Here is a 133,812-nt window from a genome sequence, read left to right on the forward strand (position 1 = left end):
ATCCTATTAGTCTGTACATGATGTTATAATACATATGTTGAAACTACTTCAGACAGATTCTGTTTTAGATGGTTGTCATTAAAAAAAATCATTTATGGTTATAATACATTTGGTGTTACTTATTTAGAAACATTTTACATGGTTATCATTCAAGAAATCTTCTACCCTACAGTAACATTTACTTTTCATGTATTTTTCAGGTCTCCTTCAATATTTTTTAGATTTGAGTTACATCCCCTTCCATATTTTATTTATAAATTTCATGTACATATAGTGTCGAGTTTCTCATATAGTTTTAGTCTGTGCTAGGTAACATGTAACTTGCTCTATGCCTCATCTCAAACTGATGAAAGGAGATGTTAAGCTGTTGCCCTCAAAAAGTTGTGGGTTTTTCTCTGTGAAATTGAGTCTCCCAATTTTTCTTTTGTATGTACTGAATCGCAGTGAAAGATTACATTGTATTATATTGTTTTTTGTTTATATAACATCTCAGATCCAGCAATATATATTTCTCTCTATGCCAGTCATTCTATTTTATTGATTGCAGTGTGAAACTTTTTGTTCAATAAACAACATTTATTATCTGTCACTGTGCTAATGTAAATTTACGAACCTGTAAGTACAGGTAAGTTTTATTATATTTTAGTACACATACTACTGAAACTGAAATAATGAGATGCACAAATTACACAAGAGGAGCAAACAACATGTTCTATTGGTATCATATCACGAAATAATTCATGACGCAGCTTAATAAAACAAACAAGGCCCAAGTTGCCACTTGGGGCACCAAGCTGAGAGGGAATTAGTAGTGGACACTTGAAACACCAAGCTAGGAGAGGCATTTAAGTGCAAGACTTGTATACAATGGCGCATCAAAATTAGTAGGGAATACCAACACAAGTGGAAGTGTTTAAGGGGATGGATGGAGGAGGAGGGAAATAAGAGATTACGTGGGAAAATGTTCTCGAACCATCCCTGGAAACAGAAACAATGTCATTGGTAGGAAATTTTTATATTATGTACGCAACCACCATGCATTTTTTCATCACATTTATTGTATTGTATTCACTTGAGCCAAACTTTAAAATTAAAAGAACAGAATGGTTAGTCATTACTTATCTTCAACAGGCAAAATTTGAGTATTGCCAATACAAGAGTACAAAAAGAAACTATAACTCAACTTTGGGAAAATTTACTTTTTCTGCAAAATGAAAAGAGAGCTAGATTTGCTACGGTTGGACAGGATCCGTTATGATGATAGGAAGGAGGCCACTCTCCAATGAAGAGTGAACCTGGCTTCTTTCTCTGTTCGATCTTATACACACACGAAACAGAGAAGCAAGCAATTACGCACACTATTTATCAACTGTGTAGTAATGGATTTTTATGGCTTTGCTGCTAGTAGATGGCATGAAGGGACTCAAAACCTCTGGAAATGTATGGTTATTTACTTTGGTTTACGTTTCTTATTTTATTAATCCTGTTGTATTTATGCTGAGTTTTAAGAGAAACATTCTCCTCAGTTTCTTTAAATGTTGACCTCGATTCAACTTTACAGAAATATTGTTAATGACTTTCTTATAATGAAGCCTGGTCTATTTTTTGTCTTTATAGCACTTTATATTAATTAAATTACATTAATGTTAAAGTAGTTACTGCATTTCTCCAGGCTGAACAGGCAGATGATGATAGCTAGCCTTCTGAAATTAGCTGTTAAGTATTCAAACTTCACTGATAGAGATTGATTATTTTTTTATTTTATTTAAAATATTAAACATTACAATACATATTGACAACTACACAAGTTATCCAAAAAGCACGATTTACGCACACAAGCTGCAACAGAAATTGAGAAAAGGGTGCTCAGCTATATTTGGTTATTTGTTAATTGATCAGAGATTTTGTTCATAATAGCTGAAATAAGTTTCCCTTGCTTGCCAATAGTCTCAACATTATCAATATAAAGGATTGAAACTGGTAAATAAAGATGTAAATATCTAACGGATGGTAGCCATGACTGAAAATATCGGGTGTCTCAAGGAAAGTTTATATTTTAAGAGCTCTCTGTGCATGCGCACCAAATCTGTGGAGAGTGGCGGGTACATTCATTGCTTGCTTGGCCTTTAGGAATCCAATCCTTATGGAGTGCTTCTCAGGAGCGGACCACCCGGGCGACCAAGGTCGTTATTAAGAACACGCGAATCTGTGGGGAGTGTAAATTAGTCTGTTCGTGATGATCCTAACCTCTTCATCCGTTAAGTGTCCAAGTTCTTTAAAAGTGTAGAGAACATTACTGCCCCAAATTCTGCAAAAATACCTTAAACTGCATCCTTACAATATCCAACTGAGCAAGAATTAAAGCCCCAGGATGCCAGACATAGGCTGCAGTTCGTTATGTGACCGAGTGCCCTTCATTTAACGCTAATGGAGTGCAATGAATCCTACTCATAAGCAAGAGAAACCCCTGCATTCGCCAAAACACCGACTCCTAGACCAAAAGGCATAAACTGGGTGTGCCAATCACCTTGCCATATTCTTATCAATTCCACAGAACAGGATAGTTCTGTGTTATACATTTTGTTAACAGCATATTACATACTTTTTCACTGATATGGAGGTCTTTTCACAGAAACAAAGATAATTGGGATAATAACCAAATAAAAGCATAATTGCATTATTACTCTGTAATGAGTCACCAAAGCCCACAAGTCATATCCCTGAATAATCTCCAAAATTTTGTTCTCCTTAGAGTTACGTGCTAAGTCCACAAAAATAATCCGTGTATGGATTGGACATTCTACAAAAAAACACACAGATGCAGCTTTGCTGTATAACTGGAAGGCATGACATTAGACTGATGGCAAATGATGATGAAACGTGAAAATATTAAGTGTTACAGGTTGCATTTACTTCAACAAGTATTTATTTCAGCCATTGCATTGCTGTAGACAAAATCTCATTATATATACACATATATACATATTGTCAGCTCTTCTATTTCCTTGAAAATCCAAATGATACGATTTCATATCACAACATGTACACATATAGTAATGTTTATACAGCTGTGAGAATGCAAACATGAAATGACAGAACATTCAACTTAAACAAAAGCTGATTTCTTCTTATATGGAGAGTCTGCAGGCGAGTAAAAGGCAATCATTCAAAAGTCTGAAAACCTGAAATCTAGTTCCAAGCTTTCATAATCAAAGATGTGATGAACTCTTTGGTAACCACTAACTATTGTTAGTGAAATGAATCTGTCTGTCTGTCTTCTATTTTTATAATAAGTATTGATCTAGTGCACAGATCACCTTCAGAATCTGTGTAACAGATCAAATCCTTTATGTGTATCTATAGGTCTATGCATTACCACTCAACATAATCTAACAAAACTAAAATTATTTTTATAAATACATAAAATTGATCACATTTTACTTAGTCAAACTGGCAGGAGATATTCCTTTAGTCAACTTACATGTACATATAAATTACTTCCATTCTCTCTTGCATTAAATTCAGTTCATCCTCATCCTTGACACACACACACAGACTTTACTTTTCATACTCATCTGAGTGCACAGAGATATTAGAGAAAATTGACTGTTCACTATTTGCTTTTCCTGATACACGGAAAAATTTGAGTATGCTGCCATCAGCCCCTGACCCAGACCGTTTACGTCTCTTGGGTGTATAATGTGATGACACAACAGCTGCCTTTAGAACACACGGTTTTTCTTTCTGCAATTTAGTTAACCAGTCAATATTTTCCTTTTGTAGTGGACTCCGGTTGCAAAAGTGGTGTGGAGATGTCCCATCCACAACATAATTGGGGAGTTTGTCTGTTGGAGAGGAGAACAAAGATCGTGAATTACAAAAGCCGGGGTTGTTGTCTTCTTTCATATCAATACTTTTCTCTCCAGGACTGAAAAGTCTCCTTGCACCTCTGGAATCACTAGGTGTTCTCTCCAACATTTCCCCATTGTTTTCTTTAATTGGAGATAAAACTGATCGCTTCTTATTTGTAGAGCCCTGTGAGTCATCATCTTCCATCATATCTTCCAAGCGCCTTTTCAATGAATGTCTCTCTCTAACGGATGTAGTTCTATCCTTTGCAGATAAGCATTTTGAACAGGGTGTTACCAGTTTGCCACTGTTACAACTCTGGCATTCCTCCAACTCTGGTGTTTGCATATCTGATACAACTGGTGTTCTCTGATGATTGAAGATGTATTTTTTGTGGGATCTGGGTGTTGTTTCCAAAGTGGCCACAATGTTTTGTGCCTGGTGAAATGTGGGCCCCACAATTTTTTCTGCAACACCTCTAAGCTTTTGCCTTGGAACCAGGCCTGGAGAAACAATGTCTTCTGCCCACCCTCGAATCTCCACTTCATTGTACTCTTCGTATTCATTACCAACTTCCCAATAACGGACATGCGCGTCATCTGAGCACGTTACAATCTGAAAATAACAACAATTTGTGATATGCAATTTCAAATGGCAGCTGCTTTATTATAAAAAGAACACTAATTTCAAGAAACTATATGGTTATTAGACTGCCATTTTCCCCCTTGCATACTTAATGCATCAGCAATGACAAATCAAGTGAAGGTACAAAATTAAGGCAAACTTTTAAAATCAAAACTGGCAGGAGGAAAAAAAAAATGATAAAATAACATTTTGAAGCTAGACAATATTTATGGTGTAATATGAAAAAAATTAAGTCAGAAGATCATTAAAATATGGAAAAGCAGGCCAATGCATACTTTGAGCAAGCACAACTCCAAGTACTGTCAAATATATGCAAATATAAGACAAAACTGCTTCAGGAAGAAAAAGGAATTGGTTGCGGGAGTTGAAAGGTGGCGGCGGGCAAGGAGGTTATACAGAGTCACTCACCCTTCGACAATCTGCAGTGCACTTTACATCACAAGACAGCCCAGTTTCAAACTATTATTCTCCATCTCTACTAACTCTCAGCAGCCAATGAGATTTATTATGTAAATTGGAATAGGAAGGAGAGGGGGTGGGGGAAGGGAAGGAACTATTGACATCAGCTGCATTGGGACAACAGGCGGAATCAGCAGCGATAAGTGAAAATGTGTGCCAGACCAGGATCCAAACTCAGGGTATCCTGACACCATGCATTCATACAATGAGATTTAGTCTTCCTCCAGACACCTTGCCATGAATAGCACTGGATGGTGATAAATGGTCTCCCCCAAACTGTGAAGTGGCCATACTTCAGAAACCATTCAGTTTTATGCACTATTGTCCACAGCAACGCTTTATAATGCTTGGCAAAAGAGAAGGCATTTGCTCTCTCTATCTGCCATCACATCCTTCTGACGTGTCTGGCAGTATAATTTAATTGATAAGCATTTCTGCCACTTTGAGAGATTTTAACAGGAAGATTACTCCATTACTTTGCAAATGGTGTTTAAGTGGTATTTTGTATTTTATTACTGAAAACAAACGGTGAATTTTCTACAGTATAATATAGAAAATTTCGAAGTAATTCTATTTCAAATTGTTATACCAAGCAGCAACGAATGAACCACCTTACAAAATACTTAATTAAGGGTTTAAAACCAACTACCTACAGAGAAAATATCCATGTAATCACAGGAAAATGCAACCTGATAAACAAGCAGGGAATAAGGCATGAAATAAGAGAAGTGAGAGAAACACGTACATAAGGAACTGTATTGTTGGATTAAATCTGGTCCTGATAGAAGAAACCGAATGAGTGAAGAGTAATACGAGGTGCATTCAAGTTCTAAGGCCTCCGATTTTTTTTCTTATTAACTACTCACCCGAAATCGATGAAACTGGCGTTACTTCTCGACGTAATCGCCCTGCAGACGTACACATTTTTCACAACGCTGGCGCCATGATTCCATGGCAGCGGCGAAGGCTTCTTTAGGAGTCTGTTTTGACCACTGGAAAATCGCTGAGGCAATAGCAGCACGGCTGGTGAATGTGCGGCCACGGAGAGTGTCTTTCATTGTTGGAAAAAGCCAAAAGTCACTAGGAGCCAGGTCAGGTGAGTAGGGAGCATGAGGAATCACTTCATCAAAGTTGTTATCACGAAGAAACTGTTGCGTAACGTTAGCTCGATGTGCGGGTGCATTGTCTTGGTGAAACAGAACACGCGCAGCCCTTCCTGGACGTTTTTGTTGCAGCGCAGGAAGGAATTTGTTCTTCAAAACATTTTCGTAGGATGCATCTGTTACCGTAGTGCCCTTTGGAACGCAATGGGTAAGGATTACACCCTCGCTGTCCCAGAACATGGACACCATCATTTTTTCAGCACTGGCGGTTACCCGAAATTTTTTTGGTGGTGGTGAATCTGTGTGCTTCCACTGAGCTGACTGGCGCTTCGTTTCTGGATTGAAAAATGGCATCCACGTCTCATCCATTGTCACAACCGACGAAAAGAAAGTCCCATTCATGCTGTAGTTGCGCGTCAACATTGCTTGGCAACATGCCACACGGGCAGCCATGTGGTTGTCCGTCAGCATTCGTGGCACCCACCTGGATGACACTTTTCGCATTTTCAGGTCGTCATGCAGGATTGTATGCACAGAACTCACAGAAATGCCAACTCTGGAGGCGATCTGTTCAACAGTCATTCGACAATCCCCCAAAACAATTCTCTCCACTTTCTCGATCATGTCGTCAGACCGGCTTGTGCGAGCCCGAGGTTGTTTCAGTTTGTTGTCACACGATGTTCTGCCTTCATTAAACTGTCGCACCCACGAACACACTTTCGACACATTCATAACTCCATCACCACATGTCTCCTTCAACTGTCGATGAATTTCAATTGGTTTCACACCACACAAATTCAGAAAACGAATGATTGCACGCTGTTCAAGTAAAGAAAAGTCGCCATTTTAAGTATTTAAAACAGTTCTCATTCTCGCCGCTGGCGGTAAAATTCCATCTGCCGTACGGTGCTGCCATTTCTGGGACGTATTGACAATGAACGCGGCCTCATTTTAAAACAATGCGCATGTTTCTATCTCTTTCCAGTCCGGACAAAAAAAATCGGAGGCCTTAGAACTTGAATGCACCTCGTATTTTTCCTCTGTTCCCATACAACGGCAGTGTGCAAATGTCTCCTCTGAAGTACAATCTTCCACACTCCCACAGAGGTTTTACAAAGTGAACTGCATTGTATGTCCTTAACAATGGTGCTTCCTAATCAACACTTGGTATAAATTCATTCCTAGTGTCTTTAAAATTTGAACTACTTGTGATTACAATAATCACTCTCAGATGCAACGTAACACAATAATACCACCACTGCTGAGACAATGCAGGGATTTGTACAGTTAGATCCAAGGTAGAAGGTTGTCCAAAACCTGAGCCACTATTTCCTTCTTGTTTGGGTGCCTATTCACCACTCAGTGCCTCAACTACTTAGTAAATGTTAATCCTTATCCATTCCACTGCTTATTCCACCAGGGTGTTAGAGTTCCCAATATCAGATTAATATGATCAATGATAACACACAATTTAGCAATTCATACTAACCTGTATATCACCAACAGGACACCATGCAACACATGTAACTTCTAAGTAGTGTCCAGCCAGTGTTGTCACTGGTCTACCTGGCTGGCTGGTATTCCAAATATAAGCCTTTTCATCACTAGAGCCACTTACAAGATATTGGCCATCTGGACTTAAGCAAGTTCTAACATAAAATGAACATGTTTCATGCCCAGAGTATGTTGAAACTGTAAATCAAAAAAGTCTATTTAGGTTACAAAAAACAAAATCATTCTGTTAATGATAAACCACACAAGTGGTAAATGGTAAATTACACAAGGATATGCATTTCAAACAATAATTTAGATTACATGAAATTTGTGCAGCCTTAAAATGAAGCTTTTTGTTAATAAATAACATATAGATGGTGAACCTGCACAAATTATTTAAAAAACTGCATATGTGCTAGTAGCCAAAAAACATTTATTATTCAAATTTTATACTGTCACCATAACCAGTTTCCACCCATGACAGTTCAACAAGGTTTTGCTGCAATGCTTTTAGGAAACTCAGTTAGAAACACAGTTTGCACTAAGTTTTGTAGAGGTGTGGTGCCATTGAAAAACAGTTATTTTTACAGAAAAAGATCGCAACACCAAGAAATTATTAATGTAGAGTAATGAAATTTTGGGAATACATTTGTCTAGGTAACATGTGGAAGTGATTAACATTGCAAGTAAGTGCAAGTTAAGCCATTGAAAATGTGAAATGCTGGTACATTAATAACTGGTGTAGTCACCAGAATCTCCTCAGGGACTTACTAGGTGTAAGTACATGGCTGGCGACCACAGGGCCCCGAGCTGAGACCTGGCATTGCTTCCACTTACTTGAGCCAGGCTCCTTACTTTTACCTTTCCTATCTGGCCACCCTCGGCCAGCTCTTTTTCTTTTCCGACCCTGACGCTAATAGGTTTCGAGGGCTAGGGGCCTTTCATTTACCAACCTATACTTCTCATGCAGTCTCTGACCCGGAGCGGGCGACTGCAAAAGGTGTCTGTATCCCATGTTAGGGGCAGCCTCCAGAACTGCGAAAGGCAACGGGATACCACCATAGATTATCTTCCCTGCATAATTCAGTCTCCATTTTATGCACAAAAATGGCTTCCTCTCACATTAAATCAGTATCCGGAGGTAAAATAGTCCTCCAATCAATCAGATCCGGGGGGGGGGGGGCGGGGGGGGGGGCAGCTTGGAAGGATGCAAAAAATTAAAAGGAGGATTGGTACCTGGAATGTTAGAACTCTGCTACAAGCAGGGAAACTAGAAAACCTTAAAAGAGAGATGGAAAAGAATCTCATGGACCTCGTAGGAGTTGCTGAGGTAAGATGGAATGGATGTGGAGAGTTATAGTCAGATGAATATTTATTGTACTACACAGGAGGAGAAGTAAAAGGAATGAATGGAGTAAGAATGATTATAACAAAGGAATTTGCTAAATGCGTGGAATATATGGACTATGCAAATGACCGGGTTATTGGTGTAAAGCTGAAAGGAGCACAAAAAGATTTACTGATTCTCCAGGTGTATATGCCAACTTCAGAACATGATGACCAAGTTGTAGAGGAACGTACAATGTAATAGAGAGAATAATGGACGAAAATAAAAAAATGCTGCAAAATAGTAATGGGAGACTGGAACGCCATTGTGGGAAAAGGGAAAGAGGGAAACATAGTAGGCAGTCATGGTCTTAGAAAGAGAAATGATAGAGGTGAATGGCTAATTGACTTCTGCAGAGAAAGGCAGCTGATAGTGGCAAACACACGGTTCAAGAACCACATGAGGAGGCTCTACACTTGGAAATCACCAGGGGATAAATACAGAAACCAAATCGATTTTATACTGGTAGAAGAAAAGATACAGAAATGGAATCAAGAAGGTGCACACATTATCAGGTGCAGATATTAATAGCGACCACAACTTATTTATGGCAGAAATAGAAATAAGAATGAAAAAACTGAAGGAGGTGACCATGGTGAAGAAGTGGGATCTAGAGAAGATAATATCCAACAAAGAAAAAATTACAAAAATGCTGTCTTGGGAGTTTCTCAACACATTACGAGACAAAGAGCCACCTGATAATGCCAATGACTACTGGAATATGCTGAAAGAAGGAATCATTAAAACAGGACAGCAAAATGAAGGAAATTTAAAAGGGAAAAGGGCAAAAAAACCATGGGTCACACAAGAAATGATATCAAAGATGGAGGAGAGAAGAAAATTTAAAAACAAGACCACTGATAATGCCAATGACTACTGGAATATGCTGAAAGAAGGAATCATTAAAACAGGACAGCAAAATGAAGGATATTTAAAAGGGAAAAGGGCAAAAAAACCATGGGTCACACAAGAAATGATATCAAAGATGGAGGAGAGAAGAAATTTAAAAACAAGACCACTGAAGTTGCAAGAAAGATGTACCAAAGGTTAAATAATGAACTGCGAAGAGAAAGAGAGCAGGCTAGGAAAAAATGACTAAAAGAGGAATGTGATGCAATTGAAGAACTGGACAAGAAAGGAAGATACAACTTACTATACAGCAGAGTAAAGACTATGACATGGGATCAAAACAGAGCAGGAAGTGCTACGATGGAAATTTTGAGTAAAGACAAAGATGTAGTGTACAAAGATCGCAACGATGTCCTCCAGAGATGGGAAGATTATTTAAAAGAGCTATATGACACAGATCACAAACCAGAAACTCTGGAACTTGAATCACTCAGCAGTGTAAGTGATGACAAGAAAGGACCAACCATCATAATGAAAGAAGTAAAGTCTTCCATAGCTGCAATGAAAAATGGCAAAGCGGTAGGTACAGATATGACACCAGGAGAAATATTAAAATGCTTGAACCAAGATGGAATAAGAGAAATATTGAGGTTATGTAATAAAATATATGACAGTGGTGAAGGGCCTGAGGACTTTCTGACAACAGTAATGACTCCATTACCGAAAAAACAAGGAACCAAGAAATGCAGTGAACACAGGACAGTCAGTCTCATTTCACATGCAGCCAAAGTGATGTTAAGAATAATTAATAGGAGACTTGAAAAAGTAATGGAGGAGAATCTTGGCGAGTAGTAGTTTGGCTTCAGATGGAATACAGGCACCAGATATGCAATAGGGCTCCTACAAATCTAGCGAGAAAGGTTTATTGAAAAAGGAAGAGACCTATTTATGTGCTTCAAATCAGTCTAGAAAAGGCATTTGACAATGTGGTTTGGGACAAGCTGGCGACTATAATGAGGAAAAAGAGAGTGGACTGGTAAAGCAGAAGACTTGTAAACTCATTATATCTTAAACAAAAAGCCTCAGTTAAAGTGAGAGCAGAAAGTACAAACTGGATTGGACTAGGAAAAGGAGTAAGACAAGGATGCTGTCCATCACCTACCCTTTTCAACCTCTACTTAGAAAATATGATTGACCAATGCTCATTAGATGACAAAGGAGTAGAAATTGGAGGAAGAAGAGTAGGGTGTTTGAGGTTTGCTGATGACATGGTCCTTCTAGCCACAGGGGAAAAAGAATTGCAGGATTTGGTGGACACCACTGAAGCTAACGGAAAAAATTATGGAATGAAAATTAACACAAAGAAAACAAAAGTATTTGCACTAGGAGGAAATAAGGAAATAAAAATTATACTGAATGGAGAAATATTAGAACAGGTTCAAAATTTTAAGTATCTTGGAAGCAGGATAGGCACTGACTGGAAGTGCACCACAGAAATTAAAACAAGGATAGCAATGGCAAAAAAGGTATTTTATAAGAAAAGGAGAATTTTCTGCAGCAGTCTGGACAGAGAACTCAGGAAGAGATTCATAAAATGTCTTTATGGAGTGTTCTTCTGTAAGGCGCTGAAACATGGACTTTGAGGAAGAAAGTCAGAAAAAGGCTGGAGGCTTTTGAGATGTGGACACGGCGGAGGATGGAAAGAATAAGTTGGATGGACAGAGTAAAAAATGAAGAGGTACTGAGAAGAGTGGGAGAGAAAAGACAGTTACTAGATGTAATAAAAAGAAGAGAAAGAAATTGGATTGGGCATATTTTAAGAAAGAATGATGCACTGGTAAAAACAGCTTTAGAAGGTTATGTAGAAGGGAAAAGGAAGCGAGGAAGGAAGAGATTTCAGATACTGGATGACGTGATGGACGGTGCAACATAAAGCAGCCTTCAGAAGGAAGCAATGGATCGCAGAAAATGGAGAATAAAAGGACCTGATAATATAGCAGAAAACTGATGATGATGAGTCACCAGAATGCTGAATACAAGCATGCAAACAAGCACTATGCCATTTTATGGGATGGAACTCCATGCCTGTTGCACTTGGTTAGTAAAGACAGGGAGAAGTAATGCTGTTTGTGGATGACACTGGAGTTATCATCTGATGATATCCCAACTGGAGACATATCTGGTGATTGAGTAGGCCAAGGAAACATGTCAACACTCTGAAGAGCATGTTGTGTTACAACAGTGGTATGTGGGCAAGCGGTACCCTGTTGGAAAACAGGAATTCTGTTTGGCAGCACAACAAGTTGAATCACCAGACTGATGCACAAGTTTGCAGTCAGGGGGCATGGGATAACTATGAGAGTGCTCCTGCTGTCATACAAAGATACACACCAAATCACAACCCCAGGTGTATGCCCAGATGTCTACGACACAGACAGGTTGTTTGCAGGTCCCCCACCTGGCTTCCTTCTGACCAACACACAGCCATAACTGGCAGCAAGGCAGAACCTGCTTGCATCCAAAAACACAACAGACCTCCAACCTTCCCTCCAATGAGGTCTCATTCTACACCTCTGAAGTCACAAATGGCGGTGGTTTGGGATCAGTGGAATGCATGCTACAGAGCGTATGGCTCTGAGCTGTCACTGAAGTAACCTATTCGTAAGAGTTTGTTGTGTCACTGTGGTACCTACTGCCGCTCAAATTGCTGCTAAAGATGCAGTAGAATGCGCCAGAGCCATACACTGAATATGATGGTCTTCCTTCTTGGTAGTGTTACGTAGCTGTCCAGAGCCTGATCTTTCTGCAACTACATTCTCATGGCCCCCAATACCAACAATAATGTATAGTGGGTACATTTCTGCCAGTCTTTCTGCAGTATCATAGAAGGAACATCCAGCTTCTCTAGCCCTATTACATGATCTTGTTCAAACTCAATGAGGTGTTGATAATACCGTCTTTGTTGCCTTAAAGGCATTCTTGACAGACATCAACTCACATGTCCAGCCTCAAAGGTAATTATAGCTCGCATTATGTCGAAAGGCAGCCCTATTTTCAGCCATTCTGCACATCCCCCACCAGTCACTGCTAACAGCCAGTAAGACTCATTCTCTTTCCAAGCAGCTAGTGCAAGTTACAAACTGGACTGCGGGAAACTCTCTCCCACATGCTGTGCAGTTGCTGTATTTTGCGCCAATGCAGTTTCATTCACACAGCAACCGAATTATTCACTTAGATATCGATGTTAGTTTCTTGTAGCAATATAGTTGTGAATGTGTATCTGCTAACATTTTAGTGTGATTTCCAAATGAAAATGTCATATGATTGCAATAAACGTGAAGTTCCTCTAAAGCAACTGTAATTAAATTGCGTGCCTATGGAGTGTCGCCTTGATTGTGCAACTGGTATCGTGATTTCCTGTAAGAAGGATTACTGTATATAATAATCAACGGAAAATCGATGAGTAAAACAAAAGTGATAGAAGTGTTATCTGGCGCTTGCAAGGAAGTGTTATAGGTGTTCTTCTGTTCCTCATCTAATAAACGGTTTAGGAGACTATCTGAGGAGCCCTCTTAGACAGTTTGCAGATGATGCTGTGAGTTATAGTGTTATAAAGTCATCACAGATTAAAACTAATTAGAAAATGACTTACACAAGACATCTTGTATGGTGAGGAAAGTGACAATTGGCTCTAAATAATGAAAATCTGAAGTCATCCACATGAGTACTGAAAGGAATCAGCTAATTTGGTTTACTGGGTAAAACACTTGAGTTTAAAGGCTGTAAATTCAACTAAATACTTAAGGATTACAATTATGAATAATTTAAAATGAAACTATCACATGAATAACGTTGTGTGGAAAGCAAGACAAAGATTGTGATTTATTGGTAGAACACTTAGAGAGACTACTTACACTATGCTTTTCAACCCTCTTCGGGAGTATTGCTGTCGGGTGTGGGTTCCACAGCGGATAGAATTGGTCAAAAAAGTTCAAAGAAGGGCAGCTTGTTTTGTATTTGCGCGAAATAGGGGAGAGACTGTCATGGATATGATACGCGAATTGAGTTGGCTATCGTCTAAACAAAGTCGTTTTTCGTTGTGGTATTTTTTCCTCGTGAAATTTCAGTCGCCAACTTTCTCCTCTGAGTGTGAAAATACTTTGTTGGCACCCACCTAAACAGGGAGAATGGTTCATCTTATTGTATTAAGAGAAAGTAGAGCTCGCATGGGAAGATTAAAGCTTTTGTGCTTCCTGCGCACTGTTTGAGAGGAGAACGGTAGAGAAATAGTTTGGAGGTGGTTCTATCAACGTTCTGCCAGGAACTTTATTGTGAATTGCAGAGTAATCATATAGATGTAGATGCTTCACAAGCAGTGCAGGAGGTTTATATCCCGCATTTATAACTTCCTCAAATGTGAATATGAAAGCGGTACTTCTATTTTTGACATTCTGAAGAATCAAGAATGAACTGCAGAAGCATGTGTCGACATGAGAACTGTACAGAGGATAGTAAACAAAAGTGTCAGAGCTGTAGAAACCTCGGGAAAATCCGCAAGAAACCTGTAACACAAATAGATGGTTTTCACAACAACATTTTAAAGTGCTCCGTGCTTGAAATGTATATAAAAAGGGAATATCCAACTGTTTCAATTATGCCTGAGCAAATTAGCTTCAAAGGTAAGTGCTTTGTCAATGTAAAGAATTTTAAAACACATTGGTTTTAAACATCTTAAGACGAGAGTTAATTGAAAGAAGTGACATAGAAGCAGCTCGAAGCACATCTGTTGTAAAGATGCACGATACAAGAGGAGGTGGTTGTTCTACAGTGTATTACCTTGATGAAACATGGGTGATCAGAATCATTCCACGAACATCTGCTGGAAAACGAATGATGGTACTGACGGTTTTAAAGTTCCCTTAGGAAAAGGTTCTCAGATACTTATTCTACTTGCTGACTCTTCTTCTGATTTGGTTCTTGAGAGTAAACTTATAATTAGGTGTCAGAAAAACAGCAGTGACTACCATTCGGAAATGAATGCTGTCACTTTCAAGAAGTAATTCACTGAACAATTCTTACTATACCTAGCTTCAAAGTCTGTCATTGTAATTACAGTGCCAGTTATCATTCAGCTGTTACAGAGAAATGACCACGTACAAGCACCAGGAAAGGGAATATTGTGCTCTGACTGAAAAATAAAAATATTCCGGACAATATAAGCCAGACTCATGCTGAACTCCTACAGCTCGTTAATTTATACAAGGTATGCAGCAGAACGTACAAATTTGACTTCCTTGCATGTGAATGTGGTCGCACAGTTTTGCATTTACCCACATACTGTCAGTATCATCCAACAGAATTAATTTAAGCACAGGATACAAGCTATGTGGGAAAAAAAAAAAAAACATTCAAGATAACAGACACTGAAACACTTGTACATGAAGCAATAGACATGGTCCACTTCAGCGTGGGCATACTGTGTGTGTCATGCTGAAAAGTTTCAAAAGTAAGACTTTCACAAGGAGGTGAAGATGGATAAAAGCCTTGAACATATCATCCTAAATTTCCAATCAGAGGGTTCAGACATGGACTCAGATAGCATATGGTATTACGATGTAGACTTTGAAACAAGGTAAAGTAATGATCTGTCTTGGTTTTAAATACTCATGGTTTAAAAATATTTTTGTCAACATATCGATTGCATAAACTGTACATGAGAACTTCCTAGCTTTTATTGATTAGAAATATGTAGCCTGTGAAGTATTCAGACTATAATGTTCAACACATTGCCCAAGGCGAAGTTAGCTTTTCCCAACATATTGTATTACTCGTTAGAATGCGGCTACATAAATTTGTCAAAAACTCCCATATTTCGACACATAAAGCCCTGTCATTTTCATGGCACAAATTGGAAAACACCTTAAAATGAAAGGGAGGGTTACCTGTCGAGATAGTGGTGGTTTTCGACATTATCAGTCAGCATTCCTTTGAGTTATTCACAGGAAGTGGTTCATTGTTAACTTGTTCAATGAACCATAAATAGGTTCTCCCACTGTAACGTCGAACGAGTTATTTTCAACTCATAATACCTTGTTGACTACAAAAAATGTGATAACATATTGACATTTTTTACTATATAAAAAATTATATCAGTAGAAGCAGTGCCAACAAATATAATGATTGTGGTTTGAGTTCGAAGTTTATTTTGTTATGTATTACATTTTTTCTTATAATACAGTGCAAATCGCAATAAATGGCAAATACTGCAACTATTTTCGATGATCTTGTCATTAGACAATTGTCGTTTTGAGAAAAATTGTTCTTGACTCTTTACAAAGCCGTATCAGCTGTTCTCACCCTCCGACATCATACAGACAACCGCTGTGGAGCAATGGACACAACCTCAAGACCTAGAAGTAATATTTGTCTCAGGTAGACAAATGATCGAAACCGCTTTTAAAAGGTATTATTCCCTCATGGATTTGAACATATCATACGACGTATTGAAGGCAAATTAACTTGATTTGTCGTCCACAGCAACACAGTTCTGCAACACGGACTTTGTTTGCTTGCTCTCTGCCGCCATGCATGCGCAAATCTCATTCACTCCACGCCTCCCTATCAATCCGCCTCTATGCACGGAAGCAGGCTAACATTCACGAGCATTACAGCATGTACTTAAAGGAGACCTGATTTGCATCCTCTTAGTGGCACTACGCCACTCTTACGCAATTAGCATGAAATTTGAATAGACATCAGCTTTCGGATGTTGAAACACACCTACCACCTTTAGTTGGTTGGTTGGTTTAAAAGAGGGGGGGAAGGGACCAAACTACGAGGATATCGGTCCCTTGTTCCTAATACAACAATGCCACAAATGTGAGAATAAAACAGACAAGACATATAACACAAAACGGAAAGAAAGGAAAAACCACAAGAACATAGGAAAGGCTACAAACACTAAAAGGAACAAATGAGGACAGGAAAACCACAGAGAGATTCTAGAAACAGAAGACAATAAAAGAAGAAAGCAGATTACAGTGGCTGACCAACCAAGAGAAAAAAAAAAAAGGAAAAGCCAGTCACTCTGCAGCACATTAAAACCTCCGCCCTAAAAACACAAGGGTGGAGGACACAGAGGGACAAAGGAAATGTGCTAAAACTTAGATCAAATGATGAAACCCACCCTCACGAATAAAACGTAAAACTAAATCACCAATGAGGCACTATCAGATAAATGAGCGGCAACTAATCCAGTAATCCAAGATTTCGTCGCCGGGCAGTCAAAGTGGGACAGTGCACCAGAATATGGGCCACTGTCAACCGGGTGCCGCACCGACACTCAGGTGTGCCGATAGCTATCCACATTGCACCAGATCCAGTTGAAGATGACGAGGAGATGTCGCTTGTAGTCAGATGAGAGATGTTTAATCATCTGGCTGTGGATCCGATCAGGCCCAGGAGCTGTGTCGGGACAATGTGCAAGTGCACTGAAGAGTTCCCACTCTGTAAATGGGGCGTTATAGGATTCACTGTGGCGTGTAGTGAATGAGAGGATGTTCCCTTCCAGCCACTGTTTGAGTGTGCAAAAGGCTGGGGGTAACTCTCCAACGCAGAGGCTCGAGCAAAGTGCTCAGCAAACTGCTCGGCAATCACATTTGTGTCAGTACGTAACTCGCCATTTATAGTAACACCGGGGACAGCTGTTGGGCCTGGTACCTAAAAAGACGTTTGCTCTTTGCCAGACTTGGGACGGTGACATGTGGCACCCAATGGTGGAGATATATCTCTCCCAACACTCCTCCTTCCGTTGTTTGATAAAGTAGCGAACACAGGCACGGAGCTGTTTAAAGGCTATGAGGCGCTCCTGGGAAGGGTGCCGCTTTAAAGATCACCGACGATCCTTAATTGCTTCAGCGACTTCTGGCGACAACCAAGGGACTGCCTTTCACTGGGGGCACCCTAAAGAACAAGGGATTGCGTTTTCTGCTGCAGAAACAATTGTTGTAGTCACCTGCTCAACCATCACATCGATGTTACCATGTGGGGGAGATTCAACAGCGACAGCAGAGGTGGAAGTTTCCCAGTCGCCTTGTTTAAAGCCCATCTGGGCAGGCGTCTGTGGGCCTGATGCCGGGGCAGTGACAGGAAGATGGGGAAGTGGTCACTATCACACAGGTCGTCATGTGCTCTCCAGTGGATAGATGGGAGAAGTCCCAGGCTGCAATTTAATAAATCAATGGCCAAACAACTACCATGAGCCACACTGAAATGTGTGGCGGCCCCAGTATTTAAGAGGCAGAGGTCAAACTGAGACAGTAAAGTTTCGACATCTCTGCCTCTGCCAGTAAGTATGTTCCACCTCACAAGGGGTTGTGTGCACTAAAATCTCCCAAAAGTAGGAAAGGTTTAGGGAGTTGATCAGTCAGTGCAGCTAATACAATCAGGGGTACTGTACCATCTGGAGGAAGATACACATTGGAGACAGTTATTCCTGCATCGTCCTTATTCTGATAGCCACAGTTTAAGAGAGGTTTTAAGGGACACAGTGTCACTAGAGGCTGAGTTTCGGACATTAACACAAACTCCACCTGACACTCGATTATAGTCGCTATAGTTCCTGTAATATCCGTAATAGCCATGAAGGGCAGGGGTCTGCATTGCTGGGAACCAGGTTTCCTGGAAGGCAATGCAGATAGCAGGTGTAAAGGTTAACAGCTGCTGTAGCTCAGCCAGGCGGTGGGGGAAAAAAAAAACCACCGCCGCAATTCCACTGGAGGATTGACGTCATCGTGAGACTGGGAAGGCATGGAACATTCAATTTGGCAGTTTCGCCTTAGGGTCACCTGCTGCCATTTATTGCCTGAGCAGTCTATATCCATTGTGTCTGAGGGTCTGGCAAGATCTAGGTCCTCAGCGGACACCAGAATCTCTACCACGTCCTCAAACACAGAGCTTGTAGGTAGCGGTGGTGGGGCGTGCCACCTCAAATTCCCTGGTCTTAGGGGTCTTCTTTTTGGGTTTCTCTCACTGCTCCTTGGGTTTCCCTGGCTGGGAGGACTTCACTGCCTCAGTCTCCGGCACTGAGGATGAGCGTGAAGCCCTACGACCAGCTGCTTTTGAGCTCTTCGGCCACTGGCGGGTGTCTTCTTTCCCACTAGCAGAAACTGGGAAGGGAGTGACCCAAGGGACCCCTTCCTAACAAGAGAAGCTGATGAAGACTTATGCTTCTCCAGCTTAGAAGTGGGGACAGCTGTCCCAGCCCCCCACCATCAAGGGGGCAGGTGTAGTCTTCTAGCTCTGAGAGGTTACTGGGGTTGGTGGAGCTGATGGGGCCAGAACTTTTGTAGCGGCGGCATAAGACAATGTCATATATACAGGATGCAGGCGTTCAAATTTTCTCTTAGCCTCAGTGTAGGTCAGTCAGTCCAGGGTCTTGTACGTCATGATTTTCCTTTCTGCAGTCTGGCGAGCAAGGTGAATGGTGCTCTCCACAGTTGACACAGATGGGAGATAGGGCACATGGAGTATTGGGATGTGATGGGCGTCCGCAATCTCGACATGTGACACTAGAAGTGCAAAGGGAAGACATAAGGCCGAACTTCCAGCACTTAAAGCACTGCATCGGGGGAGGGATATAGGGCTTTACATCACAGCGGCAGACCATCACCTTGATTTTTTCGGGCAATGTATCACCCTCGAAGGCCAAGATGAAGGCACTGGTGACAACCTGATTATCCTTTGGACCCCGGTGGACACACCGGATGAAATGTACATCTCGCCGCTCTAAATTAGCGTGCATCTCGTCGTCAGAGTGCAAAAGAAGGTCACTGTGAAATATCATACCCTGGACCATAGCTCTTATGGGGTGTGATGGTTACAGAAACATCCTCCAGCTTGTCACAAGCAAGTAATGTCTGTGACTGTGCAGAGGATGTTGTTTTGATCAAGACTGATCCAGATCTCATTTTGGACAATCCCTCCACCTCCCAAAACTTGTCCTCTAAATGTTCAACAAAAAACTCAGGCTTCATCATCATGAAAGAATCCCCATCAGCTCTCGAACATACAAGGTACCGGTGCGAGTAAGAACCTTTGCCATCCTTAACCTGACGTTCCTCCCATGGGGTGGCCAGGGAGGTGAACGATTTGTGGTCATACTTCTGTGCGTTGAATTGAGCTCATGATCGCTTAGAGACTGCTGGTGTTTCACCACCAGCACGAGATGATTGACCTATGCTTCATCGCATGTCATCCGCCCTGATGCCACCCACCCCGACCAGGTGCCCTCCCCATGGGCGCCACCCAGCCGCAGCAAAGGCCACCTGGCAGGATGGCCACTGCTGGTAGTCCCAACGCCCCAGGGGGATGGGCATCTACACCTTGGCATACATGCGGAGTTAACGGCACAGGCATCAGCAGAGCAGTCCCTGTGTGGTCAGGAGGCTACAATCAACAGGGTACATGGTGGCCTCACCACAACGGACTGGCTTCCGTGCTGGGTATCAGGTGCAAAGAAGTCCATGGTCATCATCGACGCAGGAAGCGACACTGCATAGTGCAGGAGCCAGGAAGGTGCCCTCGCCCAAGAGATGGAGAATGAATGGGACTGAAATGCGACAACAAGAATGGGCTAAAGATCTCAATGCACAATGGACACAAGGCACCATGTAAGGCGCCCTTCCCCAATTGGCTCACTCTTCGGGATAATTTTGAAGAATGGGGGTCATGCCCTACAGGGGACCATCACAAAGGCCGAAATATGAGACTCCTTTTAGTCGCCTCTTACAACAGACAGGAATATCTGAGGTGTATTCTAGACCCCAGACCCAACCCACAGGGGAACCACCTTTAGATTATGTCACACAACTCCTTGCTGTTGCGCTATTTGTTTTTTTCTTTTCTTTTTTTTCTTTTTGGTCAGGGTATTCAGAAACTCAAATGTGTTTTGTGAGAGCTGAATTATTTTTCAGCAGCATAATCAAATTAATGTTTCAGATTAAATATCAAAAGGTGTAATAGAACTGGCACGTTTCTCAGAGCCTTTTACTGCAACTGTTCCACTTCTAAATCTGCCAGTAACAAGCAATCCACGGTACTATGGTGCCTTGTATTTGGTGGCAGAAAGTGTAATTTTCACATAGTTAATCTCATTTGTTGTTGATTGTGCCACTGCCACTGTACTGAAAGCTGTGTTAAATGTTCATCACATCTCCGACTCGATCATGCTATTCATTCTTACCTGAATACATTAATGTCATTCTTATCTGAATACATTAATGTCATGTGATGTTGTTACCACTGTAAAAATTTTTCCACTGTGAACATTGTCCATGACCGAAACCAGTTATGGATACATAATTTAAAAGATAGCACGTATCACGATGCATTTTTCTAGGTACATTAATGCTATTAACAGACGCCTGAAAAAAATGTTAGTAAATTTTGTTTTTGAATACCATAAGATTCAATGTTTTTTCCTTCTCGAGTGAACATTTAAAAAGCATATAATGTGACTGGAGAGAAATATAAAAAAAAAAAAAAAAAAGCAGAGAATTAATTCATTCAAATTAAGCTGTCAAACAGATGGAAGTATGACTTTCTTTCAACAGTATCAGCCAAAAAGAAATAAGGATCATATATATATCTCTGGGATACTGATCAAAACATATTTAGTTTACAAGAGCCACTCTCATGATGGATACTTTGAACTGGCTTCTTGGAGCTCTTAATTTACAAATTCTGACGATTCACCTTTTCATTTAACACATTTGAGACTGGCTTCAGTCACTCTGGATGGGGTAGCTGGACTGCTGTTTTTAGTACATTGTTCAAGAACTAGCTTTGTAGGTGTGAATGCTATAAATGTGTGTGTAGTTTCATTTTAAATAATAAAACTTGGTTTATCTATTCTTTAAAAAAGTAGATATGCTAAATATCAGGAAAAGAAAGATTGCTACCTACTATAAATATGACACGATTAGTTGCAGACAGGCACAATCTGTTGGCAGCATAGGCCCTGCATGCTGCAGCCAGATGGCACACTTCCCCTCCCCCCCTCCCCCTGCCCATACACTGCTATCCCTCCCCCTCCAGACTACTGCTTTCGTTCTATTGACAGTTTCATGCTGGTCCGAACAGCCGGAAATGGCAGTTTTTGTGTGTGTGTGTGTGTGTGTGTGTGTGTGTGTGTGTGTGTGTGTGTGTGTGTGTTTGTTTTCTTTACTTACAAAGGCTGTGGCCGAAAGTTAAGGTGAAAAAGTCTTTCAGGTGTGCCTGTTCATCTTTATGGTAAGTAGCAATCTACCTTTTCCTTGTATTGTTATCATCTCAACCTGGAGTTTCCATTGTTAGATATACAATATGTTTTACTGAATTGGGGGGGGAGGGGGGGGGCACAAAAACCTTGCGCACATCATTCTTACACTTTAATTCACGCGAGTGTGGTACTTTTTGAAACACTGAATCGTATGAAGAGGTACATTACAATTTCAACACCACCAGGATGTTTCTCTTCAGCACAATTTCCCCTTCTGGCGCTTACTGACTTAGGAACACACTTTTAAGGCAAGTGTTGGTCACAATTTATTTCTCAGTTGGTGATAACTTTTCAGCAAAATGGTCGGTCCTAGAACTAGTGACGAATTGATCTCTTGACATACTTTGCCCTGTGTTCAAAGGAATTCTGTAACTGTACAAGATACAGAAACGGGGTGTATTTTTTTTTCTTTTATACATAATCTGTGTCTCCTCATATAGCACAAATGCATGCGTGATGCCCATCACAAACAAATGAAAGAAAAATTATTTCCAGCAATTGAACTGCTTTCTCTTGAAAAAAATCATTTGGTCTGACGTATCCATTCCTACTTTGTGAATATTATAATCCAGAGCTAAGTCTGGTTTTGCTTTAGTCACTGACACTCCTCATGGCCACAGTTATCTCTGCTGCTTGTAAGGTTCCATGAAATAGGCCAAACTGGTAATGGTAACAGACAAATATTGTATTTATTTGATACTATTTGACACAATTTCAGTTCAGTATTCTGTGATATGTTTTCACTGATGATTTACTTGACACACATGGATCACTGCTGTCACAACACTACCTCTATTAAAGAGCAAACTTTTCTCAACATTGTGATTTTTTCAACATATTTAAACTTTAATTATGAAATATTAAGTCCTTCACCCTATTCATTCTGTTTCTGAATAAATAAACAATAACAGGAATAAATATATTCTAACTGTGTTAATTTTTATTTTATACTTTCTAAGAAATACAGACTGAAAAATTCAAAACCATACGAAATGAACAAAATCTTATTTGAAAGATAAAACATGATAATCTATTGTGCACTGCCTCATAATCTTTAGATGGTGAGAATTAAATGGGAAACTTGAAAATAAGAATATAAAGAAAGCTTGAATACCTAGCTGCTTCCATTTTAAATGAAAATTTAATTTGAAAAACTAAACTGCATATTTGCTACATTTAAATTTCCATCACAACAAAAATAAAACTATACATCCAAACAACACTCCAATTATACATCAGTTCTGCATAATTTTTAATATGCACAAGCTGTAGTCAGTTATTGGCTGAGTTACTTGCAGTTTTTCTTTAGATTTTGAATGAGTAATATGATGGTTTATTGTTGCAAATACACTTTTATCTTGCTGAGTTCTTTAGTTACAAGTTGTTAAGATGAGGAACAAAAATTTATTCCTGTGCTGTATAATGAAAAATACAATTTTGTTAACTACTTTTACAAGATATAATTTGGGGTACAAATGGAATATTATGCAAAAACAGCACATAATTTCACATAAACCAATGTGAGAGTCCTTAAACCAAAATTAAAATGACTGAGCCTACAGAAGAACTTTGAATCAGCATTACTGTGGAAAAGTACCAAAACTTTGCGACACTGTATCAACTCTCTTTTCCCAGTTTGTTTATTCTTGTGCTAAAATAGCTGTAAATTGTGCTACCAACACAACCAACTTAAATAAATCTATGATATTTGGAAAGTTGACATTCTTATTGATCTACTGAGGCAGGTGTTCATATCTTGCACACAAACCAGAAGAATATAGAGTAGTTGTATCTTGTAGCACTGCAGCAAGTTGAAAGCCTCAAAACATATCTTGTGTCCCTCCATTTTAGACAGAGCAGATATTCCCTTCTTCCAAAATCATGTCCTTTTTTGATACTTGGCTTTACAACCATACACTGAGAGAGTTGTTTTCTGTTAAGCGCCCAAGTGCCTACTGTCTTTGTCTTGTGTGCCCATAAATAGTCCAAGTAGTTTTTTATTAGTTTATTCGAAAGTGTCACAACACCCAGCTCCTGTACCACTTTCCCAGCATGAACCTCCATCCTTAACACATATCCAGTCAAAGCATTACAAACAGTTTATGCCAGTTATTTGGTCTGCTTTACACGTAAACACAAAAATATACTCATCCTCAAAAGTCACACATTCCTTATCGACAAGTCATGGCAGAGATTATCTCGTATCACTACTTGTACTTTCCTCTTCCAGTTGCAAGTAAAGTGAAGAAAAAATAACTGTCTATATGCCTACATATGAGACCTATCCCTTACCTTCATGGTTCTGGATATCCTTCATTAACTGTCAAATATCCACAATGAATAAACAAAGAAGAAACGTTATTAAAATAGTCAAAAATTGGGTGAGTTTTGAACAATGGGTCCAGATTAGGCTGCTTACAAGGAACATATTTTTCCATTGTTGATGAGGTCCAAGTTCAAACTGCTTGGAACCTATCACAGTTTAACTGTTGATGCTTTTGACTAATAGCCGCTGATGTTTGGCTTTTTCCCAAGGGAAATGTGAATGATTACAGCTGATTTTATTATTTCACCTGGCATAAACAATGAAATATAATCAAGCTATCAAGTGGTGCCTTCACATGAGCCTTTCCTGAAAAAGAGGGAGCAGGAGGTGGGAAGTTGTTGTACACAATACAAATTTCTCATCCGCTGTCTCAAGTCTCTTTGACAATAACAGTTTTGAAATTGAAGGTTCAACAATCTTTCTCATCTACAATTAATTTATAATACTTTTTATTACCAGAATTGTTTTACAAATGTTTATTCAAGTGATAAAATATTTCAAACACTTCACTACATTATTTTATTTTACTTATTATTTACCTGACCATTCAACCCCACAGAAATCTGGATCAGTATCAGAAATTCGAGTTCTCCTGGAATCATCAATTCCTTCTCCCAGTGCATTCAAAAAAGCATCATCAAAATTCGCCATGTCAAAACTATGTAGAGGGCAACGAAGTACAGGTAGCGGCCAAACCAGCATGACACTCAACAAAGTGTGGCATCAAAGAAAGCTCTGTTGTGAAATACAGATAGTTCATAATTAAAAACTACATGGTAGCACAACGCAAAGACCGTTTCTTGTGCAGTCTACGTGGATACCAACAGAGCGCAGGAAGCACAATGGTAGGTGTGAATCTTTATGCACAGCATGAGCACCAATCAGTTGCCATTCACCTGGTTAACTGCTGCTGCAGGTTCAGTCTAAAGGCATTAAATGGAAAGTTGCCTATCACTGAACAACAATTGTGACAGGAAATAAGAGTCTTCCATGCTCTCCTGTTGAGGATAAAACTACAAAAGTCTAAATGGTGAACCTTATCACTAATGTGGAGGGCCTTTAGTAATTGAATCCTATTAACTTGCTATGTAGACATCAGACATCACCACAACACTCAACAGCAGGGGTGATCATCTGTACTTTACTCTCCTGATAAGGGAACTTTGTCATATGCACTCTACATCATCGAAATAACAAAAAAAGTCTGTCAAATTTCTTTTCCACAGACTTTACGACTAATCTGTTTGTTAACACTGACTACTGGGTAGTACAAGGCTCACCCATTTCAAACTGCAGTAGAGAAAAAAGTTTTTCTTGTCATCTTCTTGACAAACTGATGCAACAGTGGGAATGGAGAGGCAGGCATGAGTAGAGGTTAGAGCAAGTCACTGTAATTTACTGGCAATTGTGTGAAACTCACTAAATTTTTATCCCTAAAAATATTTTGTTCGACAGTTACTTTAAATTACTTCAGAAGTTTTCTTTTCTTTTTAAAACAGCCTGCTCTGTCCATTTATGAAAGTTATTGTAAGCAAACAATCTCTCATTACAGTACTTTCTGGCTTGCAGTTTCCTGAGTGTGTTTCAGAAAGCAGACTGGGATTACATACTGAACAATTTTTCTGACAGTTTTGTTAACTCTAGTGATGTTCTGACAGACTTGAATTGAAACTGCAATGTTATCATTTTCCGCAATTTTATAAAGGCAAAAGTAATTTAATTCTTTGTTGATGACTGGTACAAAACAACAATAAAAAGAAAACATTCTATTGATATCCTAAATATTGCTTGATGAGGTGTGTGTGTCCTTTCCGTACAGCCTAGCCACACGTGGTTGTCACATCTGTAGTCACGAGTTACTCTTCAAATATACCAAGGATATCACTGAGGCCTTCAAAGACCAAAATTACCCTCCCAACCTTGTTGAGAAACAGATTCCCTGTGCCGTGTCTCTCCCACCACCTACCACCTCCCGCACATCCACTATCTGGCCACAAATGAGTCCTCCCCTCTGACCCACAACTGGAGCACCTGAACGACTTTCTCCGCCATGCTTTGGACTATCCTACTTAACTGAGGAATATCCCATCCACTACCCTTCCCACCCATCCCACAGGGGTATTCCCCTCCAGTAGAACTAGTTGCAAGACCTATCCATACAACTTCCCACCACCACTTACTCCAGTCCAATTACAGGCATCTCCTATCCCATCAAACACAGAGCTACCTGTGAAAGCAGTCATCTGATCTACAAAGTAAGCTGCAATAACTGTTCTGCTTTCTACATAGCCATGACAATAAACAAGCTGTCTTCCAATATGACTAGCCATTGACATACTGTGGCTAAGAGACAGCACTGCCACCTAGTTGTTGAACAAGCTGCCCAACACAATGTCTTCAAAGCCCATGCCATCTGGAGCCTTCCTACCACCATAGCTTTTCCAAATTGCACGTGTGAACTCTCCCAGCAATATATCCCATGTTCCTGTAACCCCCAAGGCCTCAACTGTCACTAGTCCCTGTCCTCCACCTATCTATTCCCTTCCCCGCTCCCATTCCAGCACTACACAGTCTTCTATATTCCACTAACACACCCACTAATCTTTTTTCCCCTTTATTTACTTCTTTCTTATCTCCTTTTCTGCCCCCCCCCCCCCCCCAACTGCACCTAGCAGGCCTACTCTCTTCCCCACCACGTCTCTGCATGTTCCTACCAGCTGCACTACACACTCCCCCACCCCTATCCTGCTATCCCTCCCGTTCCCCATCCCATGCCCTGCCTTTTCCTTATCCCCACCATCCATGTGATATTGCTACTCCCATCAGGTGCAGTTTCAGTCCATTGTTGAGCCTCAGTGGCCAGAAACAATGTGTGTGTGTGTGTGTGTGTGTGTGTGTGTGTGTGTGTGTGTGTGTGTGTGTGTGTGTGTGTGTGTTCTATTTTGCAAGGTCCAGAAACAATGTGTGTGTGTGTGTGTGTGTGTGTGTGTGTGTGTTCTATTTTGCAAGGTCTTTTGGCCAAAAGCTTAAATGTGTACCATCTTTTCACTGTGCCCGTCCACGACTCAACGCACTTTCTGTATATGGTGAGTAGCAATCTCTTCCTTTCATATTATTAATGTCACTCCATCCTGGCTTTTCCATTTTTTAATTCATTAATCTGTTTAGATCAGCCTCTATATTTCAAATTAATATGAATACTTTCTTTATGGTATTGAAATTTCCACAGCCCATCTTTTTTCAGAATCATTCAAATCAACGATTCTGAAAGGATAACATGTTTCTGATGAGACACTAAAACATACACTAACTTCCACAATATGTGCCAACTAAGTGCAAAATGCCTCTTCTATCCAAGCTTCTGCAATACCATGACTGTACAAAATCATCAGAAATATACAACCAAAAATGCTTCTAATCATGCAGGAACTGAAAGGTAGATAATATTTTTTACCTGGTTGTTTCTCATAAGTAGAAACATTGTAGCAGTAAACTGTGCTATCCATGCAACTCGCATATAGTCTCACATTGCCAGGATCAAGCAGCAGATCTGTAAATCCATTTTTTGATGTTCCTCCAGCATATGGTAAATGTAGTTTTGGTAAAGGATCCCTCTTATATGCTGAATAATTCTTTCGTAAATCCCAAATTTTTATTTGTCTGTGGAAAAGGTAAAGGTATTAAACACTAGACTATAATGTGACATTTTATTTTAAGTATTTACAGTAAATTAACTAACCCATCTCCAGCTCCACATGATATTAATGTATTTTCGTCTTGAAATACAAGTCCTGTGACACTATCTGCACGTGATGGCAGGAGACACTTAGTCCTCCGACATTTTGAAGCAGTACCTGCTACAAGACCTGTTGGTATTTAAATTTTATTAAGTTGAAAAACAATAATATTATATAATGAGAGAACTAGTTTTAAATTCATAGGAGTCTCTTTAAATTTACTGATAAGGTCTACAGCAAAAAATTTCATACAACAGAAATAAAATAAAATAAGCTGACAGCAACATTAAAATGGACACATTATCTCTTGATACATCCACTCCATTACTTTGAATCAGTAAGAGTCTGAACCTTCAAGCACAAAGGGTTAACCGAGCGAGGTGGCGCAGTGGTTAGACACTGGACTCGCATTCGGGAGGACGACGGTTCAATCCTGCATCCGGCCATCCTGATTTAGGTTTTCCGTGATTTCCCTAAATCACTCCAGGCAAATGCCGGGATGGTTCCTCTGAAAGGGCACAGCCGACTTCCTTCCCCATTCTTCCCTTATCCGATGAGACCGATGACCACGCTGTCTGGTCTCCTTCCCCAAACCAACCAACCAACCAACAAAGAGTTACATGTCTCTGCCAACCTTAGTGATCATAACATTACAGAACACAGCAGCAGTGTAGCAGATATTGGTAAATGCTGTCTTTCACATAACTGATAGCTAAGATTTATTGAAAAGTCTTCCTCCCAAGGATCATTCACAACTGGCACAGCAATGTAGTAAATGATAGTGGTACATGAAGTCCCTACTTGATATCTTCATTTCCCAGATGCAGAAATAAGCATCCTATGACACTTCTAAGGAATCTCTTCTCTGTACTCTTCTGACCTGTTTTATTCATGTCTAATGTTCACTCACATAACAGTAACACTGGCACTATAATCACTCTCATAAATTTGAGCATTATTCTCATCTGCTTGTTTCAAAGCTCTTCTTGATTGTGTCCCTAACACATCAAAAGATTTTAAGCCATGTGTCTCTTTATTGCAAAACTATTAACCAATCCGAAGTATCTGAAATGGTTGAGCTGTTCTGTTAGACTTAATAATCATCTTTGGCCAAATAAATTTGCTTCCTTTGACTGTTATAATCTCAATGTTAGTCATAAAAACAATTAAATTTTACTTATGCTAGTACTCCTGTTCTGTTAAGCTTCCTCCAATTTACTCAATATTACTTGATTATTGGTGAAACAAATCATACCTAGAATAATGTAATTAATTTTAAACAATGTAGGTAAACTACGTCCACCATTTAACTACAATGGTCTCAATATATCATAGACAAGTAAATGGGAGTGAACACTCATAACAACGGCCTTCAATTATTCAGCCCATGTTCTCACTTAACTTGTGATACCCTGCAGGAAATACTTTTCTGCTATACCTGAGATAATGTTTCACTGTCCAACAGATTTACAAAATCAATTAAAGCGGTGCAAGCTGATAAGTTATACTTATGCAGTTTCTAGAAGATTTTCCACAGCAAATGCGCAACAGCAATGTATACCGACAGCTACTTCAGTGCCCGGCAAGAGGGTCCATGTGCTCTGATGGTGTCAAAGAGTTATGCCGATGTCTGTATAACTTCCAACATGACCATTCAACCAGAACAAGTAGCCACACAATAACAAGTAGCCACACAAAGTTCTAGGTGTTCGCCATAGGATTAAACATCAATAATAAAATCCAACAATGGAAAATCCAGGATGGAATGTGACAACATTAAGAAAAGGAAAGTTGCTACTCACCATATAACGGAGATGCTGAGTCGCAGATAGGCACAACAAAAAGACAAACCAGTTTCAGTTACCTTAGACTGCAGTTGGTGTGGTGAGTTGCATTTGCATGAGAGAGAGAGAGAGAGATTGGCAGTGTGTGTGTGTGTGTGTGTGTGTGTGTGTGTGTGTGTGTGTGTGAGAGAGAGAGAGAGAGAGAGAGAGAGAGAGTGTGTGTGTGTGTGTGTGTGTGTGTGTGTGTGTGTTGTTGACGAAGGCCTTAATGGCCGAAAGCTATCATTGTGAGTCTTTTTGTTGTGCCTATCTGTGACTCGGCATCTTCGCTATATGGTGAGTAGCAACTTTCTTTTCCATAATATTGTTACAATAATAAAGTCCACTATCTCTCTCTCTCTCTCTCTCTCTCTCTCTCTCTCTCTCTCTCTCACACACACACACACACACACACACACACACACACACACACACACACACACACACACACACACACATACTACTTTACATACAGCAACAAGATGCTGACAAATGCTATGACACTTGATAACGGCTGAGGTTTTTCTGTGCGCTTTTTGGGACCTACACTTATTTCATTTCTGGGTGTATTTGAAATATTAATGTAAATATGTTTATGCAGTTAACTCTAATGACACATCAGCAGTTGGGAATTGTCATATTTACACATCAGAACTGGAAAGTATAATTGGAAAAAGCAAGTACCTGGTAGATGATGGCTATTTGATATGTAATTATCAGGTTTACACTGACGAGATCCACTGGCTGTGCGTGCATCCCATATCATGATCATTCCATCTCTTCCTCCAGTAGCAAAAATTGCTGTACAACAAAAAATAACATTATGTAAATATTTTTAAGAACTTAAGCGAACCATGAAACATCCTGACAGACCAAAACAGTGTATCAATATGGAACTCTGATGTGGGCCTTTAGCTTTCATAGGTACTGTTATGAGCGATCTATCGCACTCCTGGCTCACCTTTACAACTTCAATTCTACTTTACAAGTGCTATAGAAGCTCTCCAGTACACTATGCTGACCTAGTACTACTTTTTTCAATGTTGCAAGAAAAAACAACTGACTGACATGGGACATCATCTTATGTCTGTAATCTGCAACCCTATGAAGTGCACAGCACAAAAATTCCCACTGTACCACGTGGTAGGGTTTCTCCCCATCATATTCACATATGGAGCACTCATTAACTGCCTCTGTACACAATGCAATTAGTGTAATCTTGTCTTCATGGTCCCTATGGGAATAACGCCTCAGTCTGCCCATCTTTGTATGCATTCTACAACCCCTGTTCATCTTATTTGGTAAGTGTCCCACATACATCAACAATATTGTAGTATGGGTTGCACAACTGTTTTTAAGCTTATAGGCTTATAGTATCCAACCAACTATTCACAGGTGGCCATCTTCTTTACCTACTAAATCTATATGATTATTCTCTTTCATAGCTTCACACATTATTAGACCAGGTATTTGTACGAATTGACTGATTCCATGTGTGACTCACTGACACTACAGTCTTGATATATCAGGTTTTTGGGTTTTGTAAAGTGCACAATTTTACATTTCATAGAATATCTGGTGTGTGTGTGTGTGTGTGTGTGTGTGTTTCCTTTATCAAAATTCTTGCCTTTTGACAAAAGCTGTAATCCACAAGAAGAATTTTGTTTCTTTTCTGATGTTCACTGGAAATGATGCATATGCAGAACAGTATTGGTCCTAATGTTTGTCCCTGACTAACTTGTAAGTTAATATATTTTTGATCTGATAAGAGTGTCAGTTCAGAAATAGTTTTGCTTTACGTGAAATCTAATATTTCTGCTGCTGGTATGCTTCATTCACCGCATAAATGACACCACTGATTATCTAAGCTGAGAGGATCTAACAAACCATATTACTTTGCCTACCCTCTCCCTCACTACAGGTACATCCTTTCATCAGGGATCTGAGCCACTTATCATTCCTTTTTTACCTTCTCCAACCTCTCCTCCCCAAGAAAGCAATAGGATAGTGTGCCACTTACAGAGTCGAATCCAGAATTTTGGTCAAGGGGGTCAAAGTGTTCTCAAAGAAATTTTGTATCACCATGCCATCTCCAAGTTATCAACAGTAAACAAAGGAATTTCATTATTCTATTATAACACCAACCACAACAGCAAGATAATTTGCCTCTGGTCACTTTTACGTATATCTATTGGATGTGCTACACATTTTACCTCGTGAAGGTACATTATGGCCAGTAATTTTGACTCCTAATTCATAAACCGTAAAAACAATGTTCCTCGAGAGGAATCATAAAGAGAAAACAAGTTTTATTTGATTCAAAGACCATCAGATTAATGGTGCCATTACTGTTAAGTAATCAATGTTCCATGAAGAACCACATGCAACTATTATTGCAACAACAGCAACAATTTTTTTCTCTAAACCAACCTTTGTCCTTTGGCTTGAAAGTTACTGTCTTAACACTGCGAGTGTGAGACTCAAATTTCCCAATTTCCTTCATCTGAGAGTTGGAAACATCCCAGAGAACTGCAGTGTTGTCTCCAGATACACTAACCAATTTGAATTCCCCATCCATCCAAGCAACGTCAAATATTGCGTTATTGTGGGCTTGTGATCCTGGGGAAACAATGACAATATACTCTTAAAAATGAGTTCACAAAATAGAACAATAATAAACTGCAAGAAATCTGACACAGCATACCTTCCATCAGATTACTCTTGGATTTGAGTCTTGTGTTCTGGATAGCAATCTTTCCATCTTCATCTGCCAATGCCAGAAGATACTCATAGTTAGTTACACCACAAAATCTGCAGGCAAATGTAGGAGGTACAACAGCAGAAGAGCCTCTAGAGTCTCCTGTTTCATAGCACTTCAAACGCTTAATAGCGAAGTCATAACCGACAGAAGCCCCTTTGAAACAAAACAAAAACTCAAAGATATTACTTTAATAAAACTTCCCTAGGAGATTAAAATATGAACACAAAAAGCAATAACAATTACAATATGAAACTTTGTTACAATAAATGTTATAGTAAAAATATCACACATTAAACATGCTAATAACATATGAAACTCAAGCCACATATTCCGCACAAAATAGCCTTTACAATGACATCACCTCGTTATTATCTGATATGCCTGTTACTTCACTGAACATCCTACTGCCCCACAATGACCAATAGTAAATTTCATCAATATTTATTTCCGACCACAAAAGATGTAACAAAATGTAACTATATCATTAGAATGTAAATTTCTTCAAATACACCACAGTTCTTGCAACACAGTACACTGGCCCATTACATGTACAACGAAGAGGAAAAACCAAAAGAAACAGTTGAGTCAACTGAACCTACTGATAGCAGGTGTCATATTTGATCTGCGAGGTAATTATGGCTGTGTGACATCATCCATGTGCAAATAGAACAGAACTCCCCCCCTGCTCAGCTACTCCCTCAGGCAGGCCAATCTGCAGCGTAGCCAGAGGATTAGGTTAAGTTTAAAGGTGTCATAGAACGAAGTCTTTTGTGATGGCACTGTTATATAAAACATTCTCAGACTTCTTGCTGCATCAATTTAGGGTAAAACTGCAAGCTTTCAACAATTACCTCCAACATCTTCATCAGGAGCAATGTCAGCATCTGCGCTGGTGCTGTCACCACCCCTGTAGAAGTGTGAACATTGCAATGAATATCTCTGCCTCTTCTCTACACAGAGAGCTAACTTCCATGCACCACTAAAATAGTATCTGCTGTCATGGTTGAAGTTGTTCTCACACATTCTTATTTCTGCAGCCTCTTTAATTTCAGAATCCCAGTATGAAGGAACATGGGACAAAACTTTTCTTTCATCAAAGAATATTTTCTGTTTGTTTGTACAGCTATGTTCAGCAATTGCAGATTCTCCAAATCTCGATTTTTAATATGCCACTGATTTTCTACATAGCAGTCAGAAATAGTACAGATGGACTGACTGATGTAATTGCTACTCCACTCAAAAGAGATGTTATAAATCTCAGCAATCCTGAGCCACGACTGTCCGTAACGAGGTGTAGTATCCCCTTTATATTGTTAGGAGATCCAAAAATAAGTCTTATATCTCATCTGCCCAGGAGTCTGCCTACGCTGCTGGATATCGTGCTGCAAAAAGGAAGGAATAAAATCAGTGGCTCATTATGTGAATGTTCAAATTTTCACATTTCTTTTACTTTGAGAAAGCTGACTTCATATCATGTGAGTCATAGTATAGCTAGTCTCTCGGACAGTATGAAAGTTTGGTTTTCAGTTGGGGAAGTCTGTGGAAGTGGAGTCAGGAAAATAATTATAATTTTGTTACAGCTTCTATTTTAAGTATATTAGATTTTAATGCATGGCTCATGTTGACCATTAACGTTACAAGTCAAAGCTGACACTTTGTAAAACCAGATACAATACTTCCCACTCAACTAAGCAGGCTACCAACATTTTACAACAAAGCTAGCCAGGATAGAACATCCATTCCTCTTACTAACAAGTAAGCCTATGAATTGCTGTTCAAAACTAGCAGTTAACACGAATCAGTGTGACACACTTCTTCTGTTGTAAAGACTCCTACGTGACTCCTACATCCTACGTGGCCAAAACAACAGTATTTCATTACTTTGGTTGAAACACAATCACAGCCCAAAGTGTTGCTACTATTCAGTGAGTTACATCCTCATTCACAGTTCAGTTGGGGCAGCTGATGTCTGCTAGTGGTATATGCCAGATCTGCAGAATAAATCTAACATACCTGCTTAGACTGGTAAAATTTTTTGCTGTTAGGAAAGAGTCACTTAATTTCACAGCTAATGACATTACTCGAACATCTGACTGGCAACGGCTGTCGTCAGGGAACTGAGTACATTTGCCTTAGTCCATTTTTTTGTTTGTTTTGTGCTTAATGATAATCTAAACCGCTTTGGCTTGGTTCTTGGAATTTTATATTTTTCATACGTAGTGCATGGATTTTATCTTTGGATGACATGGTAAAGAATTCAGCAATATTGCTTGGACGGAATTGGTAAACATCTTTATTAGAGTTAGTCCTCTGTGTTCAATAATGCTCTTTCTTCTTGGCAAGGATACTTGGAAAACCAAATGTCATTGCCCTTTCTACTGGCTTTCACTGTAATTACCTCTGACTACTTGCAAAGAAAAATGGGATTCCTACTGTTGTAAAAATATTTCTTAAAATAATTAAATACCTCGTTTACTATGTGTCCATGGTAACCTTTCTCCCACTGTTTGTCCAGTACATTCTCACTGAATGATTTTACTGAATGAACATTTAAGACTCTTTGAAACTGTACTTCTTATCAATAACCTGGCTGATGTGGATGCTTTGTTGATGTCAGCCAACCATCATGGTCAGGAAAGCCATTTATTATGGAGGAGACTTCTTTCCATTGAAAGACTGTTGGATTTAGAAATAAATTACAAATCAGTGTGCATTAACTGCTGTTGGGGTTGGAAACGTTACTGCGGAGAGCAAACTAAAGTTGATCATGAACGCCCCAAAGTGCCCTCTTATCAGTAGCATCCCAGTTGAAATCAATACTGTATTCATCACATTCAATGACTCTCCATTTGTTTCTATTAAATCTTAAACGTTTTTTAAGTTAACCTTGCACATTAAGCGGTGTATGCCTTCAGACCTACACTGATCAGCAAGAACATTATGACCACCGCCTTACTACCGACATAAACCCATCCAGCAACAGCAGCGTCACCTGGCAACAAATGACTGTTAGTCAGACATATGGTTGGTTGGTTAGTTTAAAGGCGGGAGAAGGACCCAAACTACGAGGTCATCGGTCCCTTGTTCATAATACAACAACGTCTCAAGTGTGAGAATAAAACGGACGAAACGTATAACACAAAACGGAAAGAACGAAGGGAAGGCAACGAACACTAAAAGGAACAAAAGAAGACAAGAAAATACAGAGAGACGCTAGAAACAGAAGAGAGTAAAACATGAAAGCAGATTACAGTGGCTGGCCTACCACAAGAATAAAAAGGGAAGCCAGCCACTCTTCAACACATTAAAACCTCCACCCCAAAAGCACTAGGGTGGAGGATACAGAGGGACAAAGGACATGCGCTAAAACCTACATAGAAATATAAAACCCAATCTCACAGATAAAACATAAAACTAAAGCTGCTGTGGAGGCATTGTCACCCAACACCGAAGGCAGGGTGCTGGGAAAGTTAAAAATCTGCCGCAGAGTGGCTAAAAGTGGGCAGTCCAGCAAGAGGTGGATGACTGTCATTTGGGAGCCACACCGACACTGAGGTGGGTCCTTGCGACAGAGTAGGTAACCGTGCGTTAGCCATGTGAAGCCAATGCGGAGCCGGCAGAGGACAACTGATTCCCTGCGAGAGGCCTGGATGGAAGACTTCCACACATTCATAGTCTCCTTAATGACACGCAGTTTGTTGTGCGTGCTGTTATGCCATTCCAGCTCCCAAAGCCAGAAAACCCTGTGGTGTAAGACAGAACACAGGTCAGCTTCAGAGATGCCTATCTCCAGAAGCAGTTTCTGCGTCATCTGTTTGGCCAGCCTGTCGGCAAGTTCGTTGTCGGGGATTCGGACGTGTCCTGGTGTCCACACAAACACCACGGAACGGCGGGACTGTACCAGGGCATAGATGGACTCCTGAATGGACACTACCAGAGGGTGGCGAGGGTAGCATTGGTCGATAGCTTGTAGGCTGCTCAATGAATCAGTACACAGGAGAAATGACTCGCCAGAGCATGAGTGGATGTACTCAAGAGCACGAGACATGGCCGCCAACTCTGCAGTGAAAACACTGCAGTCAACTGTCAAGGAGTGTTGCTCAATATGTCCTCCATGAACATATTCGAAGCCTACGTGACCATCACCCATTGAGCTGTCGGTGTAAACTACTTCAGAGCCCCGGAACACGTCAAGAATCGAGAGGAAGTGACAGCAGAGAGCGGCAGGGTTAACGGAGTCCTTAGGGCCATGCAAAAGGTCCAGACGAAGCTGCGGCTGAAGCGCACATCATGGAGGCGTACATGAACAGACGGTAAGTAGAGACGGTAAAGGGAAGGACTCCAGTTCGGAGAGAAGGGACAGCACACGAACAGCAATTGTTAGCTCCAATCTGGGCCACCACTGCAGGAGATGGACTGCCGCAGGCAGGAAAAGGAGACGGTAATTCGGATGCTCAGGGGAAATATGAATGTGTGCTGCATAACTGGCAAGCAATTGTGTATGTCTGATCTGCAGTGGAGGGACACCAGCCTCCACCAGTACTCTGGTCACTGGACTCGTCCTAAAAGCTCCTGTCGCTAATCGAATCTCACAGTGGTGCACAGGGTCGAGTAAATGCAATGCTGAGGGCGCTGTCAAACCATAAACCACACTCCCATAGTCAATTCAGGATTGGACAAGGGCAGCAGTGTACAGCAATCTGCACCCCAATTGGTGTTGCTAAAGCAATGGAGGGCATTGAAGTTCTGCCAGCACTTCTGCTTAAGCTGATGAAGATAAGGGAGCAAAGTCAATCGAGCATCAAAAACCAGGCCTAGGAATTGATATGCCTCACTACAGTGAGTGGATCGTCATTAAGGTAAAGTGTGGGTTCCGGATGAACGGTATGACACCGACAGAAGTGCGTGAAACACGACTTTGTGGCTGAAAACTGGAAGCCGTGAGCTAGAGCCCATGACTGTGCCTCGTGGATGGCTCCCTGGAGGTGCCGCTCAGCAACAACAGTACTGGAGCAGCAGTACGAAATGCAGAAGTCGTCTGCATACAGAGAAGGTGAGACGGAGGGCCTGACAGATGCTGCTAGACTGTTACTGGTCACTAAAAATAGAGAAACACTCAATACAGAGCCCTGCAGGACTCCATTCTCCAGGATATGAATGGAACTATGGGAGTCACCAACTTGGACAATGAAAGTACGGAGCGACAGGAAGTTTTGGATAAAAATCAGGAGTGGTCCCCGGAGACCCCACTCATACAATGTGGCAAGGATATGATGTTGCCAAGTCGTGTCATATGCTTTACGTAAGAGAAAAAAGATGGCAATCAGGTGTTGCCATCTGGAAAAGGCTGTTCGGATGGCAGACTCGATGGACACAAGATGATCAGTAGTAGAGCGACCCCGGCATGGAGCCAGCAAGCCACGTGACTCCAGGACCCAACCCAACCGCAGACATACCTTACGTTCCAGCAGCTTACAAACAACGTTCGTGAGGCTGATGGGCCGATAGCTATCCACATCAAGTGGGTTTTTACCGGGTTTGAGCATCGGAATGATGGTGCTCTCCCGCCACTGTGATGGAAAGATGCAATCACACCAGATCCGGTTGAAGATGATGAGAAGATGTCACTTGTAGTCAGATGAGAGATGTTTAATCATCTGGCTGTGGATATGATCAGGCCCAGTAGCTCTGTCGGGGCAATGTGCAAGGACACTGAGGAGCTCCCACTCTTGTAAATGGGGCATATTAGGATTCACTGCAGCATGTAGTGAATGAGAGGACATTCCCTGCCAGCCGCCGTTTGAGTATGCGAAAGGCTGGGGGGTAATTCTCTAAAGCAGAGGCTCGAGCAAAGTGCTCAGCAATCGCGTTTGCATCGGTACATAGCTCGCCATTTATGGTAACACCGCGGACAGCTGTTGAGGCCTGGTACCTAAAAAGACGTTTGATCTTTGCCCAGACTTGGGAAGGTGACGTGTGGCACCCAATGGTGGAGACATATCTCTCCCAACACTCCATCTTCATTGTTTTAATAAGGTAGTGAACACAGGCAGGGAGCCGTTTAAAGGCTATGAGGTGCTCCAGGGAAGGGTGCCGCTTATGCCGCTTTAAAGCTCACCGATGCTCCTTAATTGCTTCAGCGACTTCTGGCGACCACCAAGTGACTGCCTTGCGCCTCTGGCATCCTAAAGAGTGAGGGATTGCGTTTTCTGCCGCAGAAACAATTGTGCTTGTCACCTGCTCAACCATCACATCGATGTTACCATGTGGGAGAGATTCAGTGGTGACACCAGAGGTGAAAGTTCCCCAGTCCGCCTTGTTCAAAGCCCATCTGAGAAAGCGTCCATGTGCCTGACGCTGGGGCAGTGACAGGAAGATGGGGAAGTGGTCACTACCACAGAGGTCGTCGTGTGCTCTCCAGTGGATAGATGGGAGAAGTCCTGGGCTGCAAATTGATAAATCAATGACCGAGTAACTATTCGTGTGTAGAGTGGGGAAGGCGCGTGATCTGAGTTTGACTGAGGCCACATTGTGAGGGCCTGGAGGCTCAGTACGAACATTTCGCAAACTGTACGACTTGTCGGATGTTTGAGCAGTGCTGTGGCAAGTGTCTTCAATATGTGGTGAAACCAAGGTTACACCACGTCCAACCGTTGAAGGCAGGGCAGACTCATAAAACAGGACAGGTCGCAAATTGTGGTGGAAATAACATCAGACTTTAATGCTGGGCAGTGTACATAAGTATCTGAACACACAGTGCACCAAACACCCCTAACCATGGGCTTCCAAAGCTGACGATCCATACATGCGCCAATGTTAACACCATGACATCAGCAACTATTACTGCAAAAGACATGGGGCCATCGGCACTGGACACTGATGCAGTGGCAGAGCACTGCATGGTCTGATGAATCCCGATACCTTATTCATCATGGCGATAGGAGAGTACGAATTCTTCACCTTCTAGGGGAACAACTCCTTGATACCTGTACTGCGGGGTAGAGAGAGGCCAGCGGCAACTCCATTTTGCTCTGGGGAATATTCATATGGGCATCCATGGGTCCAGCAGAGCTTGTGTAAGACACCATGATGGCCAAAGAGACTGGTTGCAGAACATGTGTAACCCTTCACGACTATCATGTTTCCCAATGGCAGTGGCATTTTTCCACAACATAATGGGCCATGTCACATGGCCGTAAGTGTGATGGAGCAGTTCAAGGAACACAGTGGTGAGATCCAACTGATGTGCTGGCCCCCAATTTGGCAGATCTGAAGCTTATCGAACATGTCTGTGATGTGATTGAACATGGCTTCAGAAACCCATTGCCCCCTCCTGGAATTTATAGAAATTAGGTGTGTGTAGATGTGATGCCAACTCCCTCCAGAGACCTCATGCCTTCCGTACCATTACAGATTGCCAATATTATCCATGCCCAAGGCTATTAGATAGGTGGCTATATTCTGGCTGATAAGTATATAGCACATTATAGTGTAAAAAAGATGAGAACCAAATAAATTGGCCTCAAAATCTATCTGGCAGACGGAAACTTTTGGTTGAGACTTGAACTCAGGACCTTTACATTTTGTGGGCAAGTGCTCTACCGATTGAGCTACTCAAACATGACTCATGGCCCATCCTCACAGTTTTATTTTTGCCAGTACCTTACCTCCTTCATTCCAAACTGCTAGTTTTACAGGACAACTTCTGTGAAGTTTGGAGGGTAGGAGATGAGGTGCTGGTGGAAATAAAGCTGTGAAGATGTGTTGTGAGTCGTGCTTGGGTAGCTCAGTCAGTAGAGCACTTGCCTGTGAAAGACAAGGGGCCCAAGTTCGAGTCTCCATCTGGCACACAGTTTTAACTTACCATTAAGTTTCATGTCAGTGCACACTGCACTGTAGAGTGAAAAAGTCATTCTGGAAATAGACCCCAAACTGAAAAAGAATTAGTGTACCCAGCATAGCTTTCTTTTTGGTAAAATACTGGCTTTTAAAATTCTGTGTTATCTTCTTGACCAAATTTTTATTCTGAAGCCATTAATGGACCAAAAACCACTTAAAATTTTGAATTCACAAAACCTCCAAGAATAGATTACTAAAATCCCATAAGTTATGGTCGCCAAAGGATTTGATGTTCTACTTTTAACATGCTTGTGTCTCAGAGGGTTCAAGATCATTCACAAACAGCACTTTTGCCTCTTCTTCTTTGGTTCTGGAATATCTAGATTGTCAGATTCTTCCTCAGAATCCTGTCATTGAGCAGAGGTTCTGGTTCAGGTTTTAGTTCCAATTTAGGACACAAAGTCTTTTATTCCTCTTTGCAGTAGGTCCTGAAGTTTTTAAAAAGGTAATCCCTGCTGAAATTACAGCACCAGAAAAACCCTCACACATCCAGTTTATTTGGGAAAGATGTGGCGCACAAATTCATTTCCATCTATGTCCATTTTGCAATGTACGCTACCTTTGTTGCTTACATTCAATTCGAAGTTGATATATTTGGTTATCTGAGGTTCTATGTTAACATTACTATTCTTAGAGGCATTTAGCAAGACACCTTTTTCATTTTTAGCTGCAACAGCAGAGTTAACATGTGCTGTAGGTGTAGGTTTTAGTTGCTACAGTAACATCAGCTGTCAAGTGGTATTTTAGGAGTGCCACTGCAAAATGGTAACACCTGAAGGATTCATAAAAACGGACGAGTTTTGCACTATTGTATTAAACAAACATTCCTCTTTTACGCAAAGCTACTCTGAGCTCCTTAAATTGCCTATAAAATTCAGGAGATACTATTTGTGAGACATTGATTATGCACCTGCAATATTTGGAGAGAGAGAGAGAAAGAGAGAGAGAGAGAGAGAGAGAGAGAGAGAGAGAGAGAGAGAGAGAGAGAGAGAGGAGGGGGGGGGGGGGGGGGTTGGTTGGTTGGTTGGTTGGTTTGGGGGATTAAAGGGACCAGACTGCTACGGTCATCGGTCCCTTTGTCCAAGTACTAAAAAAACACCCACAGAGAATAAAAAAAACGAGTAACAGAACAGAGCACAGACGACACTGAACAAGAGAAACTGAGACAAAGACCAGACAAAACGAACTAAAAGCACACAGAGTGGGACGGTGGTTGGCCGACCAGAGAAATAAAAAAGGAAAAGCCAACCACGTTAAACACATTAAAAAATCAGTTTAAAACCGGAGGCCGGGGCTCTCTTGTTCATTTTGTTTTGTTTTGGTTTAGGAGGTGCAAAAACAAAATGGGCATACGCCTCTATGTTTGAACCTTAGAACACTAATACAAACATGACTAAATGGTAAGCCCAATCGATAGAAGGAAAGAGAGCTAAGAACCAGGACTTCCTCTTGGAGAAAGGTCCATTCGCCAATTGCTATGATGGATAAAAAGCAAAACGCAATCGACAGCCTGCATGTCATTCGCTAATGGAGTCAATAACTCAGGTGGCAAACATAAATTAGAATGTAAGTGGTTAGAACCACCACTTAACAAATGGCAGTGGCTAAAACAAGACAGCCCATTATGCAACCTGGCTAAAATGATCTGCTCGTGGTGAGAGGGCTGAGAGCAGTTCAACCAAGCCACTGGGAGAGGTTTCATTCTGGGGAGCTTGTTCTCGTGAAGGGAAGACCAGTAGTGGTGCCGAAGTGACACCACCACTAAGGGATGGACTGTGTACACCACAAAGAGACTCCAAAGGGCACTGTGAGAATCGGAGCAGGTGACACAATTGAAAAGCCTGTGTTGCTGGATGTACTGCATGACCTGATACAGAGCAAAAAGCTCTGCTGTAAATACTGAGCAGTGTTCCAGAAGCAGATACCGAAAATCGTTGGTGCCAATGATGAAGGCACACCTAACAACGGTCAGTTCGAGAGTCATCAGTGTACACAAAGGTACTATCGCTACATTACGTTCAGTGTGAAGATCGAGAAACTTACAGCAATATTTCAAACCTGGAGTAATTTCCTTAGGAAGCAAATAGAATCCAAGATGAACACAGGCCACTGCACGAATCCAAGGTGAAGCTTCACAAGCATTGGGGAAGTGGCAGGTAGTGCAAAGTTAAGCCACTGGAGCAATAGCTGAAAGCGAATTCCTGGAGGTGACAGGGAAGAGGGACACGTCCCATACTGGCAGTCAAAGGATAGAAACTTTCAACTAAACTAGTGCAAAAGGTACCAGTGGCCAAAAGGATTCCACAATGGTCGATTGTATTTAGATGGCATAAGAAGGATGGACATGCAGATGCATAAATAAAACACCCATAGTCTAGTTTTGAATGGACAAGGAAGCGGTACAAACACAGGAGGGCGGTCTGATCCGCTCCCCAGGAAGTACCACTTAGGACACACAGGACACTGAGGGACTGGGTGCAGCAGGTGGCCATGTAAGGCATGTGGGAGGACCAGGAAAGTCTTCTATCAAGCACGAGCCCCAGGAAATTCGTAGTTTCAGTGAACGGAAGAGCAAAGGCTCAAGATGTAAATACAGTGAAAGAAACCCATTGCATCACCAGAAATTCATACAAATGGTTTCGTCAATGGGAAAGCAAAAGCCATTGTAGTTGCTCCATGAGTAAAGATGATTGAGACATCGCTGAAGATGCCGACACGGACACAAGTCCGTCAATGATCGAAAAGTCGTCAATAAAAAGGGAACCAGAGAGCCACAGCAGGAGACAGGGTGTAATAGGGTTAATAGCAATAGCAAAGAGGACAACACTCCACAAATTGTGTCGCAGCAGGGCTCAGTCCACCAAGGAGCGGGACATAGCGCGGCAAAGGTGAAGTACAAGGAATGGAACATTATGCAGCAATAAGGCTAGTGTCTGTAAGGCATTCTGCCTGGTTGGCACAATTGGGGGGAATATTGTTCATCAAAGGTCGCCAGGGAGCAGTAAAGCCTCCAGTCGGCCTTAGAAAGCTGCCAATTGGGTTTACATGTAGGTGGGGTTGGAGTCCACAAATAGACAGCACACAGGTAATGGTCGCGCTCACGTTAGAGACAGCGGGCCACTCAAGATGTCGGGCAAGCTGAGCAGTGCAGAATGAGAGATCAAAATGGGAATAGGTGTGCGTGGAGTCTGAAAGGAACATCGGTGCTCCAGTGTTACGGCAGACGAGGTTGAGTTGATTGAGAAGGTCAGCCAACCTCTCAGACAGGTTCTTGAAGAGCCCCAAAGAGGATGGTGCGCATTAAAGTCACCGAGCAGCAAAAAAGGGAAGGGAGTTGACCAATAAGCTGGAGGAAGTCTGCCCTGGTGACACTTAATGATGGAGGGATGTAGACATTACAAACAGAAAAGGTGAAGTGAGAAAGAAAAATGCACACTGTAACAGCTTGCAGCGGTGTTCAGTGAGATGGTTTAACTATAAACGTCATCCTGGATGAGCAGCATGACTTCCGCATGAGATGGAATGCCGTCCTTGGGGGAGAAGGTCAATGCAGAGCAGAAAGAACTGTGAAAGATCAAAGCAGTCGTGAGGATGCAATTTTGTTTCCAGGAGGCAGAAAACAAGTGGATGCTGTGAAGCCAAGAGCAGCCATTATTACTCCAATACATTCAATGAATTCACACTTGCGAATGACAACTATCATCTGTAGAATGGAATGACAACAATGAAAATCTGTGCCGGGCCGACACTCAAACCCAGATTTCCCACTTATCACGAGCGGTAGCCTTACCATTTGGCTATTCGTGCACAACTCATGGCCAGATAAAAATTTACATGTAGTCAACCATGCGTCTGCAACTCGTACTTGTAAATCCATTATGAACATTCCCTTACAGGTCATAAGCTGTAGTCCACAGTTGCTTGTCTGGTACTGGCAGAAAAAAAAAACAATATTGCAGTGCGCCTGCGCTATCCTGATTACGATGGAAACTTCTTTTGGACATGTATGCATGTGCGGCAACGACAGCCGTTATTAAATACATTACATGAATTCACATTTGTGAATAAGGACAACTATCAGCTGCGGAATGGAATGACGACAATGAAAATCTCTTTGTTTAGTTTTAGAGTGCAAATACAACTAGCGTCATACGCATCCTTGTCAAAACTATAGAACATGAAGATAAAGAGAGGAGTTAGAAAATAACTACACGTTAATCCCAATCAACAGAAGAGAAGACAGCTAAAAACAGTGACGTGGAGAAATGTCTATCAAATATGCCACAGAGAAACAGAGGTCCTGAACTAAACTTAAATGTCCTTCACCATATTGCTACAATGGATAAAATGTAAATCCGGTCAACAGCCCGTGCATCATTTGCTAAAAAAGTCGATAACTCAGACGGCACCAATAACTTAGATGGCAAACACACAAAAGAACATAAGTTTAAAAAGGGCATTCCATCAGGAAATGGCGGACTTGCTTTCCCCAATTTGAAAAACATGGCCAGTCTGGGATTTCCGTAGAAAACCACTCATGACATGGGTGGACAAAGTGAGGAGATGGTCAACTGCAGAATGGAGTGCTTGAAATCCACACTGTGCACTGGTTAGTAAATTGCATGGCTTGAGTCACCATACCAGCCGTGCATGAATCATACATTCCATCATGTCGCAAATACAGCTGGTGAGAGAAATGGGGTGGTAACTGGAAGGAAGATTCCGCACTGGCTGTATGAATGAATTTTATTAAATCTGTGAGCGGTTTTGCACCACTTATCGGTGCATCCTCAGGCAATATACGCTAATTATAACATAGTAATGTTGAACATTGCCCTGTAGCCAATGTTACTATGTTATAAATAGCGTATATTGGCCGAGGATGCACTGATAAGTGGTGCAAAACCAGTCGCAGATTTAATAAAAATCATTCATACAGCCAGTGCGGAATTTTCTTTGAAAAAATGTTGAAGTTTGGCTGTGGTTGCCCGCCCTATAAACAACATGGAAGGAAGTTGTTTGTCCTTACTGAGCTTACGTATGGGTATTACAGTGGCTTCATGCCAGTGTCTGGGAAAAGCGCCCTCTTCCCAGATGCAGTTGTAAATATGAAGCAGAAAGTGCTTGCTTGCAAGAGAAAGGTGCTGCAACATCTGAATGTGGACATCGTCTGGCCCCGGGGCAAAGGATCAGGATGAACTGAGAGTATGACCTAGTTCCCTCATAGTAAAGATGGCATAGTAGCACTCACAATTCTTAGAATAGAAGAGTATCGCCCTAGCCTCCTCCGTTCATTTCCAAAGGAGGAAGGTAGTGTGATAGTGGAAGTAGCTCGAAATCTCCGCAAAATATCAGCCCAAGGTGTTGGAGATAACAAGAGGGTCCACTGTGACTCCACTGTCAGGACAGAAATTTGGGGAATAGACCTTGGTACCAGAGAGCTGTCGGAGGTTGGCCCACACAACGGAAGAGAGAGTGTAACTATTAAAGGACTAAAGAATTAAATTCAGCTAGCTTTTTTGCTAGCCCGAAGAATGCAACAACACTCAGCACACAAGTGTTTATAATGAATGCAGTTTGCCATCATACGATTATGTTTGAGAAGGTGGAAAGCACATCTCTGCATGTGAATTGCACCGCCAAGGGACTGGGCCACAGCATGGTAAAGAGGAAGTGCGTGGAATGGAACGTTCTGCAGTGATAAGGGTAACATTTGTAAGATATTCTCCCTGGTCATCAGGGAGGAGTAAAGCCTCGAATCGGCTTTAGTATGCTGCCATTTGGCAGTTTTCATGTAAGTGGGGTAGGAGTCAGCAAATTGATAGACATGGGAAAGGGTCGCTCCAGTTTGTGTTAGAGAGAACAGACCACTCAAGACAATGGGCAGGCTGGGCAGTGCAGAAGGATAGGTCCAAATGGAAACAGGTGTGTGCGTGGAGTCTGAAAGGAACTAGGGTGCTCCTAGGAAGTCTGTCCTAGTGACATCGAATGATGGAGGGATGTACACAATACAAAGTGAAAAGATGAAGTGAGGAAGTAACAGGCGACTTGCAACAGCTTGAAGACGGGTAGGCAACAGCTTGAAGACGGGTAGTTTGGGAGATGGGTTGAATATGAACATCATCCCGTTTGAGCAGCACGACTCCCATGAGATGGAATGCCGTCCTCAGGGGAGGGGGGAGGGGGGGGGTCAAAACGGACCAGGAAGAAATGCAAGAGCTAAAAGCAGCTGTTAGGACACAATTTTGTTTACTGCAGGCAGAGAGCAAGTGGCTGCTGAGGTTCTAAGAACCGCTGTTAATCCTATTTGTTCAATCAAAGGCCATGAACATTACATTCAGGGAGAATCATATTGAGGAAAGGGGAGGAGGGAAAAAAAGTAGAGGTGTCACCTCGGCGACTGCCGAGTGCCAGCCTTCAAATACTCACTACTACAGGGTGCAGGACTGGAAGATCCTACTCCATGAGATCTAGAGAGGCATCAGCAGCCTCCCTCTTTGATCTGCCGAGTCGAGGGCAGAAAAAATGATTGGCGATGTGCACCAGCAACATGGTTGTCAGTCGAGCGAGGATATCACGTGGTGACACCATCCAAGAGTACCTCTGAGGCAGCGAAGGACAAGACCAGCTGCCACTGTTTGACTTCTTGGAGCCTTTCTGGTTGCAGAGAAAGATTCAGATGTTTGTTGGCCGGAGGAGCATAAAATGTCTTCAAGGATGCATTCCTCCTGACCTTTCTGCCTGTCAGTTGTGCAGCAGATGATTTCGCCGCTGGAGGCAAGGACTTGAAGGCTTGTTGCACAGCTGGAGGAGGAGATGGGGATACTACCATGACATTGGGAGATTTGATAACTGTAGTACTGAATTTGAAGTCACAAGTCTGTGTGGCCACATCCTTCATGGAGCGAGGTGTAGCACGAACGGTATTGTTAAGTGGCAAATGGTATAACCCAATGCTTTCGACTAGGCAACAACTTGCGAGCGACAGGATAAGGTACTTTCCCTTCACCGGTGTCCCCTGGATGTCCTGTTCATTGAGATAAACAGAATATCATAGGAATGAGGCACCATGGTTGCCACTGCAATTAATGCGTGTGGTAGAAGGATGCAGGCAATCGTCCTTGTGAGCATCCCTACTGCAAGTAACACAACTGGCCATGTTTCAACAAAACATTCGAGTGTGGCTGAACCAACGACACAGGTAGCAACGCAATGGGTTCGGAATGTATGGTCAGGCTGTGATAACTTCAATGCCTGCTTTGACCTTGGACTGAAGCATCACTCTATCAAAAGTGAAAAAAAGAGTGTGTGTGGGCACTAAGGAGACATCTACCTTTTTCATCACCCAATGGATTGCAATGACATCTTCATCAATGAGATATGTTTATTTCTGCCTTGGTCAGACCATCGAGCAGCCTAGCATACATAACACCACGGGAACAATTCAGAGTCCTATGGGCCTCGACACAAACAGAGTAGACATATAGAAGGGATGCGGCAATCAGTTGTTGTGCTCGAGAATCAGAAGTAATTTCCAAAAGCAATGTGCCATTGCATAAACAAAAGCAGGATTTCACAGGGCCAGCAATTGCATCAACACCTTTCTGGATAAGAAATTGATTTACAGTTGCAAAAGACTGACAATCTTCAGTACATGAAACCACAAGGAACCATGATGCATCTGGGAGGGTCTTTGAATCGGGAGCTTCTTTCCGTTTGTGTTTCGTAGACGTTGACTGAGAAGATGTTGACTGGCTCATTGCAAGAAAATCCCCATGACTGCCAGCATCTCTGATGGTGTGCTCCTTCCAACTAGGAGGGAGAGGGGGGCAGGGTGGGGGGGCCTCAGAGGGGGGCTCACTCGCCATAGGTGATTGTTCACACCCCACGTCACACCCTCCATTGTTCACACCCCACGTCACACCCTCCTGAACACCTAACAGAGGAACCAATCGGCAATTTGGGAAAGTAGCAGCTCAGGCAATCACCCCTCCCTGTGCCTGGCCTGTACCAGGGGTACATGCAAACCCCACCTGTTGACCTGAGACTGGGAATTACGCTTTACCCAGTCACCTTTTATGCATCAGACGCATGGGCCAGCCTTCAGGAGGACACAGGGAGGAAGAAGAAAAAAGGAACCTCAAATCTGAAGTGAAGGAAGGGCAGGAGAAGGTGAACGAAGAAAGAAAAAGAAACAAAAACCAGTGAAGAGTATTCTGATACTGATTACCGAAAATGTAGAACAAATTTCCAAAAACGGCCCAGACATGTTCCCCAAGAGATGGGAAAAAGAACAACTAGAGAACTGAAATGCAGCACAGAAGGGAAAAGATGCTGCAAAGGTTGGGGCCCCATGGTAGCCAAGCACAAACACACCAATGAATGGCAAGGCCTCTGGAGGAATGAAAATCTGTGCCGGACCGGGACTCAAACCTGGATTTCCCGCTTATCCTGCATGTAAACATGTGGTTGACGACATAGGGAAGTTTGGGTCTGGCTGTGAGTCATGCACAGATAGCCAAATGGTAAGGCTGCTCGTGATAAACAGGAAATCCGGGTTCGAACATTGGTCCGGCACAGATTTTCATTGTCGTCATTTCATTCTACAGATGATGATTCATTTAATGTATTTTATAATGGCTCTAGTCACAAAAGTGCCTGTTCCTTTGGTCAAGCATGCACATCCAAAGGAACTTTTCATCATAATCAGAGTAAAACAGGCACTGCAATACCATATTTGTAATTCCTCCTTGTTGAATCTAATGCTGCAGATGTTCCATTGGAGTCACAACGGGGAAAGGGAAGGAGGGAAAAAATGAAAGGGTTTCACCTCAGCGGTTGCCGTGTGCGAGCCTTCAAAGAATCACTGCTACAGGGCACATAGGCTGGAGGATCCTGTTGCATGAGATCTGCAGAGGCGATAGCAGTCTCTCTGGGTCAGCCTGTGGATTCTAGGGATGAAAAACTTAACGGTGTACACCGGCAAAATGGAGGTCAGCCAGGTGAGGGTATAACATAGCGAGACCATTGAAGAGGCTCTCCAAGTCTGTGAAGGAGAAGATCATTTGTCTTTGCTTGATTTCTTGGAGCCTTTGTGATTGGCAGATGAAGCCTCAAATGTTTGTTAGTTGCAGGGACGTAAGAAGTCTTTGCGAGAGTATTCCTACTGTCCTTTTCAGCCTGCCGGTTGTGTACCAGGAGATTTCACCATCAGAGGTGAAGATTTGGTGGTCTGTTGCACAGCTGGAGGAGAAGAAGATTGGGTGACTTTATAACAGTACTGAATTTGAGGTCACAAGTCTGTGCGGCCATGTCCTTCATGGACTGAGGCATAGCACAAGTGGTTCTGTAAACACCAGATGGTAAAACGCAAGACTTTCAACCAGCCAATAACTTACGAGCAACAAGGTAAGGTACTTTCCCTTCACCCGGATCAGTCAGTGGCCATATGTGCATCTTCGCTTGCTTGTCAGAAATTGGCTCATGAACAACACTGAACTGTGACATTTTGCAAATGCAATCCAAGAGCAATGACAAGGAAGACTGTGTGAAGTGAAGCTACTTCACGATAATGCACACCCACATTCTGCTAAACTAACAAAAAACATTATACAAGAGTTCGGTTGGGAAGTCATTCTGCAGTCCCTTATTCATCTGATGTTGCACCCTCGAATTTTTGCGCTTTCCACACACTATCAAACAACCTTCAAGGAACTTCCCTTCCGAATGAAAATGCACTCCAATCATGGCTTAACAAGCTCTTCACCTCAAAACATCTGATTTCTAGAGTTGTGGAATCGAAAAGTTACCCCAGCATTGGCAGATTGTTGTAAATAATGTAGGAGAACACATATTGATAACTAAAGTCTCTGATTATTGTTATCAAATAATAAAGTTAAAGACAGGCTTACAAAACCCCACAAAACTGCAGGCCTGCAAAAAGAATCTTCTCAGAATGTAAAGTACAATCTTTCCTAGGGTATTGGCAAATCAAACCTGGAATGAAAAATAACACAAAACAACAAAAATGACAAGTTCTCTAAATTCAGAATATTGTTTATTAACTTTTGAGGACATATTTTCAAAAGTCGCCACTACAACACAGCAGCTATGGAAGAGAGATGGATAACTGATAAATACTGGGTTACAACTAAACAGTTCGCTTAAGCTAATATCAGTATTTAAATTTCTCAGTTCTTTACAAAAGTGCTAATTTACACTACTCCACAGTCTCAAGGTTACTATCACAGGTACAAAAAAGATATACAAGAATACACTACCCCAGGAAACTTGCTTGCTGCAAAAAATCAGAATATAATGCAGAAAATAAAATCAAAGCAGTTCAGGAGGTCAGAATACGTCAAACTAGAAAAGGCAGACAAAAGTATAACATACAAATAAAAACTGAAGGTAGTACAATCAAAAATCCTCAGGAATTGGCAAATTTTGTAAATAACTGTTTCTCTGGTAGGCTACTGCAGAGAAGTCACAAGAAAATCTTTCTAAAACACATATAGTACCCACAATGACTTACATAGTAAGCATAATGTTGTTTCCCACAACAGAGCTTGGAGTCAGGAAAGCAATACACCAATTAAAAAATAAAAAGTCAGCAGGCAGAGACAAGGTGCCAGTATCTCCTCTTAAGACACGTATAAACAGCATACAAGCTCCATTAACAAATATAATAAACGAGTCCGGAAATACGGAAGCGTCCGATCCCGCCCGTCTGCTTTGACCCATGACATCACAGATATGGCGGAAAGACCATAAACCACGATTCCAATATGGCGCGTATAAAGTCGGTACATACACATTATGAGGACGAAAATACATCGAAAAACAAACACACACACTTTCCACAAAAAGTCCAATGACTCTAACGGGAAATGGGGTGTTTTTGGGTGGGGGCAAACTAAATATAAACAAATTTAGACACCCACCCCCATACAAAACCACACAAAACGACGAAAAAAAAACGACATCACAAACTCCCCAAATACCACTAAACACAATATCATCTGGAATCGGACACTTCCCTTGAACTAAATAGCTCAACAGCAGCTCCCGATCCCATAAATTAGGATCAAACACTTCCCTTGACCTATATAGCTCCCAATACCAATATCAACATACACAGCCACACCTTGGGATCAAACACTTCCCTTGACCTGCGCACTCTTAATTTTATGCGTCATATCCATTCCTGAACAACAACAACAACCGATTAATTTTACTAAAATTACCACATGATGTACAGCGAACAACACTAAATTAACCTTCACACAAAATCGTTAACTCACTGAAATGAATTCCACTAGAAACACAGCCGACACTCGAACAATTCTGGATAATGAGCAACAGCAAACTGAGTCCATTACACCACACAAACGAAAACCCTGAACATACCACCAGAGAGCACAACAAACCACAACACGACATCTGCAAACACGCCACACACACAAACCAAACTCCGCGCCGTCATGACGTCACACACGACAACACCCTTACGTCACGGGTCAAAGACGACGCATGGCATCGGACGCTTCTGTCGACCCACGAGTCCTTCGGTGCTGATACTTTTCAAGAATACCTACAGCGTGCACTAGTTGTGCCTCAACTACATAAAGGTCATGCGGAGGGAAACAAAACTACAGGTCCATTTAATTACGGTCTGCGTTCTCGAATATATCTGAATAAATCACGAAAGCACATAAATGAGTTACACAGATAAATACAACTTTCTTAACCAAGCACAGTTTGGTTTCTGAAGTGGGAGAAGAACAATATCGACCATTATAGAGCTCACAAAAGTGGTTCTTGAAGCTATTGAAATGCATGACTTTTACAAGCATATTCTTAGACGTGTCAAGGCTTCTGCCATTGTTCACCATGAAATAGTACTAAATTAGCTAGAAACACTAGGTGAAGAGAAATAGCACATAAATTTTCCAACCTTACCTGGAAAACAGTGCGCAAGAGGTAGAGATAGTTTGTTTGTGTGTGTGTGTGTGTGTGTGTGTGTGTGTGTGTGTGGTGTGTGTGTAAAACTATTGTCAGACAAGAAACAAACACAGTTGTTTCCTGGGATAGTGTATTCTATTCATAATATTTATCAATGATTTTTTAGACCAGGAGAAAATGTTCTCTTTGTTAATGCCAGCAACCTCACAGTCACTGATAAAACACTAGGATTCCCATTAGAGAAAGCGGCACTACGGAAGTGTCCATTTCCAACCATCTGCTTTGACCCATGATGCCAACAGTACGTGGTGCTTCCAGCACACACAAAATGCCGACAATAATGTCACTACATACACACGCCAACAAACACAAACAAACATTAAAATGACACAATAACGTCTCATTCCAAAAATAGAATAAAACTAATGGGGCAACGGCAAAAAATTGAGGGTTTAAGGCAGGGACAAGCTAAATATAAGGGAACACCATACCATCCCAAAACAAATAATACAAAAACATTTATTTACAGCATTCCGCAACACCAACAAAACCACAGGAATCTGACACTTCCTTTCACCTATATACCTCAACTGCAGCTGCCGATACCAAAAATCAACACACCTCAATCGCAGCTATCAATAACAAAAGACCAACACCTATAACAAGGACCCGAATCACTCAAAAACCCAAATATTCCATGTTCACTTCATCAACCAAAACATAATCGACCTGCCATAAATATACAATACACAAAACATTACAATTACTATAGAATAAAACAAAAAACAAAAATTATGTACCAACAAAAGCCTCCGGCAATACAACCTAGATTGGCCACCACACGCACGCACGCATGCACAAGCACCGACAACACCATATATACATGTCCCTGGCCCGAGCTGCCAGAACTCTTGTCAACCTCATGTTGTTGCCACAAACATGACATCTAACATATTCAGCAATAAAACCGAACATCTGCAGAAATTGTGCGAGAGAGATCATATCACCACCCATCTCAGAACATGATGATACACTCATGAACTTCACTGTCAAATCCATATCTAACAAAAAAGAAATTAAGAAAATTACACTTGTCACTCTGCAGCAGAGTGTGCGCTGATATGAAACTACCTGGCAGATTAAAACTGTGTGCTGGACTGAGACTCGAACTCAGGACCTTTGCCTTTCCAGGGCAAGTGCTCAACCCACTGAGCTACCCAAGTACGACTCAAGACCTGTACTCACAGCTTCAATTCCGCCAGTACCTCATCCCCTACCTTCCAAACTTCACAGAAGCTCTTCTGCGAAAGCTGCAGAACTAGCACTCCTGGAAGAAAGGATATTGCAGAGACATGGCTTAGCCACAGCCTGAGGGATGTTTCCCGAATGAGATTTTCACTCTGCAGCAGAGTCTGCGCTGATAAGAAACTTTCTGGCAGATTAAAACTGTGTGCTGAACCGAGATTCGAACTCTGGACCTATACCTTTTGTGGGCAAGGAGACAGGAGATCAGGTACTGGCAGAATTGAAGCTGTGGGCACGGGTTGTGAGTCGTGATTGGGTAGCTCAATTGGCAGAGCACTTGCCTGCAAAAGGCAAAGGTCCCATGTTCGAGTCTCGGTCCGGCACACAGTTTTAATCTGTCAGGAAGTTCCAAAATTACACTTCTTTCCCCCATAACAACAAACTAATCAGACCTAAGAAAAATGCCAAACACGTAAACAAGAAAAACACTAGTAATTTACTGAAAATATTTCCACAACCCACATTCCCCACCAGCTGCCTGAAATCAAAAACCATGTTAGCACAATGACAACCAAAACTCGAATGAACCCAATACCAAACGTTAAACTCAGCACGTCCACATTCACCACCTGAAGGTACCATAAAATACAACAACATGACATCTATAACCACAATCAAATTAAAAACACCTTGCCATAGTGATGTCAAACAACAAAAAATCATTACGTCACAGGTCAAAGCAGACGGGTGTAATCTGACATTTCTGATGACCCAAGAAAGCAAATAAAATGCTCAAGGATATTTATGATTCAGCAGTATGTAATAAATGAACACTGAACATAAAGAAAACAAACAGTGTATGCTTCAGTATAAATAAGGAGAACAATCCTGTCATATTAAGCATAGATGATAAATCTTATGTCAGAAACACCAAGCTTTTAGAGATGAATACTGACTGTCAGTTAACACGGAATGATCCACACAAAAACAGTGGCACAAAGAATGTCATCGGAATGTTATATTCTTAGGATTCTTTCATCAGTTTGTAACAGCCAATCTGTGGCGACATCCTATTCCTAAGTACACCCAATTATTAGCTATGGGATTCTTTTGTGGGGATCAAAGGCACAGAACACGGACACAATTTTTAAACTGAAGAAAAGAACCATAAGAGAAATAACTACAAGCAATAGTCCGGCTCATTGTATCAAAAACTACTGAAACAAATCGCACAAAGGGAGTAGGTTATATCTTCCAATTTATTATGAAAATCAGGGACATTACTACATAGGCTATTTCACTAACAGTTCTACAAATAACCATGCAACAAGAACCAGTTTGGACACTCATATACTTATGATAAGCAAACAGAAAACTCAAAACACTTCCTATCAGGGCATAATACTGTATAATAAATTTCCAAGGAGATGAAAAAGATTATTAAAATAAATGTGTTGAGAGTGATAGCTAAACCACTCTTCATAAGTAGTGCATACTACACAATTAAAAGAGTATTTAGAAAGCTCAGAGGAGTGATATATAGCAAAAGGGGCAACTACAACACCCCGTCACATTACAATACATGATCACAATTTAAAACTTCAAGAAAGTAATGTGGCAAGATCTACAGTGCACAACAGTGATGTTTTGTTATTCTCCTGAACACAGTCCCTGACCCATCATGATTTCAGTTTTTCAAATGTAATGGAAGGAGGACATGTAGATATGTACAGGGCATAGTTGAGTGTTTAAAGGCCTGAAGGCAGTTTTCCGGACCAACTGAAGGGAGTCCAAGGGGTATAGCAGGATGTTCATGATCCACAATTCACCAGCAGATGTCCCTAATGTGTGCAGGTATGCAGTGCAAAAATTACTTCATATAAGTTATATAATGCAAATTGTGTGTAAATCAAACAACATAATACAATAGGGACTAGCTGCAGTTGTTAAGACAATGGGCTCATACTCGGGAGGATGGAATTTCCCTGTCCACTCATCCAGATTTAGGTTTTCTGCAGTTCTCCTAGATCATTTGAGACAAATGCCCTGATGGTTCCTTCACTAAGGACACAGCCAACCCCCTACCCTATCGTTATAAAAACACTCCCAAACATTCTATGTACAAGTATATTTTGAGCTCAAATTTTCTTTTTATTATGTTGACAAACACTATTATCACAGTGGATGAATAGATAAATAAATGAGTCAAGTGATATATCATTAGATGTCAACTAACTGTGCTGGAATCGATGAATAAAACATCTTCACAGAAAATTCATGAACATACACGATTACTTCTAGTACTGGAGACAGAGACAGTTCCTCATGTTACAAGCAATGGCTGAAGATTCGTGCCTAAAAACAGTGTTTATGTGGAATACATCCATCTTTAAAGAATGTAAACCACTGAATGTAAATACACAGCCCTTCATATTATATCATAACAACCAGTTTTTCGCGGTAACTGAAATAATTCTCCACCTCTACGGAAGTTGCAATAAGAAAAACAGAGCGACAACTACTTGTCAATATGAGGTAACAAATATTCATCAGCATTTAGACAAGAGTGACGATTTATAATGACACATTTACTACACCTAAAACGCTCTCGACAAGTTCTTTGTTTACAATCACACAACATCACACGTTATTTCGTAAAACTGATTCAAAAACTACGCTTACTTAAACCGGTCTGTCGCTGGCAAATCAGTGATGGTTGAGTCACATTTCTCATCTTCTAGCTGTAAATTTCACCTCAATACCAAATTACAGCCGTTATTAATTCATCAGTTTACAAACAACCCACACTCTTCGTCAATATGAGCGCGAAACTTACGCGCGAGAAATGCAACCAACCTTATACTATGAAAATTTCACAGATGACAAAGTATTCGATCAAAATTATACATGTTTTTTGTGCTACGAAGCATGAGTAAAATAAAATGAAATCTGACCAGCCAGACAATAAAACCGTTATCTTTATATCTGATGAAAAATATTATTTAAAGGCAAGAAAACATTTTATTAGCTTTGTAATTACATCCTGGATACGAAAAAAACAAAACACATTTACTGTAAGAAAAAAACACACAGAAGTTACGCACAAGCCAAGAATAAAGATATTGACAGCAGAGTCGTGGAGCAGCACATAAATATAGACGTCAAGGAATTTTTTCTTTTCTTTTAACACTTCCTCCAAAAGAAAAAAATCATGAAATTATTGCTTTGTCTCTTGCATGCCAATTTCTGAACATAGAAAATTAAATCGAACTCGTTCAAGAGGTTTCGTCAAAATATCTGCCAACTGATTGTGTCCATCAATGTGTTCCAAGAAAATCTCACCGTTCAGATATCTTTCACGAACATAGAAATGTCGGACCTCTATATGTTTAGAACGTCGATGATATTCTGGATTTTTTGCCAACTTCAATGCACTAGCATTGTCAATGTAAAGAACTGGAGGCTGCCCTGACATTTCCACTAATTCTGATAGCAGACGACGTAACCAAACAAACTCTTTTGCTCCTTCACTAGCTGCAATTATTTCCGCCTCGGTTGTGGATGTGGCCACTACTTTCTGCAACTGACTTGTCCATGACACTGCACCACCTGAGTACTTTGCAAGAATTCCAGTTGTTGAGCGCCTTGTCCGGTTATCACCTGCGAAATCTGCATCAGAGTAAATCTTTAACTCTTCTTTTTTATTATATACAATTCCAAAATTTAAGGTCCCTTTCAAATACCGGAAAATGCGCTTTACTCTATTCCAGTCTTCAGTGGTTGGTTTCTCCATAGCTCGAGCAGCTTTATTGACTGCAAAAGTGATGTCTGGACGAGTTACTGTTGAAAGGTACATGAGACAACCAATTGCTTCACGGTAGGGTACAGATGACGAAACTTCTTCGTTTTGATTATTGTCCTCACGTCCAATAGGAGTTGAGACTGTATTGCATTCTGCCATTCGAAATCTTTGCAGAATTTCTTCTGCGTATTTCTCTTGACTTATCATTATTGCTCCATCTTCATATTGCTTTATCTTTATGCCAAGAAAATTGTCAAGACTGCCAGTTGTTATTTCGAATTCATGCTGTAAAACATCCATAAAAACAGCAATTTCTTTCTTGTTACTGCCGACAATCAGGCCATCATCAACGTAGATTGCCACATAAAGGCTATTTCCATTTTGTCTACGATAAAATAGGCATGGGTCTGCATCACTGTTTGAAAAACCAGCTTTCTTCATGAACTCAACAAAACGTTTGTTCCAGCAACGTGGCGCTTGCTTCAACCCATAAAGACCTTTTTTTAAGAAACATACTCGGCCTGTACCATCTTCGAAACCTTCTGGTTGTTCCATATATACTTCATCTTCAAGTATTCCATTCAAAAAAGCTGTCTTTACATCGAATTGTTCTAGTAGCATTTTCTTTGAAGCAGCTACAGCCAACAGAGTTCGTATGGTGTCATAACGTGCCACAGGGCTAAAGGCGTCGTCATAATCAATTCCTGCTTTCTGAATACAGCCTTTTGCAACCAATCTGGCTTTAAAGCGAGTACCTCCATTGACTGGACCTTTCGCCGTAGAACCCAGCGGTTTTGCAATACTTTGGCATTCTTCGGACGGTCAACCAGCACCCAGGTATTGTTTTCCTTAAGTGATTGAAGTTCTTCACTAATAGCTTGCATCCATTCTTCCTTCTCGTTTGACTGCAATATTTCTGAAAAACAGTTTGGATCTTTGTATCCAAGTGCATCAACTTTTGTTGCCATACAAAATTCACCACTTTCCATCCAGGTTGGTTTTCTTCGTTGTCTTTTATTCTTCTGTTTCTCTTCATTAGAAGATTCAGCAGCTTCTGCTTTTAGAAATTCTGTTAATTCTTTATTTTCTTCAGATTCACTCGACTCTTGACTTTCTCTAGAATCGAGAGTGCCAATTTTTTCTTGAGTTTGGCTTCCTCCAGAAGTGTACAGCCTAGGAGATTTACATTGGTCATCTTTAGATGAATTCGGATCATTAAATTCTTCCCGAGGGACTTCAAATTCAACATGATCACTATGTAAATCACAAACAATTTCTGGCTTAAATTTTACATCGTGACTCAACACCACTTTTCTTTTAGATGGAATCCAAACTCTGAACCCATCTTTGTCATTAACATATCCAACAAGTCGTCCAAACACTGCCTTATCATCAAACTTGGAACGGAATTGTTTGTTAATGTGAACATAGCAGCCTGTACCAAAAATTCTGAGATGATCAAGTCGTCCTACTGGTCGATTAAACCACAGTTCATAAGGGGTTTTATTTTCAACTGAAGATTTTCCAGTACGATTTATTAGGTAGACTGCTGTGTTACATGCCTCTGCCCACAACCCTTTAGGTAATTTACTCGGATTTAGCATTGACCGGGCAGCTTCAACAATGGTTCTATTTTCCCGTCAGCCACACCATTTTGTTCAGGAGTGTAAGGAGGAGGAATCAGTAGCTCTATTCCCCTGTCTGCAAGCAGTTCACTGACATTCTTATTGTTAAATTCTTTGCCACCATCACATCTAAATTGTTTGACAACATGTCCATTAGTTCGTGCTTCATTTAAAAACTGGTTAAGCACAGTACACACTTCACTTTTGTGTCTTAAAAAGAAAATTCGACGAAATTTACTAAAATCGTCTTTGAAACATACATAATAATGCTTGCCTCCAAAAGATTTCGTGCTCATTGGTCCATTTACATCCGCGTGGATTAAATCACCAGTACTGGTAGCGCGTATTGTTCGTGTTTTGAATGGCAGCCTATGCATCTTTCCAACCGCACAGCCGTCACAAAATTCACTCTTGGCATCTTCCACATTAATGTTCATTCCTTTTAAAATATTCTTCACATGTTGTTTATTCTGATGACCAAACCTTTCATGGTACACTTGCAATGTTTCGGATGAAGTCATCAAGCTCATACGATTCATTTTTGCATTTCTAACAACACGCATGTTCAACACATAAAGTCCATTTTTCACATAACCTGCCATAACAATATTGCCACTGACTTGTTTTCGAACACAGACATTATTATAACTAATATTAGTACTGTAGCCTCTGCAGGCAATGGCTCTCACAGAGAACAGATTAGCACTTGCATCAGGGACGTATAAAACATTGTCCATTCTAGCATTGTACCATTTATTGTTTCGTCGGATTTGGATGTAAACTGTTCCTTGACCGTACGCACACATTTTCACATCTTGTTTTCCCAATGAAATTACTTGAGGAACATCAAATTCACTATACGAAACAAAATACTGTTTGTTGGGAGTGATATGATTTGTAGCGCCACTGTCGCAATACCATTTATTTGGGTCACTGTGATTACTGGTACACACACCCATAGCGTATGAAGTAAATGCAGCGTGTTCACTGTCTCGCTTCTTCTCTTTTCTTTTATTGCTGTCACGAGTGTTCTGTGGACACTCTGCTGCCCAGTGACCTAATTGTTTGCATTTATTACACGGAAACTTTTGTTTTAATTGTGACTTCGTCATCTTTACTTGCTGATTACTTGTTTGCCGTTTTGTTGTTTTAGAGACGACAAAAGCTGCACTTCCATTAACGTCTTGTTCACGCAGTTCAATAGTACACAGTTTTTGAATCAATAAATTCAAGCTTTGCTTTTCTGTCGGTATCGTATCCCAGAGATCCTTAAAATTGTCGTAGTCTTTTCCCAGTGTAGACAAAATTCGACCATTTAAGATTCTTTCAGATAGCGTATTTTCTTCATGTTTTGATAATTCATCGTTCAGGTCCACAAATAACTTTTGCAGTTTGGCCACATGTGCACTAATATCTTCCGATTCATCACGTTTAACACGGAAAAATGTTTCAATCAACATATTCAAACGCTGAGTACTGCTACGTTCAAATCGGGCGCGTAATTTGTCCCAGATTTCTTTAGCATTCTTGCACCTTAAGACGAGTTCTGCAACAGGTTTACTTAGCGCACTTGCTATAAGACTTGCAGCCTTTGCGTCGTCCTTGAGCCATTCCACATACGCTTCTTTTTGTTCACTTGTCGCATCTTGCGGCAACTCTACACGTTCACGTGTACCGTTAATAATATCTTCTAGTCCATATGAACGTAGCACCATAGAAATATGCCATTTCCATTTAGCCCAGTCGTCAGGTCCTTCAAGCTTATCAATGCTGACCTTATAATCGCTGCTAGCAGTCATGTTTCTTTACAGACATACGCTCATTTCAAATATTGTTTTGGGTCAACAGAAGCGTCCGATCTTACCCGTCGGCTTTGACCCGTGACGTAAGCGTGTTGTGGTGTGTGACGTCATTACGGCGCGGAGTTTGATTTGCGATTGTGGCGTGTTTGTAGATGTCTTGTTTTTGTTTGTCGTGCTCTCTGGTGGTGTGTTCATGGTTTTCGTTTGTTTCGTTTGTTTCGTGTGGTGGGGTCAGTTTTCTGTTGCTCAGGTGTTGGATTTGAAGCGGAATTTCTATTAGTGAGTTAATGGTTAATTTAATGCTCATTGCTGTACGTCGGGTGAGTTTGTTATTGAGTGTATTTGGTTGTGGTTTTTTGTTCAGGAATGGATATGAAAGACCGCCTTAACAGTGTTCGGTTGAGGGCGATGATGGGGGAGACAGCTTTAGAGCTGATTAAATTTCTTCAGCTATTTGGCTTAATTGCCGAGGTCGTGAAGTGCGGTGTGTGCCGTGAACCTATGAAATTGGTTAAAGTTCCGGACTCTCGGACCAGGGACGGATACATGTGGTGTTGCCGGAAAGATAGCGTATGGCGTTCTGTAAGGCGTGGTACCTGGTTCGAGAAGTCTAGATTGGCCATGCGTGAGATTGTGCTTATTACGTATTATTTTTGTTATAGTTGCGGGCAGAGTTTTTGCGCGTTTGAGACTGGTGTGAGTGAGAGGACTGTTTTAGACTGGTATTCCTTTTGTCGTGAGGTGTGTTCCGAATTTATTAAGTACAGGGGTAAGTTGGGTGGGCATGGGGTGCTTGTGGAGGTGGATGAGTCGCAGTTTGGTAAAAGGAAGTATGGGAGGGGGAAGTCTGTGGCTGGTCTTTGGGTGTGGGGGGCTGTTGTTCAGGGGGGTGGGGGTACTGAATGTGTTTTTAGGGTTGTGGAGGGGAGGTCGAAGCCTGAATTAGTGGGGTTAATTGAGGAGTATGTAGAGCCGGGGTCCACAGTAGTTTCAGATGCGTTTTCTTCATATAGGGGGTTGGGTGAGAGGGGATTTAATCATTTAGTAGTGAACCACAGTCTAGAGTTTAAGAATTATGATACTGGGGCTTGCACTAACACAATTGAGGGGATGTGGGGAGCGGTTAAGTCAGTTCTTGGGAGGGGGAAGAGGCGCTCTTCCAACCTTCAGTCTCATTTAGATGAGTACTGTTGGCGGAAGAGTGTCCCAGAGTTGTTTGCCTTTACACGTGTACTGGGCCCATAACCTGATGAAAAATATTATTTAAAGGCAAGAAAACATTTTATTAGCTTTGTAATTACACCCTGGATACGAAAAAAACAAAACGCATTTACTGTAAGAAAAAAACACACAGAAGTTACACACAAGCCAAGAATAAAGATATTGACAGCAGAGTCGTGGAGCAGCACATAAATATAGACGTCAAGGAATTTTTTCTTTTCTTTTAACAATATCAAACATAAACATTAAAAATAGCAAGAATCTTTGCTGATATCAACACCCAAGAAAAAATTTAAAAAGCGATATTTCAGCTCCAGTTATATCGAAGTAATGATATAAAATAAAGCTGAAGATCCAGCCTAGAATTATCCTCCAGTCCAAAAAAGAGGGAATTCATAAGCGTTCTTTCTGAGTGCTTAGAACAGCATCCATTAGAACTAACCCAGTCCACACTAGCCGTCATGCAGCATCCAAACATTCCACAGTGAATTTCAAAAGTTAACAATCACACGCGCGGACCTTCAAGTCACCGTCAAGATTCCTCCGCAAGAGTTTTACCGGCGACAATGGTGGGGGTGAGGGAGGGTGAGAGAACTGTGTCTTCATCTGCTAACATCAGAAGATAACCTATTTTCGCCGCTCTCAAACATGCTATAAAAGTGTTTTCATCCTATTGCATGTTTTTAATCTTTATTTTATTATTTTGCTCTTTTTTTCATCGCAAGTTACAGATGTTCCACAACGATATGGATCACAACCAAACTGTGACTCGGATATCTTTTCCGTTTAATGTTTTTCAAAAAGCGATATCTGAGGAAAAAATTGTGTAGCTTATACAGTAACAGAATAGAGTTATCGCTTATAAATAAGAACGTAAGTTGATAAAAACATTTTCATGAAATAACATTTTTATCTGAAAAGGTCAGCTAGTTTCATCATCCATGGATCCTTTGTACAATAAATTCTAATGATCTGGAACAAGTCATTTCACATACACACAACAAATTAATATGAAACTATGGCTACATGCTAAGCATCTACATGTTTTATTATTCAAATTCTTACCCATCACATTCTACACATAACAATAATAGAAATTATTTTACGGAATAGAAGGAGTTGTCAAAAAGAATGTTTTTCAGTTTGTTTCCAAACTTTTAATTCGCTATCTGTGAGACATTATACGAGGGCCGTTCAGAAAGTAACCTCCAGTTGATTTAAAAAATACACCAAGTTAAATAAAAATATTTTAATATATACATCTTACACTACATCTTTGCACTATTTTTCTACATAGTCTCCATAGCGATTGAGGCACTTATCGTATCTCTTAACAAGCTTTGAAATTCCTTCTGCATAAAAATCACCCGCTTGTGCCTGGAGCCATCCTGGAACTGCATCTTTGAGCTCTTCATCGTCATCAAACCGCTGTGACCCGAGCCATTTCTTCAAATGCATGAAGAGGTGATAATCACTTGGCGCCAGGTCTGGGCTGTAAGGTGGATGGTTGATAACGTCCCACTTGAAGGACTCAAGAAGGGCCGTTGTTCTGCGAGCAGAGTGAGGACGGGCGTTATCGTGCAAAAAAACGATACCGGAAGTCAGCATACCACGGCGTTTGTTCTGTATAGCCCGTCGTAACTTTTTTATTGTTTCACAGTACACGTCTTGATTAATGGTCGTACCTCGTTCCATGAATTCAACCAACAACACCCCTTTGGCATCCCAAAACACCGTTGCCATCAGTTTTTTGGCAGAAAAATCTTGCGAGGCTTTTCTTGGTTTGGTACGCGAATTTGAATGTGCCCACATCTTTGATTGTTCTTTTGTCTCAGGGTTCACGTACTTAATCCAGGTTTCGTCACCGGTCACGATTCTGTTTAACAATGGTTCTCCTTCGTCCTCATAACATGACAGAAAGTCTAATGCAGAGGCCATTCTTTGAGTTTTGTGGTGGTCGGTAAGAATTTTAGGCACCCATCGTGCACAGAACTTACGGTAACCCAATCTTGCTGTCACTATCTCGTACAAGAGAGTATTAGAAATCTGTGGAAAACCAGTAGACAACTCCGACATTGAGAAACGTCGATTTTCACGAACTTTTGCATCAACTGTCTGAACGAGTTCGTCAGTCACCAATGATGGTCTACCACTCCTCTCTTCATAATGAACGTTTTCTCGTCCACTTTTAAATAAACGTACCCATTCACGGACAACTCCTTCACTCATAACTCTTGGTCCGTACACGGCACAAAGTTCACGATGAATAGCTGCTGCAGAATGTCCTTTGGCTGTAAAAAATCTTATGACAGCACGCACTTCACATTTGGCGGGGTTTTCTATTGCAGCACACATTTCAAACTGCCACAAAAACTAAACTAGCGCAGGTACGACGTTCACTCGACCACGGCTTGATGCCGACTGACCTGTTGAGTGCGTGAACGCACAGATGGCGTCGCTACTCCCCCCACAACCCGCACTGTGACCAATCGGAGGTTACTTTCTGAACCGCCCTCGTATATCAGTGCGTAAGTGATCAAAAATTTTGGTTGCAGCAGTGTTAACCTAATGTGATGTAATGACTATTATTTAATCTTCTGATATTGTACTTGTATATGTCATTGTTTGTTTTGCACTGTAGTGGATTATTTACAAACTTCATGAAGGGATAAATATACTGTGAAGCAGTAGTCAAAATGCCCAACTCCTCAAACAGATGTCTACAAGATGATTGTGTGTGAGTACCACATATTACTCTTACAGTACCTTTTTGACCAATGAAGGCATTTTTCTTAAAAATGAGATACCCTGGAACGTTATTCTATATGACATTATTGAATTAAAATATGCAAAATGCGTCAATTTCTCTCTCTCCAAGATTTAGGGTGATTCTAAGTTCAATGTGTATATTGTTGCAGAAACAGCCTGTGTATAGCAGACATCTCAGAATAGTTTTTACGGTCATTGCATTTCCTTTTCTTGAAGATAGAGAATGCTTCTGCTGTATGTCAAGGGTCTGGGATCTTGCAATTCCACAACATCCATCTATCATTATCAAGGAAATATTTTATTTACTGTTAAGCCTCCATATTTAATTAGTTCATCAGTTTTCTATCTATTCCGGTAGCTTTACTTTTCTTCATGACTTTGAAAGCCCCTTGTAGCTTCTCCACCGTAACTGGATCTACTGCATCATTGTACATACATTGTCCATCGTAATATTTTGTCTTGTGGGTATCCATAAATTTGTATAATGGTTCATCTACTGTCCATTGCGTGTAATGTACAGTAAGGCTGTCTTTTCTTCCTTCTTCGAGGCTTTCATGACTTTGTATGTGAATTGCTCTCTGTCATGTACACACTGTTCTGAGACACTATGAATGATATTTACTTACTTGCAAAAAAAAATATATACACTCCTGGAAATGGAAAAAAGAACACATTGACACCGGTGTGTCAGACCCACCATACTTGCTCCGGACACTGCGAGAGGGCTGTACAAGCAATGATCACACGCACGGCACAGCGGACACACCAGGAACCGCGGTGTTGGCCGTCGAATGGCGCTAGCTGCGCAGCATTTGTGCACCGCCGCCGTCAGTGTCAGCCAGTTTGCCGTGGCATACGGAGCTCCATCGCAGTCTTTAACACTGGTAGCATGCCGCGACAGCGTGGACGTGAACCGTATGTGCAGTTGACGGACTTTGAGCGAGGGCGTATAGTGGGCATGCGGGAGGCCGGGTGGACGTACCGCCGAATTGCTCAACACGTGGGGCGTGAGGTCTCCACAGTACATCGATGTTGTCGCCAGTGGTCGGCGGAAGGTGCACGTGCCCGTCGACCTGGGACCGGACCGCAGCGACGCACGGATGCACGCCAAGACCGTAGGATCCTACGCAGTGCCGTAGGGGACCGCACCGCCACTTCCCAGCAAATTAGGGACACTGTTGCTCCTGGGGTATCGGCGAGGACCATTCGCAACCGTCTCCATGAAGCTGGGCTGCGGTCCCGCACACCGTTAGGCCGTCTTCCGCTCACGCCCCAACATCGTGCAGCCCGCCTCCAGTGGTGTCGCGACAGGCGTGAATGGAGGGACGAATGGAGACGTGTCGTCTTCAGCGATGAGAGTCGCTTCTGCCTTGGTGCCAATGATGGTCGTATGCGTGTTTGGCGCCGTGCAGGTGAGCGCCACAATCAGGACTGCATACGACCGAGGCACACAGGGCCAACACCCGGCATCATGGTGTGGGGAGCGATCTCCTACACTGGCCGTACACCACTGGTGATCGTCGAGGGGACACTGAATAGTGCACGGTACATCCAAACCGTCATCGAACCCATCGTTCTACCATTCCTAGACCGGCGAGGGAACTTGCTGTTCCAACAGGACAATGCACGTCCGCATGTATCCCGTGCCACCCAACGTGCTCTAGAAAGTGTAAGACAACTACCCTGGCCAGCAAGATCTCCGGATCTGTCCCCCATTGAGCATGTTTGGGACTGGATGAAGCGTCGTCTCACGCGGTCTGCACGTCCAGCACGAACGCTGGTCCAACTGAGGCGCCAGGTGGAAATGGCATGGCAAGCCGTTCCACCGGACTACATCCAGCATCTCTACTATCGTCTCCATGGGAGAATAGCAGCCTGCATTGCTGCGAAAGGTGGATATACACTGTACTAGTGCCGACATTGTGCATGCTCTGTTGCCTGTGTCTATGTGCCTGTGGTTCTGTCAGTGTGATCATGTGATGTATCTGACCCCAGGAATGTGTCAATAAAGTGTCCCCTTCCTGGGACAATGAATTCACGGTGTTCTTATTTCAATTTCCAGGAGTGTACATACAGATACATCAAGCAGTATTTATAATAACAATAAAAATACTATAAATTTTATTGTCATTGAACTTTACAGGAATAGACAAAGTCAATATTAATAAGTAAAGGACTGTATTTATAAGTTTATACACTAAGTTGTGCTGGATAGACTTTCTTAATATATCCACAGGTATCTCCTCATTCATGCTACATACTGCAATTTCCCATAGAACTGCATTCAAAAAATTCAGTAACCGAATAAAAAGGTAAACCATCTAACCTGTTATACAACTTGCGTTTGAATAAATTTAAAGTATATTACTTATTTCTAAAGGTAACTTATTATACATTTTAAGCCTAAAACCTTATAACTATCTAATGATTTTGAGAATCTATAGAATGCCACATCTATTTTCTTGCTATTTCTGGTATTATAACAATGATTGTATTCAATTAAGAGCTGGCTAGATAAATTATTTTTTATGTAAATTAGAACATGGTATATATATATATATATATATATATATATATATATATATATATATATATATATATATACATACACACACAGATTAACAACTGTAAGACAACCTAATTATACAAATAGTGGCTTGCATGATCCCACTTCTTTGAACCTGTAGTAATCCACTTTTTGGAGCAGAAGAATATCCTGGACATGGCTGCTGTTCCCCCAGAAAAGAATTCCCTATGAAATGATACTCTGAAAAAACGCAAAATATGCTGATCTAACATAATTATCTGGGACACAGCTCTTTAATTTCCCCAGCAAATAAATTACTATAGAAAGCCTAGCACTTAAGTATTTAATGTGTGGATTCCATGAGAGTTTACTGTCTATGTTTAAGCCAAAAAATTTAATACTATCTGAGTTGCCTGTACATGGTAAATTACAAAGACTAAAAAACTATTAGTTGTGCCTTACCTTCATTTAAACAAAAGCCATTGGCTCTAAACTAAATATAGGCCTGAGATATTGTATGTTCAGTTAAACTGTGCAGTTCATTGAAATCAGAACTACTGTTAAAAAAGGTAGTGTCATCTGCATACAGTATAGTTTGAGAGTTGATAAAAGGTGGTAAATCGTTGATAATTAATGCAAATAGCAAAGGGCCTAAAACTGAGCCTTGTGGCACACCATATCTAAGTATGACTACACTAGACTTATCGTTACCTATACATACAATTTGTTGCCGGTCATTAAGAAATGATTTGAACATTTTAGTGCGAACACCTCTTATTCCATAATAAAACAGTTTCTCTATCAGTACCCCATCATCAACACAATCAAAAGCCTTGCTGAGATCGCAAAAGGTAGTCTGAGCATATCCAGTTGCTTCAAATACCTCCAGCACTTTTTTTAATGAGTATGTCCATGGCATCCATAGTTGACCTGCCTTTTCTAAAACCAAATTGCTCATTACATACTAGGTTACATTGTTCAAGATAGGAACAAAGTTGGGAATACATAGTAGGTTCAATAATTTTAGAAAAAATTGGAGTAATGCATATAGGTCTATAACTAGATGAACATGTTTTATCACCTTTCTTAAAAATCGGAATTACTCTAGACAATTTCAAAATGGCAGGAAATATTCCCTCACCAATATATCTATTTATGAGATAGGTCAATGGGTCAAAAATACATTCATTTATTCTTTTTATGAAACTACTGGACAAATCAAAAATATGAACACTCTCAGATGGTTTAAGAGCTTTAACAACTCCTAGAACATCTTTGGGATTTACTTCCCTAAAATTAAAATTTGAAAATGGAATTTTTTCCCCAAAAAGCTTCATCAATTCTGCAGGGGATTCATTGGGTTTTACTACGTTTCTACAAATTTTTTCCACTGATTCAGTACAAAAATTGTTAAAACTACATGGGAATAAGTTCACAACCTCTTTTTTGCCACTATAGGAAAGTGAATTTATTACTTTCCGTGCTGTTTTACATTTATTTATAGATCTGTTAGTTATACCTAACTTGAACAATTTCTTTGCATCATTGACACTTAGTTTGTATTCTCTCTTAGCTTCATTATACACTAATCTAGCGTTTTCTGTCTTATACTGTCTATACAGATCTAAATAAAACAGTACTTTATTTTTAGATGCAAGAATTGAAGAGTGTACCACTCACATTGGTTCTTAGATTTGCTTTTTTATGTGAAAGGGGATGCACCCTTTCTTTAATAAACTCCTCAAAAAGTGAACAAAATACTGAAAAAAATTGTTAAACGTACCAGCAGCTGAGCAACATTGATAACTGTCAAATAAACATTTTCAGTTAAAATTGCACAATGCATTCTTTAAACTGCATAAATTTACTTCATTCAGAGGTCTAGAAACTACTAACTTAGAACTTTTACCAGCAACAGTACTCTTAATAGGTAACTTAATATTACTTAATTCACATATCGCAGCATCGTGATCTGAAAACTGAAAAGTGGCAACATCTGTGGTACAATAAGCCCCAGCGACAGTTGTAAAAATATTGCCAAGACATACTGATCCTCTTGTCATTTTGGAATTTAAAAAATTAAAATTATATTGTCTTAATAGATTTTATAATGCATTCACACTTTGATTATCCTCAGTTACATCAAATGCAGAATTGACCACTCCCCTTATAGCAATGCAAAATTTTTCCCATTTTGACCTACACAAAAAATAAATAAATCATCAAGTTTGTCTAAAAAACAGAAGGATCTTCAGTTGGGGATCTATAAAGTAAAATTATTAGCAGTTCAGTATCTTCCAAACAGAAACCTGAAACCTCAAAATCAAACTCATGACAAAGAAAATCGAGGTCCAATTTAAAATCATTACACAATGATTGCTTTTTAATATACACTGCAGTGCCTCCATTATTATGCTGTTCCCTACAATAACTGCTAACTAGTATATAATCATCTAGTAGTTCAAATGGCAGTTCTTCTTTCTTATACCGATGCTCACGTAAACACAAAATATCTAACAACTTACAACAGCAAAGTTATTTTCAACTACACATTTATGTCTGAGACATTGAACATTGAGATACCCTATTTTAAACTCAGATCTACCTGTTGTAACTATGCGTACATCACATTGGATATTTCTCTTTGGTTTCTTAATTGTACATTCAAAAATGGCAGGCTTATTAATTAAATCTTCACAAGTAGCAGGGTTAAGACCGAGATATCATTTCATACCATCATCTATACCTACTTGTGTCAAAGTAGGTCCTGGTCATTCCCAAAAAACTATCACTAGTAAATGTCATTGGGATTGGTTGACAACCATTTAAGTATGTAAGCCCGTCTTTTACAATGTTTACAATTGTGCTACACAAACTAGCCTTGTCACAGGTGTTGAGATGTTGCCCACGTCTAGCGAAAAGGCTGCGATTACAATTAGCAACACTGATAATACTTACATTTCTAAAATGTTTACAGATACACCTATATTTTTCATTTTACTTTAATGTTTCTTCGTTACCACAAGACCAAGACTCAGATCATGTCGCTGAGGGATATTTATCATCACTATGTTTGTATATGTAAGCACTGACAAAGTCTTCTTTAGTTCATTAACAGCATCTGAAGTATTATTTCTGGCACATCGTTTGCTCCTGACATCAACACCACAGTGTCATAGGAAGAAAGATCCTTGGCTTCTACATCATTAAAATAAAAAAACCCACCTCGATTGCGAAAAAAGCACCTAGTGTTAAATGTTTAAGTTAGAGTTTATGGCGGGTCATGGCCCATCGAACATAGGCCTGTGTGCGGTGGAGCGTACACCATTAAGTTAGGTATTGGTTTTGACTTTGTACATATGTACTGTCCGTGTTTTCCTTTTCTTTTTCGTTTATAAATGTATAGCGATAGTGATCTTTTAATCATTGACAAAGGTCTTCATAGGCACTTGTGAGTTTTATTGTTGTTCTGAATAAGGTTTAGTTATCTACGCTGAAACCTGGGTTAACATTTAACACTAGGTGCTTTTTTCAGAATCGAGGTGGGGCTTTAGTTTTTTGATATATTAACCAACGATTGCTGATGCGATGTGATGTTGAAGGTTCTTATATCCTTGGCTTCATTTACAGCTGATGAAGCGATGTCATGAAAGCACGCCGCCAGTTTCACAACTCCACATACTGTATAATTCTGAAGGCTCTCAGATTGGTTCAGTTGGAAAGAAACACATCTGCCATGATTGTCACCGAAAAGAAGAATTTTAGCTCTTTTTGTTTTGATTTTTATTTTAGACTGAAACAAGTCTGGGTTTATCTGCAGATGGAGTAGACCTAGTTTCTTCAGTACTGTCATCTGGATGCAGGTGAGGTTCAAATCTGTTCTTCATTGGAGAGAAACTGTTATCTTGGTCTACTTTCTGCTTCGCTATTCTGGTCGATTGCTTACGAGACCTAACTGATTCCCATCTCCTAGACATGTGTAGATTATTTGTATCCCCATTTATATTAGGCATACCCTCCTCAGTCACATCTTTACTGGTTTCTTCCAGATTTTTTATTCTAGTTCTCAAAGCACAGTTCTCATTCTTCATAACTTCCATGTCTTTTTGCAACACATTAATTATTTCTGAACCACTGAGATACTAACTGTTTGCATTAACCACACCTCTGTGTTCTTCACAATGGGCGCAATTACCACAAAACTAGTCCTTACTTACATCGATTTCATTAAAATTCGGCAAATTTCCACATTTAAAATGATACCATCTGTCACATAAATGACATAAGATACTGTTTTTCACTATTTTATTAAATTTACGACACTTATCATTCAATACAAAACTACTTTTCGTAGCAGCTGACACAACATCACAACTACCACGTGCCGCCACCTTAGTCTTTTTAGTATTTATCATAGTAGTTTTACACACAATTCAACAGGTTTCATTAGAAAATTAGCTGATTCTAAGAAAAAGACAAAATGTTGTTGAGACTTCACAAAAATCCTCCTTCAGAGCTAACAGGACACACATACACTCTGATATACCTGCAAGGCTACATTGTTCAGGTCAATTACTTTCACCATTTGTTACCAACCAACAGATTTCTAACAGATGTTACAGAGACTGTATGTGGCTTACACACACACAATTTTTCCCTGTTTCGAAAGTTAAAGCATATTTTGTGCATAACGCTAGCAAAAATAAGTCTATTCAGCGATGTACAACATAAGAACTATGTAGCAGACAATAATTGATAATTCATACCTGTGCTGAAATATAATATGCACTATTATATAACTTTTTCACTATTTATTGAATTTCATTTATATCTATAACAATCGGCCAACGTGACCCACCACAAAACACCTATCACTTCATCGAAACCATCTAAAGATAGGAATGAAACAGCCTTTTTGCTTTATCGATTGAGTATTTTTATTATGTAGTGAAGAATGTCATTAACAAATGTATTTTTCTCCTTCAATAGATGGTAAAATGAGTGTGTGGAGCATATTTCATAGGTAAGTCCGTTTCTTTATATCTCTTTATATGTGAGCAATTGACCATTTCGTAATCTGAGTATTTGTTTTCAAATTATCATGTAAAATCACATAATGCGTAGTAGGTCACATTCTGTTGATTATAAACATCGTCTAGTATCAGGCAATACTCATTATAAGTAGCAATTAGAAGTTAATTTTTTAATCAATAACTTAATTAAGTGAGTGACCAGTTCTGGTTTTAAGAGGAAATAATAATATACATGTGAATTACTAATCTGCAGGCACAATTTTTGCGGCTCGTAAAATAGATAAATTCGTGTAGTGTAACATGTATTAAGTGATGTAATTCTATTTTCAAGAATGTTGCAATCCATGATAAGTGTGGATGCTGCCATATAGTATTCATAGTCAGGCAGGGAGTGGTATGTGTAGATAGTGGGCAGTAATTCCATTGATGTGTTTGTCATGGTAATTGAAGGCAGAATTCAGTGATCCTGCCCCATGGAACTGTGGGCTTTGCAAAAAAGGCGAGACAATCGCTGCAAAGGAAGCAAGGATTTGCGCCTGATTATGCGAAATTTGAACTAGACAAGATGCAGGAGGGAAAAGAACATGGAAACTGAGTAAATGTGATACATAATGCACGAAAGGGAAACAGATCTAGAGCTTCAACTACATATGAGGCATCTAATAATTTCGACTTGTTACCTGAAGAAGAAGGGGAAGAGCTTTGTCCACCTGCAGGTCACAATAGAGTGCAGAAGACCTTAAGCAAAGAAACTAAATGCAGGCTGGTATCAAAAGAAATGAAGAAGAAAAGAGTTTTGCTGCTAGGTAGTAGCCATGGGAGGGGTATAGGCCAGTTGGTACCGGACAAATTAGGTGCAGGATATCAGGTCACAAGTATTGTGAAGCCAAGTGTTATTATACAGGTGACAGTGGACATACAGAAATTGTGTGAAGATTTTGACGAAGAGGATCAGGTTAGTATAGTAGTTAGAGCAGGGAACAGACTGGATAAAGATAGAAATTGCTACATTAGGAATGACTTGGATGAAATAGGACAGTGTGAGTTTTGTGGAGATCCGCAGCGCCATGACCAGCCCTGGTTTAACACTACTGTGAGCCATGTGAACACAGACTTGAGCAGGCTGCTGTTGACTGAAATCAAATTAATCATAAGTGTAGTTCCTGTTTCTACAATTGGGAGATGGGCATTTACCAGACATGGCCTACACCTGAATAAGAGAGGCAAAGACAGGTTGGTTGAGCTTCTTGCAAATTATATACAGGTTGGTGGGGCGGGAGGGGGGGGGGGGGGCACATCACGCAAAGCAACAGCCCATTGGTTACTGCTATCAGAGAGGTACATTTTTTAGGTTAATACCAGGATTCAGACGTCCTGTTGCGAAAGAAGTTAAATTAACAGAAGAGCCCCTCAATATGCTTAAGAATGCACTGGAAATAAAGTTGGCTTATTTTGTCAGAATATTAGAGGGTCGACTATTAAGGTAGAAGAGCTGGTTGTCCTAATAGAAAATTTAGACAACTTTTAAGACATACACATTCTGTCTTATCTGAGAAAGACATAACCACAGAGTCAGTCAAGTTAACTATAAAAGATTACACTCTAGCATCATACTCATGTAGAACTAATATGGAAAAAGGGGGAGTTGTTACATATATTGAGACATAACACAAGTTCAAAAACATTGAGACAAGAAGATTTTTTAGTGATCAGCACACGGACATCTATGCTCATGAATCATTACTTAAAAACAGTTAATTTCTAATTGTGGCCGTACATGTATATAATCCCCCTGGAAATTTTGAATTTTTTTGAGCAATTTGAATTTCTTTTTATGTGAGAAAGCAGCAAGCAGTTAATAGTCTGAGATGATTCCAGATTACATTTGTATAGGAAAAATGTTCTGGAAATGTTATTTGGACCCTAAAATCTACTCTCAATGATCAACTTTCGAATAGTTAGATATAGGTAATGGGACCCTAATTGTTAATGTTTTCTGTGGTGAAGCTCAAAGCTAGAAAATATCTGTAACCCAATAACAAATACCCTCTCTGATTGTGTACCTTATTTATCCTAACCAAGTTTATGCCACACAACATGGACTCTCATCTACCCTTTTTAATATTTATATTGATTTCATTTTTCATAAATGGAAATGTAAAGTAAACAAAGGGATTAAGACAGTATATGACGAATACATGAAAGTGCCTCTGTTTGCAAATGATATTGTTATTATTCAAAAAAATAATGATGTCCATATATCAGTGTAGCATGAAATATATAAAAATACAACTTTAAAGTTCTTAGTAATAATATGACAATGGTGGCATCCTGGTTAAAATAATCAGTCAGATCAAAAACTGTTTTAGATAATTCATTTTTAGAACAGTCCTCTCAAATCTCTTATTTTGGTTATGCTATAATTTTGATTTTGACTCTGATTTTGAAAACAAAATACCAAAATTTCAAGCTATCTGAGGTACCATTAGCAGAACAATATTCAGTCATCAGTTGCTCAGATATTTTTGTTTCATTTACCAGTTTTGACAAATTAATTTTTTTTTCTTCGGAAGCCTTCAAAATTATTTACTATGGACTATATAGGACCAAAAGAGGCCTTCATGAAATTCTGTTAAGTGATGGCGAGTGCTGTTTAATCATATGGCTGTGAAAGCTGGGCTACAACAGAAAAAAAAAGAAAAACAAAATTCAAAGAGCAAAGATGAAGTTGATAGGGGGAAGAAAGGGCTGCACGAGGAGAGACATGATTAGAAATGAAGATCTTAGAACAGAATTAAATCTTTTCAAAATGAGTGAAAAAATTCCATTGTATCATGAAAATTGATGACAACACCTCATGAGAATGTTAGATCGCTGATTTCCCCATGAGAACCACCACTACAAGCCAAATGGAAAAATAGTATTGGAAGACCACAGAAAAAGTGGCAATGATTTTGTGTGTGAGTTTGGAACAGGCTTTAGTCTAATCCTCGAAAGGAAGAAGATGATGATGATAATGCAATAAATATCAGTGTTTTGGGATGTTGTCTCGTCCCTCAGCACTTTAACACACGAAGTTGATCAGTAATGCCCATTATGAAACTTGCTTTGCCTCTTAATAAGCTTTATCATTATCTTATTGATAGCTACTATTTATCAACAACTGTAATATATATTTCAGAACAAAATTCCGTCATCAGTGGCACAGATATTTTGGTTTCATTTTATCAGTTTTGACAAATTAATTTGTCTTTTTCAGAACCCTCCAAAATTAAGGGTATTATAAACCTTTAAAGATTGGCTATATGTTTATATAAATTATAGCAAATTTATATAAATTACAGAAACTTATTTAGTATTGGTTTAGCAGATGTCAGTACATTCTTCACAGAAGTATAATGCTATGATAGGTAAAAAAATGTATATATTGTGTATGATTATTATAAACACAAATTCACAGAGAGATAATTTACAGTTATTGAAGTTAATAACTTACAGTATATAGCGATCTGAAACGAATATCAAGTAAAGCTAGTACAAAATCTTTATGAAAGTAAAACCAACAGCAATATAAATTCTTTTCTGATCAATAAAAATGGTCTTACTGTAAAGAAATATAAGTCAGTCCCATTTCTATTTCACATTTCATATTGTAAAGCTAATTTGTTTAAAAAATATGACATCACCGAGCCTTATGCCACCAACAATGTCACCAAGTTCCTCTTTATTCATAATGATAAACCTTCAACTGACAAATTTCTCAAGTCTGGAATATATAAACTACAATGTAACAATGTAATACATGTGCTACAGAAAGCTATACATGGTGAATGTAAAAATTTTTGAAGTTTTCCTGAGCCAGTGCCAAGCCAAGTCAAGACAGGCTTGATTGTAGTGTTGTAATTGGAATGACAAATAGACAAGACAGCCAGTACTGCAATATTAATGATACACAACTGAGATCACTGACACACATAATTGGGGCAAAATGTCTGACTCGCCAAATCAACAATATGACATCACTGCTTATGGAACATAACATTATTCTGACAGCATTGCAAGGTGCTGTAACAACAAGTAAATCTTACACAAGAACGTCTTTAAGTCATTGTAGATAGCGTCAAGCTGAAGAGCTGAAAATCACAGCTGAGACACTGAGGTGTGATGAAGATCTCTGACAAACCCCTCGCCAAGACATCCCATCATCGCCTTTCTAGATTCTGGTTGGAGTGAGCCAGTTTCTAACCAATACCTGTGACATACTGTCTGCCATTTGCCAGATGTGTGCAGCCAGCCTGGATTTTTTTCTGTAGTGGGCTGCTGACTTCTTTTCTGTTGATGTGAAGACTTGCATCATACTGATGGGCAAACATCTGTTAGGCGCACTACAAATGTAGTGGTGTGGACATGTTGGGAATTTGGATCTCACGGGGAGCATGCAAGGGATAAGTCCCTGCAAACGCACTATCCTCTGTGCCCGCGGTGGCTCAAATGGATAGGATGTGAGCAGGAGATCCCGGGTTCGAGTCCCGGTCGGGGCACACATTTTCAACATGTACCCAATGAAGTACATCAACGCCTGTTTGCAGCTAGGGTGTCCATTTAATTATCATTTCATTTGTAGCAAAGCTGCATGGTCATCCACGGTAACTAATCTTTCGGGAACAGATACTACCATCATATATTTTTACAGTGAGGCTGAAGGCAATGCATGGTCACTCAACAGGGCAGGCAGAAAAATTTAAGAAAGGTATACCTGATCGTCATGGAATACACTGTCTAATACACTGAGAGAGTTTTTTATGATATGCTCGAAATTCTACATATTGTTTTAACAGAAGTTGTAGAGGTTATAATCTTAATCAAAGCAAGGTCTCTAAAATCACAGCTACTCACACTGTTGTGTAAGGATACTGTATGTAAATTAAATAGCTTGCTTCTTCATACTGACGTAAGATGACTCTCTCTTAGCAAGACTTTAAAGTGAATATCTGAACAGAAATTTTTGTGCTTCTCAGTGACAAAATAATGACATGAAGAATTTTTTCACTGATGATCAAACGTTATCAAACTTGACCTCTTTAGCTGATATCTTTGACAGACATCATATTTTGAATACAGACCTACAAGGACGAGACACAACAGACTTATTAGCATATAACAAAAAAACCATCTATCAAGACAAAGTTGACTCTTTTTAGTTACAAGCAGTGAACGCTAACTTTTTCGCATTCCCTACTCTGTAATGCAGGAGTAGGTTTAATAATGAATAAAAAATAGGAGTGCGTGTAAGCTACTACAAACAGCACAGTGAACGCATTATTGTGGCCAAGATAGACATGAAGCCCATACCTACAACAGTAGTACAAGTTTATATGCCAACTAGCTCTGCAGATGATGAAGAAATTGATGAAATGTGTGATGAGATAAAAGAAATTATTCAGGTACTGAAGGGAGACGAAAATTTATTGGTCATGGGTGACTAGAATTCGAGAGTAGGAAAAGGGAGAGAAGGAAACATAGTAGGTGAATATGGATTGGGGCTAAGAAATGAAAGAGGAAGCCGCCTGGTAGAGTTCTGCACAGAGCATAACTTAATCATAGCTAACACTTGGTTCAAGAATCATAAAAGAAGGTTGTATACATGGAAGAATCCTGGAGACACTACAAGGTATCAGATAGATTATATAATGGTAAGACAGAGATTTAGGAACCAGGTTTTAAATTGTAAGACATTTCCAGGGGCAGATGTGGATTCTGACCACAATCTATTGGTTATGAACTGTCGATTAAAACTAAAGAAATTGCAAAAAGGTGGGAATTTAAGGAGATGGGACCTGGATAAACTGACTAAACCAGGGGTTGTACAGAGTTTCAGGGACAGTATAAGGGAACAATTGACAGGAATGGGGGAAAGAAATACAGTAGAAGACGAATGGGTAGCTTTGAGGGATGAAGTAGTGAAGGCAGCAGAGGATCAAGTATGTAAAAAGACGAAGGCTAGTAGAAATCCTTGGGTAACAGAAGAAATATTGAATTTAATTGATGAAAGGAGAAAATATAAAAATGCAGTAAATGAAGCAGACAAAAAGGAATACAAACGTCTTAAAAATGAGATCGACAGGAAGTGCAAAATGGCTAAGCAGGGATGGCTAGAGGACAAATGTAAGGATGTAGAGGCTTATCTCACTAGGGGTAAGATAGATACTGCCTACAGGAAAATTAAAGAGACCTTTGGAGAAAAGAGAACCACTTGTATGAATATCAAGATCTCAGATGGAAACCCAGTTCTAAGCAAAGAAGGAAAGCAGAAAGGTGGAAGGAGTATATAGAGGGTCTATACAAGGGCAGTGTACTTGAAGACAATATTATGGAAATGGAAGAGGTTCAAATGGCTCTGAGCACTATGGGACTTAACAGCGGAGGTCATCAGTCCCCTAGAACTTAGAACTACTTAAACCTAACTAACCTAAGGAAATCACACACATCCATGCCCGAGGCAGGATCTGAACCTGCGACCATAGCAGTGACGCGGTTCTGGACTGAAGCGCCTAGAAGCGCTCGGCCACTCTGACCGGCGAAATGGAAGAGGATGTAGATGAAGATGAAATGGGAGATACGATACTGCATGAAGAGTTTGACAGAGCACTGAAAGACCTGAGTCGAAACAAGGCCCCGGGAGTAGACAATATTCCATTAGAACCACTGACGGCCTTGGGAGAGCCAGTGCTGACAAACCTCTACCACCTGGTGAGCAAGATGTATGAGACAGGCGAAATACCCTCAGACTTCAAGAAGAATATAATAATTCCAATCCTAAAGAAAGCAGGTGTTGACAGATGTAAAAATTACCGATCTATCAGTTTAATAAGCCACAGCTGCAAAATACTAACTCGAATTCTTTACAGATGAATGGAAAAACTGATAGAAGCCGAGCTTGGGGAAGATCAGTTTGGATTCCGTAGAAATATTGGGACATGTGAGGCAATACTGACCTTACGACTTATCTTAGAAGAAAGATTACGGAAAGGCAAACCTATGTTTCTAGCATTTGTAGACTTAGAGAAATCTTTTGACAATGTTGACTGGAATACTCTCTTTCAAATTCTAAAGTTGGCAGGGGTAAAATATAGGGAGCAAAAGGCTATTTATAATTTGTACAGAAACCAGATGGCAGTATTATGAGTCGAGGGGCATGAAAGGGAAGCAGTGATTGGGAAGGGAGTGAGACAGGGTTGTAGCCTCTCCCCGATGTTATTCAATCTGTATATTGAGCAAGCAGTGAAGGAAACAAAAGAAAAGTTCGGAGTAGGTATTAAAATCCATGAAGAAGAAATAAAAATTTTGAAGTTCGCCGGAGACATTGTAATTCTATCAGAGACAGCAAAGGACTTGGAACAGCAGGTAAACGGAATGGACAGTGTCTTGAAAGGAGGATATAAGATGAACATCAACAAAAGCAAAACGAGGATAATGGAATGTAGTCGAATTAAGTCGGGTGATGCTGAGGGAATTAGATTAGTAAATGAGAAATAACTGATGATGGTCGAAGTAGAGAAGATATAAAATGTAGACTGGCGATGGCAAGGAAAGCGTTTCTGAAGAAGAGAAATTTGTTAACATCGAGTATAGATTTAAGTGTTAGGAAGTCGTTTCTGAAAGTGTTTGTATGGAGTGTTGCCATGTATTTAAGTGAAACATGGGATGATAAATAGTTTGGACAAGAAGAGGATGGAAGCTTTCGAAATGTGGTGCTACAGGAGAATCTTGAAGATTAGATGGGTAGATCACATAACTAATGAAGAAGTATTGAATAGAATTGGGGAGAGAGGAGTTTGTGGCAAAACTTGACAAAAAGAAGGAACCAGTTAGTAGGACATGTTCTGAGGCATCAAGGGATCACGAATTTAGCACTGGAGGACAGCGTGGAGGGAAAAAAATGGTAGAGGGAGACCAAGAGATGAATACACTAAGCAGATTCAGGAGGATGTAGGTTGCAGTAAGCTTGTACAGGGTAGGGGTAGCATGGACAGCTGCATCAAACCAGTCTCAGGACTGAAGACCACAACAACAACAACTCTTACATGGTTTCTGGAAGACAATAAACTAGCTCCTTGGAAGACTCAGTTTAAGACATTATTACACATTCAGAGGTCCCTTAAAAAGCTATGAAAAGTATCTTCCTGAAGATGAAAGAAATCTTCATCAACATGCCTAGCAACACTTCAATGGAAGATGCATTCCAAAAAAAACTCTCCTTTCTTTTTGGATGGGAACAAAAACAGAATACCCTTCTCATTTCTAGTATAGCGTCCCCATTGAAATAATAAGAAAACACTTAAAAAACAGTATTTATAAAGAAGTGACATTTAAAACTTGAATAATATAATTTTTCTCCGCATTATAATAATTTCTCTGTGTTAGTTTCGAGGGCAAAGAAGTATAACAAAATGTTCTAAAGAGACGACAAGATACGCTCTTTTGTTAATTTTTTTAGTCGACTTTACTTCTTCTCTTGTCTTGATTGCGTGTAGACGGACATCTTGCGAGTGCTGGCAAATGTAAGCATATTTGTATGAATTAAGCCAATAATATATTCCCAGAATGAGATTTTCACTCTGCAGCGGAGTGTGCGCTGATATGAAACTTCCTGGCAGATTAAAACTGTGTGCCCGACCGAGACTCGAACTCGGGACCTTTGCCTTTCGCAGGCAAGTGCTCTACCATCTGAGCTACCGAAGCACGACTCACGGCTGGTACTCACAGCTTTACTTCTGCCAGTATCTCTTCTGGAGAGCTTCTGTAAAGTTTGGAAGGTAGGAGGCGAGATACTGGCAGAAGTAAAGCTGTGAGTACTGGGCGTGAGTCGTGCTTCGGTAGCTCAGATGGTAGAGGAGGTGCCCGCGAAAGGCAAAGGTCCCGAGTTCGAGTCTCGGTTGGGCACACAGCTTTAATCTGCCAGGAAGTTTCAGATAATATATTGGTTTAATATTACTGTGCACTTTTAATTTGTAAGAGGTGATCTCGATTTCATGTCTGCCTTCCTTTAATTAACCTGCATTTAAGTAATTTACAGTTCAACAATCGCAGCGGCCGATGCAGCCAACGACGCCATTACGTGGCGATATTAACTAATAAATAATTTTCGGAAGCGAAAAACTCGCCCACTATTAACATAATATTCATTTTTCTCCACAGCCGCACGAAGTTGCAGAAATATGTAGCTTTAAGATTCTTATTTTCAGTACCACAACCGAGAGCCAGAGCCAGGTCTCTGACTACAATGCAATGGATAACGGAGGTAAGAAAAAATACTCTCGCGCGTGTGTGGGCCGCAATTGTAATTAATAACTAAAGATTTTTTGCTTTAAAGTGAACTGACTGGCCGAGGAAATTGATATGAAAAGTTTATTCCATTGCTCAACTTACATGCTCATGTTTTAAGATTCAGAGAGTCTAACATTCATTAACATAACAAATAATTTAAGATTAATATTGTTAAAAAGGAGAACTTCACAAAAGCATTTAATTGTAAATCAACATTGAATGTTGTTGTTGTTGTTGTGGTCTTCAGTCCTGAGACTGGTTTGATGCAGCTCTCCATGCTACTCTATCCTGTGCAAGCTTTTTCATCTCCCAGTACCTACTGCAACCTACATCCTTCTGAATCTGCTTAGTGTATTCATCTCTTGGTCTCCCCCTACGATTTTTACCCTCCACGCTGCCCTCCAATACTAAATTGGTGATCCCTTGATGCCTCAGAACATGTCCTACCAACCGATGCCTTCTTCTGGTCAAGTTGTGCCACAAACTTCTCTTCTCCCCAATCCTATTCAATACTTCCTCATTAGTTATGTGATCTACCCATCTAATCTTCAGCATTCTTCTGTAGCACCACATTTCGAAAGCTTCTATTCTCTTCTTGTCCAAACTATTTATCGTCCATGTGTCACTTCCATACATGGCTACACTCCATACGAATACTTTCAGAAATGACTTCCTGACACTTAAATCAATACTGGATGTTAACAAATTTCTCTTCTTCAGAAACGCTTTCCTTGCCATTGCCAGCCTACATTTTATATCCTCTCTACTTCGACCATCATCAGTTATTTTGCTCCCCAAATAGCAAAACTCCTTTACTACTTTAAGTGCCTCATTTCCTAATCTAATTCCCTCAGCATCACCCGACTTAATTAGACTACATTCCATTATCCTTGTTTTGCTTTTGTTGATGTTCATCTTATATCCTCCTTTCAAGACACTGTCCATTCCATTCAACTGCTCTTCCAAGTCCTTTGCTGTCTCTGACAGAATAACAATGTCATCGGCGAACCTCAAAGTTTTTATTTCTTCTCCATGAATTTTAATACCTACTCCGAATTTTTCTTTTGTTTCCTTTACTGCTTGCTCAATATACAGATTGAACAACATCGGGGACTGACTACAACCCTGTCTTACTCCCTTCCCAACCACTGCTTCCCTTTCATGTCCCTCGACTCTTATAACTGCCATCTGGTTTCTGTACAAATTGTAAATAGCCTTTCGCTCCCAGTATTTTACTCCTGCCACCTTTAGAATTTGAAAGAGAGTATTCCAGTCAACATTGTCAAAAGCTTGCTCTAGGTCTACAAATGCTAGATACGTAGGTTTGCCTTTCCTTAATCTTTCTTCTAAGATAAGTCGTAAGGTCAGTATTGCCTCACGTGTTCCAGTGTTTCTACGGAATCCAAACTGACCTTCCCCGAGGTTGGCTTCTACTAGTTTTTCCATTCGTCTGTAAATAATTCGTGTTAGTATTTTGCAGCTGTGACTTATTAAGCTGATAGTTCGGTAATTTTCACATCTGTCAACACCTGCTTTCTTTGGGAGTGGAATTATTATAGTCTTCTTGAAGTCTGAGGGTATTTCGCCTGTTTCATACATCTTGCTCACCAGATGGTAGAGTTTTGTCAGGACAGGCTCTCCCACGGCCGTCAGTAGTTCCAATGGAATATTGTCTATGCCGGGGGCCTTGTTTCGACTCAGGTCTTTCAGTGCTCTGTCAAACTCTTCACGCAGTATCATATCTCCCATTTCATCTTCATCTACATCCTCTTCCATTTCCATAGTATTGTCCTCAAGTACATCGCCCTTGTATAGACCCATTTTCTCCTTTCATCAATTAAATTCAATTTTTCTTCTGTTACCCAAGGATTTCTACTAGCCCTCGTCTTTATACCTACTTGATCCTCTGCTGCCTTCACTACTTCATCCCTCAAAGCTACCCATTCTTCTTCTACTGTATTTATTTCCCCCATTCCTGTCAATTGCTCCTTTATGCTCTCCCTGAATCTCTGTACAACCTCTGGTTCTTTTAGTTTATCCAGGTCCCATCTCCTTAAATTCCCACCTTTTTGCAATTTCTTCAGTTTTAATCTACAGGTCATAACCAATAGATTGTGGTCAGAGTCCACATCTGCCCCTGGAAATGTCTTACAATTTAAAACCTAGTTCCTAAATGTCTGTCTTACCATTATATAATCTATCTAATACCTTTTAGTATCTCCAGGGTTCTTCCATGTATACACAACATTGAATAAAATATCATTTTTATTAAGGCCCACCACGTAAGTCTGCAACAATCAACATAATAATAATATATTAAATTACGATGGCCGACGGACGCGAAATTGGCGCCCAACGTGGGGCCTGATCAAAGAAATGGCGAAATTTATTAAATCTGATTCTATTGTAATGAATGTAATTATGTATGTGTTGTAAAATATTAATGCCTATATGAATTCTTTTACAGGTACAACTACAAAACCACACCCTGAGGAGATCTGGAGAAGAAAAAATGTAGAAAAGAAAAATGATTTCGAGAAAGAAAAATAACTAAGGTAAGGCCTATTGTGCAAAGATCCTGTGTAGCTCTGTGCGGAATATCGAACCCATATGCACATGAGATACCTTCGGTGAAAAAAATAGTAAGTTAAGTGCAAATTAAACTGTGTGTATTTATGTGTCTATTTTTGGATGGGATAATTATTCGTGTATGTATCAGTGTTAAAGATTTGTCAGAGTCTTAAAGTGAATTTATTATGGGTAAAATAGGACAACCTAAAGCATCCGTACCAGACAAACAAAATTCTGTTAGCATGGAAAGTGAAGATCAATTGCAAAACGTAAACGAATCCCAAGCCACCGCCTCGGATAACATAATTTCCGGAGCGGGAGGCGAGGATCTGTGGACAGTGAATGACGCTCCATAGCAGAATGGGAATAGAGTAACAACTCCACTGCCTGGGCAGGGGGGCCAATCGAGTGCTAGATTAAGTGGGGCACCAGTATGCTTACCGATTGCAGACCCTTTTGCTGAATTTTTGCGTAGGATCGAACAAAGAGACAGAGAAAGGGACGAAAAACTGGCTCAAATGCTACATGAGCAGGAGAAAAAATAAATGCAAAAGCTCAGTGAGCAAGAGCACCGCAGTGAAGCGAAACTAAACAGTATCCAAAGCAAACTTGCCGAGGTGCGGGACGCTTGCAAAGAAATACCCGATCTTGTGCAAAGCTTAGCTGGTGAGATGCATAAATTACAGATATCGCAGGCTAGGCTTGAAAACAATGTCCAGACTTTAACCAACCGCGTGGATAATGTGGAGATATATGCACGGAAAGGTACTGATACATATTTGGAAGTGCAGGCTCAAAAGATTGAAAAAGAATTAAATGAATGGCTAGAAGTAAAGGACGCGAGAGTAGTCAGACTTTTGTGTCGTTTGTTACTACTTGTATTTGGGAAACTGGGTATTCCAAGTTGTACATGAAAAAATACAAAAACAGACTTAGTGATGAATAAGAATGAGGAGTTGAGTTTAATTGAGTCAGGCTTTGACACTCTGGTTATAGATAAATGCCAACAGAATTCCAATAGTAACATGCAGATTTTCTTTCTTCAGAATCTAAATTTGAAGGCTGACTAATTACTTTTTTTAAGTCTGATTTACTATCAAAGTATGATCTGATTTTGATTTTTTCTATTTTCGACTCTAACATCAGTTTATTTGTCTCCTCCACAACTGGTTTATAATATTTGTGATGTAAAGGATTAATAAATATTTCAAATGTCAGTCCTCTCTTACTCGTGGAATATTTGTACTGTAACCAGCTTAATTTAATTTAATTTGCTGCAAACGAGTACCACATGTGAACATTAATGACTCTGCACAAAAGTGCACCCAAGAAACATTATTACTTGTGTATGTCACAGTTCTGCCATACATTGTCGTTGATCAGTAGGACATTAAAACCGTATATGTTCTGTCAGCACTGAGCAAGATGACAAAAATTATTCCGCCTTCCCCATACCATTACTCACCCTGTGGCAGTCATTGCTCAAACTTCTGCAAACTGTCCTCCACCCTCCCAAATTTCTAAAAATGCAGTGACAAAAATTCTGGTGATCTCCACTTCTTTTCAAGGTGAACTTTGCTTTCAAGTTATTTCCGAAACATGTCATAGACAGATTTTTCCTAAAGAAAATAATAATTTCCATCATGTGCTGTAGTGACAATTGACAACCACTGCAGTAGTGGGTCACTTTGCATATAGGAAAGAATTTTGCTGAAGTCAGGATCACTACTTTCTTATATTCAAGGCCATTCTGGGAATTCAACTATGCTCAGGCAGTTGTGGTTTTTATATTTTGCTGACATCAGTATCAGAACTTCCTTATCTCCAGCAAGGGTGGTGTGCAAGCTTAGTAGAATGAATAAAATGTCTGATCTCGAGAGAACATCATTTACAGACACAGCAAAGCAAACCTAGAAAATGGCCTCTCCTGGTAGAAATTATAGATTCACGTCTGACATGCAAACAGAAAAACAAACACTGACACATAGGTGTGAGGATTAGGTTCATTACCACTGTGGAGGTAGGCATCTTACATTTATGTTTTATATTATACAGTATGGAGAATAGTTTGTGGTCCTTGTAGTAATGTTAGATATACAAAACGAGATTAGAGCATCATGGCACCTAACAGAGCTGCACAAGAATATAGTGAAGAAGGTACAATATCTTATGGGTACATCAGTTCAGTGTCACAAGCTAAAGATGGAGAATGGGATATGCTGCTGTCCTGATTGCCAAGCTACTTATATGCTGCTAACCATCCACTGATTGACAGCCGTGGGGACATTTACAACCATGCCAACGTCGTCAGTGTTACCTGAAGTGAGGTCTGATCACTAGCACTGATCAGCTGGGCAGAAGGAGGAGAAGACTATTGGTAGGTAATTTGTCCATTCATCTCTAGTAATAGTTATTAGTAAGTGTATGTTCTTTATTATGCTTAGTTTTTTCCTGTTATTGCAACAGACTATGATTCTAAGCAGGACAAGATCATGAAGCCATAGTCTAATCTGTTGTCGTTCGGCATACAGCAGCAGCAACAGCAGCAATGGCAAGAGTGGGCAGCTGTGGAAGATGCATTGCTGAAATGAGCTCACAAACCATGAGCGGAACTTAATGTAATTTACCTGATGGTAGAATTGCCAATATGCTTGAAAAAAATAAATATGTCCTACTCAAATATTTTGTTTTGTCAACCCCATCTAATAAACAATAGTGAAAAGAAAATGATTCATAATCTTTTGCAAATAATAACATTAATGTATAGCAAATTAACTTATCGTCTTTGTCATTTAATAAAGCATTTTATAACATGAAAAATTTTCTGTTACAAAAAAAGAAGACTTATTTGCAAAGACACACTAATACTACAATGGAATTACAGTTCATTTTTTCAGTCATATATAGATACAGAAGAGTGTGTGCAATATTTAGACTAAAAATGATTAGAGACATATTTACACAATGTAGTGGAGCACTACTATGGATTAATATACTCTGCTTCTTTCCAAAAACAAAGATTGGTGATGCAGAGATAAATAACAAAAATATATACTTCCATTATACAAGAAATGTTATTATTACATATTTTTCAGTTGTAGAAAAATTGAACTGTGGTCCCTCCTAGGAACCTTCCAATAACAGATATTTTATGCTCCCACTGTTTAAGAAGTCCAAATCTTCTTCAGTCATATGTGAAAAGCATGATGGAGAGAATATCTTTGCAGTTTCCTGCTTGAGCTGCGCCACCTCCCCATAAGGTGAAGGTAATTTTGATACCTTGAGTGTTAAAAACTTCTCATTATAGGAAGTTCTGAAAGCTGTCTTGTGGGCTTTGGATGGTTATTCCCACTCCTGATAATATTAAGTTTCTGTAAAGGAGAATGCACAACTTGAAATGTAACATATATTCTCCATCTGTAATAGCGACATTATACATGCCTAAACTAAACTGACTAAAAAAGGGTTCTTGTGTACTTACATATTGTTGTCCTCCAATGGCTCCTAGCCCTTGCACTGCTAGTGGTGGATGGACAGAGTATAACTAATAGTCATGTATAGTCGAGATACATACCATCATTATACTCCCAGAGAGAGCACTTCACTTCACTGCTACGACAGTACAGAGAAAGTACCATGTAGCTGCATTCGCACTTTTCGAGGGAGAAAGAGTCGACTATAGTTCGTAAATACGTGCAACCTACCCCGACACACACTCGCACTTATCTTTGAATACTCACAGTCTGGCGCAACCGCAGGCTCCCTGCCTATAGCACTGTTGCCAAGAGAAGTATGGCAAGAGAAGCAATTTCCTTCACTAATTAGTTAATAATTGCACATTTGAGTATCAGTTACTGTGGAAAAAATACTCCACTTCTGTTTGAAAACCTACATTCTAAAGAGCTCACTTGTGTAGAGTATATAACATCTACAGCTCTGGTAAAAATGTATGTGTATTTTGTTTACTTTGACACTGCAGCATGTGTTTGTGACGTCTCAACTGCTCTTCAACATCTACATCCCAACAAGGATGCTTCTGCGGAGTGTAACACTTATAACCCAAGTAAAAATTTACATGTGTTTCGTATACTTTGACATTGCTGTGTGTGTTACTGACATCTTGGTAAACTATCCAAGAGAATGTTCATGATCTAGATGGATTGTATATGAGCACAGAGATTACCCAACCTAAAGGAAACTGCACTCCTCAACATTTATTTATTTTACTTCGATTCCGTGAAAGTCATGATTGGCCACCTATTTTTACACACATCCACGTCTCACGATCTGTGTCATAACCATGCGTCACATTGATGCCAGGCAATTATTTGCCTGCTCCATAACGTTTGAGAAATTTTATGATTTGCACACAGTGCAATAGAAAATGCTGCAGAACTGTATTCTTTGTAGATTCTTTGGGTCGCTGATTAGGAATCCGACATCAGAAAATTCAAAATGGTTGATCCAGTTTGCTGTGTCAAAAATTGTAAATTTGGCAGATTCAAGTAAAACTCCGGGTATGAAGTATTGTGAAGTCACTGATAAATAATTAGAAGTTAAATCGCCGTATTTAAATGTTTTGTTTGATATTTTACGTTTTTCAGTGGAAATTATAGTCACATTCGCCACTAATGTCATTATTTCTTTCAGAAGGATAACTGTCGAGTTATCCATTGAGAAATGGTTCAAAAAGCAGATCTTTTACCTCAGTTGGCATCTGTTTATCTTCTTCAATTGTCATCTTCTCGACTCTCGAAATGACTTGATCTGAAGATGCCATAAGCCGATGGATTATGACATGCACCGTTTTCTCGCATGAATATTAGCATATAAAATCATCTCATTATTCCGAGTTTCCTGTGCATATTCAGATGGATGACCAAACAGCTACGGAGCAGCTACGATTAGGGCATATCCGTGCATCAAAACTATGTGGACTGATGTCAGCATGTGAGTCCAAAGCAGTTGAAAACCGACTTTCGAAAAATATACATTTTTTCCGAGCTCTTGATAGATATATTTCAATTCTAGAGCTTTGTGTATAAAATTTTAATAGATCTGCAGAATTTCGCGGAAAATACAATATTACTCAAGGGAATTTTGATCTTGTAAAACAAATTATTTATCAATTTACCAAAAAAATATGATCATAATACTGAATAGCTCCCCAAGAAATCAACAGAAAACCCTGATGAAATTATTTGTGCAGATAATTCTTTATGATATAACTGCAATAATGAGGGACTCACGCAAATACGTCTGAACTCGTTAACTATACTACTAAGAGTGTAGGAGAGTCATTTACAGAACTGAAGCCACACAGAGGAAATTTTTTAGCCAATGATGCCAGATAATATCGGTAGTAGTTTAGTTGTAAGTCGATGCACGTGATTACACCAGTTAAAAATATCATAAACGTACCTTCTGGTGTGCTACTCATCTTACACTCCTGGAAATGGAAAAAAGAACACATTGACACCGGTGTGTCAGACCCAACATACTTGCTCCGGACACTGCGAGAGGGCTGTACAAGCAATGATCACACGCACGGCACAGCGGACACACCAGAAACCGCGGTGTTGGCCGTCGAATGGCGCTAGCTGCGCAGCATTTGTGCACCGCCGCCGTCAGTGTCAGCCAGTTTGCCGTGGCATACGGAGCTCCATCGCAGTCTTTAACACTGGTAGCATGCCGCGACAGCGTGGACGTGAACCGTATGTGCAGTTGACGGACTTTGAGCGAGGGCGTATAGTGGGCATGCGGGAGGCCGGGTGGACGTACCGCCGAATTGCTCAACACGTGGGGCGTGAGGTCTCCACAGTACATCGATGTTGTCGCCAGTGGTCGGCGGAAGGTGCACGTGCCCGTCGACCTGGGACCGGACCACAGCGACGCACGGATGCACGCCAAGACCGTAGGATCCTACGCAGTGCCGTAGGGGACCGCACCGCCACTTCCCAGCAAATTAGGGACACTGTTGCTCCTGGGGTATCGGCGAGGACCATTCGCAACCGTCTCCATGAAGCTGGGCTACGGTCCCGCACACCGTTTGGCCGTCTTCCGCTCACGCCCCAGCATCGTGCAGCCCGCCTCCAGTGGTGTCGCGACAGGCGTGAATGGAGGGACGAATGGAGACGTGTCGTCTTCAGCGATGAGAGTCGCTTCTGCCTTGGTGCCAATGATGGTCGTATGCGTGTTTGGCGCCGTGCAGGTGAGCGCCACAATCAGGACTGCATACGACCGAGGCACACAGGGCCAACACCCGGCATCATGGTGTGGGGAGCGATCTCCTACACTGGCCGTACACCACTGGTGATCGTCGAGGGGACACTGAATAGTGCACGGTACATCCAAACCGTCATCGAACCCATCGTTCTACCATTCTTAGACCGGCAAGGGAACTTGCTGTTCCAACAGGACAATGCACGTCCGCATGTATCCCGTGCCACCCAACGTGCTCTAGAAGGTGTAAGTCAACTACCCTGGCCAGCAAGATCTCCAGATCTGTCCCCCATTGAGCATGTTTGGGACTGGATGAAGCGTCGTCTCACGCGGTCTGCACGTCCAGCACGAACGCTGGTCCAACTGAGGCGCCAGGTGGAAATGGCATGGCAAGCCGTTCCACAGGACTACATCCAGCATCTCTACGATCGTCTCCATGGGAGAATAGCAGCCTGCATTGCTGCGAAAAGTGGATATACACTGTACTAGTGCTGACATTGTGCATGCTCTGTTGCCTGTGTCTATGTGCCTGTGGTTCTGTCAGTGTGATCATGTGATGTATCTGACCCCAGGAATGTGTCAATAAAGTTTCCCCTTCCTGGGACAATGAATTCACGGTGTTCTTATTTCAATTTCCAGGAGTGTATTTTATTCTGACAACTAGAGAGGATCACTTTCGTATAATAAGGATAGACATAGAGCAAAATGCATTCTAGTACTCAAGGATCAGTTTGCTACAGAAATTATCAATGCACAATGAGCATTCCATGAATAGCATTATTACACAGATCATTAATGTACAAGGACCACTTTGTTTAATAAAAGAGATTAATAGTAAAGTTCAGGATTTAATCAGTTTTCTCATTTTTTAGAAAGATTATAAGACAGGGCCAAGTTTATGCTGCATTCTCACAGATGTGTATATTTTGTTTCTCTTGCAGTTGGAAACCCAAAAAGTCATCCAAAGCTAAACAACAGCAAAGTTACAACCAACACAGTAGAAGTTCACAATCAAATCTAATGAAAGGAAACTTTCACTTCGAGACTGCACTGTTCGGTTCAGGTGTCAGGGATCTTTTCCGAATTTTGTAGTCAGATATGTGCATTGCTCTCTGCAACCTTCTGTTTATAGTTAGTTTTTGCTTTGCACTTATAAATTAATCACCAGTGTTTCCTTTCCGATACATGTCAACATAGCTTTGACAATTTTTTCCTTGTGAATATTGCTCTTTATTGCGATGCTGCATAAGGCACAAATCAGTAGTTCTCATACCAGTATTCATCAACCATTTGCTATGTCTGATTCAACAGAAAATAATACCGTGCTTGCTGACGATTTATTGCATCTTATTTTAGACAACCTTAACAAGAGATAGATTCTTCCCTCACAGACATTCACGTAACCAAAAATATGATAACGTTACGGAATTCGGATAACAATGTGTTTGCAAGTCTAAATACTTCTTTCATCAGTGATGCACCTACTTCAGCTTTACAAGTTGATTCCAGACAGGCGGAATCCACCAAAACATAGACATTGCGAAGACAGGTCACGACAGAAGTAGACAATGAGAATATTGATGAACAATCTGCTCAGTTTTTTATGGGCCAATGATCTCAGGAATATGCTTCAGATTTAACTCAACAACAAAATTCTGGTAACACACCTTGACAAAAAATAACAAAAAAGTGACACATCTTGACACAAAACAGAAAGAAAGTGACAAAATTTCACCAACTCATTTTGACCAAAATTACAAAAGCACAGTGAAACATGTGAGAATCAGCTAACAAACCACAATGACACGAAATTAAATAACATTTCGGATCAGTTAGCGCTTGCAGAAAATCAGACACATTTGCAGACTTTATTTTCGCAACGACTTGTTGAAGTAGATAATTAGTTAAAAATATTAAAGAAACAATGTATAAAAGGAAAGATTTGCTTCACAAGTAAATAAACAAAGTAGTTTCCAGTGGTGTAGTCGCTAGACTACAACGTAAAACACCCAAGCTTTCAGAACAGATCAGTCACTTTGAATCGGAAATTAATGAAGTCGACAATGACAATATTACACAACTGCAATCTCTAACAGCACAAAAAGAAGACATTTCTCAGAAAATCGAACAATTAGAGCTCATCACAGACACAAATTCGACAGATATAGTGCGCACAAAATGCCGCAGTCAGCAGGAGAAGCATCGGAGAGCAGCAGTGGTGGGGAGTCGCTCAGAGCCCTGTAGGAGAAATGCTGAGTGCAGGAGAGGACGCGACGTTCTAAACTGAAGCCTATGCTCACATTTTCTGTAAAAATTAAGTGGGGCCCCTCCGCACCCACACAGTGACCATTCGAAAAGATCTACTCTCACCTCTGCATTCGTTAGTGTCTAAGAAGAATTCCGCCGAAAATGCAACAATTTATTTTCGCCTGGCTTGTCAACAACTTGTAACTGTCAGACAAAGATCATGAGTGGCAAATTTTGAGTAAAATATACATATTTCTCTGGTTTCCATGTCAAAATTTGCTTCTTTTGCCAAAACACAACGGAGTTTGCACTGTCTCACCTCTCTAACACATTGGCCAGACACAATTGCAAGAGGATTCTGAAACAGAAAGTGTTTTATTAAGTTCCTCAAGTGCGGAAGTGAGTAAAAGTAAAGTCAGTAGCTTATGAAAAAGCACATATTTGGCACAAAAAAAAAGTTTAATGTTGTTCCAAAACCCATAGCAGTTCTCATCCCACTAGCTATTGATGGGCCTTAAAAATTACATTCTTTCACCTAAAAAGTGTGTAGTTACTGGAATAACACAGTAGATAATGAATTTCTACATAATAATACTGTCCTGTTTGCATGCTATCATTTGCCAAAATCTCATTTCAATATCTGAAAACGTTTATGAAATATGAGAAGGGTCAAACATATTTCACTCTGTCTTCATCACTGGCATGGCGTGATTGTAAATGGCAGTGGTACAACAGTCCAATTTTCTCGAGACTGGTGACAGATAGATACCACTATCCGAGTCTAAAGAAAAATTCAGTATGTTAGCTAAATGTCATATGCAACAACATATTATGTAATGTGCACCAAACACAAAATCATAGCGACCTCTATTTTTCATTGCACACTTTTCCGAACTTCACACAGTGTGTTACTTTCAGATGAATATCACAGTAACTATTACCACTAACGAAATGATGGGCACATCATCATGAACCTGACATAAAAGCTATAAGTAAAGCAAAAATAATTTTTTCGCCCAATTGTTTCTGAAAATCGTTTGAGAAAGATTCCAGTGTGTGGACCTTGATTCTGTCATCTGTCACGGCTCAAAGGTGGAAAACACTTATCGGCCTCCCCTTCCAAACAAATGAATGAACCCGCACAGCGCTCTGGACGAAAAGTGGTCACTGCACATAGTCCTCCATGCCATGCGCGAGTTTTTTATACACTTCCCACATCCTTTACATAAACAGAAGAATTTCTTTCATTACAGCTTTTTCAACATGACCAGTAAGCAGTGAACAACTTCAACACACAGGAGATTAACAGATTAAAAAGTAATCTTGCCAACATTACAATACTGTGTCATATGAACAAAACCCATAGTGATTCTCCAAATACTTTTCAAGGACAGTCACATGGGTTTACATATGAATAAGACGCAGGCAGCATGATAAGAATCAAGGACAATGAAACAGAACAGCGACAGTCGCAAGCATTTTGCAATAGAAACGACCTACAAGATTCTCCAAGATATGATGGATTCGACTGTAAACATTTTCTTTCAGAGTTTCTAAAAACGATGATACACTCCTGGAAATGGAAAAAAGAACACATTGACACCGGTGTGTCAGACCCAACATACTTGCTCCGGACACTGCGAGAGGGCTGTACAAGCAATGATCACACGCACGGTACAGCGGACACACCAGGAACCGCGGTGTTGGCCGTCGAATGGCGCTAGCTGCGCAGCATTTGTGCACCGCCGCCGTCAGTGTCAGCCAGTTTGCCGTGGCATACGGAGCTCCATCGCAGTCTTTAACACTGGTAGCATGCCGCGACAGCGTGGACGTGAACCGTATGTGCAGTTGACGGACTTTGAGCGAGGGCGTATAGTGGGCATGCGGGAGGCCGGGTGGACGTACCGCCGAATTGCTCAACACGTGGGGCGTGAGGTCTCCACAGTACATCGATGTTGTCGCCAGTGGTCGGCGGAAGGTGCACGTGCCCGTCGACCTGGGACCGGACCGCAGCGACGCACGGATGCACGCCAAGACCGTAGGATCCTACGCAGTGCCGTAGGGGACCGGACCGCCACTTCCCAGCAAATTAGGGACACTGTTGCTCCTGGGGTATCGGCGAGGACCATTCGCAACCGTCTCCATGAAGCTGGGCTACGGTCCCGCACACCGTTTGGCCGTCTTCCGCTCACGCCCCAGCATCGTGCAGCCCGCCTCCAGTGGTGTCGCGACAGGCGTGAATGGAGGGACGAATGGAGACGTGTCGTCTTCAGCGATGAGAGTCGCTTCTGCCTTGGTGCCAATGATGGTCGTATGCGTGTTTGGCGCCGTGCAGGTGAGCGCCACAATCAGGACTGCATACGACCGAGGCACACAGGGCCAACACCCGGCATCATGGTGTGGGGAGCGATCTCCTACACTGGCCGTACACCACTGGTGATCGTTGAGGGGACACTGAATAGTGCACGGTACATCCAAACCGTCATCGAACCCATCGTTCTACCATTCTTAGACCGGCAAGGGAACTTGCTGTTCCAACAGGACAATGCACGTCCGCATGTATCCCGTGCCACCCAACGTGCTCTAGAAGGTGTAAGTCAACTACCCTGGCCAGCAAGATCTCCAGATCTGTCCCCCATTGAGCATGTTTGGGACTGGATGAAGCGTCGTCTCACGCGGTCTGCACGTCCAGCACGAACGCTGGTCCAACTGAGGCGCCAGGTGGAAATGGCATGGCAAGCCGTTCCACAGGACTACATCCAGCATCTCTACGATCGTCTCCATGGGAGAATAGCAGCCTGCATTGCTGCGAAAAGTGGATATACACTGTACTAGTGCTGACATTGTGCATGCTCTGTTGCCTGTGTCTATGTGCCTGTGGTTCTGTCAGTGTGATCATGTGATGTATCTGACCCCAGGAATGTGTCAATAAAGTTTCCCCTTCCTGGGACAATGAATTCACGGTGTTCTTATTTCAATTTCCAGGAGTGTACTTACGAGCGTCCATAAGATTAGATCCAGCAATTCTCTTTTTCTTTGCCTCCACCCTGACCAGTAACTCACAGACAGCAGTTCATTTGTAGTTTTTTAGAAAGCTATACAGTTACAACAATGTTACGCAAATGCTCTGTAAAGGCATAGTATTCAGCAATTACATGTGGGTGCCAGCATGTTACTACAAATGCTAGAGCACAGCATAGATCATACAAACTCACTTCGAATGCTTTATGTAAATGTGTGTGTCCTCCAAAGTTAATTCAAGCATTGCCTCGCCATGTGTAGCAACTATTGAAACTGTGAATCCAGTCACAGGAACATCAATAGATATATGAAATGGATCATAGTCGCTCATCATTTTCTCATGCTGCATAGATAGTCCCATTCATCCCATGAGTACTGCACTTTAGTACTGAAACATTGTCCATTTTCTACTTCTATAACTATATCATTGTCAGGTTCCAGGCCTACATTCAGCATTTAGAACCACTGGAAGTCACATTGTATGTATCGGTGAACAGCAGTACTCTTATGGGACTTGGCTGCTGTGACTGTGACATAGATTGACGACTCCAAGTTCAAAACAAGTCTTGTGAAGAGTGACTGCTGCTGCTGTAATACAACTGAGAGGATCTGCTTGTCCTTTTCCAGCAGAGTATCTGTGGCTCACTGATGCTGCAGTGACTGTGCTCAATTATGTTAGATCAGGAATATATCGTGTAGACAGTGGTTGTTAATGTGACATGGCCTCATCTGTAACAAGAATAACAACAAATCTCTAAGTATAATGACATAATTAAAATAATAATAATAATTAGAGATGGACTGACAAAATACTTACTGACAGTCTTCTTCCTCCAGCTGATCACTGCTGCTGGCAGCACTTCATGCAGGACATCAAATGATAGTGCACACACAATCGAATTATTATAAAAACTTTGCTTGGCTGATCTCACATGCAATTGACTGCTGAATAGAGGTGTAGATAATGCAGTGTCTTGTTTCCAGTATAGCTGTGGTGTACATGGCCAGATGTGGTTTATGGAATGGCCTTGAAGATACAGAAGTGCTGATGCTGATGTCAGTGAAATGTGACAAGAACAACTGCCTCAGCACTGCAGATGCTGGGCCTCCCATTTCTAACCTTAACATGTGAGTTGTTTATGATATGTGAAGTTGTTTCAATTGTGATTCGGCACAGTAGATGAGAAAGCACTGACGCTGGATGCCTTGGGATACACAGGTACTCAGGGGGCACACTGTCTGGGTTCCTGGTATGGTTGTGGTGTATGTTGCCAGATGCAGTTCCCAGAATGATCTTGAAGATAAGAAAGTGCCAATAACAAGCACAACTGTATAAGGATTGTTCGATTCTCGGAATGGACCGGCAGATAAGAACTTATTGAAGCTGACACAAGCGGAATTCTTGCCCATATGCTCAGTGAGCCACTACTCACTGTCACATCAACTTGTACATGAATCAATGCGACCTACAACTATACAGTAGTTGTGACCAGTGACCTTAATGATCGTCCTCCATCTCAACTTTAGAATGCGCTAGTTGCTATATCAGTGATATTGCCGCTGGTTCCTGGCTTGGCTCCCATTTTTTTAAATTACGTGTAATCTTTTTATCGCCAAATCTATTAACAATATAAGTACCAATGGAAATCTCTCAGTACTTTACCTCTTGGCTCCATAGGCATAGACTTACCTGCCTGTTTATAGATCTGGCCCTGACTGCCCCCAGAACTGAGGTTTATTTATTTATTTATTTAGTGTATAGCAATGCACATTATTTTATACTTCAAAAAACACAATAAAATATGCTATATAAGTAGTATAAAACATACAGATAGAGGGCAATCCAATTAAATACAAATACAAAGATTATATATGATCAATACAATTAAATACAAACATCAAGATTATGTATAAAGACTTTTACGGCGTCTGTTGCCATCAGAAAATCATTGAACTTGCCACTGTATGCTCTTCTGTTGCAATCTTGGACGATGTGGTGGATGGTCTGTCTGTTGGTTCCGCAGTCACAGTTGGGAGTTGGTGTTTTTTTTCCATTTGTGAAGAGTATCTGCACATACTCTGTGATTTGTGCGTATTCTATTAAGGGATGGCAATATTTTACGTGGTACTTTATATCCGGGTGGTCTCTAACTAATGCAGGGGAGGGGTTGATAATGCTCAGGGCACACCTCCCGCCATTGCTCCCGCCAGGTCTTTATTGCATTAAAGTTTATACTTTGCAATTCCTTGGCTGTTATCATTGTTGGATGTCTGGATCGAAGTCTGTTTCTTTCCAGGTCAGACATGTAGCAGAATATAGGGAGCTGGACATTTTCGATTATCTTCCTATATTCCGATAGAAGAGCATTCTTCTGACGTAGGTCAGCAGGTGGTATGTGGCTCAGAATTGGCAGCCAATATGTTGGGCTTGATCTCATGGTTCCGCTGACAATTCGCATCATGCTGTTCAGCTGCACGTCGACTTTTTTGTATGAGCGCTGTTCATCCAGACCAGAGCGCAGTACTCCACGGCTGAGTAGACGAGTACGAGTGCCGACGTGTGTAGTGTGTCAGTCGAGGAGCCACAAGTAGTGCTGCACAGCTTCTGGAGAATATTATTTAGTTTGACTGCAGTATTTTCCAGATGTCGTTTATAAGTGAGGACTCTGTCCAAAGTGACTCCAAGGTACTTTGGATGCTCATTAGATCGGAGCCAATTTCCCTCGGATGAAACATCAAGTTATTTGCTTGCCAATTTATTACTGAGATGGAAGCATGTGAAACGTCCCCTTAGAAAAATTATACATGACTGTGCTTAAACTGACACACAATATTTTTTTTTAGCGCAACACAATCTGACTTTCAAAAATCCCTACAAAAGAATGGCCCTGACTAACATTAACCTATACCTTTCGCAAATCACTTACCTCACCAAAAATCTTCGTTACTCGAACTACTGCAATACAGCGAGCGCCACTACTGCCAGCTAAATAAAAGATTCAAACTACTGAAGGCACTAACTACTGACCGGCATAGTTAGCAAATGAAAGATTTTGATAGAGAACAATGTATTTACCTTAATAGTCATAATATATATAGTAGTTCATGACATCCATTCGTACAAATGTACAGTTTCTGATGGACACACCTCCAGATTATCCATTCTCAAAAATCCGCCATCTCACTTCCCCACATCCACCACTGCTGGCGGCCCGCCTCCAACTGCGCAACGCTATGCGCTATTAACATCAAGCTGCCCAACACTACAATGGCAGACAACAATGCAAACCAGCCACAGACTGCACACAGCACAGCCAGTGATTTTCATACGGAGCGCTATGAGGCGTTACCAATATAAAAAACCTAAACAGTCTACTTACACATGTAATTTCGGTTTTTGTGGGATTTGGCTGTAATCCCCATTTACAAAAGTATGTACTTAATGTCTCCAAGTCAGATGTCAAAGTTGTTTCCATGACCTCAGAGTTCCTGTGTTGTGTTGCCAAAACCCAATCGTCTGCATACCCAAACTTCTTGGAAGATGTGGGTGGCATATCAGCAATACACAAGCTGAACAGTAGTGGAGTGAACACGGAGCCCTGTGGTAGGCCATTGTTCAGAGTTCTTTGGACGCTTATTTGCTCTCCTCTTACTACTTGGAATGTTCTGGCAGCAAGAATGGCATCTATAAGTCTGGTAGTTCAGAGGCAAGGGATTGTTTCATGAATTTGTATACTAGGTCATGTCTCCAGACAGTGTCATATGCAGCATACAGATCTATGAAAACAGCTGACGTTATTTTTTGCCTAGTGGCTGCACATTTGCCATCAAAGGCATTACATCTGCTACAGATCCTCATTCAGTTAAGGAATATGGAGTTTCTCCCAGTGATATGGATCATTCCATACCCGTACTGAAGTGACAAAAAGAGGCAAGTCATGCCGTGAGATGGTTGGTGTGGCCGAGCTGTTCTAGGCGCTTCAGTCTGGAACCGTGTGACCGCTATGGTCATAGGTTCGAATCCTGCCACGGGCATGAATATGTGTGATGTACTTAGGATAGTTAGGTTTAAGTAGTTCTAAGTTCTAGAGAACTGATGACCTCAGATGTTAAGTCCCAAAGTGCTCAGAGCCATTTGAACCGTGCCGTGACTCATAGGCCAGTTTTGCTAAGCTACTGCATGAGCAAAATTGTAATTGGGTTGTCAAAACTCAGTTGTAATAGTAATTGAATGGCTAGTAATTATTCAAAATGTCACCACAACAGGAACTGCGACTCTTACAATAAGGCTGCACTGTTAACCTCATTCTCTTGGTATATCTCCCTTCATCCCCCATTGGACTGATCTTTCATATCTTGGCAGCACAGGATAATGGACAAATTACTACAAAGATGAATAAGTTTTGTACTCTTACAATTCGAACTACCTTAATCACAGGAATCTGTTCGGAGGGGTTACAATGTGGTGAGTACAATGAAATAAAAACAGGTTTGATTTTATGATTCCGAAGCATGCGTGACCAAACAGCAGATCTGAATTGTGGTCCGTTATCTGACATGACTTTTCTAACGTATCCAACTTCACGTAAGAAATTTTTAACAAAGGTGTTGGATACAGACCGTCCAGTGGCTTTATTTATTTATTTAAATATTTATATCACCTGATCAGATTAGGGCCATCAGACCCTCTCTTACATCGGACCAGTGTTCCACACATGCAGCATTTCACACATCAGAGTTACATCATGAACATAGTTTAAATGAGAAAATTAGCTTACTCTAGTGACAATATGAATAAAGAGTAGTGACTAAGACCTAATAAAGTAAATGCTGGCAGTATTTTTACATCAGGTGCTATACATACAGATTATGGTGAAAGCAATAATGATAACAGTAAAAAAAATCAAATAATAATGACAAACATGAGAAAGATTGGCAATAGTAATGAAGGTTTGTGCAGACGTACATTAATATCTTGGTGTGTAAAGTAGATGTTTACTAGTATAGCGAGTTTTGGGTAAGGGAGATTTAAGGAGGGGGAAAGAGGGAAGTAATGAGGTGAAGTGCACTCATGTACAGAGGAAGGCATTACTGTTGCTTAAGTAGATACGTCATTAACTGTTTTTTGAATCCGGTCATGTTTTTAAGTTCTCTGACATAACGAGGGAGATTATTCCAGAGACAGGTTCCCGCTACTGTAAAGGACTTGGAGAAGGTGACTGAGCGATGCAGTGGAACGGAGAGGATTTTATTATAATGGGAATGTGTGTTTGTGTCATGTTGTTCCGACATGAGCGTTAGGGACGAGGAGAGATATGAGGGACAGTGTACATTTATAAGGCAGTAGATAAGACAGAGTGTATGGAAATCTCTGCGTTTGTCTGCATGCAGCCAGGACAATTTTGCATATGCTGATGAAATATGATCAAAAAGTCGAACGTCACAGATATATCGGACGCAGGCATTCGTGACCAGTTCTAGACGTCGGGAATTTTCCTGACAGAGGCCTTGTAGGATAATATCGCTGTAGTCAATGATTGGGAGTATAAGCGTTTGTACTAATTTCTTTTTCAGATCGAAAGGGAAGAGTTTTTTGTATTTTTGTAAGACATGAAGGGATGCTGATGCTTTTTTGCACACTGCAGTTACGTGCTCTGTCCAATTTAGATTTTCATCTATTGTTACTCCCAAACTCTTGGCTGAGAGAGAGAAGTTAATATTTGTTCCATTTAGGATAAGAGGTGGTACGGATTCCCAATGTTTTGGGCTAATGAGCTTAGAGTGACCAATAAGTACCACTTGGGTTTTAGATGGGTTTAGTTTTAGACCTATGTCCTGTGCCCATTTTGACAGTGCATCGAGGTCAGTATTGAAATTTTCAATAGCTTTCTTGAGATTGCTTGGTTTCACACTTAGATACAACTGAAGGTCATCAGCATACATATGGTATTTGCAATAGGTCAGGACCGATGACACATCATTGACAAAAGGAGAGAAGAGTATAGGACCTAATACTGAGCCTTGGGGAACGCCTGACACTACCTGCCGCCATTCTGATTTTATATTCCCAGACAGGACGCTTTGCTGATGAGACATCATGTATGAGCGAAACCATTGCACTGCGCTTGGTGAGAAATTTAGACCGCTAAGTTTGGCTAGTAAGATGTCGAAGTCGACAGTATCAAATGCTTTGCTGAAAACTAAGAAGCAAATGATAGTCGCTTCTTGTCTGTCCATGGCAAGTTTCAGGTCATCTGTCACCTTTATCAGAGCGGATGTTGTGCTTTGATGTTTATGGAAACCTGATAGGTATTCGTCTAGTAGGTTGTTAGTAGTTAGGTAGTTGCTGAGCTGGTCATGAACTATATATTCTAAGGCCTTTGATAGTGCAGGAAGAAGGCAGATGGGGCGGTAGTCAGAGGGTGTTGTGGCGATGTCCTTTTTAGGCAGTGGCTTAATTTGTCCCAGTTTCCAGGCCTCAGGGAAAACGCTTGTGATTAATGAATCGTTGAAAATGTCTGTTATAGAGGGCAGTAGTTGGTCAGTAATAAGTTGTACCATCTGGATAGTGATACCATCATGTCCAGTAGATGCTGATCTAATTTGCATTACGGCTATCTTGACAGTACTGCAAGTGACGTGCTGTAGATACAATTTTTCTTTGCCACAGTCGTTCATCCCCATGAAGTAATCAATGATTCTCTGTTTTTTTTTTTTTTTTTTTTTTTTTGCAGATCAATTTTGGTTGTAGGTAATGTGAAGAATCGGTTTAGTTCTTCAGCTGGGACCATGGGATTTTCTGCAACTTTTATTTTGCCTAAACCGAGACTACGGAGATTTTTCCACAGGATAGCTGGTCTACATCTATTGTCAGCTAATGTACGGGCATGACTGAGCTTAGCGTTTCTCACCGCTTGACTGACTTTGTTTCGTTTCTGCTTGTATACAGCATGATTTTCAGGTGTAGGGTGTATCTTGTATGCTCGATGTGCAGCATCTCTGAATTCATGAGCTGTTTTAGTTCATCAGTCAGCCAAGGTGCAGGTTGCCTTTTTACTTTTCTGGTCTTTATTGGAGCATATTTGTCATATAGTTGAGTAATTTTGTTAGTGAAATCCTGGAGTTTGTCGCTTATGTCCATGAGGGGAGTAGAGGTCATCCCCCAAACTATTTCTTGTGCCTCAGTTTCGAGTTCAGGCAAAATTATGCGTTTGAGGTCTCGGTATGTAGACAGTTTTTGTTTCTTTCTAGGGCATTCTAGTGAATATGTCATGGAAATGATGTCATGGGCAGACATGCCAGGCGCAGATATTTGAGAGGTGTGGATTATTCTGTTCGGAGATTACGTAACGGTGTGATTGAAACAAATTTTGAAGTAAGTTCAACAGCGACTAGAACGTACGAAAATCCATTAGATGTTCTGACAAGCGGTCCCAAGAGATCAAGAGATCAACAGCAGCAAATTCTTTTAATTTAGAAGGAATAATAGGAAACACCGGAGCACGATGTGAGATAGTAGGTGGTTTCGCCTTTTGACAAAGTTTACAAATAGACAAAACTCTTCTAATTCTCTTTTCCATATTGTTAAAATAACAAGTCGTTCGAAGAATATGATAACATTTTCGTGGACCAAAATGTGCGTAGCTGAAATGAATGTACCAAATGAGCTTATTAACAAAATCGTCTGGAATGCAAAGTACCCATAGCTTGTCATCAACAGTGCAGCGTTTGAAGAGTATGTTGTTTCTAACCAGGTAATAATACCGAATCTGAATGTGTGTCTTTTCATGCCATTTACTTTTGATGTCTTTCCAAATCGGATCTTTATCTTGTTCATGAGCAATGTCCTTTAAAGATGTGGTGATGAAGTTTTCAAAGGCGACTTTCTGAATGTAAAGAATACTGAAATTTTTCTCGAGGTTGCCTTCTGTGTTACTTTTCTCAAGCCCAGCCGGTGCGCGCGACAGTGCGTCCGCAACAATGTTCTCCTTGCCGGGAATGTAGACTATTGTGAAGTGGAATTCTTGCAGAAACAATGCCCAACGTTTTAACCTGTCATGATTTAATTTTGAAGACATAAGAAATTGTAATGCACGATGATCACTGTATACTTCTACGCTAAAGCTTCTAATTCAGTAACGGAATAATTTTTTTCAGATTTTGTTAGCACTCGGCTAGCAAAAACAATGGTTTTCTGAACGGTAGTGTCATTTTCTATGGCTTCTTGAAATAAATGAGCACCAAGACCGACTTTAGAAGAATCCGTGCTAAGGCAGAAATCTTGTGACAGATCTGGATGAGCTAGTATTGGCGCATTAAGTAGCGATTCTTTCAAAGAATTGAATTCCAACTGTACGTGTTCGTCCCAGTTCCAAATAGTATTTTTTCCAGTGAGAGAACAAAGTTTTGGTGTAACAAGAATTTGCTTATTCAGAAAACGACGGTAAAAATTTACGAGACCTAGAAAACTGCGGACTTGTTTTTTTGTGGATGGAACTGGAATGGCTCTGATTGATTCTAACTTTTCAGGATCAGGCTGAATGCCTTCAGAAGAAATAATATGTCCCAAAAACCTCACCTTTGACCTACCAAATTCAGACTTTTCCAAGTTAACTGTAATTCCAGATTCTGCAAAAATACGTAACAAACTGTTGAGGATGCGATTATGTTGTTCCCATGAAGCTTCTGCTATTAGAATATCGTCCACATATAAGGTGATGTGACGCTTTAAGAACTCAGGTAATATGGAATTTAGCCCGCGAATGAATGCTGCCGAAGAAATGTTCAAACCAAAAGGAAGTTTCCGAAACTGATAACAAACGCCGAAACAAAGGAAAGCTGTGTATTTTCTACATTCTGGATGAAGTTCGATCTGATAAAAGCTGGATCTGAGATCAATGGAAGACAACACTTTTACACCATTAAAATTTTGAAGAAGTTCTTCCAACGTTTGCGGCCTGTCTGTTTCAGGAATAATGATAGTATTGATTTGTCTCGAATCTAAGACAAGCCTGATCGATCCATTTTTCTTCTCAACAACATGTAATGGATTGTTGTATGAGCTTACTGTAGGCTCAATAATGCCCTCGTCAAGCATAGATTGTATTTCTGTTCCAACGCGGTCCCTATAATGTGCTGGAATTACATATGGTCTAACACAAAATTTAGTATGCTCACGAACCCGAAATTGGTATTTAAATCCCTTGATTGTTCCTGTTTTGTGAGTAAAAACTGTGGAATTTGCTTGTAAAATCTCAAAAAGGTCCTGCCTATCAGTGTCATTACAATTCTCAATTGTTTGAATTTTATTCTGAATTAACTCATTAGTATCAAATATGCCGTCGATATCATCCCTGTCAGTACTTGCAGAGTGATTGTTAGTGTCTAGTTCCGTAGAAAATTCCGAACTGTTGTCTAACAGAAGGTAAGGCCGATTAATTTCCTCGTCATGGTTTGAGAGCCAATCTTCAAATTTCAAAGCTATTGGCCTACCTTCTTTCTCTAAACTTATTTCAGCATCGTGAAAGTTTAAGATTACTTTGTATTCATTCGAAAAGAGTGCTCCCAATATAATTTCCGTCGACAATAATGGAACAATAAGAAAGTTCATAGAGAAGCTGTGGCTTTGACAAAAGAATTCTAAGTTGGTTTGTTGGCGTACATCTACACTTTTTCCAAAGATTGCACCTTGTAATTTAATCTTACGTAACGGAAGTGTGGGACAATCGTTCGATTTGTTGCATTTGCTAGAAGCTGTTTCACTAATTACTGAAATGGGACTGCCAGAGTCAAGTACTGCCGTAAATTTTACGTCATTTACAGTAATGTGAATCACAGGATATGCAATTTTGTTATGTTTTACATCGTGTTTCTGGAGTAAGATGTCCCTAATGTCTTCCATTTTTACGTAATTACTAGCTACGGCAGCTGCGTCGTCAGTTTCATAAGTACGTTTTGTGGCTGCCAGCGGTATGAGTCATTGCCTATTGTGTCTATGTTGGCGCGCGTCGTTATTGGGATTTGGAGACCTAACTTCTACAAATTCACCTTGTCGAGAGGGCCCTGCTCTGTTTGAATCCCGCCAGTTCTGATGCAATTCAGGTCTGTCGTTACGATCATATCGTCTGTCGTCATGTCGGTAGATTCCATAGTTTCTTTCTTGTCGGTCTGGTGGTGGAGAATCTCTCCCTGAATCGTAACAGCGCGCTGGACCGTTGCATCTGAAGTTATTCTGTCTCCCTTGATAATAATTATTTTGGTTCCCATATTGTCTGTTTCTATGGCTGTCTCTGTCATAGTCATTACTATGGGAATGCGATCTTTCTCTGTAATTATTTTTACTCTGCCAACAGTTGTCATACGGGTGGTGTCTGTTTTGGTCACGATTTACTTTGTAAGAATAGCCTTGTCGTGTCCAGTTATTATTTCTTTCATCGCGGAATTGCGACGGATGTGACATGTAATTGTTGTGTTCCTGTTTTCGCGTTCCGCGATTGTCAGTGTCAATTTCTAATTCTTGTAAGAGTCCCTGAAAAGCTTCAATGTCGTCTTTGCAACGTCCTGCCAAAATAATATGTCGTAAATGTTCAGGTAAATTGATTAAGCAAATGCGGATGAGTTCTGAGGGGCTGTATGGGTTTGACAGGTACTGATTCTTGTGCAACATGTCTTCAAAATATTTCACAAGACTGGAAAATTCAGATTGTTCGAAATGTTTCATCATTATGATGCTATGTTTTACTCGGTCGTGTGTAGCTTGAGACCAATATGCTGAGAGGAAGGCATGATAAAATTCTCCTCCACTGTGGCAATCGTGAACGACCGATGGCATTCTTACAGCTGGTTCATTCTCTAAATAGCCACACATAAATTCTAATCTGTGCTCCAATGACCAGTTGGGGGAGGGGGGGGGGGGAAACAATGAGAGAATTGTTGAAGCCACGCTTGTGGATGAATGTCGTTGCCAGAAATCTTACATGTTTTGAATTTACGTGTAGTAATGAACAGCTTATAGTCAAAATCATCGTGTCGGCGAGTCACATGTCGGTCATTGTTACGTCGTGTCTGCGGTTCCATCTCAAAATTCGGTGCACATCGCCAGTTTCTTTCATAACTTCCAAAATGCCTGTGTTATTATTTTGCGTCTTTTCCGTATTTCTAAGTCCCTCTTCCCGTGTTGGAGCGCGAGTGTCCTCTGAAATTTGTAATTTTTGTATTACTTGTGCCAACTGATCTTGTACTTCCCGAATTTCTCTTTTGTGTTGCGTATTAATTTGATTCTGATTTTGTTTGAATTTCTTAATTTGTTCATACTCTTCTGTGTCAGTGATGGCTACAGGTCTTGTGTCATTCAGATCATCATCTGCCTTTGTAGATAAGTTAGTGAATTGATCCGAAAGTTCGGCTACTTTCTCCGATAGTGTACTTATTTCCTCAGTGTGTTTTCTGAACCAAGTTTCAGAGTGTCCATTTGTGTTGAAATCGCATCTACTGTGTCCTTTAAGTTTTCCTGAGTTTTTGCAAGTAGCGTAACCCAATCGGTAGATGCAACTGAGTCAATTTTAGCTTGCAAGGTGTCGTGATTTTCATGAACAATAGTTTGCAGTTCTTTTATGGCTGCTTCGTGATTCTTTGATGCATTTTCATGACGCGAAAAAATAGGTTGGAAATGCTCACAAATTTGTGTTTTTACGTCATTACAGACTTTTTGACATTTCGATTCAATGTTATGTAACTCAGTAGTTAAATCTTCACGTGTTTGTTTAAGTGTGGTGTCTAACTTCCGAAGATTTTGTTCCATTGTGTCTAACTGTTGCTGTGTTTGTCTCTGGTGTTGTTCCATTGTGTCTAACTTTTGAAGCTTTTGCTGTGTTTGTCTCTGATTTTGTTCCACTATGTCTAAGTTTCGAAGATTTTGTTCCATTGTGTCTTACTTTTGAAGCTTTTGCTGTGTTTGTCCCATTTGTTGTATTAATTGTAATAACAATGCACTGGTGTCTGAAACATGTTCCTCAGTGATGTTTAAAGCTTTCCCGGCGTACTGATTGTTCCATAAAAACACGGGAGAACTGCCGGATATCAGTAACTTCCTGCCACGATATTTCGGCGCAGAGTCTTCTGGCAATCTTCAGGTGAATGCCACTGTAGTGGTACTGGCGAGTACGCGCTGAGCTCCGCTATTTAAAGCCTTCTGAGGTGACATTGCTCATTCATTCCGCTGCTCGACTCGCTGCGACGCACTTCGCTACTGTCACCACGCACGCAACGACATGGCTGGGAAGCAGATTGCCGCCGCATTGGAAGCCCTCATCAATGCGATGGGCTTCACCGGCTGTCGTCCACAGCAGCCAAGGCGCAAGCGAACGCAGCGGAACAGGACGATGCTCCAATGCTACAACTGCCAGCGGCTGGGGCATACTGCGCGCGGGTGTAAGAACGCCGTCGCGTGCTTGAAGTGCGCGGCGTCTCACGACACCCGCAGCTGCACGAAACCTCGTGGGGTGGCCTACAGCTGCGCGATCTGCGGCGGGCCACACGCCGCTAACTCGCGTAGCTGCGGCTACCTCCGCGAGTCACGCCGTCTACCCGCCGCACCACGCCCTGCGGCGACGTCAAGCGCCTCGTCGGCCGCCCCACCCCACCGCTCCGGCGAGGGGTGCGAGCCGCGCCGCCTTGAGGCCGCCACTGATGAAGCTCTGGCTGGCTTCCAAGCTGCCTTTGCGACCGAAAGGGCCGCACTGAAGGAGGAGCTCGCAGCAGTGCATCGCCAGCTCCAGCAGCTGCGCGATGAGCTGCGGGCTACCAAGAAGAAGCCGCCAGTTCCCGCCGCCGCCCCCTCTGTGTGTCGTCCGGTGGGTGTCGATGCGGCCACACAAACGACCGCCGCACCGCCCCCTGCAGCTATGCAAGAGGTGGCGCCCATGGAAACGGAGGATGTGCCGCCTGGGCTCCCCCGTCCAAGGTGGCAGCCGCAAGCGCAAGCAAGGGCGCTAAGGCGCCTCCTGACTCCTCGCAAGCCGAGAAGCCAACGAAGAAGAGGAGGCTTAGCTTACCATTCCCTAACGTGAGAAACGTACAGGTCGTCCTGAAGAACATTGCCGCGACACTGAAGAACGGGTCCTACCCCTATTCAGACCAACCATACCCCTTCACCCCACCAGACCAGCATATACCTCCTCTCCCCCATCGACCGATCCCCATGCGCACGTACAGATACCGTGACGCGTTCATGGAAGTGCTCACGAAGAAAGAACTAGCCTTGATAAATTCACACCCCATCTTAACCCCCTCTCAATGGGATGACTTAGTCGACATTATAGACCTCTTTGTGAAGGAAGAGTTCCGGTCTGGTAGGAGGAAGAAGACTCCCGAAGATCTGGAAGCCAAGGAAGAAATTGAACGTAAACAACGACAGTTTCAGTAACGAAAACCATGTGAGGCCATCACCACAGTAGCGGAGACCCTTGCTAAATCCACCGGCCAGTCACTTAGGCCGTTCGTTTTCCATTTCTCTCACTGTCCCTCTCACTATCCTTTAATCTTTCTTTTATTAAAAAAATGCACAAAGAGCCAAGCAGCACGACAAAGCCATGTAATTTTTCTAGCCAAACCGTCATGCCAGAAGGTGAAGCGCTTCGTGCGCTATTACTTCGTCCCCAGTCGAGAATATCTTCCTCCTTCAATTGCGCAGGTACATTGCGCATTCGCTGCTCAGCGTCGCGTTCATAACGGCTCCGTGCGCTGCGCCTCGCGCCCTCCACTGTGAAAGCCTGGCGTATCGGTGTCAGGTCGATTTCCATCTTTATGCAAATAACTATGTCGACTACAAAGTTTCTCTATAACAGGATTCCAAGCAGAGTTCAGCTGATAACCGCTATCTCGATTGATGAGAGTCTCGTTGTCAGACAATGTTATTTCCACAGATTCATTGATAATCGAGCTCCAAAAGTTTGATGTATGGGCCAAAATTTTTGCGTCGTTGTAATTCATGGAATGATCTGTGGAAATACAATGTTCGGCGATGTTCCTCAGTGCTTTTCGGCAGTGAATTTGCACCGGCAACATTCAGGTTTTGCAAACAGAAAATGTGTCTTGACTTATTTGAGAAAACGGTGAGGTTCCAAAACCTGAATCTACAGTATTTGCGAGATTGTGTCCTGTCATTTCGGATTCCTGAGGCGAGCTATTGCCGACCAATCGATCAATAATGCTTCCCTGTTGACTAATTGTTTCGCTGTCTACACCATTATTTGCCGCCCGCTCCATTTCCCTATGCACAATTAAAAAATCACTAGTTTGAACATTAGTTAATTCATTACATGGTGGCGCTAACACACTGCTTTCGTCTTCACTGTCATTTCTCAGTTTACTTTGGAGCCTAGTATTACGTTTTCCACACGCCATTATTGTCACAATATTTCACACGACAACATAGAAAAGTACAATTTGAAGAGCAAAATAGGAAAACACATTAACATAGCATTGAAAATAATATCTCGTTAATTGCAAGCGCAGCTGCGAAATACTTGGTGCAAATCTACATGCATGCCACAACAGTTTTACTGTACAACAATGAAAAACTACAACTACAAAGGAAATTCTCTCTACAATTACGCGCTATCAATAAACAAAGGCTGCACTAATTACACAAACGACAAGAAAAAAAATCAGAAGATTCCAGTGAGGTATCCTCGGCTAAGCGTCGACATATGAAACGTCCCCTTAGAAAAATTATACATGACTGTACTTAAACTGACACACAATATTTTTTTTTTAGCGCAACACAATCTGACTTTCAAAAATCCCTACAAAAGAATGGCCCTGACTAACATTAACCTATACCTTTCGCAAATCAATTACCTCACCAAAAATCTTCGTTACTCGAACTACTGCAATACAGCGAGCGCCACTACTGCCAGCTAAATAAAAGATTCAAACTACTGAAGGCACTAACTACTGACCGGCATAGTTAGCAAATGAAAGATTTTGATAGAGAACAATGTATTTACCTTAATAGTCATAATATATATAGCAATTCATGACATCCATTCGTACAAATGTACAGTTTCTGATGGACACACCTCCAGATTATCCATTCTCAAAAATCCGCCATCTCACTTCCCCACATCCACCACTGCTGGCGGCCCGCCTCCAACTGCGCAACGCTATGCGCTATTAACATCCAGCTGCCCAACACTACAATGGCAGACAACAATGCAAACCAGCCACAGACTGCACACAGCACAGCCAGTGATTTTCATACAGAGCGCTATGTGGCGTTACCAATATAAAAAACCTAAACAGTCTACTTACACATGTAATTTCGGTTTTTGTGGGATTTGGCTGTAATCCCCATTTACAAAAGTATGTACTTAATGTCTCCAAGTCAGATGTCAAAGTTGTTTCCATGACCTCAGAGTTCCTGTGTTGTGTTGCCAAAACCCAATCGTCTGCATACCCAAACTTCCTGGAAGATGTGGGTGGCATATCGGCAATACACAAGCTGAACAGTAGTGGAGTGAACACGGAGCCCTGTGGTAGGCCATTGTTCAGAGTTCTTTGGACGCTTATTTGCTCTCCTGTTACTACTTGGAATGTTCTGGCAGCAAGAATGACATCTATAAGTCTGGTAGTTCAGAGGCAAGGGATTGTTTCATGAATTTGTACACTAGGTCGTGTCTCCAGACAGTGTCATATGCAGCGTACAGATCTATGAAAACAGCTGACTTTATTTTTTGCCTAGTGGCTGCACATTTGACATCAAAAGCATTATATCTGCTACAGATCCTCATTCAGTTAAGGAATATGGAGTTTCTCCCAGTGATATGGATCATCCCATACCCGTACTGAAGTGACAAAAAGAGGCAAGTCATGCCGTGAGATGGTTGGTGTGGCCGAGCTGTTCTAGGCGCTTCAGTCTGGAACCGTGTGACCGCTATGGTCATAGGTTCGAATCCTGCCGCGGGCATGAATATGTGTGATGTCCTTAGGATTGTTAGGTTTAAGTAGTTCTAAGTTCTAGAGAACTGATGAGCTCAGATGTTAAATCCCAAAGTGCTCAGAGCCATTTGAACCATGCCGTGACTCATAGGCCAGTTTTGCTAAGCTACTGCATGAGCAAAATGGTAATTGGGTTGTCAAAACTCAGTTGTAATAGTAATTGAATGGCTAGTAATTATTCAAAATGTCACCACAACAGGAACTGCGACTCTTACAATAAGGCTGCACTGTTAACTCATTCTCTTGGTATATCTCCCTTCATCCCCCATTGGACTGATCTTTCATATCTTGGCAGCACAGGATAATGGACAAATTACTACAAAGATGAATAAGTTTTGTACTCTTACAATTCGAGCTACCTTAATCACAGAAATCTGTTGGCTGTTTCAAACTTTATGAGAATATACTGGATTGAATAATGAGACAGTGCACCTGTGCAATACAGTGCAAAGTCTCCTTCAAACTATCGCAATATGCTGCCAATACCTACGTTTTCTCAATAACCGTGTTTCTTTGTGACACCTGCCATAGATAGATTATACTAGGTAGTTGTGCCTACTAGTAAATTTGTGCAGTAGCTTGCTCCATGGGCAAAGTTGGGAGACTATGAGATGCCAGTAACCTTGTCTGCACGACTGCTCAGAGTAACCTACAACTTATGGTATGACCACATCAGACATCTTCTTTCTAGGCTTCAGCAAGCGATAAACGTTCTCATGTGTTGAGTAATACGTGACTGACTGCAAATACCATCTCAATTCTCATCTTGCATCAATCCCTGGTACTATTTAAATTAGAGTACCACAGTGACATCAAGACAACACTCACTAAATTAACCAAAACACAGTGCCATTGCATCAGAAATGACTGTCATCGGCGTATATTTTACATAATGACCACAAAGACAAGATATGAGAAATTAGGGCTCTTACAGGAGCATATAGACAGTCATTTTTCAGGAAACGAACTGACTAGTTGTGTCAGAAAGTTCTGTCTGTCAAGCCCGTATGGTGGCTTCTGAAGTAACTATGTGGACATAGAGTGATGTATGCAACAATGACGGAAATACTGTTCCTGGCTGCAGTGGAAATGCTGCTCCATGTCTGTCGCCAGGGCGCAGCAGATAAATTTATATAGACGAGAATCGTATCTTCAAAGTCTCAATTGTTCAGCAACTAGCAGACTTATCGGAGCTTCTTTGAACAAATTATAATTTCCCTATTGCAACAGAAAGCGTTCTTCTGAACAGTAATCGCTCTTATGATGAATGCCACTCTGCTCATTAGAGCAGAAAAACAGAGAAACAAGCACTTTGAGGAATAATTTTGTGAGGTGCTCGCTTCCCTCAGCTCCCATCTACTCCTCAAACATGCAAAATCGAACACTAACACTGTTTCCACGACAAGTATGCAACTGTAGTAGTCCGATGTAATTAACATATTCTTCAGTGGCTCAAAAATAACTGATAAGTCACAAGTATGTTACTCGCTCCTTCATATCACATCAGCATTTGTTGCAGAGGCAGTGAATATGGCATAAGTTCTGTTGTTCGCTAAAATACCTATCTAACTCGTTATCTGCACTCTCATCCTTCAAACACCTATCCTGAGGGACAATGACGTTAATCTTATTATTGTAAACCTGAAGGTGTTTGAGCTACAGTAATACTGTATCTTGATGAACTTTCTTGGGATACCCTCGCGTCACGGTTTTAAACGAAATCAGCACAAGAATCCCTTGTCAATAACACAGTACATAATGAGCACACTGTAATTTACAGATGAGACACACCTAACGACCGACATAGGGACAATCTCTGTAAGTTGTTTGTGTGACTTAACGGCAGAAGTACTTACCATATTAAGACAGTTCTAAATACAATGACTTAAAGTTCGATTTATTATCAGTAGGCCCTCACTAAAAATAAAAAAAATTTTCGAAAGGAGAAAACGTTAAAAATCAGATATGACATAAATCTAACTCACGTTTCAACTGCTTCATTTCCTTTCTTTATGACAAAGAGATTAGTTGAAAGCTTGCTGACGTCTAGCACCAGATAAACTTGATTAGTTTCAGATTAATATGAAACCGAAAATTTCATAAGACATTCTTTATGACGTTATGATATCTTTGAACTCAGTATTCTCACAGAAGAGGCGATAAAAGTCATGGGATCCTCCTAATATCGTGTCGGACCTCATTTTGCCAAAAGCAGTACATCAACTAGACATATAATGGACTCAACAACTCTTTGGAAGTCCCCTGCAAAAACACTAGAGCCATGCTGCCTCTATAGCTGTCCATAATTACGAAAATGTTGCCAGTATAGGATTTTGTACACAAACTGACTTCTCGATTATGTCCAATAAATGTCCAATGGGAAACATTTCAGGTGATGTGGGTGGCCAAATCACTCGCTTGAAGAGTCCAGAATGTACTTCAAACGAATAGCAAAAAACTGTGGCCGATTGACATAGCATATTGTCATCCAGAAAAATTCTATCGTTGTTTGGTAACATGAAATCTATGAATTGTTGCAAATGGTATCCAAGTAGCTGAACGTTATGAATTCCCATCAATGATCGGTTCAGTTGGACCAGAGGACCCAGTCCATCCAATGTAAACACAGTTCACACCATTATGGAGCCACCACCAGTTCGCACATTTGGGTCAATGGATTCGCAGGGTCTGCTCCCCAATCTAACCATACTATCAGCTCTCACCAAATGAAACCGGTATTACAGTTGTCTAAGGTCGAACTGATATGATCACAAGCCCAGGAAAGGTGCTGCCAGCAATGTCGTGCTGTTAGCAAAGGAACTCGCGTTGGTCTTCTGCCGCCATAGCCCATTATAGCCACATTTCGTTGTACTCTCCTAATGGGAATGTTCGATGTATGTCCAACATTGATTTCTGTAGTTATTTCAGGCAGTGTTGCTTTCTACACAAATGCCAATGCTCTCTGTCGTTAAGGGAAGGCCGTAGCTCCATGTGTTGCCCATGGCGAGAGGTAATGTCTGAAATTTGATATTCTTGGCACACTTGAAACACAGAGGATCTCAAAATATTGACTTCCCTAACAATTTCAGAAATGGAATGTCACATCAGAAACCTCCTCACATGAATCACCCTTGTAAAAATGACAGTTCCAAAAATTTACTGCCCTTTTGCACCTCATGAACGCGATATTACCACTATCTGCATATGTGCATATCGCTGCCCCATGACTTTTGTCACTTCAGTGTATATGACAGAACAAATAATCAGTTGAAAGTCAGCAGAATCCTATGCCTGTTACCATCACATGCTAAAAGTCCTTAAAATCTTTAACTCTGGTAATTTAAAATGGAATAAGCATAACAATACAATAAACTGTAACTTCAGAAAATTATATAATTTGAATTTGAATTTATGAACAATCCTTATGGGGAACTGGACTCAAAGAATATGTGGATAAGATAACAGAAGTAAAAAGAACATGTTAACATGAAACTATTAGGTCTGGTCGAAAATTAGAGATAACAAATGTCCATAGTGCCTTCTCAGATATTCCAATGTTGCAAATTGAATGACTTATGACATGGAGCTAATGATTTCTTAAACTGAAAAGCCAAAGTCATAATCATATCTGTGGACAATGAACGCCTGCTACGTTTTATGTATTCAGTGGAGACTCTCTGATTCTTGGTGATGCCTCTGAGCTACAAACAAAAGATAGGTATGGATGTTCCTTGCAGTGTTTCGATTATACACAGGGGCTGGGGGGGGGGGGGAGAGGGTGAAACTCATATAGGGTCTTCCAGTAACATGATCGTGGTTTGCTGCCATGTCACTTGGAGCACTATAAGTATATCAATCCATTATCTCAGTTTCTTATTGGGTGATTTACAGTCTTCCATATCTGTTTGGCATCGATCAAAACAAGAAACTGACTTCATAGCATTGTGTTTCAAATGTGAAGATATTGCTCATATTCTGCTTAATTCTTCTCTCATCTGTATTACCGGATGGAGCAAGTGATTTCAGATTGGGTTCTGTTTTATATAAAAAGAAGCTGGCTTCATCAGGTAGTACTCTGTGTACATCTGTCAATCAATGTTTGAGCTACTTGATTTAAATGCATTGTAAGTATATTACTTGTATTCTGATTTATTTTTATTCACATCCATTTTTTGTGCTTTCTCACGTTTGTTGGAGGACTCCATGTTAGCAGCTTTTGATAGAATTGCATTTCATCGCACCACTGTGTCGGCTTTGTGGAATTAATCACAATGTATGTAGTTATTGTGCCAGATACTATTATGCAGCAAAAGTATTCTACATTAATATGCATATTTATACATCGTATTGAAACTACTTTCACTGTACTGAAGCTACTGCATATAGTAAATTCAACTTATGCAGAATTCACTAGGAGTTCTTCTTAAGTTTTGATATGTGACAGGCACAATTATTTCGACTTGATAATGGCCACACAGTCAAAATTACAATATGGGTTTAACAAAAAAATAATTTTACAGTGAAAAGGTCATCACAGCATAATTTACGAAATTTTACATGACTATAATCCCCATCTACGAGAGGTTAGTTTTTGATTGAGATTTCTCTGGTGTAAAGTTTTGCAAAATCGCAAAAACGTTTGGGTTTTCCAGATGCACCGTTTACTGCAAGACTATGAGGCCCACTTGCTAAGCCTAAATGAAAAATGCTGTCATCTAAATCGCGTATTTCGAATTAACAACTAGGATTTTCGCGCCATTTTTTTCACATTCAAAGGTTCTTCCAAGCAACTAGGAGCATTGCTGTCATTGTCTGCTATTGTGCCGAAAATGGACCTTGCATTTCTTATAGATTGGTATTCTGTTATTATGTGTTGTAATTGATCATTCATCTTAAATTTTCATTAAATCGTATTTACGCACGACATTTGATGACCCTGAAATTCTAAATCACGCTGAAACGTTTCTTTTTATGTGTAAATAAATTTATGCTCTAAAACTAAAATAATTTATGTAAATCTACATAAGATACGATGCATTTTTCTATTAATTCCGTGTATTGTCTTTAAATTCACTTAAAATGTAAAACTGTAATTAATTCTGAAATGTTAGAGAGCAATTGTATCTTTTAATTGAAAAATGATGCATCACACGCAACTCAAGCAGCGTCAACAATCATATTTTATGTGTTCAGACTCATTGGAAAGGAACGCAGCGAAGTCTCTCGACCATTTTTCCATGTAAGAGTCTTCCAGAACAAGAAGAGAGTGTTGAAAAATGAGAATAAAGTTTCCTTCAGTTGTCGTATATAAACACGAGCACTAACGTTAGCGACAGCCCCAGACGGTGCACAACTCCCGCCCAATCGACCCCCTCCACACCAATCCATATCCTAAGCTCCACCCATGGTCTGCCGCATGTTCCAACATCAAAATTGTTCATATCACAGATGCGCCAGTCATAATAAGGGAGAAAATTATTAGTTAGTACGAAGTACAGTTTTTCCGGTACCATTGTGAAAGAATTAAAAATATGTTCATTGAATATGCGAATTGAAAAACCATCAATAAGAATGAAAAATAAAAATGGTATCCACACTGTCTTGTTTATTTCATGAGCTTTCATCTGCACTATATCAAAAAAACTGATATTTGTTAACTGCAGTGAGCGCAAATTTCCGTCACCTCACGTAGTGTAAGAAATTCTGTTGGGAAATATTAATTGGTAGTATCGCCAAGGATGCTGTCCATTATCTTGATTGTCTAAAGTCAATGTTGTCCATAAACAAGGCAAAGTCGATGTCTTGGTTTGTTTCTGATTACCTCATTAAGACTAACGAATATAAGAGTGGGATAATGCAGAAATGCGTAATGCAAGCAGTCAGATACTTATACAGTGACATTATTCATTAATATTTGCCTGTGTAACCGGTGACTTTTTACTTGTGAACTCTTATGACTGCTTGCTTATAACAGACACGAGATTACTTTGAGTTGTTCTTCAGTGTTTGAGAGCTTTAGAGCTCCCTATTGTTAAACATATGTACATAATTTCGTCAGTGTCATTCCAACACATCTTATCGTACTTTAATGTCTGTTAGATATCAGTTTTGACAGCAGTTGGCCACAACAGTCACGGTTAGGTACCTTGTGTTTGATAACTACATTGAGAGGGCATATCTATGTTTCATTTTGATAGTAGTACACAAACTGCTAAGAAGTATTAACAGCACAGCATTGCTAGTATGAAGAACCACGGTGAAACAAAAAAACGACGAACAAAAACACGACAGCAACGAAGACTACCAAAGATCATATTGATGCTCTCTTGGTTGGTGTGGCAGGGGTAGGTATGGAGGGGGGTAAATGGGCGGGGCTTGTGCAAATGTCCGGGGCTGTCGCTAACTCTTCCTAACACGAGCAGCGTCTGGCTCACTCTCACATGAGGCCCGCTCTCTATTGATGTGTCTGCTCTAGTCGATCGCTCTCTGTCAAGGATCGCACTCTCGAATCATTTTGTAATGGGCAGTTGTATTTGAAAGATATTTTCAAGGTGTGTAAAGTATTTATCCATGTAAAAGGATTGTCAATATATGAATAACTGTTATTGTTTATCAACGTTTCATTTCAACAACACTGACCTTGCCTGCCAACTTTTTCATGTTTCAGCTAGGAGAACTGCGAGAGTGCCGACATATCGTTTTCTGGCGGCTGCCGAACATCTTTTATGTTCGAATTTGTAGCAACCACTCGTGCGTCCCTGAAATCTGTTAAGTTGATCTGTAGATGCAGTTTCTGGGCGGCACTTCTGTGCTTAATGCATAATATTAATGATCGGCATACGACCAACAGACGATGTGCACGATAGGTCCACTCCACAGTATCAAAGCAGATTGGACAAAATCTTGAATTATTAATTTTCTCTTTCTTAGTGGTAGATTTATTTGTGCCATGTGATAATTTAAACTTATCATTTACTTGACTGCTCCTTTTAATTAATGGCACTCCAGTTAATTTCCTCTTCTCAAAATTTATTTTTCAATTATCGCTAAAGAGCGCCACACAAAATAGAGAGAAAACTTTCTTTTTCGAAAACGGTAATTCAGCGCACTGGAATAGTCGCATTGTACTGTGGAAAAATTGAATGACACACCGAAATGATGAAACGCATCTCACAAAAGTTTTTGCATCAACTGCATCACACAGGACCACTTGTGAACAATTGCAGTGAGTAATCAATGTCTGTGATGACAGACATACAGAATCCTGCAAACACTGACTTGCCAGTCCAACTGTGGTTGAACGCCCACTCTCCTGGTCAGATAATCCATTATTGTGGTCAGCCTAACTGGAGACCCAATTTGTCTCAACCATCAGCTCAGATGGAACTAAATATAGATATTTCTGCACTTTAGGAGCAAACGGCTACAAAAGTGCAAGGCATCCTTGCTTTGTCACCAAGGACTGAGAAATATAGCTCTATCAAGCAGATGCTTGTAACATGCTTGTGGCAGTTGGATGCTAAGAGAACTAAAAAAATGCTCTGCACTGTAGAAATTGGTGACCAAACACCTTCATAACTACTTCATCATCTTTGCACACTGCCAGGCAACGCAATTAACACCTATACTCTGCAGGATATTCGGCAGTCGCTCGTGCCTATGGATACACAGAAAATACAGTTTGTGCTGGTGACATCCGCATTCTCTGTAAAACTATCACTCATTCATCTCGACCCACATACTCTGAATGACACACTGGAACAATCGCATTGTACGCTGGAAAAATTGAATCATGCACCGAAACGATGAAACGTATCTTACATAAGTTTTTGTATCAACTGCATTACACAGAACCACTTATGAACAGTTGCAGCAGTATGTAATCGAGATGTATCCAGTTATAGGCATCGTAACCATCTCCACCAGAACAGCGACTACTCTGGAAGCACTGCAAGCACAAGTAACTGAACTGCCTAAGCAAGTCATGGCCCTGCAAATAGGTCGTTCCTCTTCCAGTAAAAACAGGCATTCGCCCATTAGGGAGAATATCTGCTGATATTATAAAAATTTGGAGTTGTAGCAAACGATATCTATCACCTTGTGACAAGGGAAATGTCACCGGAAATCAGTAACGAGAGCAACTGATTTCAAGCCGAACTGTGTATAACAGAGAACTTTACCAAGCCACAATTTCTCATTGGTACAGATATTGATACTTCAGTTTATCCTCCATCTCGCCTTCCACAGCGGAATACTGGTGGTAGTTACCTGTATACTGCGAATGGATGTTCAATCAAGATATACAGCTGCATCAACTTACATTTAAACTTCAGTCTCTGACATTAATTCATATGGAAATTCATTGTTGCCGACTTGCTGTACCTGATTGTTGAAGAGGATTTCTTGTCGTTTTGCATCCTCATCGTAGGCCTTTGCAACAACACATGCTTGAATTAGCATACCTAGCCATGGACATCTATGCCATGCCAACCACGCTGGCATCGAAGTGACTGCAGGTGATTCACCCTAGCGATACCTGCTTTATCAGTTCCCTGAAGCCCCCTGTCCATCGTCTATTCTAGCACTAATAAGTCTGTCAGTTATATATGACATTATTGCCTCACCAGGACCATCAGTTCATGCACAGTCTCGTCATCTACATTCAGAAAAACTAAAGATTGCAGAGCAAGAGTTTTGTTTCATGTTATAAAAGGGATGTCACCCTCCAAATAGTAGCTGCACCTCTTCACTCCATACTGTCCCTAAGAAGAGTAATGGTTGGCACTCTTATGGCGACTGTCATCAACTTATCAGCAGACTGATACTTGATCGTTATCCTGTGGCACATATTCAAGACTTTGATGTGCACTTTCATATACAAACTGTACTGCGAGAAATGCTGAAAACCACTGTTAACACGCCTCTTGGACTTTACAAATTTGTGTGAATGCCTTTCTGACTGTGCAGTGCCACTCAGACTTTACAGCACTACATGGGTGAAGTAACTAGAGACATAGGATTTATTATGTCTACACTGATGGTCTAGTTGTAATGTTGTCCAGCTAGGCAGAGCATCTAGCACACCTGCAGCGGCGGTTCACTAGACTGCCACTAGAACGCCATTTCTTGGGTCTGACGAAATTTTATCTGCGTATTGTGTGGAATCATGCAGTGACTGTTGTCCATCACCTTTCAACGAAATACTGAAACGTTGGGCTGAAACTGGAGACACGCTACAGTGTACTGATGAAAAGTAAGTATCTTTGGCCTGAGTAAAAGCTGCTATTACAGATGCTAAAACTGCAACTGAAGCTGTGTTACAACAACATGAGCAATAGGACTGTCGCCTTTGACAAAAAATTTGGTCAACGTACGATTGCAAGCCCTATGTGGCATATGCCTCAGTCAAAAATCTTAGGCAAATGATTGAAGGTAGATATTTAACACTCATCACAGCCTGTAAGTCACATGTGTTTGTTTTCCGTCGGAAACCAGACAAGTCATCACCATGCCAATGGCGGCATTTGGAATTCTTCGTGCAGTGTATTACTAATATTCAACAGGACGATGGTGAGCATAATGGACCACTAACACGATTGTGTAGAAACTTGAATTCGTAGCATTTTCCAACACATATGAAGGAGACAGCGAATTGAAGAATTGAAGGCATATCTTGGAACATCATCTGGCTTACAGTTCTAGTGTACACGAATGCTGAGCTCGAACGTAGCGTTATATTGTGCCATGTCAAAGTCGCAAGTGTGATCATTTGTTATGGTAGATTTTCGTAAACAAGCAATGTCGTCTCTTCAGAGCATCACTCATCCATGAGTAAGGGCTGCTGTATGACTTGTGAAGAAGGCATATGTTTTGCCAAACATCGAGAAAGATTATAAGGCATTCGTTCGCTGATTCAGTGCTTGTCATCACAACAAAATAATGTAGCATTTTACAATTCCACTTAGTACTTTCATCCCACTTGAAGCATGTCTACAGTGCCTTCATTGGACCTTTACACCACCAGAAAGGTACCAATACTGCCCAACAGCGATTGACCATTTCTCTCATTGTCTAGAAATCTATCCTATGCAAGATGCAATGGTAGTAACTGTAGCCACAACTTTCGTTTGTGAGTGAATCCCACATTTTCGCATTCGTCTTGATATCACTACCGATCAGGGCAATCAGTTGGAGTAATATCTCTTTAAAGTACTTCCGACATTGCTTGGTATGAACTGTATTCGAACCTATGCTTACCACCCTGCCACTAATGATTTAATGAGACTTCTCCATCGACAATTAAAGGCCTCACACATACGTTGTGCCATAGAGCACTGGACTGACAGCCTTTCTAATGTCATACTTTGGCTCCAGACAGCAGCCCAAAGATCTCAATGCAACAATGACCGAATTAGTGTATGGACATATACTTTGAGTACCGAGAGAGTTTGCTGACAGATCAAACAGTTTTATTGAAGTCTTCAGCTTTGCACATCTTTACTTGCAGATCTGCAAGCTTCTTGCTGCCATTTCAAAAGAACATTCTACCGAACGATCATTCTTTTCTATGGCTCACAGTTCTTGAGGTTTTCATCTGACACGAATTCAAAAACCTCTACAATCGCAATTCAGTAGTCCATACACAGTATTTGCACATCATGAAAAAGCATTTAATGTTGCCATCAGTAGTTCTTCTGTCACGATATCATCGACAGACTCAAGCCAACCATTACGTCAATGGAGACTTACACCAGTACAGAGGCAGCAGCTAACACCCGAGACACTGCCTATGATTGTTCCATGAGGACACGAGACACACACAGTCTTCCACTGCCACAGCAAGTCACAACCCGTTTTGGGTGCCATGTACATTTGAAAACCAAATATTATTAAGACTTGGAGCCGAAGGGATATGGATAGTCAATTATCTGCTACGTTTTATGTGTACAGTGTAAACTCTCTGATTCTTCATGCTGCCTCTAAACTATGAACAAACGTTAGATATAAGTGGCCCTTGCAGTCTTATGATTATGTGCTGTAACTAATCGCTTATGTTATTTTGAACAAATCAACCGCCTTTTCTCACGACATACTCAGTAGATAACATTCGGAACTCATTGGGGAGCTGGCTGGCAACCCTATGAGTTATGCTTAGAATGTTTAGATGTATCAGATATCCATGAACGACGAGGTTGTCTTCATGCAAAGTCGCAATGTTAAGGGTTGCAGAGCCTAACAATGTCTCATAGCATCGCAAAGTAAACTTTTCTTGTCACTTTAGTTGACTTTATGCTTTTCTGTCTTCTTAGTCTTTATTTTATTGTTAATTGTTTTCATGATACACTAAAAATGTTCCATGACGACTCGGATATTTATCCTATGAGCGTTCTACAAAAGATACCAGATATTTTAAAGCAAACAATGTTGTAGGTTTTACAAAGGAAACCCTGTATGTAAATAATAACGTAATTTTATTGGAGAAATTTCATTAAATAGGTTATCCTTTTTCAATAGTGAACAAGTCATCTCTGCTGAAGGAGAGGTATTAAGGTTTTTTTATTTAATATGGTACTTAGATAAAAAAAAATGCAACTTATGAGCTAATGAGGAAGTGTGTATTGAATTCTAAATGTTGTCTGATGCATTTGTACATCTATATTTTTTTGGCAAATAAATGTCGATGTTTTGAAATGTTTCAAAGAGATTTTTCCTACTTTTTTCACTCCTTGGTGTTTACCATTCAAATTTTGTCGTAAATAACCACATAAATTTTTTTTGTTTGTGAATAAACATTAATTATCGTTAGTTTCTTACATCTGATAGGTACTACATTCCAATTTTTTGTATTACAAACCATGTCGTAACCTCACCTGCAACATTTGGCATTGGGGAAATCGAAATGACATGTTGACATTCCTTCTAATGTGCACACATACACAACCGACTCTACACAAGGCAGTGTCGTGAGAAGTGCCAACTCTATGAAGAGAGCATATCACTGATGTATAGCACTGTGTCAAGAGAAATATAAACTGTGAACATTTTGAGTGTGATTGTTGTGAGAAGTGCAGTGTCTGATGAACTGATTCTATAAACGTTCAAAGACCGCTTCTCTGTCTATAAAAGGGAGTTTTCAATTGACTTAACAACTCAGTTTTTTCCAAACTATTCAAGTGAATCGACTAAATCTGAGTCTGAAAAAGAACCAAACGAAAGAAGTCTGAAGTGAGAAGAATATCTTGAATTGGAGAAATGAAGAGAGTTGCTTATTCGCAACTATCATTTTATGTCCAAGCAGTTTATTATTTCCAAGAGATTAATTGCCTATTGGAAGCATTTTGGAGAAGAGGACATAATAGCAATTGATACTCTCAAAGATTTCCGTGGAAATCAGCAGAGGTAATCATGAGCTCGGCCAAATGTACATGAAAGAGAGAGTATAAAAATTATCCCCAAGGTACCACATTATTCAAGTGAATCTACTCAATCTGAGACTAGAAGAGAACCAAATGAAAGAAGACTGAAGCGAGGAGAAAATATCCATTAAAGAAACGAAAAGTGGCTTAGAGAGAATGTGATTAAAAGCTTTACAGACGTGTGTGATAATGTAGATGAGATTATCGACAGTGGCAATGGTACCACACTGCAACAACAAGAATCACTAACTTTCTGCAGGATGGCAGCGGAAAAATTTTAAAAATTCAAAGTAGTGTAACGATTGATAGCTACAAACTTAGTGCTCCCTTAACCATTTCACATGAAAATAAGTCATATAAACTTATTTCTAAATAATCTCATAATCAGTTCTTATACCCCAATTCTAGTCTTCAACTGTTGGTGTTCCTGATTAAGAAACTGTGGTGATATAACAGAACAAAGTACAGAACTGTATATACCAATTCAAATAACGCTAAGCATCCCTTATCCTGCATAAAACTGTTAAACTTACGTGACTGTACAATAAAACAATAACCGCATGGTGTGTGTATTACATGTAATATGCGGTAGCTTTTTACCAACATATGGGAATATGTGTTAACATAGTGCATTTCCTCCTGCATTCCCTAGTCTTTAGATTTCCCTATGAGTAACTGCTTCTGGACATACAGATACCAGGAATGAATCTATCAAAACAGCTCATCAGAAGTGCATTGACTGTCGAATCAGACATCCTGCTAAATTCTACTGTTTGTACCACAGGTCTCCAACCCATGATCTGTGGGCTGCATGTGGCCCCAAGCAAGTATCAATGTGACCTAAGAAATGAGCATCGATCACACAACCAGAAGAAAATACGTTGATATAAAGTAATGAAATCTTATATATATATATATATATATAAGATTTCATTACATAAGATTTCATTCATTAAGATTTCATTCATTTCATTTCATATATATATACACTCCTGGAAATTGAAATAAGAACACCGTGAATTCATTGTCCCAGGAAGGGGACACTTTATTGACACATTCCTGGGGTCAGATACATCACATGATCACACTGACAGAACCACAGGCACATAGACACAGGCAACAGAGCATGCACAATGTCGGCACTAGTACAGTGTATATCCACCTTTCGCAGCAATGCAGGCTGCTATTCTCCCATGGAGACGATCGTAGAGATGCTGGATGTAGTCCTGTGGAACGGCTTGCCATGCCATTTCCACCTGGCGCCTCAGTTGGACCAGCGTTCGTGCTGGACGTGCAGACCGAGTGAGACGACGCTTCATCCAGTCCCAAACATGCTCAATGTGAGACAGATCCGGAGATCTTGCTGGCCAGGGTAGTTGACTGACTCCTTCTAGAGCACGTTGGGTGGCACGGGATACATGCGGACGTGCATTGTCCTGTTGGAACAGCACGTTCCCTTGCCGGTCTAGGAATGGTAGAACGATGGGTTCGATGACGGTTTGGATGTACCGTGCACTATTCAGTGTCCCCTCGACGATCACCAGTGGTGTACGGCCAGTGTAGGAGATCGCTCCCCACACCATGATGCCGGGTGTTGGCCCTGTGTGCCTCGGTCGTATGCAGTCCTGATTGTGGCGCTCACCTGCACGGCGCCAAACACGCATACGACCATCATTGGCACCAAGGCAGAAGCGACTCTCATCGCTGAAGACGACACGTATCCATTCGTCCCTCCATTCACGCCTGTCGCGACACCACTGGAGGCGGGCTGCACGATGTTGGGGCGTGAGCGGAAGACGGCCTAACGGTGTGCGGGACCGTAGCCCAGCTTCATGGAGACGGTTGCGAATGGTCCTCGCCGATACCCCAGGAGCAACAGTGTCCCTAATTTGCTGGGAAGTGGCGGTCCGGTCCCCTACGGCACTGCGTAGGATCCTACGGTCTTGGCGTGCAGCCGTGCGTCGCTGCGGTCCGGTCCCAGGTCGACGGGCACGTGCACCTTCCGCCGACCACTGGCGACAACATCGATGTACTGTGGAGACCTCACGCCCCACGTGTTGAGCAATTCGGCGGTACGTCCACCCGGCCTCCCACATGCCCACTATACGCCCTCGCTCAAAGTCCGTCAACTGCACATACGGTTCACGTCCACGCTGTCGCGGCATGCTACCAGTGTTAAAGACTGCGATGGAGCTCCGTATGCCACGGCAAACTGGCTGACACTGACGGCGGCGGTGTACAAATGCTGCGCAGCTAGCGCCATTCGACGGCCAACACCGCGGTTCCTGGTGTGTCCGCTGTGCCGTGCGTGTGATCATTGCTTGTACAGCCCTCTCGCAGTGTCCGGAGCAAGTATGTTGGGTCTGACACACCGGTGTCAATGTGTTCTTTTTTCCATTTCCAGGAGTGTGTATATATATATATATATATATATATATATATATATATATATATATAAGATTTCATTACTTTATATCAACGTATTTTATATATATAATGTCAGATAAATATTGTATCTTGATCTTTCTAGAATAAAGAACCATATATTAACAAATTTACTTAAATCTGTTATCTATGTACCTCTGACCATCCTTTTTTTCAGTAGTTATTGTAAATGGTATTGTGAGTGTTGCCTGAAAGTACTCATCTTCTGCCAATGTGGTCCAGGTAGGATGAAGGTTTGGGCTCTGCGGTTTATACTGACAAAACTGATGATGAATTTCCTTTGACTTAAGTGACTTACAACTACATGCTGTGTGTTCCATGTAATACACAGTAGCATCCCTTAATCCTTAGCATATAATATCAAATAAATGATGTATCTTGATTTTTTTTTAGAATAACGAATATTATATTAATAAATTTACTAAAATTTGTTAACTATGTCCCCCCTGGTCGTCTTTTTTCAGCAGTTACTGTAAAGTGTATTATGTGTGCGGCCTGAATATACTCATCGTTGTTGTTGTGGTGGTGGTCTTCAGTCCTGAGACTGATTTGATGCAGCCCTCCATGCTACTGTATCCTGTGCAAGCTTCTTCATCTCCCAGTACCTACTGCAACCTACATCCTTCTGAATCTGTTCAGAGTATTCATCTCTTGGTCTCCCTCTACGATTTTTACCCTCCACACTGCCCTCCAATACTAAATTGGTGATCCCTTTATGCCTCAGAACGTGTCCTACCAACCGATCTCTTCTTCTAGTGAAGTTGTGCCACAAACTCCTCTTCTCCCCAATCCTATTCAATACCTCCTCATTAGTTATGTGATCTACCCAACTAGTCTTCAGCATTCTTCTGTAGTACCACATTTCCAAAGCTTCTATTCTTTTCTTGTCCAAACTAGTTATTGTCCATGTTTCACTTCCATATATGGCTACACTCCATACATATACTTTCAGAAACGACTTCCTGACACTTAAATCAATACTCGATGTTAACAAATTTCTCTTCTTCAGTAACGCTTTCCTTGCCATTGCCAGTCTACATTTTATATCCTCTCTGCTTCGACCATTATCAGTTATTTTGCTCCCCAAATAGCATAACTCCTTTATTACTTTAAGTGTCTCATTTCCTAATCTAATTCCCTCACCATCACCCGATTTAATTTGACTACATTCCATTATCCTCGTTTGGCTTTTGTTGATGTTCATCTTATATCCTCCTTTCAAGACACTGTCCATTCCGTTCAACTGCTCTTCCAAGTCCTTTGCTGTCTCTGACAGAATTACAATGTCATCAGCGAACCTCAAAGTTTTTACTTCTTCTCCATGAATTTTAATACCTACTCCGAATTTTTCTTTTGTTTCCTTTACTGCTTGCTCAATATACAGATTGAATAACATCGGGGAGAGGCTACAACCCTGTCTCACTCCCTTCCCAACCACTGCTTCCCTTTCACGCCCCTCGACTCTTATAAGTGCCATCTGGTTTCTGTACAGATTATAAATAGCCTTTCGCTCCCTGTATTTTACGCCTGCCACCTTCAGAATTTGAAATAGAGTATTCAAAAAATGGTTCAAATGGCTCTGAGCACTATGGGACTCAACATCTTAGGTCATAAGTCCCCTAGAACTTAGAACTACTTAAATCTAACTAACCTAAGGATGTCACACACACCCATGCTCGAGGCAGGATTCGAACCTGCGACTGTAGCAGTCCCGCGGTTCCAGACTGCAGCGCCAGAACCGCTAGACCACCGTGACCGGCAGAGAGTATTCCAGTCAACATTGTCAAAAGCTTTCTTTAAGTCTACAAATGCTAGAAACGTAGGTTTGCCTTTCCTTAATATATTTTCTAATATAAGTCATAGGGTCATTATTGCCTCACGTGTTCCAACATCTGATCTTCCCCGAGGTTGGCTTCTACCAGTTTCTCCACTCAACTGTAAAGAATTCGCGTTAGTTGCAGCCATGCCTTATTAAACTGATAGTTCAGTAATTTTCACATCTGTCAATACCTGCTTTCTTTGGGATTAGAATTACTGAATTCTTCTTGAAGTCTGAGAGTATTTCGCCTGTCTCATACATCTTGCTCACCAGATGGTAGAGGTTTGTCAGGACTGGCTTTCCCAAGGCCATCAGTAGTTCTAATGGAATGTTGTCTACTCTTGCGGCCTTGTTTCGAATTAGGTCTTTCAGTACTCTGTTTAACTGTTCATGCAGTATCATATCTCCCATTTCATTTTCATCTACATCCTCTTCCATTTCCATAATATTGTCCTCAAGAACCGAGCGAGGTGCACAGTGGTTAGCACACTGGACTCGCATTCGGGAGGACGACGGTTCAATCCCGCGTCCAGCCATCCTGATTTAGGTTTTCTGTGATTTCCCTAAATCGCTCCAGGCAAATGCCGGGATGGTTCCTCTGAAAGGGCACGGCCGACTTCCTTCCCCATCCTTCCCTAATCCGATGAGACTGATGACCTCGCTGTTTGGTCTCTTCCCCCAACCAACCAACCAACCTCAAGAACATCGCCCTTGTATAGACTGTCTGTATACTCCTTCTACCTTTCTGCTTTCCCTTCTTTGCTTAGAACTGGGTTTCCATCTGAGCTCTTGATATTCGTGCAAGTGATTCTCTTTTCTCCAAAGGCCTCTTTAATTTTCCTGCAGGTAGTATCTATGTTACCCCCAGTGACATGCGCCTCTACATCCTTACATTTGTCCTCTAGCCATCCCTGGTTAGCCATTTTGCACTTCCTGTCAATCTTATTTTTGAGATGCTAGTATTCCTTCTTGCCTGCTTCATTTACTGCATTTTTGTATTTTCTCCTTTCATCAATTAAATTCAATATCTCTTCTGTTACGCATGGATTTCTATTAGGCCTCGTCTTTTTACCTATTTGATCCTCTGCTGCCTTCACTATTTCATCTCTCGTAGCTACCCTTTCTTCTTCTACTGTATTTCTTTCCCCCAATCCTGTCAATTGTTCCCTTATTCTCTCCCTGAAACACTGTACAACCTCTGGTTCTTTCAGTTTATCCAGGTCCCATCTCCTTAAATTCCCACTTTTTTTTACAGTTTCTTCAGTTTAAGTCTACAGTTCATAACTAATCGATTGTGGTCAGAGTCCACATATGCCCTGGAAATGTCTTACAATTTAAAACCTGGTTCCTAAATCTCTGTCTTACGGCTTCCTCTTTCATTCCTCACCCACATTCCATATTCACCTACTACATTTCCTTCTCTTCCTTTTCCTACTGTCGAGTTCCAGTCACCCATGACTATTAAATTTTCGGCTCCCTTCACAATCTGAATAATTTCTTTTATCTCTTCATACATTTCATCAATCTCTTCGTCATCTGCGGAGCTAGTTGACATATGAACTTGTACTACTGTGGCAGGTGTGGACTTCGTATCTATCTTGGCCACAATAATGTGTTGACTGTGCTGTTTGTAGTAGCTTACCTGCGTTCCTATTTTTTTTATTCTTTATTAAACCTTCTCCTGCATTACCCCTATTTGATTTTATATTTATAACCCTATATTTATCTGACCAGAAGTCTTCTTCCTTCTGCTACCAAACTTCACTAATTCCCACTATATCTAACTTTAACCTATCCATTTCCCTTTTTAAATTTTCGAACCTACCTGCCCAGTTAAGGGATCTGACATTCTACACTCTGACCTGTAGAACGCCAGTTTTCTTTCTCCTGATAACAACATCCTCCTAAGTAGTCCCTGCCTGGAGATCCGAATGGAGGACTATTTTACCTCTGGAATATTTTACCCAAGAGGACGCCATCATCATTTAACCATACAGTAAAGCTGCATGCCCTCGGGAAAAATTACAGCTGTAGCTTCCCCTTCCTTTCAGCTGTTCGCAGTACCACCACAGCAAGGCCGTTTTGGTTAGTGTTACAAGGCCAGATCAGTCTATCATCCAGACTGTTGCCCCTGCAACTACTGAAAAGGCTGCAGCCCCTCTTCAAGAACTACACGTTTTTCTGGCCCCGCAACAGATACCGCTCCACTGTGGTTGCTCCTACGGTATGGCTATCTGTATCGCTGAGGTATGCAAGCCTACTCATTTAACGTCAAGGTTCATGGTTCTTGGAGGAGGACGGAATATACTCATCTTCTTCCTATGTGGCCGAGGTAGAATGAAGGGTTGGGGTCTGCGGTTTATACTGACAATACTGATAATGAAATTCCTTTGACTTAAGTGACTGTACAATAAATCAAAAACCACATGGTGTGTGTTACATGCAATACACAGTAGCTAGTTACCAACGTATTTTACACTTATTGGAGTAGAAAAGAAAATGCAATGTGTTTTGAATGTGTATATCATAAATGTTACCGCATACTTGATAGCTGCACGACATTTTTTTGTTATTTCGTGTATAATAATTTCCATAATGTGTTCAGACCCAAAGCCAGGCTCTGGGAAGCATCGAAGGGAAGTAGGGTATGATTAAAGAGGCTCTACAAGACACTGCAGAAGAAGCTTTAGGTTTAAAAGAAAGGGTGAAAACGGCAGGATGGTACAATGAAGATTGTAAAAAGACATTGGAAGAGACAAATGAGGCAAGGAAGAAAATGATAAACAGGACAACAAGATCTTATACACAAGAATTCATGAAGAAAGGGAAAGAGTCAGATAGGATTTGCAGAAGAAAGAAATGAGAATTAGAGAGATGGATTACGAAGCTAGAAGAAGAGTATAATGATCAAGAAGTAATAAAATTCTACAAGAGAGTTCAGGAACTGATGAAAGACTTCGACCCACATACAGTATTCTGCAGAGATAAAGAAGGAAATTTTATAGGAGAATAAGAACAGGTTCTAGACCTATGGGGCGAATACTTCAGTGAACTGCTGAATATCACTACATAAAGAGAAGTTGTGGAAGAAAATAAAACAGAGGGTGACCAACTGTGGCAGAATGTTAGTCAGGATGAGAGACCTCTACCTATACCAACAATAGAGGAAGTTAGGAAGGCAATTAAAAGCCTAAGGAATAATAAGGCTCAAAGTAACGACAACATTTCAGCAGAGATGATCAAGTGTTGAGGTGAAGACCTAACAAGATTGGTATGTTAGCTGATAGTGGAAATACGGGGAAAGGAAGAGATGCCAGACGAATGGAACATGGCCATTATCTGCCCGATTCATAAGAAGAAAGACAAAGCAAACTGTGAAAATTATCACGGTATTGCATTAGTCAGCATGGTGTGCGAAGTATAAGCCAAAGTCATTGCTATGAGACTTGCACCAATTACAGAAGAAATACTCGGAGACTACCAGTGCTGTTTTTGATGGGGCAGGTCAACAACTGACCAGATTTTCATTATAAGGCAAATAATGGGAAGGTGTTATGAATATAATGTGGAGGTACACCAGTTTTTGTAGACTTTAAATAGGCCTATGATAGTGTTCAAAGGAAAAAGCTATATCACACCTTAATGGAGATGGAATTCCGAAGTAAACTTATCAGACTGGTACAAATGACCCTCACCAGCACAAAATGACAGGTAAAAGTAGAAGGAAAACTTTCTAAAGAATTTGAGGTCAACCAGGGATTAAGACAGATGATGTATTATCCACATTACTCTTGAACATAAGGTTGGAGAGAGTGATGTGAAGCGTGGAGATTGATAACCGAGGTGGCACTCTGTTTAACCATGTGCACCAAAAACTAGTTTATGCCGGTGATGTGTGTATGCTGTGTAAAAGTTTGAAAGAAAGTATTTGGCATACTGGAAAAGGAGGTAGAATAGTTAGGATTTAGAGTAAACAACATAAAAACACAGTATCTCTTTGTTTCCAGGAAAAAAGCTGTTGTTAAAGAGAAATATATTAAGTTAAACAGAGGCAACTACGAGAGATATGAGAAGTGCTGGTTACAGAGGATTGTAGAATAAGAGAAAAAATAAAATCTAGAATTGCTGTTGGAAATAGAGCTTACTGGGACCTGATCAAGATCCTTCAATCATGTAGCCTGAGCAGAAAATCGAAGACGACTGTCTATCGAACAGTTATAAGACCATTGGTAATGTATGACTGAGAAACATGGACAATGACTGTAGCAGAAGAAGAGCTCTTGGGAAGATGGGATAGGAAAAGATTAAGAAAGGTTTTTGGTGGCGTGTATGAGGCAGTGCAGTGGAGGATGAAGATAAACAAGGAATTGGAAGAACTGTATAGAAATCCTGACTTTGTGACTGAAATTAAGTGTAACAGATTGAGACGGCTGGCCATGTAGAGCGAATGTTGGAGGATCGAGCTATCAAAAAGATTTACTCAGGAAAAACCAGGTGGCAAAAGGAGCAGAGGGAGACGCCGGAAACGATGGCTGGAGGATATGGAAAATAATTTGAGAAAGAGTGGAGTCAGGAGATGGAGGAAACGATCAGAAAATCGTCAGGATTGGACTGTGATCATCAGAGAGGCCAAGACCCTATACGGACTGTAGCGCCAAGGGTTCAAATGGTTCAAATGGCTCTGAGCACTATGCGACTTAACTTCTGAGGCCATCAGTCGCCTAGAACTTAGAACTAATTAAACCTAACTAACCTAAGGACATCACACACATCCATGCCCGAGGCGGGATTCGAACCTGCGACCGTAGCGGTCGCTCGGTTCCAGACTGTAGCGCCTAGAACCGCACGGCCACTCCGGCCGGCTAGCGCCAAGGGATAAGTAAGTAAGTAAGTTCAAATCTAATAATGTACCATTTAAATGGGATTAATAGTACTGTTTTGTTCTTGTACACCTGCATCGTAGTATTGTGCTTATCTGTGTGCAACCGACGTGTCCTACAGTATACTTCACTACTACACAATGTCCCGTTTTCGTGTTTCATAACTTTCCAACTCCTGTCAAAATTCCGTTTCTGGCTATTTAAATGGGAAGACATTAGTAATCAA

The 133,812-nt window shown here is 40.7% G+C and overlaps 1 protein-coding gene and 1 long non-coding RNA gene across 3 annotated transcripts; one reads left to right on the forward strand and one right to left on the reverse strand.

The window, feature by feature from the left end:
• Positions 1-1,841: 1,841 nt before the first annotated feature.
• On the reverse strand, positions 1,842-56,699 carry LOC126416181 (protein lethal(2)denticleless). 2 transcript variants are annotated; one of them, XM_050083762.1, is made up of 8 exons: positions 51,186-51,266; positions 32,696-32,905; positions 32,422-32,610; positions 30,676-30,792; positions 28,171-28,297; positions 27,886-28,091; positions 7,546-7,748; positions 1,842-4,464 (listed from the first exon to the last, which is right to left on the reverse strand). In XM_050083762.1, exons 2-8 carry the CDS (start codon positions 32,700-32,702, stop codon positions 3,559-3,561), a joined length of 1,755 nt encoding a protein of 584 aa, XP_049939719.1. In that variant the 5' UTR covers positions 32,703-32,905; positions 51,186-51,266; the 3' UTR covers positions 1,842-3,558. The 2 variants fall into 2 exon arrangements, with proteins under 2 accessions (XP_049939719.1, XP_049939718.1); XM_050083761.1 differs by lacking the exon at positions 51,186-51,266 and adding an exon at positions 56,543-56,699 and having other exon boundaries at positions 1,843-4,464.
• A 6,105-nt stretch (positions 56,700-62,804) lies between these two features.
• Positions 62,805-87,286, forward strand: LOC126416183 (uncharacterized). Its single transcript, XR_007575415.1, has 4 exons — positions 62,805-63,183; positions 84,434-84,521; positions 86,813-86,914; positions 87,004-87,286. It is a non-coding gene; the product is annotated as an uncharacterized LOC126416183 (long non-coding RNA).
• Positions 87,287-133,812: the final 46,526 nt, after the last annotated feature.

The sequence above is a fragment of the Schistocerca serialis genome, chromosome 8 (assembly GCF_023864345.2).
Source record: "Schistocerca serialis cubense isolate TAMUIC-IGC-003099 chromosome 8, iqSchSeri2.2, whole genome shotgun sequence".
Taxonomy (NCBI): domain Eukaryota; kingdom Metazoa; phylum Arthropoda; class Insecta; order Orthoptera; family Acrididae; genus Schistocerca; species Schistocerca serialis.

Bases quoted from the DNA above. Each gene is read 5' to 3' on its own strand.
- LOC126416181 (XM_050083761.1), bottom strand. From the start codon at position 56,594: ATGAGAAATGTGACTCAACCATCACTGATTTGCCAGCGACAGACCGGT. The intron at 28,298-30,675 runs GTACTTGCTTTT...AAATACCAACAG, and splicing joins AAATAGCCATCATCTACCAG to GTCTTGTAGCAGGTACTGCT. The intron at 28,092-28,170 runs GTTAGTTAATTT...CCTTTTCCACAG, and splicing joins TCATGTGGAGCTGGAGATGG to ACAAATAAAAATTTGGGATT.